Here is a 113,229-nt window from a genome sequence, read left to right as displayed (position 1 = left end):
CAGCACCGTGGGCAGTGACTGTCTCCTGATGTCGCGTACCCGAACATTTTTTGCCGGGTTCGGTCAAAACGAGTTCGGCCGAACCCGGTGAAGTTCGGTGCGCTCATCTCTAATTTGACACTCCGTTTGGATGTTTGTAACCAGAAAAGCACGTGGTGCTTTTCTGTTTACATTCATCCTTTTGACAGCTCTTGCGTGATTTTCGCGCATGCAACGCAGGACCGTCCGTGTGGCATGCGTTGTTTTCACGCACCCATTGAAGTCAATGGGTGCGTGTTGCGTGAAAAACGCAAGAATATAGAACATGTCGTGAGTTTTACGCAACGCACTCACGCAGCGCAAAATTCACACATCGTCTAAACAGCCCCATAGACTATTATAGATGCGTACGACACGCGTGAAAAGCACGCGCGTCGCACGCGCGTATAATACGCTCGTGTAAATGAGGCCTGACTCCGATAGAAAAAAGTTGTACGATTATATTATGCTATTTGTGCGGGTGTGGGTCAAGTGTTTAGAGACAGGTATGACATAATATTAAAAGGGAATTTCCATTCTTTAAAGGTGGACCCCGTGGAACCATTTTGTTTGTTACAATGCACCTAAAGTTTAAAAAACAAAAATCGTCTACTTTTCCAATATTCTAAATCAAAAATAATTAAAAGCTTCTATGCAGACCTATGTGTGCCCATGGTAACAGACTGCAAACAAACACTATGTAGTCTGTAGTAATACTCTCTTCCCTCTGCCACTTCTTCTTACTAACATACATAAATTTGGTCGTTTTACCAAAAAGTAGAGGGCAGATGGATGGCAATATGACTACAGGATCAGACTACACAGGGTTTGTTTGTAGTCTGTTACCATGGAGACACATTGCTTTACTCATTATTTGTTGTTTAACCCAGCGGTCCCCAACCTTTTTTGCACCAAGGACCACTTTCATGCGAGACACTTTTTGCACGGACAGGCAGGGGGTATCACGTGCATTACAAAACACTCTGCTGACTGAAATTATATAGAATAAAAATGAAAAAGTTTTTAGGATCAGTTCACATGTTGCGTAAATACTGCGGATTTTCCGTAAACGGAATTAGTTCCAGAAAATCTGCAGCATAATACAGTAGCAGCAAAGTGGATGAGATAAAACAAATCTCATTGACACACACTCCATAGATAGCGAGTGGAATTAAACGCTCAGAAATTGGCATGCGGTGCAGTTTTATTCTGCAGCATCTTTGTTGCGGGTTTTCCCCATTGAATTCAATGGGGAGGTGAAACCCACAACAAATAACTTTGGTTGCGTTTATTGCAGCGGGTTGGCAGCAATTCCACCACAAAAAATGCAACTCAGAAAAAAAATAAAGTCTGTGTTTCTTCCTCCAGGCCGGCCTCCAGGGATGACGTTTCATCTCATGTGACCGCTGCAGCCAATCACAGGCTGGAGGCTGCAGTTTTCTCCAGTGGACTTTCCGGGTGAAAAACTGCACCACAGTTTGCTGCAGTTTTTGCCTGTGGCTACTGGGGCGGATACCGGATACCGTGGCCAGGTATAAAATGATCCACGGCCCGGTATTGGTCCGCGGCCCGGTTGTTGGGGACCACTGGTTTAAAGAGGCTCTGTCACCAGTTTAATACTTCTCTATCTCTTACCTAATCCAATTAACGTTTTGTTGTAGATAACTACTGTTTTGTTTTTCTTGAAAAACTTTTATTAGTGACAAAGTTCTGAACATTTTTACATTTATGCAAATTTTTTGTAAAAGCCCAACTGGGCAATTTTTTTTAGTTTCACCAAGTGGTCATTGTAAAGAAAAGTGTATGACGCTGACCAATCAGTGTCATACACTTCTCTTCATTCATGTCCAGCTTTATTCACAGCACAGCATGATCTCGCGAGATCACGCTGTGACGTGACTTCCTCCCGCAGTTCCTCCACCGGAGCGACTGGAGACTGGAGAATGATCAGACATCACCTCCAGCCATGCCAGGACGATTATCCTCCTCAGCAGCAGTCCTGGCACGGCTGCAGGTGATGTCTGGTCATTCTCTCATCGCTCCGGTGACAGACCTGCGAGAGGAAGTCACGTCACAGCGTGATCTCGTGAGATCAAGCTGTGCCGTGAATAAAGCTGGGCATGAATGAAGAGAAGTGCATGACGCTGATTGGTCAGCATCATACAATTTTCTTTACAACGCCCGCTTGGTGAAACAAAAAAAACGCCCAGTTGGGCTTTTACAAGAAATTGGCATAAATGTAAAAATGATCAGAACTTTGTCCCTAATAAACGTTTTTAAAAAACAACAACACAGTAGTTATCAGCATCAAAGCTTTTATTAGATTAGGTAGGTGATAGAGAAGTATAAACTGCACATTCAAAAAACTCAGCTTCATACAAGATGATCTGTGCACTGTTACACTTTGTATCTAGTACAGTTTAACATTAGCAGCGTCAGTTTACTTGAAATTCAATGCAAAATTGAATGTGGAATTTCCCTATAAAGTCCTTAGGACATTAGAAATAACACAGTCCTGAACCTCTTTTGTACTTGATATTTTAAAGGGGTTGTCTCATAAAGAAAACCCCTGCCAACGTGCCCCATTAGACTGCAGCTGCTACTGTGAGATATAATGTGTTAAAATTAATCAGTAATGCTACACGAAGTCTCCATGTAGCCCAGGCCTAAGTGACAACTGGGTGTTACCATTCCTCTTGTCAATAGGGTGTGTACCTACACAGTCTGATATATGGGTTGAAATGTTCACATAGCGTTATCTATACTATATATATATATATATATATATATATATATATATATATATATATATATATATATATATCATTCAGCCATAACAATAAAATCGCTGACAGGTGAAGTGAGTAACATTGATTATCTGGTTACAATGGCGCCTGTCAAGTAATGGGATATTGGGCAACAAGTGAACAGTCAGTTCTAAAGGCTGATGTTTGGAAGCAGGAAAAATGGGCAAGTGTAAGAATCTGAGCAACTTTGACATGGGCCAAATTTTGATGACTAGACGACTGGGTCAGATCTTCTCCAAAACAGCAGGTCTTGTGGGATGTTCATGATATACAGTGGTTAGTACCTACCAATAGTGGTCCAAGGAAGGACAACCGGTGAGACAGGGTCATGGGCGCCCAAGGATCATTGATGCGCGACAGGAGCAAAGGCTAGCTGATCTGGTCCGATCCCACAGAAGAACTACTGTAGCACAAATTGAAAGGTATCACAGAATGGTCAGAGTGCCTATGCTGACCCCTGTCCACTGCCACAAGCGCCTAAAATGAGCTCAAGAGCATCAAAACTGGACCATGGAGCAATGGAAGAAGGTGGCCTGGTCTGATGAATGACGGTTTCTTTTAAATGATGTGGACGTCCTGATGCGTGAACTTCACTTACTTGGGCAATGTACTGCTGGGAAATCTTGGGTCCTGGCATTCATATGGATGTTACTTTGACACGTACCACCTATCTAATTGTTGTTACAGACCAAGTACACCCCTTAATGGCAATGGTATTCCATAATGGCAGTGCCCTCTTTCAGCAGGATAATGCGCCCTGCCACACTGCAAAAATTGTTCAGGAAGGGTTTGAGGAACATGGCAAAAAGTTCAAGGTGTTGACTCGGCCTCCACATTCCGCAGATCTCAATACGATCGAACATTTGTGGAATGTGCTGGAAAAACAAGTCTCATCCATGGAGACCCCACCTCACAACTAACAGGACTTACAGGTTCAGCTGCTAACATCTTGGTGCCAGATACCAACCGGACACCCCCAGGGGTCTTGGGGAGTCCGTGCCTCCATGGATCAGAGCTGTTTGGGTGGCACAATGGATACCAACGCAATATTAGGCATGAGGTTGGGCTGGTCAGTGTATATATTTGTGTCTATGTGAATTGGGTCAAATGTTGCTGTGAGCCCCATGTATGTCCCCCATGTTACGCCCCTGGTTCCAAGTGAATTCAAAATGAAAAACAGTACGAAGTATTAGTTTTTATTTTTTACTTTTTTTTTTAATGAAATGGGCATCATAAGTAGGTTGTCAGCTGTATGTGATGGTATTCCTAGCACTATTGAGGCTGTGTTCACATTTCTGTTCAGGGTTGCATTTGTAGCTTCTGTTGGCAGTTCCATTGGTTTTGACAACAAGAATAGCTCAACCTTGACGGAACCCTGATGTCCCTATTATAAGACAATGGGATGCGTTGAGGGCCTCTTGTATCTATCGTACATCAGATTCACCACAGCACTGTGGCTTCTGTTATGAAATATAGTGGGAAATATCATGCCTTTGCGTCTGCCCCGCATTCTACTAGTGTTGCACTAATGGATGATAAGTGTTGTGACTGATCATTTATAGTAACATAGTGAAAAAAATGAATCATTGACGACCATTATGTCCATAGCTAGCCTATTCACACATCGCGACTGCCGAGACAACAAAACCCGTTTTGTGTTCAGCTTAACACCATATAACATAAGACACAGAGGCATCATTGTGGGTAAAAACAAGTGGGGGTAGGCCACAGCTTTATTTACAAGTATGGAGAATCTTGTTCAAGGACTATTTACTTAAGACCTAGTTCTTCTTGTACTCATCACCTCACATGCCCCGCCACCGAAGCCGTAGTGGGGACGTCTTAGTAGGTACGTTAGGTGACTCCTATTCCCTCACCGGAACGGAATAAGGTCCTTCCACACTGCCAGCTATGACAACCGCAATATAAAATTATATAAATATATAGAATATAACAAATGCACAATATACAAACATTTTTTTATTAATTTTTTATTATAAATGATGCAACTAGAACGTATTACCAACTAAGGGGAGGGAGGACGAAGAGCTCCTTTCCACTTGCTGGAGGGAGTCCAAAGAAGAAAAACCTCACACTCCACAGTGATTTATTGGGATGGAAGGAGCACAGCAATCCCAAAAGACAATAAAATAGACCCACAAAGAACCTAGACTGCTGAGTAATTCCCTTAGGCTTCATGCACAGGACCGTCCCCATAATTCCGACTCGTAAAAGCCGGACGTTTTTACGGGCCGTTCTCCCATTATAAAGTATGGGAGCACGGTCCATAAAATAAAAAAATAGGACATGTCCTATTTTTTTCGGCAGGTTTCTACGGCACGGACACCCTCCCGTAGACATACGGGAAGGTGTCTGTCGGCTATGGAAATGAATGGGCCCTGGAATTACGGTCCGTAATTACGGGCGTTGTTATGGTCGTGTGCATGGGGCCTTAAGTGGACCTTGACCAGCAGTCGGTGGCTCTCATGCTTAAAACAGCACGGGAGCGATAAGTATTTTTGGTTGCGGAAATCACACAAAAATTCCGCAATAAAGTACAGAACAATGCAAGTGAATAAATGAGTGGACTTTCAGATGTGTAGCATGCAGACTAATAATAATAATTTTCATTCATACAGCACCAACATATTCCGCAGCACTTTACAATTCAGAGGGTACATGTGCGGACAATATCAGACATTACATAGTAACAAACCTAATTAACAATGCAAACAAGAGGAGTGGAGACCCTGCTCACAATCTATCAGGAAATAGGCGTGAAGCAAAATGTAAAAAGTGCTTGTTCAGTACAATGGTCCAGCCCGCAGATTCACCTATTGGTATGTGGCCGAATACGTGACAAAATTAGACCTGGATTTCCATTCTAATTCTGCAGCGTGTCTTCAACACTATGTGTGAACCTTGCCTAAGGGCCAGTTCACACAGAGTTTTTTTATACTTTTTTAAACTCGGAAACCGCGTCAAAAACGCGCCAAACAACGGCCAGAAATGCCTCCTATTGATTTCAATAGGAGGCGGAGGCGTTTTTTTCCTTCTAGCGGAAAAACCAGCTCGCGGGAAAAAGAAGGGACATGCCCTATCTTTACGCTCTTACGCGTTTACGCCTCTGACCTCCCATTGACATCAATGGGAGGCAGAGAAAGCATATTTCGCTGCGTTTTATGCCCACGGTGCTCAATGGCCGCGGGCAAAAAACTCAGCGAAAATCGGTGTGCAGGCAGAGGAAAATCTGCCTCAAAAGTGTGAACCCAGCCTAAGAGTCCATGCACATGGCTTTGCATCACACACGGGCCCTGTATGGCAGCACACAGAGTACCTACTAGGGGAGAATATCACTGTAATACAGCGTGGGATGGGGAATGTTAATATTTTTACTTTTTGGACTCTATAGGTACTATATGGGACCAGAGTGGACTATCGTTTTCTGGATCTGTACAACAAAGATCTGTAAGGGTATGTGCACACGACCTCTTTTCAGACGTAATGGAGGCGTTTTACGCCTCGAATTACGTCTGAAAAGACGGCTCCAATACGTCGGCAAACATCTGCCCATTGCTTGCAATGGGTCTTACGGTGTTCTGTGCAGACGAGCTATCATTTTACGCGTCGCTGTCAAAAGAGGGCGCGTAAAATTACGGCTCGTCAAAAGAAGTGCAGGACACTTCTTGGGTGTAATTGGAGCCGTTTTTCATTGACTCCAATGAAGAACAGCTCCAAATTACGTCCGTAAAAGACGCCACGAAAAACGCGTGTACTTGTAAAAACGTCTGAAATTCTGGAGCTGTTTTCTCCTGAAAACAGCTCCGTATTTTCAGACGTTTTTGAACATACCCTTATACGAACGATATTTCGCAGAACATTTTTAACTCCGACTTATATGGTTACATGCTGATGGCTGTTGTACGGAAGATAGGATCCATCCATGCTAACATAGCGGCAGTAGGTGACCCTTCTGCGGTAACCTGATTGTTTGAGTGGTTGTTTCAAGTTGAGTCTGTACAATCAACCGTATGTTGGACACAGCTCAACATTGCCAGCACACATCGGGACAGATTTACTATTGTGTCTGGGTCTAGAAAATGGCACTACTTGGTGCAGTTTGGATGTTTGCACCTCACTAGACACTTTATAAAAATGTTACGAAAAGGTGGTGTTACTTAGCTGGAAAGGATGTGGTTTGCCGGAAAGGGGATGTCTTAAAATGCGCCAATGTGTGCCAAAAAGCTGGCGCAAAATTCTGGTGCAAAATAAACCAAACCAAAAGGCTCTAAGGAAGATTAGTCTCTAACAGGTCATGCAAGATGCGGCAAAATGATTATGCACCACTGTGATAAATTTGACGCATCTTGTGCCCAGGGCCGGCCTTAGGGGTGTGCGACCTGTGCCATTGCACAGGGCGCATCACTCCAGCAGGTGGAAGGGGGCACTGCGCTGGCTCCCTTCCCCTGCTTGTCTCAGAAGCAACGGGGCCCGGCGACTCAGCAGCCGCCTTTCCCCCCAGGCGCTTCTTCACTTAGTGGCGTCGCTACCGCTGTAGCAGCCATAGCGGCTGCTAGCGGCGACGTCGGGACAGGCCCCCCCATGGCCAGCGGCAACGCTAGCAGCCGCTTTTACAGTGGTATCTCCCTGCTCTGCTATCTACTAGTGCCACTGTAGCTGCCTGAAGGAGCGGAATCCCCGTGTGACTGGGGATTCCACTCCTAGATGGAGCGCTTGATGTCACTGTCCATATATGGACAGTGACATCAGGGGCAACTCCTGAGGCGGAATCCCCGTCCACAGCTTTGCCGACTCTGTGACTGGGGATTCCACTCCAGGAGAAGCCCTTGACATCACTGTCCATAAATGGACAGAGACGTCACGGGCTTCTCCTGTAGTGAAATCCCCGACGCTGTGACCGGGGATTCCACTCCAGGAGAAGCCAGTGACATCACTGTCCATAAATGGACATAGACGACAGGGGCTTCTCCTGGCATGGAATCCCAGGTCACAGTATCGGCAATGCTGTGGGTGGGATTTCGCTTCAGGAGTTGCCCCTGATGTCACTGTCCATATATGGACAGAGATATCAAGCACTCTGCCCCGGCCACAGGGGGATTCCGCTCCTTCAGGGAGTTACTATTGACAGGAAGGCAGGGGTGCTATCTACAAGGGGGCTATGTGGCACTACCTGCAAGGGAGCTGTGTGGCACCACCTACAAGGGGGCTGTGTGGCACTACCTGCAAGGGGGCTGCTTGGCACTACCTGCAAGGGGGCTGCGTGGCACTTCCTAGCAGGGGGCTGTGTGGCACTACCTACAAGGGGGCTGTGTCACTATCTACAGGGTGCTGTGTGGCACTACCTACAAGGTGGCTGTGTCGCACTACCTACAGGGGCTGTGTGGCACTACCTACAAGGGCTGTGTGGCACTACCTACAAGGGGCTATGTGGCACTATCTTCAGGGGGCTCTGTGGCACTACCTATAGGGGAATGTGTGGCATTATCTATAAGGGGCTGTGTGGCACTACCTACAGGGGGCTGTGTGGCATTATCTACAAGGAACTGTGTGGCACTATCTACAGGGGGAATCTGTGAGTGGCAGGCTGAAGGTCATTTTAGTGAGAGTGGCGGGTTGATGGTCATTTTACTGTGAGTGGGGGGCTGATGGTTATTTTACTTGTGAGCGTTGGGCTGATAGGGTATGTGCACACGTGAACTGTCTTTTACGTCTGAAAAGACAGACTGTTTTCAGGAGAAAACAGCTGCCTCTTTTCAGACGTAAAAGCTCCTCCTCGTATTATGCGAGGCGTCTTTGACGCTCGTAATCTTGAGCTGCTCTTCGTTGACTTCAATGACGAACGGCTCAAATTACGTTGCAAAGAAGTGTCCTGCACTTCTTTGACGAGGCAGTCATTTTACGCGTCGTCGTTTGACAGCTGTCAAACGACGACGCGTAAATGACAGGTCGTCGGCGCAGTACGTCGGCAAACCCATTCAAATGAATGGGCAGATGTTTGCCGACTTATTGTAGCCGTATTTTCAGACGAAAAACGAGGCATAATACGCCTCGTTTACGTCTGAAATAGGTCGTGTGAACCCAGCCTTAGTCTTCAAGTGGTTTCCAACTCTGAGCGCTAACTGAAAATTAGTAGAAGGCAGAAAATACCTGCGGCGCCCGTTTGGAGTGCTTTTTTTGCGTGCGTCTTTTGCATTAGCTACAACCGTTTAAAAAAAAAACGCAAAAAAAAAAAAAAGGTCAAACAACGCTGTCAATTCCTGAAGGAATTTTGAGGCAGATTTTTTGGCCTTACAAAAAACGCTGTGTGAACATACCCTACAAGTGTAGTGCTTGTTTTTTTTAAGCCGTTTTCTGTATTTCTCGAAACAATTTTTGGTAGGGGTGCCCTGAGGAAATTTTATTTTTCCAGTGGTGCATTGAGTCCGAAAAGGTTGGGAAACTCTGTACTAGGCTACAGGATCACACCGGCCTACGCAAGGATCCCGTCGTGGAACAGCTCAGTTCGTCATGGGAACGGGTGAGTACAATTTTTTTTTTGTTTAGGGGCAGTGTCTACAAGGAGGAGGTGGGGGGCTGTATTGCACAATCTACAAAGAGGAGGTGGGGGATTATGGCACTGTCTACAGGGAGGCTGTACGGCACAATCCACAGGGGGGCATTAAATACAAGTCTGCTCTGTGTGGCAGTCAGGGGAGGGGGCATTATACTGTGTGTGGGCCACTAAGCGGACATTATACTGTGTAGGGGTACAACAGGGGGCAATATACTGTGTGTGGCACTTAGGGGGCATAATACTGTGTGGGCACAATTAGAGGACAAAATACTGTGTCCTTGAAGGGTTTATAATATATTATACTATTAAATATTATTATTATACTATATGGGGGGCACTAAAGGGGCTTTATACTGTGTGAGGGCACTATATAGGGTATTATACTGTGGGGGGCATTATACTTTTTTTTATGGGGCATTTTTTTTATGATGGGGTGGGGGGCCAAAAGATAATTTTGTATGGGGCGCCATCTATCCTAAGGCCGGCCCTGCTTGTGCCCTCCTGGTCTAGGTTTACACTGTCTAACTATAAGACATCATTAGTAAATTTGGGTCATTATGCGATGACAGGATAGCCAATGGCTCGCTTTATAGATTTGATTGACATCAGAACCATAGTGGACCATTTTACTTGAATCTTGTAGGGCATATGGATGTCTTCATTTAGGCCAGATTGGATCCTACTTGTCCAGGCATTTCATGGTCATCCATTCATCTGAAAGAAAGGAATTGAATGCTATATTTCACCTGCAGCGATGATAAATTGCCAGCCGCGGCTTCCCAGTCTCTTTACGAGGCAACCCCTTTAAGTCATTCCTTACTCCATTTTAAAGCTGTCACAACCTTAAACCACTAGAAATAGGCGGGTTGGATTCCTGTGGTATTAGCCAGGCCCAGATATGTCCATCACTGTGATACTAAAGGCAAGAGGCCATGTTCTCTACCACCATGGTGTGCAAGTGCTGGAATGCCATCTTTAGTATGTAGGTGACTGCAGAAAAACCACCTAGTGTCCACTACCTACTAATCCTAAAACCATCTATTACAAGCATGATGGCACTAATGAATTGTCCTCTGAGCGTACTTGTCGTCCGTCCAGGTATATGGGTGGTCAGAGTGTAGGTCACGTGACCAAACGCGAGCCCAAAGGGAGCGCCTAACAGTAAAATAAAGTGCCCAGTAAGAGAAAAACCTCACTACCCTTCACTTAATCACAAGTGCTTCTTCAAATAATAAGTTCTGTTGTATGGACTTGTTTTTTATGGATATGTCCTGGTCTTTCATGTGAGGCTGAAGATTTGATTATGTCTATATCAGTTATAAGATGGTTTCTATAAATGATAGTAGCAGACGCACCCAAATAATACAGGCTGTGGCAAGTTGGCGTTTCAAGATTACCATGGTAAAGTAAATTTTTTTTTTTGTAATATTATAGTCTGCTTCATACGGCCAATTTTTATTTCCAGTCATAGTGATATTATAGGTATTGGTATATATGTAAAAACACAAAAAAAACATTAAATGAATGCCAAGCAGTGGCTGGTATATTCAGTCAATAGTTACTACATTTTCAATAAGGGTGGGTATATCTTGAGCCCACAAGGGGCCGGTAGTCTGTCACGGATATACTAAGACCCTGTTCACACAGCGTCAGAAACCGCTCCAAAAAATGGCCGAAATCGCCTCTCCTTGATTTCAATGGGAGGCGGAAGCGTTTTTTCCCGCATGCAGAAAAAAAACGCTCATGGGAAAAAGAAGCGTCATGCCCTTTCTCGAGGCGTTTCCGTCTCTAAACTCCCATTTACATCAATGGGAGGTAGTAAAAGTGTTTTTTGTGGCAAGTTTTGCCCGTGGACATCAAAGGCCGCAGCCGAAAAACGCCACAAAATACATGACAAAGAGAGTGCAGACAGGTCATAATCTGCCTCAAAATTCCTGATACCTCCTGTATCCTGTCTTTCACTCTATATTAGTTTATTTTTACATAAGATGTTATATGTTGCTGTCGCAGAGGTCCACAAATGTGACATGGAATTGCTAACCAGATCACTTTTTAGTGGTGTGGGGGTTAGACTGGATTCACACGAGCATGTTCGGTCTGTAAAGGACGGAACGTATTTCGGCCACAAGTCCCGGACAGAACACACTGCAGGGAGCCGGGCTCCTAGCATCATAGTTATGTACGACGCTAGGAGTCCCTGCCTCTCCGTGGAACTACTGTCCCGTACTGAAAACATGATTACAGTACGGGACAGTTGCCCCGCAGCGAGGCAGGGACTCCTAGCGTCGTACATAACTATGATGCTAGGAGCCCGGCTCTCTGCAGTGTGTTCGGTCCGGGACTTGCGGCCGAAATACGTTCCGTCCTTTACGGACCGAACATGCTCGTGTCCTTAGTGTATTCCTCCATAGTAGGCCGTGTCTTGCGCTATATGTATTCTCCCCCTTTGATACAATAGATCAATAGGACAACCGTTGCGTTGTTAGGCCCAGGTTCCAAGTGTCCTGATGATCGCAACTTGAAATTGGATCTACATTCTCATGACGCGCATACAATTAAATATTAAATTGTTTCTGCTTCCCTGTCCCTGTACAGAAACTGACATTGGAGCATGGGGGGGGGGGGGAATTGCAGCTGGCATGAGGGGGAGAGCGCAAAATAGGCCCAACATTGGGGCAATCTTGGGTTAACAGGGGCATGGCGTCCGACAGGGGTCATTGTGACTGACAGACGTAGTGATGTAGTGCTGTGTTGGGGGCACTATTAAAGAGTGCAGTAAGATGGTACTGTTAGGCTGGGTTCACACGAGCATGTTACGTCCGTAATGGACGGAACGTATTTCGGCCGCAAGTCCCGGACCGAACACAATGCAGGGAGCCGGGCTCCTAGCATCATAGTTATGTACGATGCTAGAAGTCCCTGCCTCGCTGCAGGACAACTGTCCCGTACTGTAATCATGTTTTCAGTACGGGACAGTAGTTCCACGGAGAGGCAGGGACTCCTTGCGTCGTACATAACTATGATGGTAGGAGCCCGGCTCCCTGCAGTGTGTTCTGTCCGGGACTTGCGGCCGAAATACGTTCCGTCCATTACAGACCGAACATGCTCGTGTGAACCCAGCCTTAAAGGTGACAGCAAGATGAGGAGTATGGTGTTAATATTATGTCACATATAATAGTATTATTAAGTCACGGTATGGTGATAAAAATTGGTTATAGTTATGGTAGCACTATTCAATGCTGGTAAAAGGTTGGTACCATTTAGTAACTGTATGGTGGTATTATTCAGGTATGGTGTATTATTTAGTTACAGTATGGTGCTATTATTTAGTCACTATATGATAGTAATAATTGATCACAGTATGGTGGTATTATTTAGTCACATTATGTTGGTATTATGAAGTTACAATATGATGGTATTATTCAATCACGTTATGGTGGTAGTATTCAGTAACTGTATGGTGGTGTTATTCTGTCCTATATTATGGTAATAATTGATCACAGTTTGGTAATATTCATGGTGATAAAATTCAGTCACAATATGGTGGTATTATTTAGTCACAGTATGGTGGTATTATTTAGTCACTATATGATAAATTGATCACAGTATGGGGATATTTAGGGTGATATTATTCAGTCACAGTATGGTGGTATTTTAACCCCTTCGTGACCAGCCTATTTTAGGCCTTAATGACAAAGCTATTTTTTAAGTTTTTCCATAATCTTATTCCAAGAGCTATAACTTTATTATTTTTGCTTCGACATAGCTGTATAAGGATTTGTTTTTTGCGGGACAAGTTTTTTTTTTAATAGCACACTTTTGGGGTAAATATACTTTATTGATTAACCTTTATTAACTTTTTTTTGGGGGGGGATAGAAAAAGTCCCAGCAATTTTGCCAATCATTTTTGCGTCCTAGAATTACGTAGTTTACCGTGTGGTATAAATAACATAATAACTTTATTCAGTGGGTCATTACGATTGCGACAATACTACATTTATATGGTTTTCTTATGTTTTACTACTTTTACACAGTAAAAACACTTTTTTTTAAAAATTATTTGTTTTTGTGTCGCCTTAACGACTTGTAGTTTTTTATTGGTACCATTTTGGAGTACCTGCAACTTTTTGATCACTTTTTAATCAACATTTTTTGAAGGCAGGATGAACAGAAAACAGCAATTCTGGCATAGTTTTTTATTTTATTTTTTACGACGTTCACTGTGCGGGTTAAATAGTATAAAAGCTTTATAGTTGAGATGGTTATGGACACGGTGATACCAAATATGTGTAACATTTTAACTTTGTAACAAAGCATTTTGTAAGGGGAAAATGTGGGTTTTTAATTTTTTTCACTTGGGATTTTTATTTATTTATTATAAACTTTATTAAGCGTTTTTTTAAACTTTTTTATTAGTCCCACTAGTGGGCCTTTACTATGCGATTATTTGATTGCTTTTATAACACACTGCAATACAGAAGTGTAAAACTGACAGGCATATGTTAGGCCATGCCTCCGGCATGGCCTAACAGGCATTAACTGGAGGCAGACTTGGGGGCCTTTGTTAGGCCCCCGGCTGCCATAGTATCCACAGGCACCCAGGCACCCTGCGATCACATCGCGGGTGTGCCAGTGGGGTGAAAGAGGGAGCCCCCTCCCTCTAAAACCACTCAGACGCAGCGCTCGCTATTGAGCGCTGCATCTTAGGGGTTAGACGGGCGGGATCGATATTGATTTCGATCCCACCCGTTCGTGCAGTTCTGCTTCCAGAGCAGGGAGATTTAACTGCTCCCGGCATTACGTTATTTTGATAACTAAGCCTGTTAGTGGACGCAGTAAAAAAAATTATGGCCGGTCATTATATGGTAAATTGATCACAATATGGGAATATTTATGGTGAAGTTATTCAGTCACAGTATGGTGATATTATTCACTCATGTTATGGTGGTATTATTCAGTCACAGTATGGTGGTAATATGTGATCATAGTATGGTGGTATTATTCAGTCACAGTATGGTGGCATTATTCAGTCACAGTATGGTGGTATTATTCAGTCACATTATGGTAGCATTATTCAGTCACATTATGGTAGCATTATTCAGTCACAGTATGGTGGTAATATTTGATCATAGTATGGTGGTATTATTTAGTCACAGTATGGTGGCATTATTCAGTCACAGTATGGTGGTATTATTTAGTCAAAGTATGGTGGTATTATTTAGTCACTGTATGGTGGCATTATTCAGTCACAGTATGGTGGTATTATTTAGTCAAAGTATGGTGGTATTATTTAGTCACAGTATGGTGGCATTATTCAGTCACATTATGGTGGTATTATTCGGTCACAGTATGGTGGTAATATTTGATCATAGTATGGTGGTATTATTTAGTCACAGTATGGTGGCATTATTCAGTCACAGTATGGTGGTATTATTTAGTCAAAGTATGGTGGTATTATTTAGTCACTGTATGGTGGCATTATTCAGTCACAGTATGGTGGTATTATTCAGTCACATTATGGTGATATTATTCAGTCGCAGTATAGGGGTATTATAAAGTCATAGTAGGGTGGTATTATTGAGTCACAGTATTTCTGGTATTATTCAGTCACTCTATGGTAAATTGATCACAGTATGGGAATATTTATGGTGAAGTTATTCAGTGACTGTATGGTGATATTATTCATTCATTATGGTGGTAATATTCATTCACAATATGGTGGCAATATTCAGTCACTGTATGATGGTATTATTCAGTCACAGTATGGCGGTATTACTTAGTCACATTATGGCGGTATTATTTACTCACAGTATGGGGGTATTATTCTGTCACATTATGGTGGTATTATTTACTCACAGTATGGGGGTATTATTCTGTCACATTATGGTGGTATTATTCAGTCACAGTATGGGGGTATTATGAAGTCACAGTATGGTAAATTGATTACTGTATGGGCATAGTTATGGTGATATTATTCAGTTACTTTGTGGTGATAAAATTCAGTCACTGTGGCAGTATATTTTAGTCACGTTATGGTGGTATTATTCAGTCGCAGTATGGTGGTAATACTTTATGACAGCATTTACACAAGTTGTTGAAATTGTTGCAAAATTAACACTTTTGCCCCTATTTTGCGATAATCATTTTTTTGTGTTACCGTACAGCGACAATTCCTGCAAAAAAACACACCATATGACTACAACACAGCCTAAACCAATAGTTCTAAGTGGACTCTTCTGTTATATAACTTTAACAGAGCAGCTGTAGTCTGAAACCTGTTTTGCTCTGTTGTTTGTATACTTTCCTTCCGCCTCAGTGGTTCCGTAATCCTGTTACCTCCAGGTAAAGCCGCTCCCATGTGCACTGTTGTACAATTTACATTAGGGCACTATTAAAAAACTTTTTTTATTGGTTGATGTGCGCCATTAAATTTGGAACAAGTGATATATATTGGCATACATTAATTGAAATAAAGAGCAGCAATAACGTACAAAACTATTATGTTATTAAATATATGCGGCAGTAACTATGACAGACATATTCAGAGATCTCTTTCCCTAGTCTTAGCTGTCAAAGCTGAAATTGTGCAAAATGGCACAAAATAAAACACCTTAATGTGATATTCCCCTTTAGAAAAACCCTTCTACAATGTACGTGTTATCTGAGCTTTGGGAAATATGAAGGTTTGGAGGACAATGACTTTAAGGGAACGGCCAGACGTGGCAGAGTTTTTCAGCTGCAAACGTTGGTGCAGATTTGGGGCAGTTACGCAACGAATCTGCACCAACATTTGCATATTTGACAGGTAATTCAGACGTTGCAGAAAAGACAGCGGACTTGCCACAGATTTCAGTTTTTGCATTGCAAAGGCTGAAATCCGCAGTGAAATTCCGCTTCTTCTCCGAAACAGACAGTGCATGCTGCGGAGGGAAAATTCCGCACTGCAGCCTATGGTCCGCAGCAGAGTTTTCTGCAACGTCTGAACTAACTTTCCTAAAAATTTATTGAAACAACTGTAAAAAACGGCCACTGGAGAATTCCACTGCGCACTGTCCGCAGCGGCTGCCCGTGCCCTAAATTTCGTCTGTGCATAAAAAGACACAGGAGCTAAATGAGCAGGTAGCTGCTGCAAATTTGGAGTGGCACTCATGGACTGGCGAGGCATATCAGATGAAACGTCTGGAGCAGGTATGGCAAGCAGCAATGGCTGGCACTCTGGAGTGGCACATAAAGACTTGTAAGGCATATCAGCTGGAACGTAGAGATAGCTGGAGCAGAGCTCAATGACAGGAGCAACGTCAGGGTCAAGCCAGATCAGTAAAATAATACATCCAAGAATTGAAAAAATGGCAGGAATATAATGCCATGAGGCTTGTAGAACTGAGCAAAGACTCAAAGGGCTTAGTTTAAATTTACCGCTTCTTCCGAAAACATGATGGCTTCACCGTGAATATTGCAAGAATTCCTCTATATCTGAACTGTAGTTTTTGCCTAAATCACTAGAATTGATCTCTTTGATCAATCAGGACTCCCATGAGTGGCTTATTAGTTAAGTTAGGATGAGACTACACATAGCGGCTGCAGTTCGGCCGCAAACCACAACAGTATGTGGTTTTAACACAAATCATAAAACTAATACTATGTGGAAATGATCTCCTAGACCAGGGGTCCCAAACTCGGCGGGTAAATGGCACACACATAGAAAAAAATGTGAATTTGAGGGGCCGCAATACTTTCTAATTTCAATTAGTTATTTGAACTACTATAACAATACTACATTACTATAATAATACCGCTAAGTTTAACCCCTTCCCGCTGCAGCCACTTTTGACCTTCCTGACAGAGCCTCATTTTTCAAATCTGACGTGTCACTTTATCTGGTAATAACTTTGGAATGCTTTTACCTGTCCATGCGATTCTGAGAATGCTTTCTCATTACACATTGGACTTTATGTTACTCGTAAAATTTGGTCGATTCAGTATTTCATTGTGAAAAAACACCAAAATTTAGCGAAAAATTGCAAAAATTCGAATTTTTAAAAAGATACATATTCCTGCTTGCAAAACCAAATAGTTATACCACACAAAAATAGTTGCTAATTAACTTTTCCCATATGTCTACTTTAGATTAGCATCGTTTTTTGAACATCATTTTATTTTTCTAGGACGTTACAAGGCTTAGAACTTTAGCAGAAATTTCTCACATTTTCAAGAAAATTTCAAAAGGCTATTTTTACAGGGAACAGTTCAGTTCTATAGGGGCTTTGAAGGGCCCATACAATACATACTCCCATAAATCATCCTATTTTAAAAACTGCACCCCTCAAAGTATTCAAAACAGCGTTTAGAAAGTTTCTTAACCATTTAGATATTTCACAAGAATTAATGAAATGTAGGAGTGAAATTTACAAAATTTCATTTTTTATTTTTTTTTGCAGAAATTAATAATTAATCCTATTTTTTTTGTAACACAGAAGGTTTTAGAGAAACGCAACTCAATATTTATTGCCCAGATTTTTGCGTTTATAGCAATATACCACATGTGGCCGTAGTGTGCTAATTTACTGAAGCACCGGCCTCAGAATCAAAGGAGCATCTAGAGAATTTTGGGGCCTTCTTTTTATTAGATTATATTTTAGGCACCATGTCAGGTTTGTAGAGGTCTTGTGATGCCAAAACAGAGAAAAGACCCCCAAAAATACCCCATTTTGGAAACTACACCCCACAAGGAATTAGTCTAGGGATATAGTTAGCATTTTGACCCCACAGGTGTTTTATTGCTTTTATTAGAATTTGGATGTGAAAATGACATTTTTTTAAAATTTTCCAATAAGATGTCGTTTTAGCTAAACAAACAAAACTATTTCCACAATGAATAAATAAGAAAAAGCCTCTCAACATTTGTAAAGCAACTTCTCCAGAGTACGGCAATACCCCATATGTGGTCATAAATTGCTTTTTGGGCACACAGTACGGCTCAGAATGGAAGGAGCCTCCATTTGGCTTTTGAAGTGCAGATTTTGCTGGATTGGTTTCTGGGCGCTATGTCGCATTTGCAAAGGACCTGTGGGACCAAAACAGTGGAATCCCCACAGAAGTGACCTCATTTTGGAAACTACAACCCCCAAGGTATTCACCTAGGGGTGTAGTGAGAATGTGAACCCCGCAGGTGTTTTCCAGGAATTAGTGTACACTCGATGTTGCAGAGTGAAGATGGCAATTTTTCAATTGATATGCCAATATGTGGTGCCCAGCTTGTGCTACCATAACAAGACAGCTCTCTAATTATTATGCTGTGTTTCCCGGTTTTAGAAATACCCTACATGTGGCCCTAATCTTTTGTCTGGACATTTGACCAGGCTCAGGAGTGAAAGAGTACCATGCGAAGTTGAGGCCTAATTTGATGACTTACAAAGTATTGGTTCATAAGTGCATAGGCTCTGATGTGAAATAATAAAAGAAACCCCTGAGAAGTGACCCCATTTTGGAAACTACACCCCTCCACAGGTCTTTTCCATAAATGAATGCGATGCGGATGGTGCAAAGTAAAAATTGCACTTTTTCCTTAGCTATGCCATTTCAGTGGCAAATTTGTCGTGCCCAGCTTGTGCCACTGGAGAAACACACCCCAAAAATTGTTAAAAGGATTCTCCCTGGTTTGGCGATGCCATATATGTGGAAGTAAACAGCTGTTTGGGCACACTGTAGGGCTCAGAAGGGTGGGAGCGCCATTTAGAATTTGAAGCACGGGTTTTGCTTGGTAGTACTTTTGTTTGGAGTATTACTGGTATTTCGGTTTATAATGTGGGGGGCATATGTAGGCTGTGCAGAGTACATCAGGGGCATAGTCTGGTGGTATAATAATGGGGTAAAAAAAAATATCAATAAAATAATCCATATATGTGTGTTACGCTGTGAAGCAATCCTTTCTTAACAGGCCATTGTCGCACTGATAAATGTCCTTCCGTATCCCCCTTTTGGTCCACACTCTGCACCTTTGCAGTTTGGGGAATTTTGGGGGAAAATTGTGTCCTGGTATAATGCGGGCGCCCTCGCTTCCAGCAGATATGTTTGGGCTCTCCCCTTCCTGGTTCCCTAATTTTAGGGCCTTGATAATTCGCCTTTTGAAACAGAAGAAATGTTCCCCTCGGGCCAACTGCATATTTTTTTCTTTCCTGACTTATTGGAGCCAAAACGTATGTTATTTTTTCATAGACGTAGTGGTATGAGGGCTGGTTTTTTTGCGGGTTGAGCTGTCGTTTTTATTGCTACCATTTTGGGGTAAATGTGATATTTTGATCACTTTTTATCCTATTCTTTGGGAGGCAAGGTGACCAAAAAACAGCAAATCTGGCACAGTTTTTTTAGTTTGTTTATTTATACAGCGTTCACCATGTATTATAAATTGCATGTTATCTTTATTCTGTGGGTCGGTACGATTCCGGAGATACCAAATTATAGCAATGTTTTATGTTTTAAAACTTTTTGCAAAATAAAATTACTTTTACAAAAAGAAAGTATTTTTTCTGTCCTATTTTCTGAGAGCCATAACGTTTTCATTTTTCATCAACGAGATGTATGAGGGCTCTTTTTTTTTTTGCGAGACGAGCTATGGTTTTTATAGGTACATGTAACTTTTTGATCACTTTATATTCAAATTTTTCAAAGGCCAGGTGACCAAAAAACAGCAATTCTGGCATTGTTTTTTAGGTTGTTTTTTTAGGGCGTTCATCGCGTGGGATAAAGAACATAATATTTTGATAGCTCAGGTCGCTATAGACGCGGCGATACCAAATATGTATGGTTTAACTCCCCCATGCTTTACACTGCATCTCTGTGTTTTTGGCTTCCATTTACAAGATCACTAGGAAATCAGAGCCTGGAGGGTTTATTTTCATTGCAGCAAGAATTATAAACTACAAACCCAAAGTCAAAGGTATACTGAGTCAAAAGTCTGTCATTAGACAGGTGTAATTTAACAAAGGACATCTACAAGATGATTATAAAGGGTTAAATTAGAGGGAGATCTGTGTGCCCTTTTTGTAGCCTCTATGACAAGAGCTAGCTGTAGCTTGCGTCATAATTGTGTGACTACAACTGTGCCATCCATTCTTCTCATCTCCCAATTGGACAAGAAATAAAAAAAACTATACTCACCTCACTGCTCCTCTTCTCCCCTCTGGGTTTCCTTAAGGCTCGCTCAGTAAGACGCGGCTCATACAACGTACTGACACCGAGACGCATCATCAGTGCTGTGTCGCATACAACATCCTGACACTGCCTGGCATCAGTACATTGTATGAGCCGTGTCATGCTGAGGGAGCCTGAGGGGACCCAGAGGGGAGAAGAGGAGCAGTGAGATGTGTAAAATTTTTATTTATTTATTTAGTTAATTGTCCGAAGGGGGTTGAGGGGAAAGGCTGATTGGGGAGGCAAATACGGGCCTCTACCTTGCTATGCCGCACAGAGTGAAATCTGCTTTACCTAGGAGATGGCGCAGATTTCCACTAGAATTTAGGCCAGTTTTCTAACGGAAATTGTAATAAATTTGTCGGGTTACTGCGGCCCTGCCCTTTTGTGAAGCCACACTCCCTGTCTGTAAAACTGGCGAGGGCAGTGCCAAAAGGCCTTTTGGGCCTTTTTGTGACTTTTCTACGTCTGGAAACTGCCGTAGAAGGGTTGATAAATTCCCCCCCAGTGTGTACCCCGCAAACTCTGCTTTGGAGGTCTCTGGACTGGGGGTACTTTATTGTTATCAATCTCTGGTCATCTTTATGTAGCTGAGCATATCATAAATTACATCCTTATTTATTACAACATGCACTCCTTACTTCATGCTATGTTCTACACTATTACTACATTTCTCCATCTTTTGCTTTATTTTATGTTTAGAACAATGCATTTTTAGTTAACATTTTGGTACTTGAGTTTGTTGCACGTGCATATGACATACAATGGAAAATTGTGATAGCTGAAGCAGTCATCTTTACCTTTATACTCTACACTTTACCATGTACGCTTTAAAGGAGTTCTAGAAAATGGGGTCCTAGAGGCAACAATTTTCTAATATGTACCCCATACTAATTCTGCCCCTTAGTGCCAATCGTGAGGCTGGACATGTTCTACAGATCTATTGCTGCCACCTACAAGCCTCATGATCGGCGCAGGAAGGCAGAACTGGTACATGCAATGAAGTTTCTCCAATAACGGCAGACCGCACAACTGCTAGGGGGCCTGTGAGCCCAGAGTAGCTGCCCCACAACCCACATATTGCATAATTGTCTGTCTATATTCTTTTTCACCCTGCCACCAGCCAAGTCTTATGATTATGTTTGGACCCGTCTGCAGGAAGTGCCTGGTCACCTTTTTTATGCTATCCTCCTTTGGCGTCCACTTTTATGCTGCTTGGCTGCTGGGTTAAAGACTACAGGACGGAGAGCGAGCATGTATAAAACATGGCCACTCACTGCTGCGAAAGTCTGTGTAGGAAACAAAAACACTTTTTTAAGGGGAAGGGGCAATATTGACTTTTGCTATGAAGACCGTTGTAATGACAGGGTAGGGAGACAGACAGGTGAGCCCTAATCTACCCGCCACTCAGTCCCTGCCTACTTGCAACGACCCGTCCTAAGCGACGGGGTGCAACTGAGCGGCGGTCCCTATGCTCAGTAAGTGCAAGACAGACAAACAGACAAGGGTACACAGAAGCTAGGGAAACGGGGCAGCTGCCCACGGAGACACCGTGAGCAACAAGAGTAGTGAACGCGCCGAGTCAAACCAGGAGAGAACGAGGTACAAAACGGTGAGCAGGAGAGTGGTCAGAAAGCCAAGGTCAATAACAAGCAGAGGATGAGTAGTACAAGCAGCAGCAGCAAGCCCGGAAACAAGCATAGAAGAATCACAGGCAAAGGAGGAACAGGAAAGGCAGGTATGAATAGACATTGGGTGGGAGCTAGCTCCATCTGGCCAGGCTGTGATAGGCTCTCCCACTCCTAAGCCTGCCATCCTGAGTGGTGGAAGATGGAGTCAGTCTCACAGACATAGGAGCAGGTATAGACTGATTACCCACGGGCGTCGACACAGAAGCTGTGTCTGGCAAATCCTTTACAGTACCCCCCCCCCTTTTATGAGGGGCCACCGGACCCTCTCTAGGTGGACCTGGTTTATTGGGGAAACGAAGGTGGAACCTCCTGAGCAATACCCCAGCGTGAACATCCCGGGCGGGTACCCAAGTCCTCTCCTCAGGCCCGTATCCTCTCCAATGGACCAGGTACTGGAGGGAGCCTTGGACCATAATGCTGTCCACAATCTTGGCCACCTCGAATTCTACCCCCTCAGGGGTGAGAACAGGGACCGGAGGTTTCCTCGAGGGAGCCAAGGACGGGGAGCAGCGTTTAAGGAGGGAGGCATGAAAGACGTCGTGCACTCGAAAAGACGGGGGCAACTCCAGTCGGAAGGAGACAGGGTTAAGGACCTTGTACAGCCCTATAAACCGGGGAGCAAACTTCTTGGACGGGACTTTAAGGCGCAAATTTTTAGAAGATAGCCACACCAGATCCCCGACCACAAACAAGGGGTTAGCAGAACGTCTTCTATCTGCCTGAGTCTTTTGTATGCTCTGAGTCACCTCTAGGTTCTTCTGAACCTGGGCCCAGACTGTGCACAGTTCCTGATGAACGACATCTACCTCGGGATTGTTGGAACTACCAGGTGAAACGGAGGAGAACCGTGGATTAAACCCAAAATTACAGAAAAAGGGGGAGACCCCTGACGAGTTACTGACCCGGTTAATAAGGGAAAATTCGGCGAGGGGAATGAATGAGACCCAATCATGTTGACAGTCAGAGATAAAACACCTTAAATATTGTTCTAGAGACTGATTAGTCCTCTCCGTTTGGACATTAGTTTCAGGGTGGAAAGCCGAGGAGAAGGACAGATCAATCTCCAACTTTTTATAGAAGACTCTCCAAAACAATTAAACAAATTGTACCCCTCTGTCAGAAACAATATTGACAGGAACCCCATGGAGACGCAGGATGTGTTTGACAAACAAGGTAGCTAACGTCTTAGCATTGGGTAGTTTCTTGAGGGGCACAAAGTGGCACATCTTGCTGAAGAGGTCTACTACAACCCACACCACCGACTTGCCTTGAGATGGAGGCAAATCGGTGATAAAATCCATGGAGATATGGGTCCAAGGTCTCTGGGGAATGGGCAAAGAACATAGTAAGCCCGCTGGTCGGGACCTGGGAGTCTTGGACCTAGCACAAATTTCACAAGCGGCGACGTAGGCCTTAACGTCTTTAAACAACCCAGGCCACCAATAGTTTCTGGCAATGAGATGCTTGGTACCCTGGATGCCTGGATGGCCAGATAGTGCAGAGTCATGATTTTCCCTAAGTACCCTTAGCCGGAGTTGTTCTCAGGAAGGTTCCCGGGAGCTGAACCTTGATCAGCCGCAATTTCGGAGACTAAATCAGAATCAATACAGGAAATTATTATACCTGGAGGCAAAATACAAGCAGGATCTTCCTCCGAAGGAGGGCTGGCCATGAAGCTATGCGACAGTGCGTCAGCCTTAATATTTTTAGACCCAGCCCTATAGGTGACCAAAAAGTTGAATCTGGTAAAAAATAACGCCCATCGAGCTTGTCTCGGGTTTAGCCTCCGGGCAGATTCTAAGAAAACCAGATTCTTGTGGTCGGTAACGACCATTACCTGGTGCCTAGCCCCCTCCAGGAAGTGGCGCCACTCTTCAAATGCCCATTTAATGGCTAAGAGTTCGCGGTTGCCAATATCATAGTTACTCTCAGTGGGCGAAAACTTCCTGGAGAAGTAGGCACAGGGACGGAGATGGGTGAGGGACCTGGTACCCTGGGACAAGACAGCACCCACTCCCACCTCGGAGGCGTCAACCTCCATGATGAATGGCTCCGTTTGGTTGGGCTGAACCAGCACTGGGGCCGAGATAAAGCACTTCTTAAGGACCTCAAAAGCCTGGACAGCCTCAGGAGGCCAGTGGAGGAGATCAGCACCTTTGCGAGTGAGATCCGTAAGAGGCTTAGCGATGACCGAGAAGTTAGCAATAAATCTCCTGTAATAATTAGTGAATCCCAGGAAGCACTGTAACGCCTTCAGGGAGGCAGGTTGGACCCATTCCGCCACAGCCTGGACCTTGGCGGGGCCATGCGGAATTCATGAGGAGTGAGGATTTGACCCAAAAATGGTATCTCTTGCACCCCAAACACACACTTTTCGGTCTTAGCAAACAGTTTGTTTTCCCGAATGACCTGGAGCACCTTCCTGACATGCTCAATGTGGGAGGACCAGTCCTTGGAAAACACAAGTATGTCATCAAGGTACACTACAAGAAATACCCCCAGGTAGTCTCTTAAAATCTCATTTATGAAATTCTGGAAGACCGCGGGAGCATTACACAACCCAAAGGGCATGACGAGGTATTCGAAATGACCTTCGGGCGTGTTAAACGCAGTCTTCCACTCATCCCCCTCTTTGATGCGGATAAGGTTATAAGCCCCCCGTAGATCAAACTTAGAGAACCATTGGGCCCCCTGAACCTGATTGAAGAGATCAGGAATCAAAGGAAGGGGGTACTGGTTCCTTACAGTGACCTTATTCAAGTTCCTGTAGTCGATGCACGGCCTAAGACCACCATCCTTCTTCCCTACGAAGAAGAAGCCAGCACCTACCGGAGAAGTAGAGGGGCGAATGTAACCCTTGGCCAGGCATTCCTGGATATACTCTCTCATGGCTTCACGTTCGGGACAAGAGAGATTAAACCCTTCCCTTAGGGAGCTTAGCTCCTGGTACCAAATTGATAGCGCAATCGTATTCTCTATGAGGAGGTAACACTTTGGAGGCCTCTTTAGAGAAAACATCAGCAAAGTCCTGAACAAACTCAGGTAGAGTGTTCACCTCCTCAGGGAGAGAAATAGAATTAACAGAAAAACATGACGTCATGCATTCATTACCCCATTTGGTAAGATCCCCAGTATTCCAGTTAAACGTGGGATTATGCAACTGCAACCAGGGAAGGCCTAAAACCAAATCAGACGATAATCCCTGCATCACCAGTACAGAGCACTGCTCCAAATGCATGGAGCCAACAAGGAGTTCAAAAACAGGGGTATGATGTGTAAAATAACCATTAGCAAGAGGAGTGGAGTCGATACCCACTACCGGGACAGGTTTAGGCAAATCAATCAATGGCATAGTTAGAGACATAGCAAATTCCACAGACATAATATTAGCAGAAGACCCTGAATCCACGAAGGCACTGCCGGTAGCAGACCTACCACCAAAACAGACCTGAAAGGGAAGCAAGATTTTATTAGGTTTCATCTTTACGGGAAATACCTGTGCGCCCAAGTGACCTCCCCGATGATCACTTAGGCGCGGAAGTTTTCCGGCTGCTTATTCTTACACCTAGGACAGTTGTTCACTTGATGCTTGTCATCCCCACAGTAGAAGCAGAGACCATTCTTCCTGCGGAACTCTCTACGTTGTTGGGGGGACACGGGGGCCCTGAGTTGCATAGGTACATCCGAGTCTTCCGTGGAAGAACGAAGCAATGGAACCTCGGGAGGCATCATGGGGGAGTCAGAGGAGAAGGCACAAAAACGTTCAATTCGTCGTTCCCTGAGACGTCAGTCAAGTCGTACCGCTAAAGCCATAACCTGATCTAGGGAGTCAGCAGAGGGATAGCTAACTAGCAGGTCTTTCAGGGCGTTCGACAGACCCAATCTAAACTGGCACCTCAAGGCAGGGTCATTCCACCGAGAAGCTACACACCACTTCCTAAAGTCAGAACAATACTCCTCTAAAGGTCTCTTACCCTGACGTAAGGTTATCAGCTGATTCTCAGCAAAGGCAGTCTTGTCAGTCTCGTCATAAATGAGCCCGAGAGCAGAAAAGAAAAGATCAACGGAGGAAAGTTCAGGGGCTTCAGGAGCCAAGAAGAAGCCCCATTCTTGGGGCCCGTCCTGGAGCCGGGACATAATTATACCCACCCGCTGGCTCTCAGAACCTGAGGAGTGGGGCTTTAAGCGAAAATAGAGCCTACAACTCTCCCGAAAGGAGAAAAAAGTCTTCCGGTCCCCTGAGAACCGGTCAGGCAACTTGAGGTGGGGTTCAAGAGGTGAGGTGGGGGGCACTACCAGGGAAGCATCACGCAGGTTGTCCCTCTGAGTCAGGGCCTGGACCTGTAGGGAGAGGCCCTGCACCTGCTGAGCCAGGGTCTCAAGGGGGTCCGATGTGTCAGGGACCAGGGTAGACTAGGTATATGGGCCTGTGATTATGTAATGACAGGATAGGGAGACAGACAGGTGAGCCCTAATCTACCCGCCACTCAGTCCCTGCCTACTTGCAACGACCCGTCCTAAGCGACGGGGTACAACTGGGCGACGATCCCTACGCTCAGTAAGTGCAAGACAGACAAACAGACAAGGGTACACAGAAGCTAGGGAAACGGGGCAGCTGCCCACGGAGACACCGTGAGCAACAAGAGTAGTGAACGAGCCGAGTCAAACCAGGAGAGAAAACGAGGTACAAAACGCTGAGCAGGAGAGTGGTCAGAAAGCCAAGGTCAATAACAAGCAGAGGATGAGTAGTACAAGCAGCAGCAGCAAGCCCGGAAACAAGCATTGAAGAATCACAGGCAAAGAAGGAACAGGAAAGGCAGGTATGAATAGACAGTGGGTGGGAGCTAGCTCCATCTGGCCAGGCTGTGATAGGCTCTCCCACTCCTAAGCCTGCCATCCTGAGTGGTGGAAGATGGAGTCAGTCTCACAGACATAGGAGCAGGTGCAGACTGATTGCCCACGGGCGTCGACACAGAAGCTGTGTCTGGCAAATCCTTTACACCCGTGATGTCTATATACATTCATGGGTACAAGGTGTATATTAAAAGAGGAACAATTTATACAATCTTGAGATCCCTCTAATACTGCATGATTTGCACCATATCTGGGTAGAGATAGTGCCATATAATAGCGACTTCTAGGGGCGTAACTATAGGAGGTTCAAAGATTGCGGTCGCACCCAGGATGGGGATGCCAAAAAGGTATCTCTATCCCACATAAGGAGACCTGTACTACAAATGACAGATCATAGTTGGGGGGAGCTGTTACAGATTTTGCATTGGAGCCCAGGAGACCCTCTGGTGACATCCTCTATGGCTATTTCGGGTTCCTATAGAAATTGTCACTCCACTTGGAGGAAGCTGAGGTCCTAACCTGGCCGATATTCTGCTAAGGGTATGTTCATACGTCCTATATACGGACGTAATGCAGGCGTATCCCGCCTCGAATTCCGCCTGAAAAAACGGCTCAAAACCGTCTGCAAACATCTGCCCATTGAATTCAAAAACATCTGCCCATGGATTCACACGGCAGCGTCCGTAACGGCTGAAATTACGGGGATGTTTTCAGGAGAAAACATCCCCGTAATTTCAGCCGTAACGGCATGTGCAGGCGCTTGAACGCCGCGTCCATTACGGACGTAATTGGCGCTGCTTTTCATTGGAGTCAATGAATAACGGCTCCAATTACGCTCCAAGAAGTGACAGGTCACTTCTTTGACGTGGGCGTCTATTTACGCGCCGTCATTTGACAGCGGCGCGTAAATATACGCCTCGTGTGAACAGACAAACGTCAGCCCATTGCTTTCAATGGGCAGATGTTTGTCAACGCTTTCAAGCCGCATTTTTCTGATCGTAATTTGGGGCAAAAACGCCCGAATTACGTCCGTAATTAGTGTGTGTGAACATACCCTTACGGTCTTCTGTGCAGACGAGGTGTATTTTTACGCGTCGCTGTCAAAAGACGGCACATAAAAAGACGCCCGCCTCAAAGAAGTGCATGTCACTTCTTGGGACGTAATTGGAGCCGTTTTTCATTGACTCCATTGAAAAACAGCTCCAATTACGTCCGTAATGGACGCCGCGAAAAACGCGTGCACTTGTCAAAACGTCTGAAATTCAGGAGCTGTTTTCGCCTGAAAACAGCTGCGTCATTTCTGACGTATTTGGCGTTACCGTGTGAACATACCCTTACAGTAAAATCGTGTTTTTTTATAAACTGTATAAGGATAAGTTCACATGTAGCGTAAATACTGCAGATTTTTCATAACAGATTTTGCTACGGAAAATCCGCACCATAATACAATAGCAGCAGAGTGGATAAGATAGAACAAATCTTAACCACACGCTGCGTAAATGATGAGAGGAAAAAACTTTCAGAAATGTACCTGCAGTGCGTTTTTTAATCAACTGTATTTGCGTATCGCTGCTTTTTTGTTGCGGGATTTCCCCATTGAATTCAATGGGAGGTAAAACTTGCAACAAATAGCAGATGTTGCGTTTCTTTGTTGCGGAAAAGCTGTGATTCCACCGCAAAAAACGCAACTAGGAAAAAAAGAAATTGTATGCTTACCCATAATTTTGTGCTTCTTCATCGAGGCTGGCCTGCTGGGATGGCGTTTCATCCCATGTGACCATTGCAGCCAATCACAGCCTGGAGCGGTCATATAGGATGAAACATCATCCCAGGAGGCCGGTCTGCAGGATGTCGGAGGGTAAGTCTGAGTTTTTTCGCCTATAATTCCCTGCTCCGTGTGTCAGCCCTGTATGATGCGCGGCTGCGTGCATTTCGCGCAGCCGCCATCATTATGACACTCCATTTGGATGTTTGTAAACAGAAAAGCACGTGGTGCTTTTCTGTTTTCATTCATCCTTTTCACTGCTGTTGCGCGAATCACGCGCGTCACACGGAAGTGCTTCCGTGTGACATGCGTGGTTTTCACGCACCCATTGACTTCAATGGGTGCGTGATGCGCGAAATAAGCAGAAAGAATGGACATGTCGTGACTTTTACGCAGCGGACTCACGCTGCGTAAAAATCACGCAACTGTCTGCACGGCCCCATAGACTAATATAGGTCCGTGCGACGAGCGTGAAAATCACGTGCGTTGCACGGACGTATATCACGTTCGTCTGAATAAGTCCTTACTAAACATAGCATTACACTTGGATGCTTATTGCATCAATGTATAATTACTTCTTTCTTAGAAATACTCTATAATCATCCAGTGATTGATAACCCAAGCAAGACATTGGCACTTATTCACATTGCAGGAGCACGTGGGACACAGAGCGTGGTGGTATAAGGGCACATTCACACGTGGCGGAATTGCTGTTGAATTCCGCTGCGGACAGGCCGTAGTGGAATTCTGCAGCAGCCGTTTTTTACATTTCTTTCTATACATTTTTACGTCTGAACATGGCCTAACCCTTCTCTTATTTGGTAATATGGCAGGTGTAGACTTGCCCTTCACACCTCCCATAGGTACGTGCATGGTGCCAACATGAGCTCGGGCGCTGACAGCTGCTCCTGGGTCTGTATGCCCTCACATACAACAATGATCTCTACAATTAGCCGCGTTCATACTTCTGCCACCGTGCACTGACTTCAGCTAACCAGCGCACAATGCCAGGTCAGAGGCAAACAAATCTTAATCAATCCAGAAAGCGTCTTCATGAATTACCCTCGGCTCATTTACTGCATGCTTGGAATGTGGAAGCGGGCCAGGCCTTGAAATAGAGATCTAAGAACTGGGATCTGCTCTTATATTATAATAACTCTGCATGACAAATCCGACTTCTACAGCATCAGCCCTGGGATAGGCACCGATCATGATAAACAGCCTTTTTGCAGTAAGTTTTTTTAATATAATAGACAATATTTAAGCATTTAAGGGCACAACTGAAAAAAATGTCCCCTCAGGCTTACTGTATTAAACAGCACAGGACAAGAGGGGGCAACACATGAGTTTGCCTACCATGGCAGCTCATGGGATTACAAAACATAATAAATGAAATAGGGTGGGCGGGGGCAGCGAAACATTTCTTCCAGGAATATGCCAGATCGTCTGCCAAGACCACTGCCTATTCCTGGTTATTCAGTGGATATAAAAAGTCTACACACCCCTGTAGGGTATGTTCACACGCAAACTCAAAAACGTCTGCAAGTACGGAGCTGTTTTCAAGGGTAAAGAGACCCTGATTTTCAGACGTATTTTAAGCTACTCGCGATTTTCGCTGCGTTTTTCGCTGATGTTTTTGGAGCTGTTTTCTATAGAGTCTATGAAAAACGGCTCCAACAAGGTCCCAAGAAGTGACCTGCACGTCTTTTTCACGGCCGTTTTTATACACAGCCGTTTTTTAAAAATGGCCGCATAAAAAAACTGTCCATCGGAACAGAACACCGTTTTTCCCATTGAAATGAATGAGGCAGATGTTTGGAGACGTTCTGCTTCCGATTTTTCAGCCGTTTTTCGGGCATTTACTTCCTGAAAAACGGACGAAAATAGGCCGTGTGGACATACCCTTAAAGTGCCAGGTTTTTGGCATGTAACAAAATCAGTCCAAGGTGAATCATTCCTGAACTTTTTCCACCTTTAGGTCCCGTTCACAGAGTTTTTTGCCACGGAAACCACGACAAAAAACGGCCAAAATTGTCTCTTATTGATTTTAATGGGAACCTGAGGGCAGAAGCAGAATGCCCTTTCCTCTGGCTTTTACGTCTCTCACCTCCCATTGACATCAATGAGAGGCAGAAAAAGCATTTTTCAGAGCGTTTTTTTGCCCATGGCGCTCAATGGCGATTGTCAAAAAACGCAGCGGAAGACGCCGCGAAAAATGGGGCAAACAGGTGCAGGCAGGTCAAGGAATTTTGAGGCAGGTTTATCCACCTGCAAAAAAACTAAGTGTGAACAGGGCCTTAGAGTCACCTGTAATCTGTACAATTGTATTGAAAAACAAACAAATCTTTTAGGGTGGGAAAAATAAAAATAATGAGGAAAAATAAATATGCACACCCTTAAACTAATACTTTGTTGAATTACCCTTTGACTTTAGACAGCATTCAGTCTTTTTGGGTAGAAGTCTATCAGCAGGGCACATCTTGACTTGGCAATTGTTGGCCACTCTTCCTTGCAAAAGCGCTCCAAATCTGTCAGATTGCGAGGCATCTCCTGTGTACAGCCCTCTTCAGGTCACCCCACAGATTTTCAATGGGATTCAGGTCTGGACTCTGGCTGGACCCTTCCAAATCTTTGATCTTCTTCTGGTGAAGCCATTCTTTTGTTGATTTGGAGGTCTGCTTTGGGTCATTGTTGTGCTAATACATGAAATTCCTCTTCATCTTCAGCTTTTTAGCAGAGGCCTGCAGGTTTTGTGCCAATATTGCCAGATATTTGGAACTGTTCATAATTCCCTCCACCTTGACTAAAGCCTCAGTTCCAGCTGCAGAAAAACAACCCCAAAGCATAATGCTGCATCCACCATGCTCCATAAGGCTGGGTTCACACGACCTATTTTCAGACGTAAACGAGGCGTATTATGCCTTGTTTTAAGTCTGAAAATACGGCTACAATACGTCGGCAAACATCTGCCCATTCATTTGAATGGGTTTGCCGACGTACTGTGCCGACGACCTTTCATTTACGCGTCGCTGTCAAAAGACGACGCGTAAAATGACTGCCTCGGCAATGAAGTGCAGGACACTTCTTTGCAACGTAATTTGAGCCGTTCTTCATTGCATTCAATGAAGAGCAGCTCAAGATTACGAGCGTCAAAGACGCCTCGCATAATACGAGGAGCTTTTACGTCTGAAACGACGCAGCTGTTTTCTCCTGAAAACAGTCTGTCATTTCAGACGTAAAATCCACTTATCGTGTGCACATACCCTAATGCTGCCTCCACCATGCTCCATAATGCTGCCTCCACCATGCTCCATAATGCTGCCTCCACCATGCTCCATAATGCTGCCTCCACCATGCTCCATAATGCTGCCTCCACCATGCTCCATAATGCTGCCTCCCCCATGCTCCATAATGCTGCCTCCCCCATGCTCCATAATGCTGACTCCACCATGCTCCATAATCCCGCCTCCACCATGCTCCATATTTCTGCCTCCACCATGATTCATAATGCTGCCTCCACCATGCTTCATAATGCTGCCTCCACCATGCTTCATAATGCTGCCTCCACCATGCTCCATAATGCTGCCTCCACCATGCTCCATAATGCTGCCTCCACCATGCTCCATAATGCTGCCTCCACCATGCTCCATAATGCTGCCTCCACCATGCTCCATAATGCTGCCTCCACCATGCTCCATAATGCTGCCTCCACCATGCTCCATAATGCTGCCTCCACCATGCTTCATAATGCCGCCTCCACCATGCTCCATAATGCCGCCTCCACCATGCTTCATAATGCCGCCTCCACCATGCTCCATAATGACGCCTCCACCATGCTCCATAATGCCGCCTCCACCATGCTTCATAATGCTGCATCCACCATGCTCCATAATGCTGCCTCCACCATGCTCCATAATGCTGCCTCCACCATGCTCCATAATGCTGCCTCCACCATGCTCCATAATGCTGCCTCCACCATGCTCCATAATGCTGCCTCCACCATGCTCCATAATGCTGCCTCCACCATGCTCCATAATGCTGCCTCCACCGTGCTCCATAATGCTGCCTCCACCGTGCTCCATAATGCTGCCTCCACCGTGCTCCATAATGCTGCCTCCACCGTGCTCCATAATGCTGCCTCCACCGTGCTCCATAATGCTGCCTCCACCGTGTTCCATAATGCTGCTTCCACCGTGCTCCATAATGCTGCCTCCACCATGCTCCATAATGCTGCCTCCACCATGCTTCAGTGTGGGGATGGTGTTCTTACGGTGATGTGCAGTGTTGGCTTTGCAACAAACAAACCTTTTGTAATTATGGCCAAAAAGTTCAACCTTTGTCTCATCAGACCATAACACTTTTTCCCACATGCTTTTGGCAGACTTGATGTAGGTCTTTGCAAAACATAGCCGGGCTTGGATGTTTTTCTTTGTTAGAAAAGGCTTCTGTCTTGCCACCCTTCCCCACAGCCTAGACATATGAAGAATAAGGGAGATTGTTGTCACATGCACTACACAACCAGTACCTGCCAGAAAGTCCTGCAGCTCCTTTAATGTTGCTGTATGTGGGCCTCTTGGTAGCCTCCCGGACCAATTTTCATCTTGTCTTTTCATTAAGTTTTTAGGGACATCCAGTTTTTGGTAATGTCACTATTGTGCCAAATGTAATCCATGTCTTCACTAGCTAATGCCTTGGAAATTCTTTGGTACACTTCTCCTGACTGATGCCTTTCAACAATTAGATCCCCTTGATGTGTTGTAAGCTCTTTATGGATCATGGCTTTTGCTGTCACATGCAACAAAGAAAACGTCAGGAAAATCCCAATGGAACAGCTGAACTTTACATGGGGTTACACAGGATAACTTTAAATAATGGCAGCCGTGTACTGACTACTATTTAACATGAGTTTAAGGGTTCGTTTACACGGACGTGATTTTCACGCGTGTCTTACAGACCTATAATAGTCTATGGGGCCGTGCAGACAGTCCGTGATTTTTGTGCAACGTGAGTCCGTTGCAAAAAACTCACGAACTGTTCTATATTTGTGCGCTGTTCGCACATCACGCACCCATTGAAGTCAATCGGTGCGTGAAAACCACGCATGTCACACGGAAGCACTTCCGTGCGAACAGCGTGCTTCGCGCAACAGCATTGAAAAGGATGAATGAAAACAGAAAAGCACCACGTGCTTTTCTGTTTACAAACATCCAAACGGAGTGTCATAATGATGGCGGCTGCGCGAAAGTCACGCAGCCGCGCATCATATGGTGATGACACACGGAGCTGTTAAGTGCCTTTTGTGCACGCAAAACGCTGTGTTGATTGCGTGCGAAAAACGCACACGCTCGTGTAAACGAGGCCTAAATGTGATTGGCTAATTCTGAACACAACCACATCCCCAATTATAAGAGGGTGTTCACGCTTATGTACTAGTGTAGTTTTGTTATTTTTATTTTTCCCCTCTAAGTGATTTCAGTTTGTTTTTCAATGGAATTGTACAGCTTATAGGTCACATTAAATGTTTAAAAAGTTCTGAAATGATTCATCTTGTACTGATTTTTTGACATGACAAAATCCTGGCATTTCAACAGGGGTGTGTAGACTTTTTATATCCACTGTATCTACAATAACTAGTCACCCGACCACACCTCTTTGCTAATCCCTGACTGTCACTAAGGAGCTAAACTGTCCTAACTGTCACATAGGCCACAGCTATGATCAATGACAGTCATCACCGGGCAGACTACTTAGGCTTCGTTCACATCTGCGTCAGGGTTCCATTCTTGCGTTCCGTCAGAGCTTCTCGTCGGAACGGAACCGGATCTCAATGGTGACGATCTGGTGCAAATGGTTTCCGTTTGTCTCAGTTGTGCAAGGGTTTCATGGTTTTGACGGAATCAATACCGTGCTACGTAATGTAAAGAAGACTTTTGTATAGGAAAAATGAAGAATAAGCCTACAGTGACACGAAAACTACTAGAAATAGCCGGTTCTTATACAATAGGTCTGTAGGGGCTTTCTTAGTTAGCAGCAAGCCACCCCAACAAAGGAGTGATAAGCCCAAACTGTGCAGATGCAGAGAAGAGAAGAGATTGATCCAGCGCTGATATTGGTTTAAAAGGGAAAAGCACGTCCCATGTTTATTGTAGAAAAAATTAAAATTGGAAAGGAGACGCAGTCCCAAGGCAAAGGTAGGAGATGTGTGGGTAGATACCCAAAGCCTACGCGTTTCGAACGCGGTCTGCGTTCTTAGTCATGGCAGGAAGGTGTTGAACGTGTGTCTGGGACTCCACTATATGCACAGGATATCAGCTGTTGAAATTAGTATGCAAATGCCAGTAATTAGCTCCGAGTAAAACAGAGAAAAAAAGGCAATTAATGAGTAACGAATAACGGAGTGGCAATGTAGGGAATAAATAAAAGAATTTATCTGAATTTGTATAATTTGAACAAAGTAATCATTTTAAATAAATAAGTAAAATAAATTTGTGTGCAATATTATACTAAACAAATTCAAATTAAATGTTAAATTCTGGCATATGGTGGAGGAGACCGGGACACACGATCAAAGAAATAAGTTTATACTTTATTTACTCAAAAATATACAAAGTACAACAAAATATGAAGACAAAGATTAAAAACATTAAACAGATAGTTAAGTGTTGTTAAAAGAGAAGCAATTGAAAAAGATATAACCATATATCATAATGTCAAATATTTGAAAAACTGCATATGACAGAATCACAATATATGCCTAAAGAATAAACAATTAATGTATACACAGGAGAAGGTATTTGAAACACTATACATGAATAATTATAACATATATTAGCATGTCCTTTGGACTATTTGGTGTAGAGCATTAGTGTATGGATGAGTTAATTTTTTAAAAATATCCTTTATATACAATTATGCTTGGAGAAATATAAATTGAAATAGGTTGTGAACCATTAGGGATATAGAATTCAAAAAGGGAGCTATGAATATGAGTATGTGCCGCATAATGGGACACAAAATAAATGAAATACAACAAGCAGATGCACTTGTAAACTACATAAAGATGGGGGAACTCTTATTTGAATATATAAGATAGAATTTATATGTTGTTCTTGAGGTGTAATGTGTCGCAAAATACATATATAATATAGAGCGTAGTAACGTATATCAAGTCAGGAACATAAGACATGGGTCTGCTAATATATCATTATATTGAGTATTTGTCTGGCATGTGATGCATGTAAAATGTAGATCATTGAAAAGATGATATATCGGGTATGAGAACTCAAGGTCAAACGCAGTAATGCTGCTATAAATCGCATAGTGTGAAGAGGGTTCTTGATATTTCTACGAGAATATTAGTAGTTATTGGCCACATGTCTTATGTTCCTGACTTGATATACGTTACTACGCTCTATATTATATATGTATTTTGCGACACATTACACCTCAAGAACAACATATAAATTCTATCTTATATATTCAAATAAGAGTTCCCCCATCTTTATGTAGTTTACAAGTGCATCTGCTTGTTGTATTTCATTTATTTTGTGTCCCATTATGCGGCACATACTCATATTCATAGCTCCCTTTTTGAATTCTATATCCCTAATGGTTCACAACCTATTTCAATTTATATTTCTCCAAGCATAATTGTATATAAAGGATATTTTTAAAAAATTAACTCATCCATACACTAATGCTCTACACCAAATAGTCCAAAGGACATGCTAATATATGTTATAATTATTCATGTATAGTGTTTCAAATACCTTCTCCTGTGTATACATTAATTGTTTATTCTTTAGGCATATATTGTGATTCTGTCATATGCAGTTTTTCAAATATTTGACATTATGATATATGGTTATATCTTTTTCAATTGCTTCTCTTTTAACAACACTTAACTATCTGTTTAATGTTTTTAATCTTTGTCTTCATATTTTGTTGTACTTTGTATATTTTTGAGTAAATAAAGTATAAACTTATTTCTTTGATCGTGTGTCCCGGTCTCCTCCACCATATGCCAGAATTTAACATTTAATTTGAATTTGTTTAGTATAATATTGCACACAAATTTATTTTACTTATTTATTTAAAATGATTACTTTGTTCAAATTATACAAATTCAGATAAATTCTTTTATTTATTCCCTACATTGCCACTCCGTTATTCGTTACTCATTAATTGCCTTTTTTTCTCTGTTTTACTCGGAGCTAATTACTGGCATTTGCATACTAATTTCAACAGCTGATATCCTGTGCATATAGTGGAGTCCCAGACACACGTTCAACACCTTCCTGCCATGACTAAGAACGCAGACCGCGTTCGAAACGCGTAGGCTTTGGGTATCTACCCACACATCTCCTACCTTTGCCTTGGGACTGCGTCTCCTTTCCAATTTTAATTTTTTCTACAATAAACATGGGACGTGCTTTTCCCTTTTAAACCAATATCAGCGCTGGATCAATCTCTTCTCTTCTCTACTACCATTTACCGTGGGCCGTCACGGGGATCCGACTGACGCTACCCGAAGACGCAGACCGGTGAGCTGGAGGTTTCTCCTTGTTTCTGTGCAGATGCAGTCACCATCTTTAGCCCTACTAGGCCCAAGCAGACAACTCCTTGCATCAAGGGCGGAGTGCCCTTGGCCCTACGTTTGCCGTCACAAAGAATAACACGTCAGCTATCTCACCAGCCTGTTCCACTTGTATAGGTGTTACTATGTGCTGTACTTCTCGCACCAGGAAGAATATATATAATATTTGTGGCCGAGTGCACCATCAATAACGGCAAACGAACGAAACATATTGTTAAAGAGAACCATTCACCTCTCTTGAATTGTCCATGAGATAACAGTTTTGTAACAAATTTTCTTAGAACTCCACATTATGATGTTCCTCTGTTATTCCTCTTAGAAATGTATGAATACATTGACAACTGGGTGTTACCATTCATCTTGTCAAGAGGTGTGTCCCTACACAGTCTAAGGCATCATTCACACGAGCGTGATATACGTCCGTGCGACTCGCGTGCTTTTCACGCGGCTCTCACGGACCTATACACGTCTATGGGGCAGTGCAGACAGTCCGTGAGTTTTGCGCAGCGTGAGTCAGCTGCGTAAAACTCACGACATGTTCTATATTTCACCGTTTTTCACGTGCTTTTCTGTTTACAAACATCCAAACGGAGTGTCATAATGATGGCGGCTGCGCGAAAATAACGCAGCCGCACATCATACACTGATGACACACGCAGCTGTTAAGTGCCTTTTGCGCACGCAAAACGCCACGTTTTTTTGCGTGCGCAAAACGCACACGCTCATGTAAATCAGGCATAAGGCTGGGTTCACACGACCATGTTACGTCCGTAATGGACGGAACGTATTTCGGCCGCAAGTCCCGGACCGAACACACTGCAGGGAGCCGGGCTCCTAGCATCATACTTATGTACGACGCTAGGAGTCCCTGCCTCTCCGTGGAACTACTGTTCTGTACTGAAAACATGATTACAGTACGGGACAGTTGTCCTGCAGCGAGGCAGGGACTCCTAGCATCGTACATAACTATGATGCTAGGAGCCCGGCTCCCTGCAGTGTGTACTGTCCGCGACTTCCGGCCGAAATACGTTCCGTCCATTACGGACGTAACATGGTCGTGTGAACCCAGCCTAACTCTATAAGCACTGATTGGACGTTGTCAGTCTGTGAAGACCTCCCAACTGGTAACACCCAGTTGTCAATTTATTCTTAAATTTCTAGGAGGCATAACAGAGGAACGGCACAACATACAATTCTAAGAAAATATGTTCCAAAATTATTATTTAATGGGGATTACAATTATTTACTAAAACAGTCTTGTCAGGAGAGGCGACAGATACTCTTCGAAGTGAAAATAAAAGTTAAAGTTGACAAACTTCCTTCTTTGTTTCATCTTCTTCTTCAGTGGCATTCCTGTTCCATGCTGTCAATATCCAAAGAGGTAAGGTGAAGGAGAGCAAATACAGTACTTTTAGTTATGTATAAAAAAATTCTGAACAAAAAGAACAGATCTGTATTGGTCTTAAGAAAAAAAAATTGGGTTGTCACTATATGGTTGGGTTCCCACAGTGCAGATTTGCTGCAGATTTTACATGCGTTTTTTTTAGCCAAAACCAGAATTGGATCCAGGAGAGGAGACCTATAAAGCCTTTGGGTATGTTCACACGGCCTATTTACGGACGTAAATCGGGCGTTTTTGCCCCGAATTACGCCTGAAAATAGCGCCTCAATAGCGCTGACAAACATCTGCCCATTGAAAGCAATGGGCAGACGTTTGTCTGTTCACACGAGGCGTGTATTTACGCGCCGCTGTCAAAAGACGGCGCGTAAATAGACGCCCGCGTCAAAGAAGTGACCTGTCACTTCTTTGGCCGTAATTAGAGCCGTTATTCATTGACTCCAATGAATAGCAGCGCTAATTACGCCCGTAATTGACGCGGCGTTCAAGCGCCTGCACATGCCGGTACGGCTGAAATTACGGGGATGTTTTCAGGCTGAAACATCCCCGTTATTTCAGCCGTAACGGACGCCCTCGTGTGAACATACCCTTTCTTTATATATTTCTTCTGTTTAGGTTCCGTTCCTGGTTTTGGCTAAAAAAACAAAATGCATGCAAATCTACACTGTGGCAATCCAACCTATGTAAGGCTGGATTCACACGAGCACATTACGTCCGTAATGGACGGAACTTATTTCAGCCGCTAATCCCGGACCGAACACACTGCAGGGAGCTGGGCTCCTAGCATCATAGTTATGTACGACGCTAGGAGTCCCTGCCTCTCCGTGGAACTACTGTCCCGTACTGAAAACATGATTACAGTACGGGACAGTTGTCCTGCAGAGAGGCAGGGACTCCTAGCATCGTATATAACTATGATGCTAGGAGCCCGGCTCCCTGCAGTGTGTTCGGTCCGGGACTTGCCGCCGAAATACGTTCCGTCCATTACGGACGTAATGTGCTCGTGTGAATCCAGCCTAAGGGTATGGGCACACGCTTACTAAAAAACGTCTGAAAATACAGAGTTGTTTTCAAGGGAAAACAGCTCCTGATTTTCATCCGTTTTTTTAAGCAAACTCACGTTTTTCATAGCGTTTGTTACGGCCATTTTTGGAGCTGTCTTTCTATAGAGTCAATGAAAAACGGCTCCAAAAATGGCTCAAGAAGTGACATGCACTACTTTTTCGCGGGCGTTTATTTTACGCAGCCTTTTTTTAAAACGACCGCGTAAAAAAAACGCCTCGTCAGAACAGAACGCTGTATTTTCCATTGAAATCAATGGGCAGATGTTTGTAGGCGTTCAGCTTCCGATTTTTCTGAAGTTTTTCGGCTATTTACAACCCGAAAAACTTCTGAAAATAATCCGTGTGTACATACCCTAAGGGTATGTTCACACGCAGTGTTTTCAGGCGTATTTCGAGGCGTTTATGCCTCTAAAAATGCCTGAAAACCGGAAGCTGAACGCCTACAAACATCTGCCCATTGAAATCAATGGGAAAAACAACATTTAGTTCATACGGGGCGTCTTTTTACGCCTCTGTTTTAAAAAACGTAGCGTAAAAAGACTCTCCGTAAAAAGAAGTAGCATGTCACTTCTTGAGGCGTTTTTTGGAGCTGATTTCCCATTGAACACTATGAAAAACGCCTCAAAAGAAGCTCCAAATTAAAAGAAGCTCCAAAAACGCCTGAAAATCAGAGGCTGTTTTCTCTGAAAACAGCTCCGTATTTTCAGACGTTTTTAGTCTAGCGTGTGAACATACCCTTAGGCTGGGTTCACACGACCTATTTTCAGACGTAAACGAGGAGTATTATGCCTCGTTTTACATCTAAAAATAAGGGTATGTTCACACGCACTAATTACGGACGTAATTCGGGCGTTTTTGCCCCGAATTACGTCCGAAAATAGCGCCTCAATAGCGTTGACAAACATCTGCCCATTGAAAGCAATGGGCAGACGTTTGTCTGTTCACACGAGGCGTAATTTACGCGCCGCTGTCAAAAGACGGCGCGTAAATAGACGCCCGTGTCAAAGAAGTGACCTGTCACTTCTTTGGCCGTAATTGGAGCCGTTATTCATTGACTCCAATGAATAGCAGCACCAATTACGTCCGTAATGGACGCGGCGTTCAAGCGCCTGCACATGCCGGTACGGCTGAAATTACGGGGATGTTTTCAGGCTGAAACATCCCCGTAATTTCAGCCGTTACGGACGCCCTCGTGTGAACAAACCCTAAGGCTACAATACGTCGGCAAACATCTGCCCATTCATTTGAATGGGTTTGCCGACGTACTGTGCAGACGACCTGTTATTTACGCGTCGTCGTTTGACAGCTGTCAAACGACGACGCGTAAAAATAGAGCCTCGTCAAAGAAGTGCAGGACACTTATATACATTATATGCAGGACACTTCTTTCAGACGTAATTTGAGCCGTTCTTCATTGAACTCAATGAAGCACAGCTCAAAATTTACGGCTGTCAGAGAAGCCTCGCAAAATGCGAGGAGGAGCAATTACGTCTGAAACGAGGCAGCTGTTTTCTCCTGAAAACAGTCTGTCTTTTCAGACGTAAAAGCCTGCTACCGTGTGCACATACCCTAACACGCAGTGACCAAAAACGTCTGAAAATACGGAGCTGTTGTCAGAGAAAACAACTCCTGATTTTCAGACGTTTTTGTAACTACTCACGTTTTTTCGTGGCGTATTTTACGAATGTTATTGGAGCTGTGTTTCAATGGAGTCAATGAAAAACGGCTCCAAAATCGTCCCAAGAAGTGACATGCACTTCTTTTTCACGGGCGTCTTTTTACGCACCGTATTTTGACAGCGACGCGTAAATTACACCTCCTGGGAACAGAACAACGTAAATCCCATTGAAAGCAATGGGCAGATGTTTGTAGGCGTAATGGAGCCATTTTTCCAGGCGTAATTCGAGGCGTAAAACGTGCGTGTGAACATATCCTAAAAGTGAAGGTTGCTCAAACTACTAAATAGTGAATCTCATTAATTTGTCCATATGCCAGCTGATCCTGAAGTTATTTTTATTTTTTTTCAATTAAGCCCCTTAATATAATCCGGTGGATAAATTCCAGATCAGAATAAATCCAAACAAGTAGCTAGAGAGTGAGGCTGGCACTGGCCATTACCAATTAAACTCAACATGCAGACGCACATGGATAACCAATCGGTTTTGCTCTGCAGTATTAGGCTGGGTTCACATTGTGCGTCTATGTTGCATTTTGAAACACTCCAAAAAGAAAAAAACTCGTTTTTTTAAATGTTTCAGCTGTAATATGTTTTTGAATTTAATGCTCATAGGCTTACAACTGAAACACTTTGTAAAATCACGCAGGTTTTACAAAAAACAAAACACTTTTTTTTCAGATGCGTTTCTTTTGGCCCCGTACTGAAAACGCAACAAAAACGCACAATGTGAACCCAGCCTTAGCGCAAAAATTCCCAAATATATAATGCTTCCAACGACGAAATCCCACTCACTGATTTAGGTTTAGAACAACTACAGCCCATGAGGCCACACACGTAGCAGCCGCTGGTCAGACGAGCACAAAACCAAAACGGGATGTAGTTTTACCACAAATCGGAACGTTTTTGAATGCTGTTTACCGGCAAAATCCACACGGACATAAACAGGCAATGTAAAACGAAGCCAATTTGTGGTATGACCACATGCCAACGGGGTTTTTGGCTGCACTTTGGCTGTACAGTGGCTCTACACGTGGCCTTACCCTAGCATCGGTCAGAAAAAGACTATTTATACAACACTATAGAGGATTTCTTTCACCCAGTTTGGTATTATCCAATTAGAGGCCAAACGTAGCGGACGCCGACTACTTAGCTTTAGATAGAGTTGTCCACCACTGGCCTTCACCAACTCTAAGGGCATGACCAGACGTGGCGGAATTGCTCTGGAATTCCGCTGCGGACAGTCCGCAGCGGAAATCCGCAGCGTACACTTTTCTCCATTGCCTTCCACAGCTTTTTAGTAGGGTTCGTTTACACGTTGCGGAGAATTCCGCAGCGTAGCATAGGCTGCGGTGCGGAATTTGGTGTTCGCAGCATACACTGGTTGTTGCGGACGTGTAGCGGACTTGTTGCGGACTCATTGCGGAATTTCTCCATTGACTTCAATGGAGAGTCAAATTTCCGCAATGAAGTCCGCAGATGTTATGTGTGCTTCGGAGCGTATTGGTTTTACTACCATGACATTTCTTCATTCTGGCTGGACCTATGTATTTCTAGGTCTACAGCCAGACTGAGGTAGTCAATGGGGCTCCCGTAATTACGGGTGACTATGTGTGTGCACCCGTAATTACGGGAGCGTTGCTAGGCGACGTCAGTAAATTAGTCACTGTCCAGGGTGTTGAAAGAGTTAAGCGATTGGCAGTAACTGTTTCAGCACCCTGGACAGTGACTTCCGATCACAATATACATCAACCTGTAAAAAAATAGAAGTTCCTACTTACCGAGAACTCCCTGCTTCTTCCTGCAGTCCGGCCTCCCAGGATGACGTTTCAGTCCAAGCGACGGCTGCAGCCAATCACAGGTCAATCACAGGCTGCAGGGGTCACATGGACAGCCGCCATCCAGGGAGGTCGGGCTGGATGGCGAAAGAGGGACGCGTCACCAAGACAACGGTCGGGTAAGTATGAATTTCTTTTTACTTTTACTAGGGAAAGGGCTGTCCCTTCTCTCTATCCTGCACTGATAGAGAGAAGGGAAGCCCTCTTCCTCTCAATACGCAACGGCCAGTCCGCATCAATTTAATGCCTATTTTAGGCAAAGCCGCGACAGAATCTGCAACGCAGATTCTGTGCGGCATTGATGCGGACAGTGGCGGAAGAACTCCACCACGTCTGGGCATGCCCTAAAAGCATGTTAGATCCTCTACTACCCTGGTGGGACAGTCCGACCCTAGGGGGTGAAGCATGGACTCTCTTCTCGACCCTATGGTTCACATGCTACCCAAATATAAAATTTGAGTTCTTACTGGCATTACGCCTTTTTTAAAAATCTGCTGCCAGTTGATGGCATATTACCACTTGTCATGTATTCTATATACCGTGATCTCTGGAGATATTCTGCGTCCTCTCCCCTATCACGTCTGTGTCAGTAAAAAAGGAACCACATCAGCAGCCTGACACATGGAAGTAATGACGGTGCGGGGGGGTCTCTGCCCCCACAGATATCAGCCCAATATAACCACTCCTATGTCTCTGTTATCTGCGCTTACAAAGCTTCTAGGAGAACATGTAGTACACTCCTGTGTGAGAGAGATAACAAGGGTGGGGAACACTAAGAAACTGGCACAAGACTGAATACCATTACTAGGGAATGCTCATTGTAGTAAATGCTATGTAATAAGTATGTTGGCTCGGCACTCAGCTTTCCGAGAGACCTGAACAGCAGCATTACTTAGTGATGCATCAATATTGGAATAGGGCATCACTGCCATTAAGACGTCTTAGAAACCTGGGTGACAACTATTGTGGGAGCTGTAATGGTGGCCATATAGGTTGTCACCCAGGCTGTGTTCACACGTCACGGTCAAATCGTGTTTTTTTGCTTACGCAACGTGCGAAGACAGGCAACGGCTTACAATTTTTCTTAGAGTAGGGGTCCGAATAGTAACATTGACTATTAATAATGGGGTGTAGAAGGAGGTTAGCACTGCCACCAACTCCACCACCCCTGATGTCATTAGGCTGTAAAGCTTGTCCCAACCAGACTTGCTGAAAGAAATACTCCAGGCAAAAGCTTTTGTGCATTGTGTAGGAGCCCCGACCACCTCTAAAATCGCACCTACGTGGTCCTCACAAAGCGAGAAATCCACGGGTGTCCTCTTATAGGCCGCTCCTGCAGGCTGTCTACACACCGTGACTGCCAAGGAACCTGTATAGAACATAACTGTCTGTGGCATACACACACAGTCTGCACTTACTATACACGTTCCCAGACAGGAGCGGTCTGCAAAAAAGAAAATAGTCGAACCAGAGTACAAGTGCGGCCCTCCTGGCAAATGCTGGATTTTCCATTTTTAGTGCTCAGTGTATGCGATGCTTTTTGCTAAATTTTGGTAGAAACGACTTATTTTAATGAAACTTCTTGTGATCTATTTTAATGTAAAATTTAACCTGTTAAAGGAGTTGTCTGCCCTTTCCTATATGCGTTATTAGGGAGCATTCAGATCACAGGGGAGGGGAGGCCCCCCAGATATTAGCTAAGGCCTCATTAAAATCATTCCTGTAACTTCATATATTATCTTATATAACCTCTTTATGTAACTACATAACCAGTAGTTTAAAGTGTAGCTAAACGTTTGACAAACTTCTGCCATGTCATAGTGACATGTCAGAAGTTTGTATTGGTGGGGGTCCGAGCACTGAGACCCCACTAATCGCTAGAAGAAGCAGCTGAAGGTCTCGTGCGAGCGCTCAGCCACTTCGTGTCTGTTCGGCTTTTTCCGGAAATAAATGTATCGGTGTACGGACTCAATAGAAAGTCTATGAGCCCGCACTCCGATACATTTATTCCCGGAAAAAGCCGAACAGAAACGAAGCAGCTGAGCGCTCACACGAACACTTCAGCTGCTTCATTCTAGCGATTGGTGGGGGTCTCCGTGCTCGGACCCCCACCAATACAAACTTCTGACATGTCACTATGACATGTCAGAAGTTTGTCGAACATTTAGCTACACTTTAAATCTCAGACATAATTCGGGCGTTTTACGCCTCGAATTACGGCTGAAAACACGCCCCTAAAATGCCTACAAACATCTGCCCATTGCTTTCAATGGGAATTACGATGTTCTGTTCCCACGAGCCTTTATTTTACGCGTCGCTGTCAAAATACGGCGCGTAAAATGACGGCTCGTCAAAAGAAGTGCAGCACACTTCTTGGGACATTTTTGGAGGCATTTTTCATTGACTACATTGAAAAACAGCTTAAAAAACGGCCGTATTTTCAGACGTTTCTGGTCACTGCGTGTGAACATACCTTAAGGGTATGTTCACACGGCCTATTTACGGACGTAATTCGGGCGTTTTACGCCTAGAATTACGTCCGAAAATACGGCTTGAAAGCGTTGACAAACATCTGCCCATTGAAAGCAATGGGCTGACGTTTGTCTGTTCACACGAGGCGTATATTTACGCGTCACTGTCAAAAGACGGTGCGTAAATAGACGCCCGCGCCAAAGAAGTGTCATGTCACTTCTTCAGACGTAAATGGAGCCGTTTTCCAGTTACGTTCGTAATGGACGCGGCGTTCAAGCGCCTGCACATGCCGTTACGGCTGAAATGACGGGGCTGTTTCCAGGAGAAAACTTCGGCCGTTACGGACGCTGCCGTGTGAACATACCCTAAGGGTTTTCTGGCCATGGTATATACTAAGCAGCCATGTATCGGCATTTTCGGCCCTGTCTTATGAAGTGGGTGTCAGGGCGGGGTGTTGGTGATGGTCCAGATTGAGCTACTGCTCCCGCAGATATACCGCTCTGCAGAACAGGCTGACACAGCTATAAGATAAGCAGTACATGTTGCCAGGATAGATTGTCAGTTCTGCTGGACAGTGGTGTGTGTGCTATTTTATATGTTTTATTATTTGGGATTATTTTAGAAGTTTATAGCATTATTCACGTTTCAACAGTAGGATATCAGAGCACCACAGTTCTTTTGATAGTATAAGTATCAGAAATATGAGAAGCCTGCATTCTGTCCAATATGTCTAATGGACTATGTACCTGTGGAGCATTTCTATCATCTAACATGGTCCCACATATACCGTGCTCAATGTCATGGAACCAGAAAGGAGCCGCAGAGACGAGTGTATACAAAAATTATAGGGCCCCATAGAAAAAACCTTAGAAAGGACTCCAAAAAAGGGTAAAAAAGGAAGATAATATTAACGTACTGTATAATGGTCTGGTCCTTGTGATACCCAGGCAAAGAATCAACTGGGCAGCACAATTCACCTATAGAATCACCTTTGGTTAGGGTCAAAGTATTCAGCCCCAGCAAGGTCCTCTTACCCGATATGGGCCGTGAAAACGAGAACCAATCAACGTGGCAGCTCGTTGATCGGTGCTCGTTTGCTCCTTTCAAAAGGAGCAATGATCAGTAATGTAACGATCGCTCAGCCTGATTATTGGTCCATGTCAAAGGTCCCTTAGGTGCCCCTAGTTGGTATGTTTATTGATTCTCTGTTTTATAAAAACTCTTGTCATCTTTGTTTTGTGATATATTTAATATATAAACCAGTGAGATGTTACTATTGCCTCTAAGAGGGAACGCCACTAGCACAAAGGATGCTGGGAACATGCTGGGGCAGCAGCTTTGCTAGGAAAAAGGAATCTGTAAGTCCCTGTTCACATCTGTGTCGGAGGTTTTGTTAGGGGCCTCCGTCGCAGATTCCATTGTTTTTACTGGACAAATTAGCGCAGCATGCAACTCTATTTTGTCCTGCAAAATGGCGGAAACCATGATGGAAACCTGACGGAAGCCATTAAAGTTAATAGGCTCCATCGGACCCTATTGGTTTCTGTCGTATAACGAATTTGTCGCTTGTTATTCTCGTTGTTCTGCTCTTATGACAGATCAGAAAAACGGAAATAACCCCACAAGTTGGAACATAGTCTAAGTTGTCTTTTTTTTCCTTTAATAACACATATATTTATTATTACTTCACTCCCACCCATCTTTTCAATGAAAAGATTTCCCTGTTGATAGACTCTTTTAAAGTGTGTAAACATTTTTTTATTTATTCTTATACCTTTGGGAGTAGAGGTGTGGGGTTTGTAAGATTCTATCATTCCGCTGAATGCACTGTATGAAGAGTTTTAGGTAATGTTCACATCACGCTCAGCGTATGCGCGTCCATCAGAGTGGTCTGTGCCAGCATACCTTTTTTTTCGTTGAATAGTAAAGCACGGCAGACTGCACTTTCCTATAAAGTGGGCCCCCTAAAAAAAAAAGCATTTAACATTGTGGCCAATGGCCGACGTATGTGTTAGAGTGAACTCCATACATACTGTCACGGCGCGGGGTGTGGACCCACTGGGCCGTACCGCGTAGCGGGGTAGCAGCTGGCCAACAAGGTACAAAACAATGTCTATAGTTCAGAACGAGTACCTGAGACAAATGTAGACAGTAGCGGACGCAGGACTTGACTTTCACAGCAGGTGACACCGTGAATGAAGCGGGAAGACACGACTTGACTTTCACTTGTAGATACGATAGCACGGGATACAGGGTACAGGCAGCAGGAACGGGTAACACTGGGAACTGGAAAACACTGGGAGACCATTTGCAAGACAAACTAGGGTATACAACAACGCTCAGGCAAGGAACCAGTGGGCAGGACCCCTTATTATAGTCCAGCAGCCATTTGGGCTGATAATTGATGTTAGACAGCTGGACGCATACTGGCCCTTTAGGGCCATGCTCGCGCGGACGCGCGCGCCCTGCGGGACACGGTCCGAGGACCTGGAAGAGAGTGCCGGCGTCTCCCTGGAGGGAGCGGATGCTGAGAAGAGAGATGTCCATGGTCGGGATCGTCAAGGGGTAAGTCAGAAGGACGACCCCCGGCCATAGACGTAACACATCTCATATCTCCTTGAATATAATGCAGATATTTTGACAATTATACAATTACTCTAACATATGCTACTGTATATTCCCGACGTATACCCTCCATGCAATGTGAACAGAGCCTAGCCAATTTTTAGGACTCATATGTATCCTAGCAGTGACACTTGTTTTGAGCCGTTGTATAATGCTGAAGCGCAGAGAAATGTCTGCAACACTTTCCTACAACAATTTTACAATGATTGTATTATAATAATTATTACTATTGTTGTATTATTGTCTTGTTTGTAATGTTTTGCTAAGGTTATTAAAGTGTATTCCTTTTTTTCAAGGAAAATGTTTGGCTCTATTCACATATGCGTCGGAGGCTCCTTTAGGGGTTCAATCGCAGATTCCGTAATTTTTACTGGACAAAATAGCACAGCATGCTGTGCGATCTTGACTGGCAAAACGACAGGCACCATGGTGGAATCCCGCAGAACCCTTTAAAGTCAATGGGTTCTGTCAGGCGCTGTTGGTTTCTGTCATGTGACGAATCCGGCTGCTTCGCTTTTTCATTATTCTGCTACTACGATGGAGCCTTACGCCTCATGCACACGACCGAGTGTGCTGTCCATTTTTCATGGACCCGATTCACCCGCTAAAGTCAATGGGTCCGTGAAGACCATTGGGTGCCACTCGGATGCCGTCAAAAACGGCCAAGTGGCACAACGGTCGTGTGCAAGAGACCTTAGGCTGTGTTCACATCTGCGTTTTCAGTTGTTCTGCTCTGTCATAGAAGCAGAACAACGAATTGAGCCGCCGGATCCGTCGAATGAGGGAAACCAACGGCGTCCGACAGAACACATAATGAGGCCTCCTAAGCAGGTGTGAACAGAGCCTTAGGCTGTGCTCACATCTGGATTATATCAGATATGTCGGGAAGAATATTGCTTTTTTTCCTAATGACAGATGCCACAAGGGTCCCCGTGGATCTCCATAGTAAGTTGGGCTTTATCTGTCAAAGGGCAGATCCGGAACTGCATCGTAGTTTCCATTATAGATCGAAACCCCGACGCAGGTGTGAACAGAGCATAAAGGAATGTTTTTAGCTTTACATGTGCTATTTAGCTGTACATGCACATTTGTGGATATAGGTCTATATTTCCGACCCATAAGCCCTCCATGTGCCGCCGTCTGATCTAATGCTTTGAATACCTCCATAGTATGCCATTGCATGCTATGAGCCCCGTATTAGGGAACTGTACAACACAAATCCATAAGACTGCTCAGCGCATGAGGCCTTATAATGTCCACATCACGTGCTTTTTAAAAAAAAATAAATTTGGTGCACGAACTACATCCAAAAAGTGACAGAATTTTAGAAATGTTCTCCATAGTTTTAATACATCCCCCTTATGAAGGTTAACAGTAAGTACGGGAAATCCTCTGTAAATAACATTTGTGGTATTCATCCCGGTAGGTGCCAGCTCAATGAGCTGTGTATGTGAATTGCTTGTATAACTGGCGTGCCCAGCACATGATCATCACAATACCAGTCACCACATAACAGCTGTTCATGGCCCGAGGCTGGACCCACAACTTGTCTATTATGACTTTTTACTTGCTGGTCATGTGATTACAGCTCATTCTTTTATAAATGTCAGTAATCTTCATTGAAAATCATGCACCTTAGCAACTGTTTAAAGGGCAAGTTCTAAATAAAACAAAAACCATATTAAAAGGGGTAGTCCAAGAGTATTAGGTCTTGTTCACACCGTGCAGATTTTGCATGTTTTTATTGTAAGCCAAAAACAGGAACGGAACCTAAACATAAAAAAAATATAAAGGAACGCCTTAAAGTGGCTCCTCTCCTGGATCCAATTCTGGTTTTTAAGAAAGTGCATGCAAAATCTGCATGAAATCTTCACAGAGTGTGTACAAGGCCTAAGAAAAGAAAGTAGCTGCAGAAAATGTTACCAAACATTACTCACCTGTTAAAACTCCCGCCGCTCCAACGCAGATGATCTGGTGGTCCTTGTAGACACTGAAGCGCCTAGGGAGAGTGTCAGGGACTGCAAGGGGTTAAGAAAGGATGGAACGGTTTAAAATAATGCCCAGGATCAGGATTGGTCAACAAGGGGTAAGAGGGGCGTGGTTAAGAAGATATAAGGCAGAGGTTTGGAGCAGGAAGCCCTCTTACCTTCAAGCTGCAGTGGAAGAAACACCTTTGCTGCTGCTGTGGAGTTTCAGAGCGTGGTCGTTAAGAAGATGGCAGAAGAACTGTTGCGGAAGGTGGCACAGCGGGTAGCGGCAGAAGGGCCTGCCTGGCTGGAATCCCTGTTGGAGGAAGGAGAGAGGCGAGGAGCGGAGCGGGGCACGGAACAGTCAGGAGCGGCTACCCGAGGTAGGCCGCAGCGCGTTACACGCCCTCCGGTTAGACTAAGCCCTAGCCCTGTTGCTATGAGGGGTGCTGTGACTGCTGCACAGTCATGCGGTGGTCCCAGCAGGTCCCCTAGGCCTATGTCGACGGGTGCTTCGTCGGTCGACATAGTGCCCCCCTCCCCCCCGTCCACTCGTCGCGCTGGCGTCCTTCCCCATGGCGGTAAGAGGGCGGCTGTTAAACCGGCACGGGCACGGTACAACCCGCCTCGAGCTGCTGATGCGGGCGCGGAGGCAGCGGCCGACTATCGTGACAGTGGGGTGAATATGGCGGACTCAGGCGACTGGTCCGACATGGTCGCTTACCATGCGGCATGTTCACAGGAGCTGGGACTTGCTTCTGGGGCCTGTGTGCAGCCGGGGTCGGCGCCATCTTTCCCCGTGCTGTTCTCTACGCAGCCAGAATTGGCGGCGGGGGGAACAGGGGCGGGACGTCCTGGCAGGCGCAGTGCAGCCAGGACACAAGATGGCGGCGCACGAAAAAAGAAGATGGCGGCGGGTGCGGGGAGGCGGACGGTGAGCAAGCAGCCCAGCCAGGGGGCGGGGGCTTCTGCGGTGCCTGTCGCTTCTCCACCCCGGTCCCCCCCGGGCCCCTGTCAGCACGGGTCAGGGGCAGGGGGGGAGTGTGCTAGGAAAGATAGGAGTGAGGGTGTTTTGGATGCTATTTGCCCTTCTCCTGCCTTGTCATCTTTCTCTCCTGCAGGTCCAAGAAGGGAGCGTTCCAGGCGAGGGAGGAAACGCCGGGCTGGTGGACATCGCCGGCACGGCCATCATGGACGTCGCAGGTCAGGTGACGGGAAGAGGCGTGGTCGACGGTATTCCTCGTCTTCCAGCGATGGTTTCTCCTCCTCGTCTGCATCATCCGGATCATGGAGGAGGTCGTCGAGGAGATCCTCACGGCCGCAGAGACGCAGTCGACGCCGGGAGGTGCAGAGCTTGTCGGTGGATCAGGAGCAGCTGTCCCAGGTTGTACCTCCCGCCGGGCCGGTGGAGGAGGTGCAGGCCGTGGTTCCAGTGCCGCGGCAAGTGGCTGAAGGACCCTCTGGAGTCGGTGGGACCTCGGAGCGGTGAGTCGGCCTGCGGTGACGCATGGCTTAATAAACCTAATGCAGCGGGTGCGGATTTGATTTCTGTTTTAAAAGCCGTGGTGGCTGGGTTGAAAGTGAATGAGGGAACGTCGTGTCCCTCTGTGCCACCAGAGGGAGCTATGCCCCCGTCTGAGAAAGAGAATGCTTTAGCTAGTTTGACGTTTAGAGATTCATTGTTTTGTGGAGTTGCTCCTCTCGGGACTCATTTGTCAGCTGAGGTCAAGGACAAGATTTGGAGGAATGAATTTGTGGATATTTGGTCCTTGGTCTCGGTGGAGCAGGTGACTGTCGACAAGGAGCGGGGCTTTGAGAGAGGTTCGGATAGGAAAGCAAAAGTAGCGAAAACATTTGGCAACTGGGTACAGTGTTACGCTACACTGGCTCATGTTATTTGCCAACGCTATCCTGGGAAAGGGGCCGAGTTGTTTGTCTATTTTGACACAATTTTCAGCGCCCACAGGCTGCACGGTGGTGCGGCCTGGTGGCGATATGATGAAGAATTTCGGCGACGTTTGGCTTTGTCGCCTGATATTAGTTGGGCGACGAAGGCAACGGACGTGTGGTTGCAGCTTATTTTAGCGCAAGGGAGTAGGCAACAACGCCCCTTTCCCAGTGCGGCCGCAGCACCGGGCCCCGCCCCTGGAGTTGCGGCCGCTAGGCCCACAGGTGCCTGTTGGCTCTACAATGAGGGCCACTGTCGTTTCTTTGCCACGTGCAAATTTCGACATGAATGCTCCATCTGTGGGGGCGCTCATTCGGCGCTCCGGTGTTTCCGGAGAGGTAAGCAGCCGGTCAAGGCACCTCCTTCCGGCGCAGCGGAGAACGCCGGTGAACGTGCTCGAGATGGGCCCATGGTTAGAGCGGTACCACAGGAGGCGGGAAGCAGAGGTGCTCACTAACGGGTTTTCGTTTGGTTTTGAGATTCCTTTTGAATATTCTGCGACATTGTCATTGGCTGACAATTTGAAGTCGATCAATGAGAATGTGGGCATTGCGCGGTTAAAATTAGCTAAAGAAGTGGAATTAGGAAGAATGGCAGGTCCATTCAGCGAGCCGCCGTATACGAATCTGCGAGTTTCCCCCCTTGGTTTAGTTCCAAAGAAGGAACGAGGAAAGTTTAGGCTGATTCATCACCTTTCTTTTCCTCGCGATGGTTCTGTTAATGACGGTATTTCTAGGGCGGAGGCGGCGGTTTCGTATACGTCTTTTGATGTTGCAGTAAGGTTGGTACAGGCGGCTGGACAAGGGGCGTTGTTAGCCAAATCTGATATTGAAGCGGCCTTTCGTTTGCTGCCGGTTCATCCGGAGTGTTTTCACCTGCTGGGTTGTTGTTTAGACAAAGGGTTTTACGTGGATATGTGCCTTCCCATGGGTTGTTCAATATCATGCAGTTACTTTGAGATGTTTGCGTCATTTTTAGAGTGGGTAGTTCGTTTGGAGTCTGGTTGTGACTCGGTCATTCATTATCTGGATGATTTTCTTTTTGTGGGCCCGGGGGGCTCTGGGTTGTGCAGCACGTTGCTGAGAGTGTTTCGACAGGTGATGTCGCGTTTCGGGGTACCTATTTCCGAGGATAAGACGGAAGGTCCTGTAACGGTTTTGTCATTTTTGGGTATCGAAATAGATAGCGAGCGGATGATTTTTCGGTTGCCGGATGATAAATTGGCAAGGCTAGTGACGCAGGTTGACCAGGTCATGGGGTCGAAAAAAGTGACGTTAAAACAGTTAGTCGTTAATGGGATTGCTGGTGTTTGCTTGTCGTATAATTCCAATGGGTCGTGTTTTTTCTAGGCGTTTGTCTTTAGCCACTAGAGGTATCTCGAAGCCAAATCATTTTATCAGGGTAACCTCTTGTATGAGGAAGGATTTGTTTGTCTGGCATTCCTTTTTGAGTTCGTTTAACGGGAGGTCGGTGTGTCAGGACGCTGAGTTGTCTAATGTAGACTTGGAATTATTTACGGATGCAGCCGGAAGTGATGGTTTTGGAGCAATTTTGGGCCGAAGTTGGTGTAGATCCCCTTGGCCCTTGCATTGGAGTGATTTGGGAGTCTTACGTAATTTAACGCTATTGGAATTGTTTCCTATTATAGTTGCAATAGAGTTATGGGGTAGCGTGATGGTGAATAAGAGGATTGTATTTTGGACAGACAACATGGCGGTGGTGCATGCGGTGAACGGGTTGTCGTCTAGTTCGTTGCCGGTATTAGCTTTATTAAGACGGTTGGTTTTGAAGTGTTTGCGTTTGAATGTGTGGTTTCGTGCAAAACATGTCCCGGGTGTCAGTAATGTGATGGCTGATGCTTTGTCTCGTTCACAGATGTCCCGGTTTCGGGAATTGCACCCGGCAGCTTTGGCAGAAGGGGTGTCCCCCCCCTTCACTTATGGGCCCTGGTCGAGGACAACTTATGAGACTGTTGAGGGGTTCGGTGGTACCGGCGACTTGGAAGAGTCATTGCAGAGCGTGGGATCGGTGGTTGGAGATTGCGGGGAATGACTTCCCATCACAGGAGGGGTGTCACCTGGACGTTACGATAGCAAGTTTGGTACAAATACGTCAGGAAGGGGGTAGTGCGGCCACGGCGAGCAAGTTTTTAGCAGGAGTGGCCTTTATGTTAAAATTGTGGGGATGCAGAGATGTTACAAAAGAATTTGTAGTTCGGCAGTCTTTAAAAGGGTGGAAAAAAGAGGCGTGTTCAAGGGACACGAGGCGGCCAGTATCTTTTTCACTTTTGGGTCGGCTTCTAGCCGTTTTATGTTTTGTGTGTCGGGATGAATATGAAGTGTCCTTGTTCGGCGCGGCGTTTTCGTTGGCTTTCTTTGCCGCTTTGCGAGTTAGTGAGCTGGTTCCGCACAGAGTAAGTGCGAGCGGTGGTCTTCTCGGATCGGATGTAGTAACGTTGGGAGATTCTCTCAGGGTCTGTGTGCGGAGGTCAAAGACTGATGTGGTAGGAAAGGGGGCTTGGCTGTCGATTGGGAGGATTGGGGGGCAGTATTGCCCGGTAAAATGGGTCCAGGAATTCGTGTTGGTCCGAGTGCCCGGGACGCAATTCTTGATCCATCAGGATGGATCCGCGATGTCGCGTTTTCAATTTGAGGCGATTTTTAAGGCCGGCTTGAAGTATCTAGGTTTGCCGCCGGGCGAGTTTGGTACACATTCATTTAGGATAGGTGCGGCAACTGAGGCGGATGCCTTGGGTTTGGATTCAGCGGCTATCATGAGTCTGGGTAGATGGCGCTCTAATAGCTATAAGTCATATGTGCGACCTGATCTGGTTTTAAAGATGGTGTAAGCTGGAAGTTTTCATAAGAAAGGTCGCCCCCTCCCCTTCCCCCCCTCCCCTTCCCCCCCCCCCCTGTTTTCCTTCCTGTTATATGGAGTGTTATGTTAACCCTGCCTGTAATTTTCATTTGACCGGAATGTAGCTTAATTTCTTTGTTAGGGTTGCGGCGCCCCCAAGTGTGGATCTTGGGGCATTCGTATGTGCATTGGGCAGCGGTTCGAGCGGGTCGAAGGCCATTAGGTCCGAATTTGGGCCTCGCACAGGCCGACGTCCATTGGAGAGGTGTCCGGGGATTACGGTGGGTGCAGTTACTGCCAGAAGTAGTGGCAGTTACAAGGCACACGTACGGACCTGTTGTCCTAATCATCCATGCGGGTGGAAATGATATCGGCCAAGTGAAAATGGCTGAGTTATTGTCAATTATACGAACTGATTTGGCGCGTTTTCGGGATCTGTTCGCCCGTTGCGTGATAGTTTGGTCCGAAATAGTGGCGCGCACGGTGTGGCGAGGAGCGAGGAATATGGCAGCTTTGGAGAGAGTGCGCAGGTTAATTAATGTGCGGGTGTCGCGGTTCATTCGCTCTATAGGGGGGATCGGGTTGCGACACCAATCCCTGGAGGGGGATAATGCAGATCTGCTGGCACCGGATGGAGTGCATCTGAATGATATCGGGCTCGATATCTTTTTATTGGATCTCTTGGATGGTGCCGAGAGAGGGCTGGCGTTGCTTGGTGGGGGTGGTCGGGGGACTGAGTAGGTTTCTCAGTTCCCCCTTCTTGGCGGAAAGTACGGCAGATGAAGACGGAGGTAGCACCCTACATGCCTGATGGAGACAGGGAGCATCGGCATTTCAGGAGGAGAGGAAATAAATAAATATATATATGTCTTCATGCCGATGGTTGTAAATAATAATAAAGCTGTGGCCACTTCCACATTTGCATAAAGAAGGTGTTGGTGTGTTGATTCAAAGAAGGATGGTTAAGGTCCTGGGCAGGTAAAGTGGATAATGGGTCCTTGCAGTCTTGTAGACACTGAAGCGCCTAGGGAGAGTGTCAGGGACTGCAAGGGGTTAAGAAAGGATGGAACGGTTTAAAATAATGCCCAGGATCAGGATTGGTCAACAAGGGGTAAGAGGGGCGTGGTTAAGAAGATATAAGGCAGAGGTTTGGAGCAGGAAGCCCTCTTACCTTCAAGCTGCAGTGGAAGAAACACCCGCCCTCCCTCCCCTGGTGGTTTTGGTTTTGTTTTTTAATAAATTTTTTCTACGGTTATATTCTTGTTCTGGCGTTTTTCTGGTTTTTTCGTAGATGTCACAGCTGGCGGAAAGTACGGCAGATGAAGACGGAGGTAGCACCCTACATGCCTGATGGAGACAGGGAGCATCGGCATTTCAGGAGGAGAGGAAATAAATAAATATATATATGTCTTCATGCCGATGGTTGTAAATAATAATAAAGCTGTGGCCACTTCCACATTTCCATAAAGAAGGTGTTGGTGTGTTGATTCAAAGAAGGATGGTTAAGGTCCTGGGCAGGTAAAGTGGATAATGGGTCCTTGCAGTCCTGGCGGCCTTTGATTACTTTTCTTGCAGCGATGACGTCGTACATCCACGTGACCACTGTAGCCAATAAAAGGTAGTAGTGATATTGAGGGCATATCCATAAGATACGCCATAAATGGCTGATCAGTGGGGGCCCTATCAATGAGACTTCCGCCTATTCCGCACGTGATCTGTCTCCTCATACTGTACTGTATAGAATTGAAGGCCGTAGCTATAAAGATCTTAGTGTAGCAGGTTTTACAAGGTTTTGCTCGCATATAGGATGTTATCTGTGTGCACTAACAGTGTTTATTTACCTTCTTTAACCACCTTTATTCTATGCAGTATGACATGGTGAATAACAAGGTGCGGCTCATGTTATGCAGTTACACAGAATTTACTACTAGCAAATACATGGGGATTGATATCTGATACATACACTATATTATTCATGTATGTGCTTGTAAAGTGTTTGAAATGGCAAGAAATTGTGGTTCACTTTAAATTATTGAAGTGCGTTGCTAAGGTATAGGCGTTGGGAAGAACGGCTCAGGCGCCATCTTTTAGTGTATTTTATGCGCCAGGGGGTGCAATTAGCATATGGAAGCCGCGTAACTCCCACGGGCCAGGGCTTAAGTATTTAATGGCGGCTGTTCTCACAAATTATAGTTCAGTGTGTCGGCTACGGCCCTGGAGGAGTAGCTGTAATGGCATGTAGACGTTGTCAGGAGCCTCCCTGCGTGCTGAGAGGGTAGCCGGGTCAAGTTGCCAGGGAGCCTTCCTGTGAGGAACTTTTTTTTATAGCGTTTTTTGTGGCGTCTTTTCAGAATGAATGACAAGTTGCAAAGACGAATGTTTGCATCCCATGATCTTTAAATCACATGATTTGCAATGGGAAAAATGGCACCTAAAAATAAAACCGCAATAACTCAAGTTGCTCATTAATTGCCGTGCGTTGTTGTGAGTTTAACGGCTGTTTACCAGCAAAATTGTGCGCCCATTACTGAATATACCTTTTATGGCTGCACAATTTTGCAGGTAAACAGCTGTTTTACCATCAGAAATGCGGGTCCGTTAACGAGCAATTTGACAACCGTGCTGAACCGAGTGCCTTCGCGGCTGTCGGCTGCATGGCAGCCACGTCAAGGCCTTAACCTAACATACTTGATCCGCTGCATGACAGCTGCTAGCAATACAAATATCCTTGAAAAGGCTGAATTCTTCTGTTATTATGACACCTTGTGGACAATGAAAGTTACTGCATGTACGGTTTGTCTACACTTTCCCTGGGACCTTAGGGCCATGGGCGTAACTAGGAAATACTGGGCTCCATAGCAAATTTTTGACTGTGCCCCCTTCCCCTGGGTGCCACACTAACCACCCTTGTACATAGTGCCACCCTGTAGATTGTGCCATACAGCCCCCCCTGTAGATTGTGCCATACAGCCCCCCCTGTAGATTGTGCCATACAACCCCCCGCTCCACGGCAAACTAAAAACGTCCGTAAAAGGGAAAACAGCCTCTGATTTTCAACCGTTATTTAACCCCTTCCCGCAAAATGATGGGTCTGGTACGTCGGCATTGCAAGGTACTTACTGCAATCCGACGTACCTGACTCGTCATGAAGATGAAGCAGGCACAGGAGCTGTGTGCGCTTCATCTTCAGCGGGTGTCAGCTTTAATATACAGCTGTCATCCCGCTGCACCGGCGGCGATGACAGTTACCGCATTCCTCCCAGCTTTCAAGAATCACAAAGAGGGACGACTGATGCGGCACGCGTACTGCGTCAATTTTTTTTGTTTTAAACCACGCCTCTAATCCCACCCAATCCCTGCCCATATACACCTGATTCAGCCCACACAGTATCATGCTCCCACAGTGCCTCCCACACAGTATAATACCAAATAGCTGCCCCCACACAGTATAATGCCCCCATAGCTACGGTACCACCATACAGTATAATGCCCCATAGCTGCCACCATACAGTATAAAGTCAACACAGATGCCCTCATACAGTATAATGCCCACACATATTCCCCCATGCAGTATAATGCCCATACAGATGCCCCCATGCAGTATAATGCCCAAATTTCCCCATACAGCATAATGCCCCCCTTGCTGCCCAATACAGTATAATGCCCCTTAGCTGCCCATAGTGCCAGTGTCCTTGCAGATAGTGACACAGTGCCCATGTATATAGTGCCCATGTACCTAGCGCCACGGTGTCCCCTGTAGATAGTGCCCCTATATAGTGCCAGAATGTCCATGCAGATAATGCCACACCACCATGAAGATAGCGGCAGCCCCCCCCCCCCCTGTAGATAGCGCCATTGGGACTCCCTCTAGGAGCGGAATCCCCAGCCAGAGCATAGGCCTGGGATTCCGCTCCTAGAGGGAAGCCATGATGTCACTGTCCATATATGGACAGTGACATCAGTGGCTACTCCTTTAGCGGAATCCCCATTGCCGACTCTGGCTGGGGATTCCGCTCCAGGAGGAGCCACTGACGTTAATGTCCAAATATAGACAGTGACCTCAAGGGTTTCCTCTAGGAGCGGAATCCCCGGCCAGATCATCGGCAATGGGAATTCCGCTCAAGGAGCAGCCACTAATTCTGAAGCAGGGTACCATCAGCTCCATGCTTCAGAATTAGTTCAGAGCGGAGGAGCAGATGGAGCTCCTCCGCTCACCGATGACTCCCCGGGCACAGCGCTACTGTAAGCGCTGTGCACGACGGTACTGTCCATATATGGACCGTGACGTCAGTGGCTACTCCTTGAGCGGAATCCCCGTTGCCGACTCTGGCCAGGGATTCCGCTCCAGGAGGAGCCACTGACATCAATGTCCATATATGGACAGTAGCCCCAGGGGTTTCCTCTAAGAGCGGAATCCCTGGCCAGATCATCGGCAATGGGGATTCCGCTCAAGGAGTAGCCACTAATTCTGAAGCAGGTAACCATCAGCTCCGTTTCAGAATTAGTTCAGAGCAGAGGAGCAGATGGAGCTCCTCCGCTCGCCGAGTACTCCTCAGGCACAGCGCTACTGTAAGCGCTGTGCTCGGGGAAGCCCTTGACGGTACTGTTCATATATGAACAGTGACGTCAGTGGCTACTCCTTGAGCACAATCCCCGTTGCCGACTCTGGCCTGGGATTCTGCTCCAAGAGCAGCCACTGACGTCACTGTCCACATATGGACAGTAACATCAAGGGCTTCCCTGAGCCCAGCGCTTACAGTAACGCTGTGCCTGAGGAGTACTCGGCGAGCGGAGGAGCTCCATCTGCTCCTCCACTCTGAACTAATTCTGAAACAGGGAGCTGATGGTTACCTGCTTCAGAATTAGGGCTTATTCAAACGAACGGGATATACGTCTGTGCAACGCTCGTGATTTTCACGGGCGTCGCACGGACCTATATTAGTCTATGGGGCTGTGCAGACAGTTGCGTGATTTTTACGCAGCGTGAGTCCGCTGCGAAAAACTCACGACATGTCCGCTCTTTGTGCGTATTTCGCGCATCACGCACCCATTGAAGTCAATGGGTGCGTGAAAATCACGCATGCCACACGGAAGCACTTCCGTGGGACGCGTGTGATTCGCGCAACAGCAGTGAAAAGGTTGAATGAAAACAGAAAAGCACCACATGATTTTCTGTTTACAAACATCCAAACGGAGTGTCATAATGATCGCGGCTGCGCGAAAAGCATGCAGCCGCGCATCATATGGTGATGAGACACGGAGCTGCTAAGTGCCTTTTGCGCACGCAAAACGCCGCGTTTTTTGCGTGCGCAAAACGCACACGCTCGTATGAATCCGGCCTTAGTTTGACAGAATTAGTACATCCGGCCGCCTGGGACAGGGGGACACCGCCTGGAATACGGGACTGCCCTGGGACGGTTGGGAGGTATGGTTACCGCCGATCGCCGCAGTTTAACAGCTTCAATGCGGCGGTCAATGGCGTCCACCGCATTGAAGTGGTTGACAGAGGGAAGGGTCTCCCTCTGTACCCCACTGGCGGGTTGCGATTGTTGCTGTGGCAACCAGGAAGCCTAGCAACGGCTTTCTGGTGGCCACGTACTGAAGCCTATAAGGTCCTGCATAGGCAGGATCGAATAGGCTCAAATGTCAGATGAAAAATGACAGTTTCAATACACTGCACTACATAAGTACATACATAAGTAGTGCAGTGTATTGTACCGGGGATCAGAAGATCAGATCTTCAAGCCCACTAGTAAGTGTAAAAGAAAAAGTGTAAAAAGTAAAAAAAAATATTTAAGAAAAAAAAAAAAAAAAAAGTCTTAAAGGATCACTCCACTTTATTTTTTAATGGCACCCTCCATTTGTACATTGGTGTTTCAGTGGGGTGCTGTGCGCGAAAATACTTACCGATCCCCGCATCTTGTAGTTTTTCGGGTCCAGCGCCACTCACGTGATCTTCATTGTGACCCGGTCTGGAATCGCTGATTTTCAGAAAACCGGAAGTAAGGCTCTCAATGCATTCCTATGGAGCCTCGTTCTGGCTCCCATAGGAATGCATTGAGAGCCTGAGTTCCGGTTTATTCAAAAGCACAGTGACTCCAGGCAAGTCAGAGGGAAGATCACATGAGCGGCGCTGGACCCGAAAACGACAAGATGCGGGGATCGGTATGTATTTTTGCACACAGCACCCCACTGATACACCAATGTACAAATGGAGGGTGCAATAAAAAAATAAAGTGGAGTGCTCCTTTAAGTAATAAAAACAATAATCGCTCTGTTTCCCTGATCAAGTCCTTTATAATTAGAAAAAATGAAAAAAAAAAACTATACATAATGAGTATCGCCGCGTTTAGAACGGCCTGAACTATAAAAATATCACATTATTTTTACCGCACGGTAAACACCGTAAAAAAATACAATAAAAAACAATGACAGAATCTCTTTATTTGGTCACCTTGTCTCAGAAAAATCGTAATAAAAAGTGATCAAAAAGTTGCAAGTTCCCCAAGATGGTAGCCACAAAAACTACAGTTCGTCACGCAAAAAAACAAGCCCTCCCACAGCAATATCAACGGAAAAATAAAAAGTTATGGCTGTCAGAACACGGCGACACTAAAACATATTTTTTTTTTAGAAAAGAGTATTTTTATTGTGGGAAAGTAGTAAAACGTAAAAAACGATATAAATTTGGTGTCGCTGTAATCGTATCGACCCACAGAATGAAGTTAACATGTTGTTTATACTGCACGGTGAGCACTGTAAAAAAGAAAAAACAAAGCCGTGCTAGAATTGCTGTTTTTTTGTTTCCTCGTCTCCCAAAAAATGTAATAAATAGTGATAAGAAAAAAAAATTGCATGTACCCCAAAATGGAACCAATAAAAATGACAGCTCATTCCACAAAAAACAAGCCCTCACACAGCTCCGTCAACGGAAAAATAACACGTTATGACTCTGAGCGCAATGAAGTAAAATTATGCTAAATGAAGACCCAGACTAATATTTGAGGTCCAGTAGTTTTTCACTAAATAACCCACATCGTCATTTTCTAGACCCCACAGGTGGATCCTGTAGATGCAGCAGAGATGAGGAAACTTTAGGGCCTTGTGCGGCTTATAGGGCTAGTGAAGATGTCAAAGATTAGGCAATACTGGAGCGCAGATATTTTGTATAATACCCAAAAAACCCGGCCTGTGCATAAAGGATTGGTTCAAAGCGTACCACACCAATCCATGGATTATTCATTCACCCCATTATTACATCATCCTATTATGCCCTGATGTACTCCGCCCAGTTTACATATACCCTGATGTACTCCGCCCAGCTTACATATACCCTGATGTACTCCGCCCAGCTTACATATACCCTGATACATACCTCCCAACTTTTGAATTTGGAAAAGAGGGACATTTTAAGCCACGCCCCCTAACCATGCCCAATATCCGGCATCAACACATCAAATCGCGGCCAGATCCTTCTGCAAATAACGCGCGCACATTCTCACTGCGGATCTTTAGACTGTCTGGATATCACAGATATTATGGATCTGGTTATGTCGTCTTTGTGTTACTTTTCCTAACAAAAGGCTGAGAACAATGAAAGTCAAGAGGGAGGAGACCCTGTGGTGGATGACTTTTCAATTGACAGGTAGCAGAGTTACATGATTTTTTTTTTCCAGTTGTGTAACTCTGCTACCGGTCAATAGAAAAATCATCCACCAGAGCGCCCCTGTAGATCGCTACACACACAGCCCCCCTGTACATAGAGCCAAACACAGCTCCCCTGTACATAGCTCCACACACACAGCCCCCCTGTAGATTGCTCCACACACAGCCCCCTGTACATAGTGCCAGGTACAGCCCCCTTGTAGATAGCTCCACACACAGCCCCCCTGTAGATAGCTCCACACACAGCCCCCCTGTACATAGCTCCACACACAGCCCTCCTGTAGATAGTGCCACACACAGCCCCCCTGTAGATAGTGCCACACACAGCCCCCCTGTAGATAGCACCAGATACAGCCCCCCTGTAGATAGCGCCACACACAGCCCCCTGTAGATTGCTCCACACACATCCCCCCTGTACATAGCGCCAGACACAGCCCCCCTGTAGATAGTTCCAGATACAGCCCCCCTGTAGATAGCTCCAGATACAGCCCCCCTGTAGATAGCTCCAGATACAGCCCCCCTGTACATAGTGCCACGCACAGCCCCCCTGTAGATAGCTCCACACACAGCCCCCCTGTAGATAGCTCCAGATACAGCCCTCCTGTAGATAGCTCCAGATACAGCCCCCCTGTAGATAGCTGCAGATACAGCCCCCCTGTAGATAGCTCCAGATACAGCCCCCCTGTAGAAAGCTCCAGATACAGCCCCCTGTAGATAGCTCCAGATACAGCGCCAGATACAGCCCCTTGTAGATAGCTCCACACACAGCCCCCCTGTAGATAGCTCCAGATACAGCCCTCCTGTAGATAGCTCCAGATACAGCCCCCCTGTAGATAGCTGCAGATACAGCCCCCCTGTAGATAGCTCCAGATACAGCCCCCCTGTAGAAAGCTCCAGATACAGCCCCCTGTAGATAGCTCCAGATACAGCGCCAGATACAGCCCCTTGTAGATAGCTCCACACACAGCCCCCCTGTAGATAGCGCTACACACAGCCCTCCTGTAGATAGTGCCACACACAGCCCCCCTGTAGATAGTGCCACACACAGCCCCCTGTAGATAGTGCCAGATACAGCCCCCCTGTACATAGCACCACACACAGCCCCCTGTAGATTGCTCCACACACAGCCCCCCTGTACATAGCGCCAGACACAGCCCCCTGTAGATAGTTCCAGATACAGCCCCCCTGTAGATAGCTCCAGATACAGCCCCACTGTAGATAGCTCCAGATACAGCCCCCTGTACAAAGTGCCACACACAGCGCCCCTGTAGATAGCTCCACACACAGCCCCCCTGTAGATAGCTCCAGATACAGCCCCCCTGTAGATAGCTCCAGATACAGCCCACCTGTAGATAGCGCCAGAAACAGCCCCCCTGTAGATAGCTCCAGATACAGCCCCCCTGTAGATAGCTCCAGATACAGCCCCCCTGTAGATAGCGCCAGATACAGCCCCCTGTAGATAGCTCCAGATACAGCCACCCCTGTAGATAGCTCCAGATACAGCCCCCCTGTAAATAGCTTTCAGACACAGCCCCCCTGTAGATAGCTCCAGATACAGCCCCCCTATAGATAGCTCCACACACAGCCCCCCTGTATATAGCTCCAGACACAGCCCCCCTGTAGATAGCTCCACACACAGCCCCCCTGTAGATAGCTCCACACACAGCCCCCCTGTACATAGCTCCACACACAGCCCTCCTGTAGATAGTGCCACACACAGCCCCCCTGTAGATAGTGCCACACACAGCCCCCCTGTAGATAGCACCAGATACAGCCCCCCTGTAGATAGCGCCACACACAGCCCCCTGTAGATTGCTCCACACACATCCCCCCTGTACATAGCGCCAGACACAGCCCCCCTGTAGATAGTTCCAGATACAGCCCCCCTGTAGATAGCTCCAGATACAGCCCCCCTGTAGATAGCTCCAGATACAGCCCCCCTGTACATAGTGCCACACACAGCCCCCCTGTAGATAGCTCCACACACAGCCCCCTGTAGATAGCTCCAGATACAGCCCTCCTGTAGATAGCTCCAGATACAGCCCCCCTGTAGATAGCTGCAGATACAGCCCCCCTGTAGATAGCTCCAGATACAGCCCCCCTGTAGAAAGCTCCAGATACAGCCCCCTGTAGATAGCTCCAGATACAGCGCCAGATACAGCCCCTTGTAGATAGCTCCACACACAGCCCCCCTGTAGATAGCGCTACACACAGCCCTCCTGTAGATAGTGCCACACACAGCCCCCCTGTAGATAGTGCCACACACAGCCCCCTGTAGATAGTGCCAGATACAGCCCCCCTGTACATAGCGCCACACACAGCCCCCTGTAGATTGCTCCACACACAGCCCCCCTGTACATAGCGCCAGACACAGCCCCCTGTAGATAGTTCCAGATACAGCCCCCCTGTAGATAGCTCCAGATACAGCCCCACTGTAGATAGCTCCAGATACAGCCCCCTGTACAAAGTGCCACACACAGCGCCCCTGTAGATAGCTCCACACACAGCCCCCCTGTAGATAGTTCCAGATACAGCCCCCCTGTAGATAGCTCCAGATACAGCCCCCCTATAGATAGCTCCACACACAGCCCCCCTGTATATAGCTCCAGACACAGCCCCCCTGTAGATAGCTCCAGATCCAGCCCCCCTGTTGATAGCGCCAGATACAGCCCCCTGTAGATAGCGCCACACACAGCCCACCTGTAGATAGCTCCAGACACAGCCCCCCTGTAGGTAGCGCAACACACAGCCCCTTAGGCCTTATTCACACGACAGGGTCCGAGTGTCAGCCGATAAAAACGGACGTTTTGCATCCGTTTCGATTCCGTTCCGGGCCGTGTTGCCGTTTTTAACGGCCAATTTTGACCCGTTTTGCATCCGTTTTTTTCCCTGTCCGTTTTAAAATCGGATGAATTTCATTTAAATTTGTTGCCACACACTTCCCTCTGTAGATAATGCCACAGCCCCCCTGGTAGGTAATGCCACCCAGCCCCCTGGTAGGTAATGCTACCCAGCCCCCTGTAGGTAATGCCACCCAGCCCCCTGCAGGTAATGCCACCCAGCCCCCTGCAAGTAATGCCACCCAGCCCCCTGTATGTAAAGCCACCCAGCCCCCTGTATGTAATGCCACCCAACCCCCTGTATGTAATGCCACCCAGCCCCTGCAGGTAATGCCACCCAGTCCCCTGCAGGTAATGCCACCCAGTCCCCTGCAGGTAATGCCATCCAGCCCCCGGCAAGTAATGCCACCCAGTCCCCTGTATGTAATGCCACCCAGCCCTCTGCAGGTAATGCCACCCAGCCCCCTGTAGGTAATGCCGCCCAGCCCCCGGCAGGTAATGCCACCCAGCCCCTGCAGGTAATGCCACCCAGCCCTCTGCAGGTAATGCCACCCAGCCCCCGGCAGGTAATGCCACCCAGCCCCCGGCAGGTAATGCCACCCAGCCCCCGGCAGGTAATGCCACCCAGCACCCTGTAGGTGATGCCACCCAGCCCCCTGAAGGTAATGCCACCAAGTCCCCTGTAGGTAATGCCACACAGCCCCCTGTAAGTTGCAGACACCCCCCCCCCCTTCCAGGAGAAGTCACTGACTTCAATGTCCATATATGGACAGTGTAGTCACTGACTTCTCCTGGAGAGGAATTCCCGGCCACAGGATCGAGGATTTTGCTTCAGAAGTGAGTGACGTCACTGTGTCCATATATGGACAGTTTGGTCACTCACTTCTCCTGTAGCGGAATCCCCGGCCACAGGGTCGGGGATTCCGCTTCAGAAGTGAGTGACGTCGCTGTGTCCATATATGGACAGTGTAGTCACTCACTTCTCCTGTAGCGGAATCCCCGGCCATAGGGTCGGGGATTCCGCTTCAGAAGTCAGTGATGTCGCTGTGTCCATATATGGACAGTGTAGTCACTCACTTCTCCTGTAGCGGAATCCCCGGCCATAGGGTCGGGGATTCCGCTTCAGAAGTGAGTGACGTCGCTGTGTCCATATATGGACAGTGTAGTCACTCACTTCTCCTGTAGCGGAATCCCCAGCCATAGGGTCGGGGATTCTGCTTCAGAAGTGAGTGACGTTGCTGTGTCCATATATGGACAGTTTGGTCACTCACTTCTCCTGTAGCGGAATCCCCGGCCACAGGGTCGGGGATTCCGCTTCAGAAGTGAGTGACGTCGCTGTGTCCATATATGGACAGTGTAGTCACTCACTTCTCCTGTAGCGGAATCCCCGGCCATAGGGTCGGGGATTCCGCTTCAGAAGTCAGTGATGTCGCTGTGTCCATATATGGACAGTGTAGTCACTCACTTCTCCTGTAGCGGAATCCCCAGCCATAGGGTCGGGGATTCTGCTTCAGAAGTGAGTGACATTGCTGTGTCCATATATGGACAGTGAAGTCACTCACTTATCCTGTAGCGGAATCCCCGGCCATAGGGTCAGGGATTCCGCTTCAGAAGTGAGTGATGTCGCTGTGTCCATATATGGACAGTGTAGTCACTCACTTCTCCTGTAGCGGAATCCCTGGCCATAGGGTCGGGGATTCCGCTTCAGAAGTGAGTGACGTCGCTGTGTCCATATATGGACAGTGTAGTCACTCACTTCTCCTGTAGCGGAATCCCCGGCCATAGGGTCGGGGATTCCGCTTCAGAAGTGAGTGACGTCGCTGTGTCCATATATGGACAGTGTAGTCACTCACTTCTCCTGTAGCGGAATCCCCGGCCATAGGGTCAGGGATTCTGCTTCAGAAGTGAGTGACGTCGCTGTGTCCATATATGGACAGTGTAGTCACTCACTTCTCCTGTAGCGGAATCCCCGGCCATAGGGTCGGGGATTCCGCTTCAGAAGTGAGTGGCGTCGCTGTGTCCATATATGGACAGTGTAGTCACTCACTTCTCCTGTAGCGGAATCCCCAATCCCCAGCCAGGGATTGGGGATTCCAACACCTACAGGGAGCAAAAAAAAAGACCCTCCTCCTCCTCCTCACATGCACTCTGCTTTCACTCACCGTCAGAAGGCAGGAGTCTTGGAGCGGCGTTCTCACTGGTGTCGATGCCAGCCCGGGAGTGGACCAGTCCATTCACCTGACCGGTGAGGTCAGGTGACAGGCCAGGTGACAGGACTGGTCCACTCATGGGCCGGCATCGATCCCAGTGAGAACACCGCCGTAAGACTCCTGCAGTCAGCAGCGATCAGCTGTTTGGATGCAGCGCCCAGCCGGATATTTTGAAGACCGGGCCGGACGGCGGGACAGCGGTGAGAAACCAGGACTGTCCCGCCAGAATCGGGACGGTTGGGAGGTATGCCTGATGTACTCCGCCTAGCTTACATAGACCCTGATGTACACGGCACAACTTACATATACCCTTATGTACTCTGCCCAGCTTACATATACCCTGATGTACTCCTCACAGCTTACATATACCCTTATGTACTCCGCCCAGCTTACATATACCCTGATGCACTCCGCACAGTTTACATATACATTGATGTACTCCACCCAGTTTACATATACCCTGATGTACTCCGCCCAGGCTACATATACCGTGATGTACTCCGCCCAGCTTACATATACCGTGATGTACTCTACACCGCTTACTTATATTCTGATGTACTCTGCCCAGCTTACTGTCACGGAGCGGGTTAGTGGACCCACTATGCCGTACCGCCGTAGCGGGAAGGCAGCTGGCCCAACAACAGGAAACCCCAGAAATACAATGTCCCGCACAAGGGTACCTGGATAGTCCAGACGGTGGCCGCAGCTCTGGCACAGATGGAGATGGGTGCAGCAAATAACGCCAAACGTGGTGGATGACACAGGTGCCGCAGGTTGCGCCAGACGTGGCGAATTCCTCCGGACGTGGCAGATGACACAGGACATGGCGGATTCCTCCGGACGTGGCAGATGACACAGGACGTGGCGGATTTCTCTGGACGTGGCAGATGACACAGGACGTGGCGGATTCCTCCAGACGTGGCAGATGACACAGGACGTGCCGCTACCAGATTCTAAAGGCACAGCACGGGAAACAGGAACAGGGAACAAGGCACGGGTAACAACTGGAGCGGGAAACACTAAGGGACCATTTGCAAGACAGACTGGGAAAACTAACAACGCTCAGGCAAGGATTAGAAGGCCTGGGGCCTTCTTATAGACCAGGAAATCGTGGCAGTTGATGATGATGATGACGACTTCCTATTTGCGCACACTGGCCCTTTAAGGCCGGGCACGAGCGTGCGCGCGCACCCTACGGGACACAGCGGAACGGAGCAGAAGTGAGCGCTGGCGTCTCCAAGGAAGGAGATGGGGACCAGCGCTCACGGATCCATGGCTGCGGGCGTCGGGAGGTGAGTAAACCCGACGGCCCGCGGCCATGGACGCTACAGTATCCCCCCTCTTACGCCCCCTCTTCTTGGGGCCAGAGCGAGAGAGGAATTTTTTAATAAGAGCAGGAGCGCTGAGGTTCTCTTCTGGCTCCCAGGACCTCTCTTCCGGACTAAACCCTTTCCAGTCCACCAAATAGAAAGTCCTTCCTCCTACCCTTTTGCAGTCCAGGATCTCTTTTACCTCGAATACATCAGAAGGACCTCTGGGAGCAACTGTGGAACTAGAAGTCTTGCTGTAGCGGTTCAGGACCACTGGTTTCAGGAGGGACACATGAAAGGAGTTGGGGATTCTGAGGGTAGGAGGCAGCCGCAGCTTATAGGAGACAGGGTTGATTTGTTGCAGGATCTCGAAAGGGCCAAGGAACCTGGGCGCAAACTTGTATGAAGGCACCCTCAAGCGAATGTTCCGAGAGGACAGCCAGACTTTAGTCCCCAGAAGATACTGAGGCGGCTCTCTTCTCCTAGTATCTGCCTTTCGCTTCATGCGATCTACCGCCAGCAAAATAGAGGACCGGGTCTGTTGCCAGATTTGCAGGAAGTCCGCAGCGGGTATGTGAGATGAAGTTGACACAGGAAGGGGGACTCTAGGATGTTGACTGTAAACAATGTGAAACGGAGTGGAAGTGGTGGACTCACTTGTGTGGTTGTTGTATGAAAACTCGGCCCATGGAAGAAGCTGTACCCAGTTATCGTGCTGTGAAGAGATGAAGTGGCGGAGATAATTCTCCATGATCTGGTTGATCCTTTCAACTTGCCCATTGGACTGGGGGTGATAGGCTGAGGAAAAGTCCAAACTCACATCCAGGAGTTTACAGAGGGCTCTCCAGAACTTTGAGATAAACTGAACACCCCGATCTGACACGATGTGAAGAGGCAAGCCATGCAAGCGAAAGATGTGTAGAATGAAGACACTCACCAGACGAGGAGCAGAAGGTAGGCCAGTCAGCGGGATAAAATGTGCCATCTTAGAGAACCGGTCCACCACCACCCAGACGGTGTTGCATCCTGCTGAGGGGGGAAGGTCTGTGACAAAGTCCATCGCAATGTGCTGCCAGGGGGCATTGGGTACAGGCAGAGGTTGAAGCAGGCCAGCAGGCTTGGAGTGAGTCACTTTGTTAGAGGCACACACCATCCAGAACATCTTTAGGTAGCGTGGGCCACCAGAAGTGAAGAGCAATCAGGTCTCGGGTTTTACGGACACCAGCGTGCCCAGCCAGTTTAGAACTGTGTCCCCAGCGGAGAATTCTTCTCCTGTCTGCCAACCGAACAAAAGTCCTCTCAGGAGGGATGTCTCTAACCTGCAGAGGATTAGCAGTGACAATGCAGGACGGGTCTATGATAGTCTGAAGGGACTCCACCGTGTCTTCGTCTCAAACGATCTGGACAGGGCATCGGCCCTCACATTCTTGTCCGAGGGATGGTAGTGGAGCACAAACTGGAAACGGGTGAAGAACAGCGACCACCTGGCTTGACGGGGATTCAGTCGTTGTGCAGACTGAAGGTGGGTAAGGTTTTTGTGGTCGATGAAGATCAGGATGGGGTGAGCAGCGCCCTCTAGAAGATCTCTCCACTCCTCCAGGGCCAATTTGATGGCCAGTAGCTCCCGATCTCCAATGGAGTAATTGCGCTCAGCAGAAGAAAAAAGTCTTGAGTAGTAGCCACATACTACTGCCTTTCCTTTGCAGCTCCTCTGGGACAGAAGTGCACCTGCACCAACAGAGGAAGCATCCACTTCTAGAGAGAACTGCCGAGATACGTCAGGATGATGGAGGATCGAGGCTGAAGTGAAGGCTTTCTTGAGGCTAATAAATGCGGACTCTGCCTCTGGAGTCCACACTTTGGCGTTCACACCCTTCTTGGTAAGGGTCGAGATGGGAGCCGTCAGAGAAGAGAAGTTAGGAATAAACTGCCGGTAGAAATTGGCGAATCCCAGGAACCGCTGTATGGCCCTCAAGCCTTGAGGACGTGGCCACTCCAGGACAGCTTTCACTTTCTCAGGATCCATCTTGAGGCCTTGATCCGAGATGATGTAGCCCAGGAAGGGCAGAGAATTCCTCTCAAAGACGCACTTCTCCAGCTTGGCGTATAAACGATTCTCCCTTAATCGTAGTAGAACCTGACGAACATGCCTCCGATGAGTCGTCGGATCTGGGGAGAAAATCAAAATATCATCGAGATAAACAACAACACAGACATAGAGTAGATCTTGGAAGATATCGTTAACGAACTCCTGAAACACTGCGGGAGCGTTACACAGTCCGAAGGGCATCACTAGATATTCGTAGTGCCCGTCCCGGGTGTTAAATGCCGTCTTCCATTCATCACCCCGGCGAATCTGGACTAGATTATAAGCGTCCCGCAGGTCTAGCTTAGAAAAAAAATTGGGTCCTCGTATGCGATCAAACAACTCAGAAATAAGTGGCAACGGGTATTTGTTCTTGACTGTGATCTGGTTGAGACCACGGTAGTCAATGCAGGGTCGAAGGGATCCATCCTTCTTTTTAACAAAGAAGAATCCAGCCCTGGCCGGGGAGGGAGACTTTTGTATGAAACCCCTCTCCAGATTCTCCTTTATATAGGCCGACATGGATAGAGACTCTGGCAAGGAGAGAGGATATACTTGACCAAGGGGGAGAGAGGCATTAGGAACCAGTTCAATGGGGCAGTCATAAGTCTGATGTGGAGGCAGTGTCTCAGCCTCCCTTTTGCTGAAAACATCTGCATACTGAGCAAACTGGGGAGGCAGTCCCGCCAATGACTGAGGCAGAGGAGGCTTGACAGGATGGATCTGCAAAAGACAACGACCATGGCACTTGGAGCCCCATTGGAGAACCTCTCTAGAATTTCAGTCCAGGACTGGGGCATGTAGTCGAAGCCAAGGCAGGCCCAGCAGAGCAGGATTGATGGCCTTGGGCAGAACAAGGAAAGAAATTAATTCAGAATGAAGTACTCCAACCTGGAGCTTCAACGGTTTGGTTTTAGAAACTATGGGATCCGGCAGAGGCAGTCCATTAACTGAGGCAACAGCCAAAGACGTCTCTAGGGGAACTGTGGGCAACTGAAGATGATCCACAAGCTCTTTCTGGATGAAGTTTGCAGCAGAACCAGAGTCAAGATAGGCAGAAACTTGATGCGTCCTATCGCCGGATACTAGGGTCACAGGAATAGTCAGCTTGGAACAGAAGGCTTTATTAGGTACCGTTCCATTTAGGGTTGTCTCTCCAACCAATCCTAGGCAATGGGATCTCTCTGGCCTCTGGGGACACAAACGCACAATATGGCCTCTGAGGCCGCAATACAGACAAAGTCCAGAAGTGCGTCTGCATTGTCTCTCCTGGCTGGACAATTTGACAAAGTTACTCAGCATCGGATCCTCTGGTGGGACGACAGGGGAAAATTGCTGAAAAGTAGAATCCAGCCTAGGAAGCTCTCTCTCCCGGAGAACCTCTTGGGAACGTTCCCGGATCCTCATGTCAACCCGGGAGGCGAGTAGGATAAGATCGTCCAGGGTAGATGGCAGATCGCGAGCAGCCAGCTCGTCCTTGATTAAACCAAAAAAAAGAATACGATAAATTCAAGGTCATATATCAATGAATAAAGTTGCATATATGGGACCCCATGCATAGAAACACCAAAAAATTATCCCCATATGCTATAATCAGACAAGATCAAACGTATTTTAGAAAAAATACAAAATGACTTTATTGAAGACAGACAGCACAGTTGATCAAGACAGTTTAAAAATTACCACCCATAAAAACAATGTACAACAGTACACAGAGGACAGTGTTGAATATGAGGCAGGGCAATCAATGGTAGTATAACAATATCAACGACTATAAAATATGTATACTGATGATAATCACCATAACAAGGGCCTATAGAATGGCCACACAAATTGTAAAGTCACAGTCATAGAGGAGAAACTCATTGAGACCTCAAGATACTCATACCAAAAGACCCACCATGCGCCATTCCACTGCCACAACACTGTCAGAACACCCCAACGCGCGTTTCGCACCTGACTTCGTCAGGGGGTGCTGAAAGAGTGTGATCAGAGGGTTTAAATAAGGGGTACACAGCTGAACGGTGTACCTCACTTACTTGTCCATAGGATGTTCAGCTGGCGCCTGCACGAGGAGAGGCGGCACCTCAATCACGCAGTGCACGGCGTCCGGAAGTGAGCAGTGCGCATTTGCACAGAGCCCAAGTCCATGTTGCGCCGTGAACTACGTGATGAACGGCCCCCCGCCCCGCGCATGCGCACAACAACCACAGACCACCGCATCCATCTTGGAATCGGGCAAGGCAGCCGCAATTGCCCAAATCCAAGCATGGAAAGCGGTATGTATACAGGGGCGGGGGGCCGTTCATCACGTAGTTCACGGCGCAACATGGACTTGGGCTCTGTGCAAATGCGCACTGCTCACTTCCGGACGCCGTGCACTGCGTGATTGAGGTGCCGCCTCTCCTCGTGCAGGCGCCAGCTGAACATCCTATGGACAAGTAAGTGAGGTACACCGTTCAGCTGTGTACCCCTTATTTAAACCCTCTGATCACACTCTTTCAGCACCCCCTGACGAAGCCAGGTGCGAAACGCGCGTTGGGGTGTTCTGACAGTGTTGTGGCAGTGGAATGGCACATGGTGGGTCTTTTGGTATGAGTATCTTGAGGTCTCAATGAGTTTCTCCTCTATGACTGTGACTTTACAATTTGTGTGGCCATTCTATAGGCCCTTGTTATGGTGATTATCATCAGTATACATATTTTATAGTCGTTGATATTGTTATACTACCATTGATTGCCCTGCCTCATATTCAACACTGTCCTCTGTGTACTGTTGTACATTGTTTTTATGGGTGGTAATTTTTAAACTGTCTTGATCAACTGTGCTGTCTGTCTTCAATAAAGTCATTTTGTATTTTTTCTAAAATACGTTTGAGCTCGTCCTTGATGCCTGAAGACAGTCCCTGCCAGAATGTGGCCAACAAAGCCTCGTTGTTCCAGGTCAATTCAGCAGCCAGGATACGGAACTGAATGGCATACTCGCCCACGGAGAGGTCTCTCTGGTGTAGGGTCTGCAAGGATGCAGCAGCCGAAGAAACTCTCCCAGGTTCCTCAAAGATCGAGCAGAAGGTCTGTAAGAAGCACTGGAAGTCACGGGTCTCTGGTCCCTGATGTTCCCACAGAGGATTAGCCCATGCCAGAGCTTTGCCAGTAAGGAGAGAGATGATGAAGGCGATCCTGATGTCATCCGAAGAGAAGGACCTGGCATGTAGTCTGAAATGGATCAGTCACTGATTCAAAAATCCCCTGCAGGACCTCGGGTCCCCGTCATAGCGTGGAGGTAGCGGCAAGAAACACAGGCGGTTGGTACCGGTACAGACAGGAAGTGTAGCAGGAGGAACCGCAGGAACGGGTGCGGTGACGACTGTGGTTGGAGCAAGCAGCCGATGGGCTATGGCGTTCACCGACAGGAGGAGCTGGTCTTGTCGTGACTGGAGATCCTCCATCTCGGCCAGCATGGCTTGTGTCGTCAAAGTCTCAGGTTGACCAGCGGGGTCCTTGGCCTGAGCGTACTGTCACGGAGCGGGTTAGTGGACTCACTAGGCCATACCGCCGTAGCAGGGAGGCAGCTGGCCAAACAACAGGAAACCCCAAAAATACAATGTCCCGCACAAGGGTACCTGGATAGTCCAGACGGTGGCCGCAGCTCTGGTACAGATGGAGATGGGTGCAGCAAATAAAGCGAAACGTGGCGGATGACACAGGTGCCGCAGGTTGCGCCAGACGTGGCAGATTCCTCCAGACGTGGCAGATGACACAGAACGTGGCGGATTCCTTCGGACGTGGCAGATGACACAGGACGTGCAGGACTGCTCCGGACGTGGCAGATGACACAGGACGTGGCAGATTCCTCCAGATGTGGCAGATGACACAGGACGTGGCGGATTCCTCCAGACGTGGCAGATGACACAGGACGTGGCACGACCAGATACTAAAGGCACAGCACGGGAAACAGGAACAGGGAACAAGGCACGGGTAACAACTGGAACAGGAAACACTAAGGGACCATTTGCAAGACAGACTGGAAAAACTAACAACGCTCAGGCAAGGATTAGAAGGCCTGGGGCCTTCTTATAGACCAGGAAATCGTGGCAGTTGATGATGATGACGACTTCCTATTTGCGCGCGCTGGCCCTTTAAGGCCGGGCACGAGCGTGTGCGCGCACCCTAAGGGACACAGCAGAACGGAGCGGAAGTGATCCATGGCTGCGGGCGTCAGGAGGTGAGTAAACCCGACGGCCCGCGGCCATGGACCATACACTTACATATACCCTGATGTACTCCGCACAGATTACATATACCCTGATGTTGTAAAGGATCTGCCAGACACAGCTTCTGTGTCGACGCCCGTGGGTAATCAGTCTGCACCTGCTCCTATGTCTGTTAAACTGACTCCATTTTCCACCACTCAGGATGGCAGGCTTAGGAGTGGGAGAGCCTATCACAGCCTGGCCAGATGGAGCTAGCTCCCGCCCACTGTCTATTTATACCTGCCTTTCCTGTTCCTCCTTTGCCTGTGATTCTGCTCTGCTTGTTTCCTGGCTCTGCTGCTGCTGCTTGAACTACTGATCCTCTGCTTGTTATTGACCTTGGCTTACTGACCACTCTCCTGCTCAGCATTTTGTACGTCGTGGTTTAACTCAGCTCGTTCACTACTCTCGTTGCTCACGGTGTCTCCGTGGGCAGCTGCCCCGTTTCCCTAGCTTCTGTGTACCCTTGTCTGTTTGTCTGTCATGCACTTACTGAGCGTAGGGACCGTCGCCCAGTTGTACCCCGTCGCCTAGGACGGGTCATTGCAAGTAGGCAGGGACTGAGTGGCGGGTAGATTAGGGCTCAACTGTCTGTCTCCCTACCCCGTCATTACATAATCACAGGCCCATATACCTAGTCTACCCTGGTCCCTGACACAACTATGGACCCCCTTGAGACCCTGGCTCAGCAAATGCAGGGCCTCTCCCTACAGGTCCACGCCCTGGCTCAGAGGGACAACCAGCATGATGCTACCCTGGTAGTGCCCCCCACCTCACCTCTTGAACCCCACCTCAAGTTGCCTGACCGGTTCTCAGGGGACCGGAAGACTTTTTTCTCCTTTCGGGAGAGTTGTAGGCTCTATTTTCGCTTAAAGCCCCACTCCTCAGGTTCTGAGAGCCAGCGAGTGGGTATAATTATGTCCCGGCTCCAGGACGGGCCCCAAGAATGGGCCTTCTCCTTGGCTCCTGAACTTTCCTCCGTTGATCTTTTCTTTTCTGCTCTCGGGCTCATTTATGACGAGACTGACAAGACTGCCTTTGCCGAGAGTCAGCTGGTGACCTTACGTCAGGGTAAGAGACCTGTTGAGGAGTATTGTTCTGACTTTAGGAAGTGGTGTGTAGCTTCTCGGTGGAATGACCCTGCCTTAAGGTGCCAGTTTAGAGTGGGTCTGTCGAACGCCCTGAAAGACCTGCTAGTTAGCTATCCCTCTTCTGACTCCCTAGATCAGGTTATGGCTTTAGCGGTACGACTTGACCGACGTCTCAGGGAACGACGACTTGAACGTTTTTGTGCCTTCTCCTCTGACTCCCCCATGATGCCTCCCAAGGTTCCGTTGCTTCGTTCTTCCACAGAAGACTCGGATGTACATATGCAACTCGTGGCCTCCGTGTCCCCCCAACAACGTAGAGAGTTCCGCAGGAAGAATGGTCTCTGCTTCTACTGTGGGGATGACAAGCATCAAGTGAACAACTGTCCTAGGCGTAAGAATAAGCAGCCGGAAAACTTCCGCGCCTAAGTGATCATCAGGGAGGTCACTTGGGCGCACAGGTATTTCCCGTAAATATGAAACCTAATAAAATCTTGCTTCCCTTTCAGGTCTCATTTGGTGGTAGGTCTGCTACCGGCAGTGCCTTCGTGGATTCAGGGTCTTCTGCTAATGTTATGTCTGTGGAATTTGCTATGTCTCTAGCTATGCCATTGATTGATTTGGCTAAACCTGTCCCGGTAGTGGGTATCGACTCCACTCCTCTTACTAATGGTTATTTTACACAGCATACCCCTGTTTTTGAACTCCTTGTTGGCTCCATGCATTTGGAGCAGTGCTCTGTACTGGTGATGCAGGGATTATCCTCCGATTTGGTTTTAGGCCTTCCCTGGTTGCAGTTGCATAATCCCACGTTTAACTGGAATACTGGGGATCTTACCAAATGGGGTAATGAATGCATGACGTCATGTTTTTCTGTTAATTCTATTTCTCTCCCTGAGGAGGTGAACACTCTACCTGAGTTTGTTCAGGACTTCGCTGATGTTTTCTCTAAAGAGGCCTCCGAAGTGTTACCTCCTCATAGAGAATACGATTGCGCAATCGATTTGGTACCAGGAGCTAAGCTCCCTAAGGGTAGGATATTTAATCTCTCTTGTCCCGAACGTGAAGCCATGAAAGAGTATATCCAGGAATGCCTGGCCAAGGGTTACATTCGCCCCTCTACTTCTGTGGTAGGTGCTGGCTTCTTCTTCGTAGGGAAGAAGGATGGTGGTCTTAGGCCGTGCATTGACTAACGGAACTTGAATAAGGTCACTGTAAGGAACCAGTACCCCCCTCCTTTGCTTCCTGATCTCTTCAATTAGGTTCAGGGGGCCCAATGGTTCTCTAAGTTTGATCTACGGGGGGGGCTTATAACCTTATCCGCATCAAAGAGGGGGATGAGTGGAAGACTGCGTTTAATACGCCCGAAGGTCATTTCGAATACCTCGTCATGCCTTTTGGGTTGTGTAATGCTCCTGCGGTCTTCCAGAATTTCATAAATGAGATTTTAAGAGATTACCTGGGGGTATTTCTTGTAGTGTACCTTGATGACATACTGGGGTTTTCCAAGGACTGGTCCTCCCACATTGAGCATGTCAGGAAGGTGCTCCAGGTCCTTCGGGAAAACAAACTGTTTGCTAAAACCGAAAAATGTGTGTTTGGGGTACAGGAGATACCATTTTTGGGTCAAATCCTCACTCCTCATGACCTCATGAATTCCGCATGGACCCCGCCAAGGTCCAGGCTGTGGCGGAATGGGTCCAACCTGCCTCCCTGAAGGCGTTACAGTGTTTCTTGGGGTTCGCTAATTATTACAGGAGATTTATTGCTAACTTCTCGGTCATCGCGAAGCCTCTTACGGACCTCACTCGCAAAGGTGCTGATCTCCTCCACTGGCCTCCTGAGGCTATCCAGGCTTTTGAGGTCCTTAAGAAGTGTTTTATCTCGGCCCCGGTGCTGGTTCAGCCCAACCAAATGGAGCCATTTATCGTGGAAGTTGACGCATCCGAGGTGGGAGTGGGGGCTGTCTTGTCCCAGGGTACCAGGTCCCTCACCCATCTCCGCCCCTGTGCCTACTTCTCCAGGAAGTTTTCGCCCACTGAGAGTAACTATGATATTGGCAACCGCGAACACTTAGCCATTAAATGGGCATTTGAAGAGTGGCGCCACTTCCTGGAGGGGGCTAGGCACCAGGTAACGGTCCTTACCGACCACAAGAATCTGGTTTTCCTAGAATCTGCCCGGAGGCTAAACCCGAGACAAGCTTGATGGGCGCTATTTTTTACCAGATTCAAGTTTTTGGTTACCTATAGGGCTGGGTCTAAAAATATTAAGGCCGATGCACTGTCGCGTAGCTTCATGGCCAGCCCTCCTTCGGAGGAAGATTCTGCCTGTATTTTGCCTCCTGGTATAATCATTTCTTCGATTGATTCTGATTTAGTCTCTGAAATTGCGGCTGATCAAGGTTCAGCTCCCGGGAACCTTCCTGAGGACAAGCTGTTTGTTCACCTGCAATTCCGGCTAAGGTTACTTAGGGAAAGTCATGACTCCGCACTATCTGGTAATCCAGGCGTCCTGGGTACCAAACACCTCATTGCCAGAGACTATTGGTGGCCTGGGTTGCCTAAAGACGTTAAGGCCTACGTCGCCGCTTGTGAGGTTTGTGCTAGGTCCAAGACTCCCAGGTCCCGACCAGCGGGCTTACTACATTCTTTGCCCATTCCCCAGAGACCTTGGACCCATATCTCCATGGATTTTATCACCGATTTGCCTCCATCTCAAGGCAAGTCGGTGGTGTGGGTTGTAGTAGACCGCTTCAGTAAGATGTGCCACTTTGTGCCCCTCAAGAAACTACCCAATTCCAAGACGTTAGCTACCTTGTTCGTCAAACACATCCTGCGTCTCCATGGGGTCCCTGTCAATATTGTTTTGGACAGAGGGGTACAATTTGTTTCATTGTTTTGGAGAGCCTTCTGTAAAAAGTTGGAGATTGATCTGTCCTTCTCCTCTGCCTTCCATCCTGAAACTAATGGCCAAACGGAGAGGACTAATCAGTCTCTAGAACAATATTTAAGGTGTTTTATCTCTGACTGTCAATATGATTGGGTCTCATTCATTCCCCTCGCCGAATTTTCCCTTAATAACCGGGTCAGTAATTCGTCAGGGGTCTCCCCCTTTTTCTGTAATTTTGGGTTTAATCCACGGTTCTCCTCCGCTTCACCTGGTGGTTCCAACAATCCCGAGGTAGAGGTCGTTCATCGGGAACTGTGCACAGTCTGGGCCCAGGTTCAGAAGAACCTAGAGGCGTCCCAGAGCGTACAAAAAACTCAGGCTGATAGAAGACGTTCTGCTAACCCCTTGTTTATGGTCGGGGATCTGGTGTGGTTATCGTCTAGGAACTTGCGCCTTAAGGTCCCGTCCAAGAAGTTTGCTCCCCGGTTTATTGGGCGGTATAAGGTCATTGAATTCCTCAATCCTGTCTCCTTCCGACTGGAGTTGCCCCCATCGTTTCGAATACAGGACGTGTTTCATGCCTCCCTCCTTAAACGCTGCTCCCCGTTCTTGGCTCCCTCGAGGAAACCTCCTGTTCCCGTTCTCACCCCTGAGGGGGTGGAATGCGAGGTGGCCAAGATTGTGGACAGCAAGATGGTCCAAGGCTCCCTCCAGTACCTGGTCCATTGGAGAGGATACGGGCCTGAGGAGAGGACTTGGGTACCCGCCCGGGGTGATCACGCTGGGGTATTGGTCAGGAGGTTCCACCTTCGTTTCCCCAATAAACCAGGTCCACTTAGAAAGGGTCCGGTGGCCCCTCATAAAAGGGGGGGTACTGTAAAGGATCTGCCAGGCACAACTTCTGTGTATACGCCCATAGGTAATCAGTCTGCACCTGAGTCTATGTCTCTGAGACTGACTCCATCTTCCACCACTCAGGATGGCAGGCTTAGGAGTGGGAGAGCCTATCGCAGCCTGGCCAGACGGAGCTAGCTCCCGCCCTCTGTCTATTTATACCTGCCTTTCCTGTTCCTCCTTTGCTTGTGATTCTTCTCGTGTGGTTTCCTGGCCCAGCTACAGCTTCTACTATTTGATCCTGCTCCATACTGACCCTGGCTTACTGACTACTCTCCTGCTCTGCGTTTGGTACCTCGTTCTCTCCTGGTTTGACTCAACTCGTTCACCACTCTTGTTGCTCACGGTGTTGCCGTGGGCAACTGCCCCTTTTCCCTTAGCTTTGTGTACCCTTGTCTGTTTGTCTCGTGCACTTACTGAGCGTAGGGACCGCCGCCCAGTTTACCCCGTCGCCTAGGGCGGGTCGTTGCAAGTAGGCAGGGACAGAGTGGCAGGTAGATTAGGGCTCACTTGTCCGTTTCCCTACCCCCATCATTACACCAGGAGAGTACGAGGTGCCAAACGTAGAGCAGGAGAGTAGTGAACAAGCCGAGTCAAACCAGGAGTGAACGAGGTACCAAACGCAGAGCAGAAGAGTAGTCAGTAAGCCAGGGTCAATACGAAGCAGGAACAAGTAGTTCAAGAAGCTGCAGCAGGGCCAGGAAACCAACAGAGAAGAATTACAAGCAAGGAGGAACAGGAAAGGCAGGTATAAATAGACAGAGGGCGGGAGCTAGCTCCGTCTGGCCAGGCTGCGATAGGCTCTCCCACTCCTAAGCCTGCCATCCTGAGTGGTGGAAGATGCAGACTGATTACCTATGGGCGTGGATACAGAAGCTGTGCCTGGCAGATCCTTAACACTGTCGCCCAGTTGTACCCCGTCGCCTAGGACGGGTCGTTGCAAGTAGGCAGGGACTGAGTGGCGGGTAGATTAGGGCTCACCTGTCTGTCTCCCTACCCCGTCATTACAGATGTACTCCGCACAGATTACATATACCCTGATGTACTCCGCACAGATTACATATGCCCCACATTATATGCTGAAATACCAGTAAAATCCCAAACAAAACTGCTACCAAGAAAAATCTGCACACCAAAAGCCAAATGGCGGTCCTTCTGAGCCTGACAGTGTGCTCAAACAGCAGTTTATGACCACTTATGGGACATTTCCGTAATCGGGAGAAATTGCTTTTTAAATGTTGGGGTGCTTTTTCTCCTTTATTCCTTGTAAAAATGAAAAATGTCCACGTTTTATCTGAACAAATTTAGCTTTTCATTTTCACAGCCTAATTCCACTAAAGTCAGCAAAAAACCCGTGGGTCAAAATGCTCACTATACCCCTCGATAAGTTCCTTGAGGGGTGTAGTTTCCCAAATGGGGTCACTTTTGGGGGTTTTCCACTGTTTTGTTCCCACAGGGGCTTTGCAAATGCGACATGGCACCCGAAAACCATTGCAGCAAAACTTTACCTCCAAAAGCCAAATTGCGCTCCTTCCCTTCTGGGCTCTGCCGTGTGTCCAAAGAGCAGTTTATTACCACATATGGGGTATTGCCGTAAGTCGGGAGAAATTGCTTTTCAAATGTTGGGTTGTTTTTTGTCTTTTATGCCTTGTAAAAATTGAAAATGTCTAGGTTTTATTGGAAAAAATTTAGATTTTCATTTTCATGGCATCATTCCACTAAATTCAGCAAAAGACCTGTGGGGTCAAAATTCTCACTATACCCCTTGATAATTTCCTTGAGGGATGAAGTTTGCCAAATGGTGTCTTTTTGGGAGTGTTTCCACTGTTTTGGCCCCACAAGACCTCTCCAAACCTGACATGGTGCCTAAAATATATTCTTACAAAAAGAAGTCCCCAAAATCCACTAGGTGCTCCTTTGCTACTGAGGCCAGTGTTTCAGTCCATTATCCCACCAGCGCCACATGTGGGATATTTCTAAAAAAGGGCAGAATCTGGGCAATAAAAATTGAGTTGCGTTTCTCTGGTAGAACACTCTGTGTTACAGAAAAAAAAGGATTAAATATGAATTTCTGCAAAAAAAAAATGCAATTTGTAAATTTCACTTTGCGTTAATTCTTCTGAAACACCTAAAGGGTTAAGAAACTTTCTTAACGCTGTTTTGAATACTTTGAGGGGTGCAGTTTTTAAAATTGGGTGATTTATGGGTACTTTCTAATATATAAGGCCTTCAAAGCCACTTCAGAACTGAGCTGGTCCCTGAAAAAATAGCCTTTTGAAATTTTCTTGAAAATGTTAGAAATTACTGCTAAAGTTGTAACGTCCTAGAAAAAGAAAAGAACGTTAAAAAAAATGATGCAAACATAAAGTAGACATATGGGAAATGTGAACTAGTAACTATTTTGTGTGGTAATACTATCTGTAGAAAAGCGCTAATTTTTGCACATTATCTCTAAATTTTTGTGTTTTTCACAAATAATCAATGACTTTATCGACCAAATTTTTTCACTTACATAAAGTACAATATGTCACGAGAAAACAGTCTCAGAATCACTTGGATAGGTAAAAGCATTCCCAAGTTATTACCACAAAGGCTGGGTTCACACGACCTATTTTCAGACGTAAACGATGCGTATTATGCCTCGTATTACGTCTGAAAATAGGGCTACAATACGTTAGCAAACATCTGCCCATTCATTTGAATGGGTTTGCCGATGTACTGTGCAGACAACCTGTCATTTACGCGTCGTCGTTTGACAGCTGTCAAACGACGACGCGTAAAAATACAGCCTCGTCAAAAGAAGTGCAGGACACTTCTTTCAGACGTAATTTGAGCCGTTCTTCATTGAACTCAATGAAGCACAGCTCAAAATTTACGGCTGTCAGAGAAGCCTCGCAAAATGCGAGGAGGAGCATTTACGTCTGAAACGAGGCAGCTGTTTTCTCCTGAAAACAGTCTGTCTTTTCAGACGTAAATGCCTGCTATCGTGTGCACATACCCTTAGGCGGGATTCACACGACCGGGTCCCGCTCGAGCCCGAGTGTCGGCCGGTAAAATCGGCCATTTTGCCAGGCCGGTTTGCATAAAGTTTTGCATCCGTTCCGGGCCGGGCAGATCTGGACAGTGACATCAGCGGCAACTCCTGAAGGGGAATCCCCATGTGTTCGGGGATTCCGCTTCAGGAGTTTCCCCTGATGTCACTGCCCAGATATGGACAGAGACATCAAGCGCTCTGTCCAGGAGCGGAATCCTTCGAAAACACGGGGATTCCGCTCCTTCAAGGAGCTAAAGTGGGGCTAGCACATAGCAGAGCGGGGAGATACCTCCTTGCTCTGCTATAGTGGCGTCGCTACAGTAGTAGCAGCCGCAGCAGCTGCTAGCGGCGCCATGGAAGGTGTCGCCGGGCCAGGGCGCTTTTAACAAGCAGGGGGAGGGAGCCAGCGCAGCGCTCCCTTCCACCTGCTGTACACCCCGGCCCTGCCACACAGTGTACAGCCATTCGTCCGAATGGCATCAACTTTGCGCTGTGAGGAGGAGGAGATAGAGCGCAAGCCACGGAAAACCCGGCCATCACTCGGGACACATTCCGGTGATGGCCGTGTATTACCCGGCCCCATAGACCTCTATGGGAGCCGGGCGGCCGGGTACCCGGCCGAAAATAGAGCATGTCCTATTTTTTGACGGCCGGTTTTCCCGGCCGTCAAAAAATCGGTCGTGTGAATAGCCCCATTAGGGGTCTATTATTCCTAATGCAGCCGGGTGCCGGCCGATTTATGAACGGCCGGCACCCGGACGGGAAAACCTGTCGTGTGAATGAGGCCTTAGGGTATGTGCACATGATGAGAGGCTTTTACGTCTGAAATGACAGACTGTTTTCAGGAGAAAACAGCTGCCTCGTTTCAGACGTAATTGCTCCTCCTCGCATTTTGCGAGGCTTCTCTGACAGCCGTAAATTTTGAGCTGTGCTTCATTGAGTTCAATGAAGAACGGCTCAAATTACGTCTGAAAGAAGTGTCCTGCACTTCTTTCGACGAGGCTGTATTTTTACGCGTCGTCGTTTGACAGCTGTCAAACGATGACGCGTAAATGACAGGTTGTCTGCACAGTACGTCGGCAAACCCATTCAAATGAATGGGCAGATGTTTGCCGACGTATTGTAGCCCTATTTTCAGACGTAAAACGAGGCATAATACGCCTCGTTTACGTCTGAAAATAGGTCGTGTGAACCCAGCCTTAGGGTATGTTCACACACACTAATTACGGACGTAATTCGGGCGTTTTTGCCCCGAATTACGTCCGAAAAATGCGCCTCGATAGGTTTGACAAACATCTGCCCATTGAAAGCAATGGGCTGACGTTTGTCTGTTCACACGAGGCGTATATTTACGCGCCGCTGTCAAAAGACGGCGCGTAAATAGACGCCCGCGTCAAGTCACTTCTTTGGGCGTAATTGGAGCCGTTATTCATTGACTCCAATGAAAAGCAGCGCCAATTACGTCCGTAATGGACGCGGCGTTCAAGCGCCTGCACATGCCGTTACGGCTGAAATTACGGGATGTTTTCTCCTGAAAACATCCCCTTAGGGTATGTGCACACGTAGTGACCAAAAACTTCTGAAAATACGGAGCTGTTTTCAAGGGAAAACAGCTCCTGATTTTCAGACTTTTTTTAGCAACTCGCGTTTTTCGCTGCGTTTTTCGCGGCGTTCTCGCTGCGTTTTTTACGTCCGTTTTTGGAGCTGTTTTCATTGGAGTCTATGAGAAAACGGCTCCAAAAACGTCCAAAGAAGTGTCCTGCACTTCTTTGACGAGGCAGTCATTTTACGCATCATCGTTTGACAGCTGTCAAACGACGACGCCTAAATTACAGGTCGTCGGCACAGTACGTCGGCAAACCCATTCAAATGAATGGGCAGATGTTTGCCGACGTATAGGAGCCGTATTTTCAGGCGTAAATAGAGGCATAATACGCCTCGTTTACGCCTGAAAATAGGTCATGTGAACCCAGCCATAAAGTGACACGTAAGATCTGAAAAAAAGCGTTTATTGATGCGGTTTTTTTACGGCTGTTTTTGGAGATGACTTTCTATTGACCCAATGAAAAACTGCTCCAGAAACGGTTCAAGAAGTGACATGCACTTCTTTTTACGCACCATTTTTTCAAATGGCCGCGTAAAAAACCGCCCCATCGGTATGAAACGCTGTTTTTCCCATTGAAATCTATGGACAGATGTTTGGAGATGTTCAGCTTCCATTTTTAGCTGCTTTTCAGGGCGTTTACAGCCTAAAAAACGTCTGAAAATAAGCAGTGTGAACATATTCTTATAACTTAAGCAATTTCTCACAATTTCAAGAAAATTTCCAAAACCTATTTTTTTGTGGCCCAGTTCAGTTCTGAAGTGGCTTTGAGGGCCCTATATATTAGAAACTATAAGTCACCAAATTTAAAAAAAAACTGCACCCCTCAAAGTATTCAAAACCGCATTAATAAAGTTTCTTAACCCTTTAGGTGTTTCACAGGAATTAAAGCATTGTGGTGAAATTTATACATTTCATTATTTATTTATTTTAGAAAATAAATTTTTATCAAATTTTAAATTTTACCAGAGAAAAGCAACTCAATATTTTATTGCTCAGATTCTGCAGTTTTTAGAAATATCCCACACGTGGTCCTAGTGTGCTAATAGACTGAAACACCGGCCTCAGAAGCAAAAGGAGCACCTACAGGATTTTGGGGCCTCCTTTTTATTAGAACATATTTTAGGCACCATGTCAGGTTTGAAGAGGTCTTGTGGGGCCAAAACAGTTGAAACACCCCAAAAAGACACCATTTGCCAAATTATACCCCTCAAGGAATTTATCTAGGGGTATAGTGAGCATTCTGACCCCACATTTTTTTTTTGCTGAACTTGAATTAGACAGTGAAAATTTAAATCTCCATTTGTACCAAAACTTGAATTAGACAGTGAAAATGAAAATCTAAATTTTTACCAATAAAACGTAGAAATTATACATTTTTACAAGGAATAAAGAAGAAAAAACTCCCCAAAATGTGAAAAGCAATTTCTCCCGATTGCTGCAATTCCCCATATGTGGTAATAAACTGCTGTTTGGACACACGGCAGGGCTCAGAAAGGAAGGAGCACCATTTGGCTTTTGGAGCTCAAGTTTGCTGGATTGGTTTTCGGGTGCCATGTCACATTTGCAAAGCCTCTGACAGACCAAAACCGAGGAAACCCCTAAAAAGTGACCCCATTTGGGAAACTACAACCCCAAAAGTATTTATCTAGTGGTATAGTGAGCATTTTGATCCCACAGGTTTTTTTCTGAATTAAGGCTTCGTTCGCATCTGTGCCAGGGTCCCGTTCCGGCATTCCGTCTGAGCACTCCGTCGGAATGGGAGCCTGACTGACACAAAGCTCCGACAGAACGGGACCCTGGCGCAGATGTGAATGAAGCCTTAGTGGAATTAGGCAGTAAAAACTTCTATTGTTTTTTTCTCTTTTTTATTTTTATTTCACCGTGTGCTAAAAATCACAGTTGTAAAAAAATTATTTACTTTTTGTTTCACCATTCTTATTCTAATAGCCATAACTTTTTTATTTTTCCATCAAGAAATCTGTGTGAGGGCTTGTTTTTTGCAGGAACAAACTGTAGCTTTTATTGGTACCATTTTTGGTACATGCGACTTTTTGATCCCTATTTATAAAATATTTGGGAGCTGAAGTGACTAAAAATAGCGATTCTGGTATTGTTATTTCATGATATTTTTTACGGTTCACTGTGCGGGATAAATATTATTATATTTTTATAGTTCAGGCCATTACAGACGCGGCGATACCAAGTATGCATAGTTTATAAAAAATAAATACATTTTCTATTAATAAAGGACTTTTATTACTTGGAACTTTTACTTTTTTATTTTTGTAAAACTTTTTTAAACTTTTTTTTTACTTTTTCCTATTTTAAGTCCCACTAGGGACTTCAAGATCCAGGTGTTGGATCGTTGTTATAATACCCTGCAATACTTATGTATTGCAGGGTATTATACCTGTCAGTTTCACACTGACAGGCAGCGTATTAGGTCCTGCCTTTGGCAGGACCTAATCGCCTTACGTAGATGGCAGACCCGGAGGCCTTTGTTACATTGGACCCGACAATAGACTCCTTGCGCGGACATTCGTCGTTACCCGGGTCAGCACACCGCCGGGTGCGTCGGTTGTTACATGAACACCAACTGGTTGACACGTGGCGGCTTATGCACCCGACGACAAAAGACTACACCTTCTTTTCGGCCCCCCACAACACATACACCAGACTAGACTACTTCTTCCTTCGCCACTCCCATCTCTCCAACCTCTCCTCAGTCTCTATTGATAACATAACCTTCTCGGACCACGCCATCATCACTCTCTCTCTCTCCCAGCAGCCCACCCTTGCTCCTGGCAGTGGCGGTTAAATGATTCGCTCCTGCAGGACCCGACGGTAATTGCGGAAATACAGAGGGACCTACGGGAGTATTTAGCTACGAATGTTTCTCCAGATGTAGGTTCGCTCAGTGTTTGGGAGGCACATAAGTGCGTGATCCGGGGCTCCTTCATTCGGATCGGATCTAAACTTAAAAGGGAGCGGACGGCTCACTTGGGTGACCTGTTATCCCATATACACCTCCTGGAGCAGTCCCACAAGGCCTCACTGGACCGGGTGGTGGGGGCGGAGCTGGGGCAGTTGCACGTTCAGGTCCGTTCTCTTTGTCTTGCCAAGGCTAGGGCCTCCCTGGTAAAGTGTAGACGACATTTCTATGAATTTAGTAACAAACCAGGCAAGACTTTGGCGCGGGCATTGCGGAAAACCAGGTCCCGTACCTACGTCCCCCAGGAATAGGTTCCAGGAGTTGGGGGTTTGCACCGCCCCCAGGATATTTCCGAAGCCTTCCGGGCGTACTACCACTCACTCTACAATCTCCCGCGGACCTCTGCTACCGCAGATGGGGGGATTAGACGGGAGCAGATGGAGGCACTGCTAAATGTAGATCTCAAGCTGTTCGCAAAGATCTTACCCCCCTTCTTCACAGTGTGATCCACTATGACCAGGTGGGCTTCATGCCTCTTAGGGAAGCTAGGGACAACACCACTAGGGCAATTAATCTGATTTATCACGTGGCTGCCTCGTCTCTGCCCACACTGTTGCTGTCCACGGATGCGGAGAAGGCCTTCGACAGGGTAGACTGGGACTTCATGTCGGCCACTTTGCGGCATATCGAGTTCGGATCCCACATGATGCAATGGATTTCGAGCCTCTACTCCTTCTGCCCGGGTTAAGGTTAATGGTATCCTGTCTTCTCCACTCTCTATCTCCAACGGTACGCGGCAGGGATGCCCCCTGTCTCCCTTGATTTTTATTTTGTGCCTGGAGCCCTTCCTCTGTCGGGTTCGATCTAATACGGACATAGCGGGTGTATCGGTGGGTGGAAGGTCTCATAAAGTTGCTGCGTATGCGGACGACCTTCTGTTCCTTTTCACCCCGCCCAGGATCTCCTTACCTAACCTTATGGCAGAGATGAGTAGATATTCGAAACTGTCAAATTTCAAAATTAACTATCACAAGTCTAAGGCTCTCAACATATAGCTGCCGCAGTCCCTAGTGGATGATCTGTCGGGGTCCTTCTCCTTTAAGTGGGCCAGAGATTCGCTCCAATACTTGGGGGTCCAGGGATCTTTCTCACCTTTATGCAGTTAACTATGCTCCTCTCCTTCAACGTGTAAAGAGCGATTTGGATTCCTGGACGAAGGGCACCTTCACGTGGTTCGGTAGATGTGCAATCTTCAAAATGAACATTCTCCCACGGATACTGTACTTCTTCCAGGCCCTACCGATCCACATTCCCCGCACTTTCTTCCGAGCCTTGTTGTCCTTACTCCACCGCTTCATTTGGGTGGGGAAACCGGCCTGTATAGCCCGCTCCACACTTTTTCGCTCTAAGAGTGAAGGGGGCGTGGGGCTCCCTGACTTTATCTCCTACCACCAGGCCTCGCACTTGGCGCGCATCCTGGATTGGTTCCGCCACACGGAGGTCAAACAATGGGTGTCGATGGAACAGTCTTCTACGGCTGTCCCCCTGCAGGCCCTGCCTTGGCTGGGCAGGGATACCCCTATGTCAGCAAGGACACACCCGACGATAGGGCCCTCACTGGCAGTTACGTCGAAGGTCTTTTCCCGGAAAGAGATCTCCCCTTCTCCGTCCCCCATGTTTCCAGTCTTGGGTAACCCGGCGTTCCCTCCAGGACGGGAGGGGGGTCCATTCAAGAGCTGGTTGCGGGCAGGCAGGGGCCCCGCCTCTCATTACCTGCATGGGGAGTCATGGATGACTGGCCCGCAATTGACGTCTTTGACAGACCCACTCCCCCTCACTCCCTGGCAGGTCACTCAACTGAGACACTTCCTGGTGTCCTTGCCTAACCCTGCGGAACATGCTCAGGACAAAACTCAGTTTGAACTCCTCTGCGTGGGCACCGGTTCGTTGCGTCACACACTATCCAGATTATACTCCCTACTGATCTCTCCTTCTACCCTCTCCACACCTGCATATTTGCTCCGGTGGGAAAGGGACTTGGGAATCACACTCTCGGCTGAACAACAATATAGGGTGTACACAATGACACATAAATCATCCATGGCCAGCAGGTATCAGGAAGCGGGATTTAAAATTTTAACGCGCTGGTATAGGGTGCCTTCCAGATTACATGCCATGATTCCAGCGGTCTCCCCGCTGTGTTGGAGATGTGGTGACCAGGTGGGAACGATAATGCATATTTTTTGGGAGTGCCCGAGGCTGACTGCCTGCTGGTCAGAAGTGTGACGTATCACCTCCAAATTCAGACTTCCCGCTCCCGTGCACACCGGCCTTTTTCTTGCTCCATCTGTGCGAGGTTCCGCTGTTCTCATATCGTCGCTCTGTGGTCCGTCATCTGGTGAATGCTGCCAGGGCCTGCTTTCCAGCATTGTGGAGACAATCTTGTGCGCCGTCGCTCAGCTTGTGGTTTGATAAGATACAGGAGATCATGAGGATGGAGGATCTCACGGCATCTATGAGAGGTACTCACGCCAAGTTCCTTAAGACTTGGTATTATTGGGTCAGGTTTCAATCATCATTGGAGTTCAGGAACATCGTAGCCTCTTGATTTGTCCTTACTGCATGGCGTACAACAACGGAACTCGTCCCTCCCTTTCCCTCCTCTGTCGTTCCTCTTTTCTTATTTCCTTTTTCTTACTCCTTCTTAGGATATGTTTTCCTGTGTGCCTTAGTGCATGTCTGCAGGTTCAGGATGCATGGGGTGAGTCCCAATTATTGTTTAAGCATAACTCTGTCTGTACACTTACCATTCAGGATGTACATATATACTGGCCTGCAAGCCAACGTACTATACGGTTGCATATTCTTTTGGCATTAACGTGTTTGTAAAAATTTAGAAATAAAAGAATTTATAAAAAAAAACAAAAAACTAGCTATGGCAAAAATATTTCACATAACTCATGTGTAGGTATGTAAGTCACATCAATATCTGAATTGGTTATTTATTTACCTGGGGTGGACATGATGACAACTGCCCGATCCGAGGACCACCTCGACGCACGTTTCGCTTCCTTCGTCAGGAGGTGAATACGCTAGTTGTTTCCCCTCTTAAGTACAGACTCAAATGAGATGATGTTGATCGGCGCATGACAGATCACGCCCATCTCCACACGTCAGACCATCCGCGACACGGCCGGAAGTTGTACCTGGAGACCAGGACTCGTTCTCAAACCTGAATTGACAACTTCCGATCTGACGTATAAGAGATCACGCGACCCGCACGCGCACCCATCAAGTACCAAATAAGTGAAACAAGAAGTATCTTATCGATAGAGGGAAAGTGTCATCAATAATATCAGTTTATGAAAAGCCAGATACTTATATGCATAGATACGGAATTGGTTAATATATATCAATGTGCCTACATATACCCATCATACAAAAATAATTACTTCTAAATAAATATCAAATCCATAAATATAGCTGTATACATATTTCAATCGCTAGCATAATATATCCAAATTTCTATATACATTCCTAAAGATAGTCAACCAAGCCATCACTATACGCTGCATCACCTATTGTTCCATATATAATAAATAAATATAATTAAATGATTATACCAATAGTTAATATCTATGCATATAAGTATTTAATGGGGGTTGTGTGGGGTTTTTTATTCCACTGGACCTTGTCTACGGTCCTCAATATCCAACAGACAGAAATAGACAGCGAGGCAGCACTTCCAAAAATATGAGCTTTTAATCACCCGTGCAACGTTTCAGTCCAGCAGGACCATTCTCAAGCATGCTTGAGAAAGGTCCTGTTGGACTGAAACGTCGCAGGGGTGATTAAAAGCTCATATTTTTGGAAGTGTTGCCTCGCTGTCTATTTCTGTCTGTTGGATATTGAGGAAGGTGGACCAGTGTCTATTTCTGTCTATCCTCAGGATAGGCCATCAATAGCTGATGGGTTGGTAGGTACCGCAGCCCCAGTTACTATAGTGACTTTTTATTGTGGTGCGGGGGGCGGTGGGCCCCCTTGGCTTCAGGGCCTGGTCGCATTTGCAACCGCTGCGACCCCTATAGCTACGCCACTGCCGACTACGGTACAGGTAAACGGGATTCCTGGCTTCATAGACATTTATAATGCTATGAGTCTCTGCCTCCCCACAAAACTGCTATTAAGTACTGAACAAAATGATGCAGTACAGAACAGCAGTTCCGTGGGGAGGCAGAAACTCCTAGTATCATAAATGTCTATGATGTCAGGAGTCCCGTTCCCCTGTACCGTTAGAACTCTGTATCAAAATCAGAGATCTGACCACTATAAAGATATATTGACCCCTTAGTGGCTCCCCATACGCTTTTTAATGTCAGTCATTAAAGGGGTTTTCAGTCCTAAGAAATTGATGGCCTATCCTCCGGATAGGCCATCAGTAGCTGTTCGGGAGGGGTCTGACTCCCGGCAACCGGACCGATCAGCTGTTTTAAAGGGGTCGCAGTGCTCGTACAAGTGATGCTTTCCCGTCATTCCCTATCCGTACTGTAAGGCCTCATTTACACGAACGTAATATACGCGCGTGCGACGCGCGTGCTTTGCACGCATGTCGTACGCACCTATATTAGTCAATGGGGCAGTTTAGACGATGCGTGAATTGCGCTCAGCGCGTGTGCGCAGAAAAAAACTCACGACATGTTCTATAATCGTGCGTTTTTCGCGCACTCACGCACCCATTGAAGTCAATGGGTGCGTGAAAACCACGCATGCCGCACGGAAGCACTTCCGTGCGAACTGCGTGATTCGCGCAAGAGCTGTCAAACTCCTGAATGTAAACAGAAAAGCACCACGTGCTTTTCTGTTTACAAACATCCAAACGGAGTGTCAAATTCGAGATGAGCGCACCGAACTTCACCGGGTTCGGCCAAACTCGTTTTGACCGAAACCGGTAAAAAATGTTCGGGTACGCGACGTCAGGAGACAGTCACTGTCCACGGTGCTGAAAGCGTTAAACTGGTTCAGCACCATGGACAGTGACTTCCGCTCCGAAAATCCATGAACCTGTAAAAAAAAAAAAGACATTCTGACTTACCGATAACTCCGGTCCGACCTCCCGGGATGACAGTTAAGTCCAAGTGACAGCTGCAGCCAATCACAGGCCAAGCACAGGCTGCAGCCAATCACAGGCTGCAGCTGTCTCATGGACTGCGGCGTCATCCTGGGAGGTGGGGCCGGATGACAAGAGAGGGACGCGTCACCAAGGCAACGGCCGGGAGCCCGGACTGGGGGAAGCAGGAAGTTCTTGGTAAGTATGAAAGTCTTTTTTTATTCACAGGTTGGTGTATATTGTGTTCGGCATTCACTGTCGAGGGTGCTGAAAGAGTTACTGCCGATCAGTTAGCTCTTTCAGCACCTTGGACAGTGACGGGCGTCGACTAGCCTCATCTCTATGATGGCGGCTGCGCGAAAATCACGCAGCCGCGCATCATACACGGATGACACACGGAGCTGCCAAGTGCCTTTTGCGCGCGCAAAACGCAGCATTTTTTGCGCGCGCAAAACGCACACGCTCGTGTAAATGAGGCCTAAATCTCAGACACACTTGTAGTGGCCGTTTACAGTATTACAGCCTTCTCCCCTTCATAAAAGCTGATCGGCGGGGGTGCCAGGAGTTGGACCCCAAAATGGTGTCATTAAACAATACGACTTATCCCACAAAAAACACACCCTCACACTGCTATGTCTACGGAAAAATAAAAAAGTTGTGGCTTTTGAAATGAAACAATCACTCTGCCATTAAGGCCCAAAATAGGTTGGTCACTAAAGGGTTAAGAAGTAAAAAAGCACAGAAGGTAGTGGAGCAGATTCCAAAGTGTGTGGGAATACGTCATCCTATACTGTAAGACCATATGATATCTGTGCTGGAGATGCATACTGCTTTGGAATCGGAAAATAAATCAAAAGCTACTGTTTCGATTCCTTAGACCCAGTTCACACCTCTAGGTGCTGATTTTGACGGCGAACCCGCGTCGGAATCAGTATAAAAAATGGCCGAAATCGAGCCCCATTGATTTAAATAAAGACAGAGTCGTTCTTTTTTCCGGGCGGCTTTCAGCTGCTCGCGGGGAGAAAAAGTGCCATATCCTTCCCTGCCGCGCTTTCCGCCTTTGGCCTCCCATTGAAATCAATGGGAGGCAGAAAAAACCTGCGGCGCTAGTTTCCGAGTGTTTATTGTGGCGTATTTTGCCCGTGGTCGAAAAATGCCTCAAAAACCGTGGCAAAAAAGCGCAGGCAAGTCAAAATCTGCCTCAAAATTCCCTTGTTCATGTGGTGTAAACACTGCAGATTTTCTGCAGCATAAAACAGTAGCAGCAGAGTGGATGATATTTAAATAAATTTCATCCACACGCTGCGTAAAAAATACGCCGAAAAATAAATTGGGGGGGAACGACAAAAATAAACAAGTTAGGCTGTCTGCAGAACAAAATCTCCTGCTGCATTAACGTCATACAGAAGTAGAAAGCGCGCCTCTCCTCTTATCAAGGCTTAATTCAACCATGGACAAAGAGGTGGGACAGGGACCAGCCAGCCACCCATCTCTGTCCACGTCACCGTAAACTCTGCAGGGGCGTCTGGGAGAAGAGGACACGTCAACTGAGTGCACGACTCCCACCAACACATCAGCCATTCCAGAATCCTGTACAACTGGTGTGTTTCCTAGAAGTATCTGTTCCTGAAAACACATAGTTACCTGAAAGCAGTTCCTAATATCCGTCCTAACTGTCTGTGGAAGTAGGGAGATGATGGTTTCCCATGTGGCAAAGAACTGCTCCAATTGGAGCTCTTTATGAAGAGATGCTTCCATCCAATCCATCTTGAATATGTATGAGAGTTTATCCAGGAAAAGCTTAAATGGTCGGGCCTGGTCGTGTAGCCAGGTTTGTAAAATGGCCTTTGCACCCGCCGCTGCCACATAATGTAATAATCAATGTGGCCCCTGGGAACATCTGTGCGTGTCCGGGTCCATATAGCCAAAAATTGCCCAGAGTGCTGTGTCAGGAGTGTAGTTCGTGAGGTTCTGAGTTGGTATGATCGAATATGGGACCAAAAGGTATGAATATTAGGGCAGGCCCAGAGGCAATGAATGGAGATTGGCCTCCATGGTGTGGCATTTAAAGCATTGGGACGTGGGATATAAACCTATTCTGTGGCCTACAAGTGGCGTTAGATAGGATCTGTGTGCTATTTTAATTCTCATCTCTAAAAATCGGGCCAAAGGTAGAAATTTATGAGCTTGGTCCAAAACTCTCAAAATGACGGAGTAAGTGAGAGATTGATCGTCAATCTGCCATTTAGTCAGTGGTGTTTGAGTTGAGGCATAGTCTAGCGGTACGTGTGAGAACTGTTAGTTCCTGGTTATTTGACCTTTGTGTATGTTTTGTCTAGAGAAGCCTTGGAGAAGATAGGGGTTCCATTCCCACTCTGGCAATTGTTTCAAGACATTTGTGATATAGCTTTTGGCTTGTGAATAATGGAAGGGATCAATGGGTACGGTTGGGAACTTCAACCGCATCTCAGACATCGTAAGCATCCTCCTCTCCAATGTGTGAACAAAGTGTTTTATTGAGGTCAGACGCAGTGCATGCCACCTACGAAAGATGCCATGGGAGTTGCCATCCTGGAAGTTAGGGTTACATATCAATGGCAGGTGGGGAGACAGCGAAGGGGAGAGCTGAAAATGCGTTCTGATTTTTTGCCACGCCCGCAAGTTGTTAAAGAGTAAAGGGTTGTTTCTATGGATAGCTGAGTGTAAGGAAGGTGTTGAAGAGCTGCAAGTGCCTGACCTGGGAAGAGACTAGAGTCAAGAGGGGTAGACGTGTAACATGAGGTGTCATGGAGCCAGTCAGAGACAAAGCGAAGCAATGCCACCAGGTTATATTGTTTGATATTGGGGAAATTAATCTCGCCATTAGCCCTCGGTTGTTGCAGGATGTGGAAGGCTATACGTGACTTTTTCCCTCCCATATAAAAGTCCTATAAAGGAAGTTAATCCGCTTTTCATCCGCTGGTGTAAGGTAAATTGGAAGCGTGTGTAGGAGATTGAGGAGTCTAGGAACTACAAAACTACATAACTACAAAAATGGTCATAACTTGGCCAAAAATGCTCGTTTTTTAAAAATAAAAACGTTACTGTAATCTACATTGCAGCGCCTATCTGCTGCAACAGCAGATAGGGGTTGCAAAATCTGGTGACAGAGCCTCTTTAAGCAGATTCGCCCTCCCCAAATAGGAGAGAGTAAAGTGTTACCAAGTGCTTAATCTCTTCTCTAATTGGGAGATATATTGGGACATGTTAAGCCCATATAATTTACCCGGGTGTTTGGAGATTTGTACCCCCAAATATGAGAACGCTGAAGATTGCCCCCAGAACGGGAAAGCCGAGGACCACAGCGGTACAGAAGGTTCCTTTAGTAAAAGAGATTCCGTTTTGACTGCATTCAACACATAGCCGGACAGTCTCCCCAGCCTATCCAGGTCCTGAAGGAGTGGGGCCAGCACCTGCTTAGTATCTGACACCACTAACAAGATATCATCCACGAATGCGGCTACCTTTAATTCTAAATTGTGTGATTCAATTCCCTTAAAAAACTGAGTTTGCATTAGATGACGTAACAAGGGATCGATGGAGAGATTAAAAAGTAAAGGGGAGGGAGAGCAGCCCTGCTTTGTGCCCTTAAATATATCTATCAGGGGAGAAGTCAGCCCATTGACCGCCACACACGTTGTTGCATCAAAGCGCAGAAACTGTATACATTGTGAGAAAACCCTTTGTGAATCCAGTCTGGGCCTCACAGAGGAGACTGGGGAGAAAGTGCTGAAGTCTATCCGCCAATATTCTAGCCAAAAGTTGATAATCTTGATTTAGAAGTGATATCAGGCAATAAAATTGGGGTAAGGATGGGTCCTTATCTGGTTTCGGTATAAGGACCGTGAGAGATACTGTGAAGCGGTCAATGGGCTTATTATTTATGAAGGTTTCATTATATAGGCTCGTCAGGAGCGGTACTATTTGGGGGCCTAGCATTTTGTAATACTCTGCTGATAATCCGTCTGGACCCGGCATTTTCCCATTAGAGATCAATGAAATTGCCTGTCTCACCTCTTCCTCCTGTATCTCAGAGTTCTACAAAACCTGTTGTTCAGAAGAGAGAGTGGGCAAAGAAACCGAGTCCAGAAAGGAATCTATGTCTCTGTTTAGTAAGTGGAGCCAGGAGTTTGCCTGTCTTATTGCCCCATCTATAAAACTTATTGTTGGTAATTCTCACCTGCCAGTGCCATGCCTGATAAAGACCCATTCATGGGTTGAAACGTTGCAAGTGTTTTTATGCTTGGTGAATAAATCAAATACACTTCTTTGGATTATCTTGAGTGCTGCAGTTCCTTTCTTCGATTACCTGCCAGTGAGATTAATCATGGATAAAGGCGTCCAAGAAGTGCTTAGCTGTCTGATACGCTAAATGACTTGCTGGGGTAGGATCATTAGCATGGGTCCTTTGGGTCGATAATAGAGAGTTATGTAACGCATTGAAACGATCTCTCCGTAATTTCCGCCTCCGAGACAGATAACTGATGACATGCCCCCGCATCACAGCCTTCGATGCAGCCCACAATAGAGGGATATCATCTGACTGAGATATGTGGTCATCCAAATAATTACCCCAGTGCATTTGAAGGTATTGTTGGAAATCAGAGGAATCTGTTAGGTAGGCAGGAAATCTCCATACTTTAGATCTCTCAGTTGGAGAGGACAAGGTCATGGTCAAGGTAATCGGGGCATGGTCTGAAATAGTAACCGAGTAAATTCTGGAGTTTTTATGGGAATCAAACAATGAGGTGGAGATCAGGAAATAGTCTATTCTTGAAAATGTGCCATGTCAATTAGAGTGACACGTATATTCCCTAGCTCCAGTGTCAACTACTCTCCAGGGGTCACACAAATTAAGAGAGTGAACGAAAAACTCTAAGGAAGATGGAGCAATTTGGGAGTTTGGTGCGGGAGACCCAGAATTACCTGAAGAACCTCTGTGGACAATACGTGTTGGTCCTGGTTAGGGGCGTATACGTTAACCAATAAATAGGGAGTGTCCTCCACCGTGATACGCAAGATAATGTCTCTGCCTTGGGATCACTAATAGATTGTTCTAGCTTAAATCGTAGGTTTTTTTAAAAAAAGAATCGCCACCCCCCCCCCCTTGAAGAAGAAGAGTGCAAGGCGGAATGACATTCGCCCAACCAGGGTGCCGTCAATTTCCCTTGGGTGCCCAGTCTTCAGTGAGTCTCCTACAGATATATGATATCTGGGGAGAGTCTCTTGTGGTGTTTAAGCACTTTTCGTCTCTTCAGAGGCGTGTTTAGGCCTGCAACGTTCCATGATAGGAATTTTAAATGTGGTGATGTGTGATAAGTGTCAGGTGTCAATGTATGTGAGGTACTCATCCTGTGTCTAGTAGGAAGTTCTGGATCAGTAGAGATGTAAACCAGTCGCCACCCCACGCGGTCCCAGCGAGCCGCATGTGTAGCCTAAATAGAGAGGTGTCATCAATTTCTGGAGCCGTGCACCCAGGGGCCTGAAAGAGGAGAGAATACATCAAAGACAAGCAGTAAAAGCAATAAACGTAAAACAGGTGAACAATTAGATTACCAACAGTAACAGCAATCAAGGCTAAGAACAGCGAGGTTACTGCTAATAAGGCTGGGTTCACACGACCTATTATCAGGCGTAAACGAGGCGTTTTACGGCTCGAATTACGCCTGAAAAGACGGCTCCAATACGTCGGCAAACATCTGCCCATTGCTTTCAATGGGTTTGCCGATGTACTGTGCCGACGACCTTTAATTTTACGCGTCACTGTCAAAAGACGGCACGTAAAATTACAGCCTCAGCAAAGAAGTGCAGGACACTTCTTGGGACGTAATTTGAGCTGTTTTTCATTGAATCCAATGAAGAACAGCTCCAAATTATGCCCGTAATTGACGCCTCACAAAACGTGAGTACGAGCAATTACGTCTGAAATGCAGGGGCTGTTTTCTCCTGAAAACAGCTCCGTAATTTCAGCCGTAATTGTCGATATCGTGTGCTCATACCCTAAGACTGGGTTCACACAACATATTTTCAGGCGTAAATGAGGCGTATTATGCCTCGATTTACGCCTGAAAATACGGCTCCAATACGTCGGCAAACATCTGCCCATTCATTTGAATGGGTTTGCCGACGTACTGTGCCGACGACCTGTCATTTTACACGTCGCTGTCCAAAGACGACGCGTAAAATTACAGCCTCGTCAAAGAAGTGCAGGACACTTCTTTGGACGTAATTTGAGCCGTTTTTCATTGAATCTAATGAAGAACAGCTCCAAATTACGGCCGTCAAAAACGCCTCGCAAAATGCGAGTACGAGCAATTACATCTGAAATGACGGAGCTGTTTTCTCCTATACTAACTGAACGTTGTCTGCATCAATTCGCAACCGTGGGTGAAATGTCCAATAAAAGTCGGGCATATTCCCTGGTAACACAGGTGCATATCACTCGGCATCGCGATCCTCCAGGTGAAGCTGTCTCTGAGCCAGAACCAGATCTTCTAAAATGCGGATGCGGTCGCCATCTTGAACTCTCAGCCTTGTCGGAAATAAAAGTTGAAAGCGAGTGTTCCTCTCATGAAGCAAGCGGCAAACAGGAGCGAAGGCTTTTCTTTTTTGCGAGACAGTTGCAAAGTAGTCCTGGAAAATCAGGATTTTGGAGCCATTGATCAATAAGTCCCTCTGGTTCCTAGTTTCTAGTGTCACCCGCTCCTCTGTTGGACCTAGGAGGGCCCAGCCTGTGTGTGCTCTCTCAATCATGAGGGGGTCACCCCCAAGGTCAAGGTTAAGCGCTTGCGAGAGGGATTTGCTGAGATAGTCAGTCAAGCAATCAGCTGTCACCATTTCAGGGATACCCGCAAATCTCAGGTTGCTGCGTCTATCCCTGTTCTCCAGGTCCTCCAACTTGTCCCTCAGTGCCTGGGTCGTGGCTTGGCTCTGGCGCAGGGTATCCTCCAGATTTGATATGGTGTGTTCAGAGGTGAACCTGATGTTCAAGTCAGCAATCTTCTGGGAGTTGGAGGTGATGTGGGCTAACAAAGAGTTGATAGACATGTGTAGGACATCCAAGCGCTTGTCAAAAAGAGGCATTCCCAACTTCGAGACCTTCTGCGCCACCAGGGTGGCCTGCAGTGAGTCCATGTCAGAGCCGTGTTGAGGGCAATGTTCCCTCTAAGTCTTGGCAGCTCCTGAGCGGGGCACTTAAGGAGCAGGGCAATTCTCCATCAATGTGGGTGATCTGATGACCAAAAGTAATACCCCCAGTAAACGCTAATATAGCGACTAAATAAGAGAATAAGAAAACTTATTTTAAATTAGTTTTGAATTACTTTTTTAAATATTATAATATTACAAGTCCAGCAGTAAAATAGACATTTATAAACACCAATTATAGGCATCTATGAAAGAATCCTTCATTACACCACTGACCCTATAGATAGCGCCACACAGACCCCCTGTAGATAGCGATGCACACCCACACCCTGTACATAGTGCCACAGACCCCCTGTAGAGAGCGCTACACATCCCCTGTAGATAGTGCCACACACATCCCCCCGTAGACAGCTTCACGCCCCCTGTAGATAGCGACACACACAGCCCCCCTGTAGATAGCGTCACACACATCCCCCTGTAGATAGCGTCACCCCCTGTGGATAGCATCACACGCAGCCCCCTGCAGATAGCGCACACACATGCCTCTGCAGATAGAGCCATGCACAGAACCCTCTGTAGATACTGCCACACAGCCCCCCCTATAGATAGTGCCACACAGACCCCTGTAGATAGTGCCACACAAACCCCCCTGTAGATAGTGCCACACAGACCCCCCCTGTAGATAGTGCCACACAGACCCCCTGTAGATAGTGCCACACAGACCCCCTGTAGATACTGCCACACAGACCCCCCTGTAGATAGTGCCACACAGACCCCCCCTGTAGATAGTGCCACACAGACTCCTGTAGATAGTGCCACACAGCCCCCTGTAGATACTGCCACACAGCCCCCTGTATATAGTGCTACACAGCAATTTCCCCCTGTATATAGTGCTACACAGCCCCCTCTCCCCTTGTATATAGCGCTACACAGCCCCCTCTTCCCCTTGCGTATATAGCGCTACACAGCCCCCCTCCCCTTGTATATAGCGCTGCACAGCAATTCCCCCCTGTATATAGCGATACACAGCCCCCTCCTCCCCTTGTATATAGCGCTACACAGCCCCCCTGTATATAGCACTACACAGCCCGCTCCTCCCCTTGTATTTAGCGCTACACAGCCCCCCGTCCTCCTCTTGTATATAGCACTACATAGCCCCCCTCCCCCTGTATATACTGCCACACAGTTCCTTAAAAAAAAAATAAGATTGTACTTACCTTGCCCCGTTCCAGCGACAGACGGAGCGCTACAATGCCTCTCCGGTGGGACGTATGCGCAGACCGGCGTGATGATGTGACGTCATCACCCCGGCCTGCGTGACTCCTAGAGCCTTATAGGCTGCACGTTGGATGGCGTCCTGTGCGGGACTCTCTATTGCTGCCCCTGGACTAACCAAAAATGAACCACATATATAGACACACACATACTGGAACATATATACTGTACAGACATTCAGGTAAATATATAGACGTACAGTAACACACAGTAATAACTGAGTACAGATAATGTAGTAGACGTTACCTGCAGTCCTATGTAACACCACAGATAACACAGTGATAACTCTCTGAGTACAGATAATGTAGTAGACGTTACCTGCAGTCCTATGTAACACCACAGATAACACAGCGATACCTCTGATTGCAGATAATGTAGTACTGTTACCTGCAGTCCTATGTAACACCACAGATAACACAGTGATAACTCTCTGAGTACAGATAATGTCGTCGATGATAACTATACCCACAGACACATATAAACACACACAGAGGGATATATAGATATATATATAAGGGCAGCAGAGTATATAAGGGGCAGGAGGGTATATAAGGGCAGCAGAGTATATAAGGGGCAGCAGGGTATATAAAGGCAGCAGATTATATAAGGGCCAGCAGGGTATATATGCGTAGCAGGGTATATAAGGGGCAGCAGAGTATATAGGGGCAGCAAGGTAAATAAGGGGCAGAAAAGTATATAAGGGGCAACATGGTATATAAGGGGCAGCAAGGTATATAGGGGCAGTAGGTTATATAAGGGGCAACAGGGTATATAAGGGGCAGCAGGCTATATAAGGGGCAGCAGAATATATAGGGGGCAGCAGGACATATAGGGGCAGCAGGATATATAGGGGCAGCAGGGTATATAGGGGCAGCAGGATATATAGGGGCAGCAGGATATATAGGGGCAGCAGGGTATATAGGGGCAGCAGGGTATATAGGGGACATCAGGGTATATAGGATGCAGCAGATAACACAGCGATAACTCTGATTACAGATAATGTAGTACTGTTACCTGCAGTCCTATGTAACACCACAGATAACACAGTGATAACTCTCTGAGTACAGATAATGTCATAGATGATACCCACAAACACATATAAACACACACAGAGGGATATATATAAGGGCAGCAGAGTATATAAGGGGCAGGAGGGTATATAAGGGCAGCAGAGTATATAAGGGGCAGCAGGGTATATAAGGGCAGCAGATTATATAAGGGGCAGCAGGGTATATATGTGCAGCAGGGTATATAAGGGGCAGCAGAGTATATAGGGGCAGCAAGGTAAATAAGGGGCAGCAAGGTATATAAGGAGCAACATGGTATATAAGGGGCAGCAGGGTATATAAGGGGCAACATGGTATTTAAGGGGCAGCAGGGTTTATAAGGGGCAGCAAGGTATATAAGGGGCATCAAGGTATATAGGGGACGCAGGTTATATAAGGGGCAACAGGGTATATAAGTGGCAGCAGGCTATATAAGGGTCAGCAGAATATATAGGGGGCAGCAGGATATATAGGAGCAGCAGGATATATAGAGGGAAGCAGGGTATATAGGGGCAGCAGGGTATATAGGGGCAGCAGGGTATATAGGGGACATCAGGGTATATAGGAGGCAGCAGGTTATATAGGTGTAGCAGGGTATATAGGTGTCAGCAAGGTATATAGGGTCAGCAGGGTATATAGGGTCAGCAGGGTATATAGGGGCAGCAGGGTATATAGGGGCAGAAGGGTATATAGGGGCAGAAGGGTATATAGGGGCAGCAGGGCATATAGGGGTAGCAAAGTATATAGGGGCATCAGGGTATATAGGGGACAGCAGGGTATATAAAAGGCAGCACAGATATCTTCATTTTATCTGTTCTACTTTAATATTGAACACACTTTTACAAAGAGACATAAGCACATGCAAAGACAGAGACACACACACACACACACACACACTCTCTGTAACATATACACATACAAACACAGATACACATACTGTATATACAAAGACACATACTGTATACATGCAGAGACACATCCTGTATACACACGCATATACACACACATAGACTACTCACCATCTGTCCTTGCTGACAGGATCACAGGCTTCGTGCAGGACGGGCTGTGGGCGGAGCTTCCTCTTCTGCTTCTGGGCTCTTATTTACTCCCTGTGTGTAACAAAGAGCAGAGCACAGAGTGGAGGCAGAGCCCAGTGGCGCCCCCTACATGCTGGGAGGGTGCAGCGCCCTGTGCGCTCGCACACCCCTAAGGCCGGTCCTGCCTGCAGCCTATAGTATTCATTTGTATGTGCATCCTGAGGACGCACATACAAGTGAATGTGGCTGTCGCTAGCACCGGAGCCCCCTCCGGTGCTAGCGACAACATTGCATCCGCCCGCCGCCCGTGACAGTGTGCGGGCTTTAAGGTTTAGTGAGCGCCGGATCGTGGAAGGTGCGTGGCCGCACACCTTATAGGGAACACTGGTTGAGGGCTGTTTTGTGGGGACAGCTGAGGGCTTCATATCATCTCCTGTAAGTAGCTCCGGAGAGAATTGTGGCTGTGGAGAGCGCACTTTAGCGGGTGCGAGTTTAGATGAATTTTCCCCTTTAGCGTTTCCCTTATTTTTAAGCATGGTGGAGGAGCGTGGGGAGTCCAATACTGTCGCGTTCTGAGAGTGAGTCGATTTCCCGTTTGATGATTTTGTGAGGTATCTGTCCATGACACAGTTCCCTATGTCAGGGGAAAGGCGTCAAAAGTGCGTCTTAGAGCAGAATAACAGAGGGTCAGACGGGGAAGTTGCCTTACGGCATTCAGACGATCAGTAAAACATCAGTGGCATTATATTCCAGATCCAGAACAGAGACATTTAAGATCCATATGGCGTCAGTATAGGGGTATTTTTCCACCAATGCCCAGCTTCAGGACAAATCTGGGGCAGTACAGTTCACCCTTCTTCGTTCCCCAGCGAGGGAGTACGGGGTCACAGCGCAAGCCTTCCACAGATTAATGTGGCCAATGGGAATAATGAGGTCCCCAGGGAGAAGTAGAGAGAAGGACAGATGTTCTCTGGGGAGTTCCCACTGTGCTCAAACCCACTCTGTGGAGCGAAGGGGGCCGATGTGTACCTAATGTGGTCCTCTGGGAGTGATAGGGAGAGGTCCCCTGTGGGGTGCACGGAGTCCTGAGGCCGGCCCGCAGCCTGTCAAAAAAGGCGGTCACTCCCGCACTTCCGTCAGGGTACTCCTGACGCTTGAGTCCGGAACGGGGTCGATGGGGCTTACTAGCGCCCGGGAGGATGCGTCCCCTGGGGAGATTCACTCACTCGAAAGAGAGCACGGGGCTGACACTGCTGTCCCCCAAGATGGCGGCAGGAAGTACCGTTGCCGCACCAACTCTGGCGTTACACCGCCTCAGACCCCGGGGAAAGAAAATGGGAGGCTCCGCCGTCGCCCCTCCACACAGCTGTCCCAGGGACAACCAGCCAGCATCGCCTGGGACTGGGATGGCACCGCTGCGCCGCAGAGAAGAGAGGCCGTTAGGAGCCGATGCTAAAAGCGGCCATATGCGATGCCCCCGGAAGTCAACCAGCATGCCAATTTATGCTGCGGAATCGCTGGCTTTCTGTTGCGGTTTTTGCCCATTGAATTCAATGGGAGGTCACATGGGATGGTCGCCATGACCACGGGTAAGTAGTATAGGTTTTTCTTTTTCTAGCGCTGTTTTCCGCAGTGGACATTCTGGCAGAAAAACTGCATCACAATTTGGTGCGGTTTTTCAGCCGGAATTCCCTGCGTGGAGCAGGGCTGATACGCTTTGTACCTTTATGCAGCGTATCTGCCCTGTGTAAACATACCCTACCAGTACATTTTCTGGACGTTTAGTCCATGCAGGGGTGCTACCAATTGACTGCACACTGGGCGCTGCCCAGGGGCGTAGCTAAAGGCTCATGGGCCCTGAAGCAAAAGTTCTTATTGGGCTATTGGGCCCCCCCCCCCCGCAAACTTTTCATGGCCGACGGTCCGCAGCTTTCAGCTGCATTGCTGGGTCTCCTAAGTGACCCAACAATGCACTAGCACTAGCAGCCAGGGGCATCACTAAGGGCTTAAAATGTCAGGGGAAATAGCCCCAATACATATGTGTCCGTCCCAAAAAGTGTGTGTGTGTGTGTGTGTGTGTATAGGAGACAGCATAGCATATCTACAACACTACTACCCTATAAACGATGGATAGGATTAGATACAGTGGCTCAGCAGACAGTATCACACATGATAGGATTAGATATAAGGCCCAGCAGACAGTTTCACACATGATGGGATTAGATACACAGCTCAGTAGACAGTATCACACATTATAGGATTAGATACAGAGGCTCAGCAGTCAGTATTACACATGATAGGATTAGATACAGCGGCTCAGCAGACAGTATCACACATGATAGGATTAGATACAGTGGCTCAGCAGACTGTATCACACATGATAGGATTAGATACAATGGCTCAGCAAACTGTATCACATATGATAGGATTAGATACAGTGGCTCAGCAGAAAGTATTACACATGATGGGATTAGATACAGTAGCTCAGCAGACAGTATCACACATGATAGGATTAGATACAGTAGCTCAGCAGACAGTATCACACATGATTGGATTAGAGATAGGGCCCAGCAGACAGTATCACACATGATGGGATTAGATACAGTAGCTCAGCAGACAGTATCACACATGATAGGATTAGATTCAGTAGCTCAGCAGACAGTATCACACATGATTGGATTAGAGATAGGGCCCAGCAGACAGTATCACACATGATGGAATTAGATACAGTAGCTCAGCAGACAGTATCACACACATGATAGGATTAGATACACAGCTCAGCAGACAGTATTACACATGATGGGATTAGATACAGTGGCTCAGCAGTCAGTATCACACATGATTGGATTAGAAATAGGGCCCAGCTCGCTGACATTGCGGCTCCAGCGCTGGACCCAGGAAAGGTAAGAATAACAATTTTGCTTCTTTATGTTACTAATTATTTTTGTGTGTTTGTGTTTTTTACAGGTTCGGTTGTTGGACTACGTCGGATTCGAGGACAGTTTCAATGACAGCGTTTTTTTATTCTCAATAAAATGGTTAATGGGGGTTGTGTTTTTTCTATGTGCTCGTATTTTTTGAAACTTTATTATTACCGCCTTAGTAATGGCCGCTGGCTGATTGACAACCTCCATTACTAAGGCAGGGCTTAATGTTAGCAGGTGCAGAGGCGAACACTAACCCCCAATATTACCCCGGTACCCACCGCCACCAGGGGTACTGGGAAGAGCCGGGTACGAACCAGTACCCGACCATCTGTAGTGACAGTCAGGCACCAGGGTGGCCACAGGCTGGTAGTATTAGGCTGGATTCACACGAGCACATTACGTCCGTAATGGACGGAACGTATTTCGGCCGGAAGACCCGGACCGAACACACTGCAGGGAGCCGGACTCCTAGCATCATAGTTATATACGATGCTAGGAGTCTCTGCCTCGCTGCAGGACAACTATCCCGTACTGAAAACATGTAATTACGGACCGATTCATTTCTATGACCGACAGACACCTTTCCGTATATTTATGGGCAGGTGTCCAGGCCGTAAAAAGCTTCCGTAAAAAATAGGACATGTCCTATTTTTTTATTTTACAGACCGTGCTCCCATACTTTATATAGGAGCACGGCCCGCAAATGCAGACGACTGTTCGCGGCTGTCCGTAGCTGTAATCACGGAGCAGGATTACGGCTACGGTCATGTGCAGAGGGCCTAATTTATGACAGGCGCTTACAATGTTACGGTCTGCAGGAGTCAGGGTGGCTGAACAGACCCCCACTACAGGAAGTGAGGGTGCACAGTCCAAGGCCGAGTTCACACTGAGTTTTTCGGCGCAATTTTGGACGTGGAAACCACACCAAAAAACTGCCAAATTCACCTCCCATTGATTTCAATGGGAGGCGGAGGCGTTTTTTCCCTCGAGCAGAAAATACCACTCGCGAGAAAAAGAATATTCATGCCCTTTCTTCAGGCGTTCCCGTCTCTGATTTCCCATTGACATGAGTGGGAGACAGAGAAAGCCGTTTTCGCAGCGTTTTCTGCCCGCGGAGCTCAGTGGCCGCGGTCGAAAAACGCTGCAAAAAAACACAGTGAAGAGAGTGCAGGCAAGTCAAAATCCTAACGGAATTTTGAGCCATATTTTTCTGCCTGCAAAAAACTGTGTGAACAGGGCTGCTTTTGATGTAAGAAAAAGAAAAGAAAAATTTAAAATACAGCGCCTGAACTCTGCCTAAGGCCTCATTTACACGAACGTGATATACGTCCGTGTGACTCTCGTGCTTTTCACGTGGGTCGCACGGACCTATACAAGTCTATGGGGGCATGCAGACAGTCCGTGAGTTTTGCTCAGCGTGAGTGCGCTGAAAAAAACTCACGACATGTTCTAAAAATCTGCGTTTTTCGCTCATCACGCACCCATTGAAGTCAATGGGTGCGTGACAACCACGAAGGTCGCAAGGAAGCACTTCCGTGCGAACTGCGTGATTCGCGCAAGAGCTGTCAAACTGAATGTAAACAGAAAAGCACCACATGCTTTTCTGTTTACAAACATCCGAACGGAGTGTCTTAGAGATGACCGAACCGAACTTCACCGGGTTCGGCCGAACTCGTTTTGACCGAACCCGGCAGGAGACAGTCACTGTCCAGGGTGCTGAAAGAGTTAAACTGTTTCAGCACCCTAGACAGTGACTTCCGATCCCAATATACGTGAACGTGTAAAAAAAAAAAAAGTTCTGACTTACCGATAACTCCCGGCTTCTTCCTCCAGTCTGACCTCCCGGGATGACAATTCAGTCCAAGTGACAGCTGCAGCCAATCACAGGCCAAGCACAGGCTGCAGCGGTCACATGGACTGCCGCATCATCCAGGGAGGTGGGGCCAGATGTCAAGAGAGGCGCGTCACCAAGGACGCGTCACCAAGGCAACGGCCGGGAAGTTCTCGGTAAGTACGAACCTCTTTTTTTTTAAACAGGTTACTCGATATGGTGATGGGAATTCACTGTCGAGGGTGCTGTAAGAGTTACTGCCGATCAGTTAACTCTTTCAGCACCCTGGACAGTGACTGACGTCGACTAGCCTCATCTCTATGATGGCGGCTGCGCGAAAATCACGCAGCCGCGCATCATACACTGATGACACACGGAGCTGTCAAGTGCCTTTTGCGCACGCAAATCGCTGCGTTTTTTTGCGTGCGCAAAACGCACACGCTCGTGTAAATGAGGCCTAAAGGCCACACCGAACGCTCGTTCCCAATAATTGCCCTGTGTAAACAAGGCAACAATCAGCCGATGAACGAGCAAACGTTATCGGCAGATCGTATCGTTTTTTCCAGCCTAAAATATTATCGTTGTCGGCAGCGCATCTCGCTGTGTAATTAAGGAGATGCGCTGCCGACATCATAATAATGTATGGGGGCGATCGGAGTAACGAGCGCTCATCTCCACACTAGCTCCTTGTGAACGGAGCAAACGAGTGCTGATTAATGAGCTGTCTCGTTGATCGGCGCTCGTTTACACGGCCCACGTCAAGCCGTGTAAGAGGACCCTTAGTCTCCTACGTCTTCTGCGTTAACACCATGTGATGATGCTGGATGTCCGCTTGCGTCGGGGCTCCGTTCATGGGTTCCATCAGACCTTTCCGTCAGGGAAACCCATGAACGGAAATCAAACTGAAACAAACGGAAACCATAGCTTTCCATTTGTTTCAGTTTGGTTTCCGTTCATGGGTTCCCCTGACGGAAAGGTCCGACGGAACCCACGAACGGAACCCCAACGCAGATGTGAAAGAAGCCTAAGGCCTCATGAACACGACCGTAACCATGTGCACGGCCATCATTTTCGGGTCGGCCGGCAGTGGACTGTCAGTCGCGAGCTGCACGTAAATCGTGGGCCATGCACATGGCGGCCGTCATTATTTTCAATGAGCCTGGACCATGCACGGACCGTGAAAACCATGGTCGTGTGCATGGGTCAATAGAAATTAATAGGGCCGCAATTCTCCCGTGGATTTTTGGGGGAATTGCGGGCCACAAAAGCACGTTCGTGAGCATGGGGCCTTAAAGAGACTCTGTCCGCTCTCCTGACATTTCTGTTTAATTAAATACTTGCATTTCCCATAGCATAAAAATTCAGGATAATCTTTTCTTAGAGCTCTACGTTGTGCAGTTCCTCTGTTATTCCTCATGGAAATGTTTGAATAAATTTACATCTGGGTATTCACTGTTTAAATTGATATAAATATAATTGTGCTCCCACAATATGAGAAAATTCAAGGGTTCACTGAAGTGACAACTGAGTAAAATATACCTTTTATTAGTAACTCGTTTTAAAACCAGGGGTAACACACCACTGTGAAATAGGCCCCACCGTGTAAATTAAAAAATGAATTAAACAAGAAACACTGAGTCATTGTGATAAATGTATCTCAGTGTTTATAACAATATTTTACTGGAACCAGCATTTGTCCTGGGCACAGCAATAGTACAATCCCCAAAAAGCACCAGTGTCCATGAGCAAACACCGGATCTCCTAGCGCTGGGTGTAACACAATGCTACTGTCCCCTATGCAAACATTCCATGTACAATGAAAGACCCTACGCGTTTCAGATACTCATCCTCAGGGGTCCGTATCTTGGTCACTCTGGCCTCGTCGCCAGCGATAATAATATTCAACAGCAGATATTCTGCTGTGCGTCACGGGAAGATGCTCGTATCGATGTCAACGGCATACTTCATTACAGGCGCTGGGTTACTATAAGCACCACGACTCCACCCCTCGTATTTGGCGGCGCTACATGAACTGACCAATCACAACGCCCTCACGATTCGTGACACCTGCCCATGTGACCCCCCGCCGTCAGCTGACAGCCAGGGGTCATCATCGACCGCATCAAACCGACCGCGCAGGCGCAGTAGAAGCCAAGGACATATCGCCCGGACTGCCAAGTTAGAGGAAGGTAAGAGCAAAACGATAATTGATTTGAAAGTATGTCTTGCGGGACAGTTACCCACCGCAAGTGGACTACCTCAAAAAAAACAACTCTATAGTTTATAAACACATGTTGAGTGGACAAAAATGCGGGGTCCCTCCCACTTAGAAATTCTGACAAAAAATCTCTTTATTTGTTGCCTGGCCAAGATGGCCATATCAAAAACAAAACGCACTATGCAAAATACAAAAATACACCACTCACCCAAAAAGGCAGCCCAGGGTGAAAACCGGCCGCCTCAAGAGGAATGGAATTGCATATTAAATAAAGCACGTATAATTTGTCTGCTCGTTTAAACCCGCTGGTTGTATGCATGCCAATCTATGGATCCATTGGGCTTCTTTGCGTAGAATTAAATTGTCCCAGTCGCCTCCTCTTTTAGGGGGTCTAATGAGTTCAATTGCTTGAAACTTTAAACATGCTGCACGGCCTTGGTGTTTAGCATGTACATGCTTTGATATTGAGGTGTCCCTAGCATGGATAATATCTCCAACATGCTCCCTTATCCGGCGCCGAAATTGTCGTGCCGTTTTGCCCACATAGTTTAGGGGGCATGGGCATGTAATAAGGTAGACTACCCCCGCTGTTTTGCAATTGACAAAATCCCGAATGTTGTACTTTTCCTGTGTTGCAACACTGATAAAGCTATTCCCTTTGAGAATAAAGTCACAAGCTTTACAGCTACCACATCTAAACGTGCCTGGTGTTTGTCTGTCCAACCACGTACCCCTAGGTATAATGGGGTCAAAACAACTGTGCATGACTCTGTCCCTAATGTTTTTCCCTCTCCGGTACGTGACAGAGGGCCATTGTGTGATCTGATCTACCAAATCTGTATCAGAGCTGAGAATACGCCAATACCTTTTCAGGATTTGCATAATATCATTTTGTTTAGAATCATAGGTGCCTATGAGTCTCGTAACTTGTTCTTCTTTACGTTTTTTAGGAACCAGAAGACATTGTCTGTCTGCGTCCCTTGCTCCCTCATAGGCCTTTCTGATTACACCCTTGGGGAAACCTCTGTCCTTCAATCTTGTTTTGAGTTCCTGAGCCTTACTCTCAAAATCACCCATGGAGCTACAATTCCTACGTACTCTCATAAATTGGCCTTTTGGAATGCCACGTTTGAGGGGATAAGGATGACAGCTGTTCCATTGCAAGAAACTATTGGTTGCTGTTTCTTTACGGTGTACCTTGGTGCGAATTGTGCCTTCTCTTGTTTTTATAATTTTCAAATCCAGAAAAGACAATTCTTTTTCACTGATCTCACATGTGAACCTTAGCCCTATATCATTTGTATTGAGGGCTGCTACAAAACTATGGAACTCCTCAGCTGTTGAGTTCCAAAGAAGCAGCACGTCATCAATATATCTAATCCATAATCCAACGGACGAAGTCCATTTGGCAAATTGGTCCCCAAAGACAATAGTCTCCTCCCACCAGCCAAGAAATAAATTTGCATAGGTGGGAGCAGCAGGACTCCCCATTGCAGTGCCACATTGCTGATGAAAGATCTTGTCTTCAAAGATAAATATATTTTTTTGAAGAACAAATTGTAGTAACTGCAAAACAAATTGGTTATGGGCTACAAACTGAGTGCCCCTTGATCCAAGGAAGTACTCGACTGCCTTGCACCCCAATTTGTGAGGTATGGACGAATACAACGCCTCAACATCCAGGCTAGCCAACAGTGTGTCTTTTTCCAAAGTAATACCGTCAATTTGTTTCAGAACATCCATAGTGTCACGTACATATGATGTGAGACTTAAGACAAAAGGGCGCAACACCTGATCTACATATGTACTCACATTTTGAGTTAAATTGTTAATGCCTGAAACAATAGGTCTGCCACGTAAGGGGGGATACCCTTTGTGGATTTTGGGCAGGCTATAAAAACACGCCATGATGGGAAATTGTGGGAACAGGAACCCAAACTCACTCGCACTGATCAAAGATCTGCTCTTTGCATCACTCAAGATGCCCAGCAGCTCCTTTTTGAACAGTGCTGTGGGGTTGTCCTTTAAAATGGTGTAACAGTCAGGATTGAGTAAAATGTCCTCACACATTTTTTTATAGTCATCTCTACTCATGACTACGATGTTCCCACCTTTATCAGATGTCTTTAGAACAATATTTTGTTTTTTCTCTAAAGTGGTCAGAGCTACTCGTTCGGACCAGGACAGGTTGTTGTCTATGCCCCTAATGTCCTGACTAAGATTTTTGATCTCATCCCCTACCATCTCCACAAATAAATCCACATTGGTAAAATCTCCTATAGGTGGCAACTTCCTACTCTTCATTTTGAGATTGGTGAAAGGACCTAGACCTGGGGTTCTACCAGATTCCTCTAGTAACCCCTCTAAGGCCACAAGGCCTTCCATATCAGATTCTTCTAAACCCAATTCCATACATTTTTTCCTATTATGGTGTTTGAAAAATTTGATCCATTTG

The 113,229-nt window shown here is 46.8% G+C and overlaps 1 protein-coding gene and 1 long non-coding RNA gene across 3 annotated transcripts; one reads left to right on the top strand and one right to left on the bottom strand.

Annotated features, from left to right (window-relative positions):
- Nucleotides 1-4,534: 4,534 nt before the first annotated feature.
- Nucleotides 4,535-50,574, bottom strand: LOC142748275 (uncharacterized). Of its 2 annotated transcripts, none has more exons than XR_012882212.1 (3): nucleotides 50,506-50,574; nucleotides 10,030-10,113; nucleotides 4,535-4,734 (listed from the first exon to the last, which is right to left on the bottom strand). It is a non-coding gene; the product is annotated as an uncharacterized LOC142748275 (long non-coding RNA). The 2 variants fall into 2 exon arrangements; XR_012882213.1 differs by lacking the exon at nucleotides 50,506-50,574 and adding an exon at nucleotides 44,011-44,050.
- Nucleotides 50,575-50,616: 42 nt separating this feature from the next.
- LOC142748274 (uncharacterized) lies at nucleotides 50,617-55,490 on the top strand. The gene is made up of 3 exons (XM_075855375.1): nucleotides 50,617-50,918; nucleotides 51,657-52,020; nucleotides 54,359-55,490. Exons 1-3 carry the CDS (start codon nucleotides 50,783-50,785, stop codon nucleotides 55,329-55,331), a joined length of 1,473 nt encoding a protein of 490 aa, XP_075711490.1. The 5' UTR covers nucleotides 50,617-50,782; the 3' UTR covers nucleotides 55,332-55,490.
- The last annotated feature ends 57,739 nt before the right edge of the window (nucleotides 55,491-113,229 follow it).

Source organism: Rhinoderma darwinii, chromosome 3 (assembly GCF_050947455.1).
Source record: "Rhinoderma darwinii isolate aRhiDar2 chromosome 3, aRhiDar2.hap1, whole genome shotgun sequence".
Classification (NCBI taxonomy): domain Eukaryota; kingdom Metazoa; phylum Chordata; class Amphibia; order Anura; family Rhinodermatidae; genus Rhinoderma; species Rhinoderma darwinii.
This window is presented reverse-complemented; position numbering and strand designations above follow the sequence as displayed.

Coding starts and splice junctions, on each gene's coding strand:
- LOC142748274 (XM_075855375.1), top strand. CDS start 50,783: ATGGCAGAAGAACTGTTGCGGAAGGTGGCACAGCGGGTAGCGGCAGAA. Junction 50,919..51,656: donor GTCAGGAGCGGCTACCCGAG/GTAGGCCGCAGC, acceptor TCTCTCCTGCAG/GTCCAAGAAGGGAGCGTTCC. Junction 52,021..54,358: donor GTCGGTGGGACCTCGGAGCG/GTGAGTCGGCCT, acceptor TCTCGTTCACAG/ATGTCCCGGTTTCGGGAATT.